Source organism: Bubalus kerabau, chromosome 10 (genome assembly GCF_029407905.1).
Source record: "Bubalus kerabau isolate K-KA32 ecotype Philippines breed swamp buffalo chromosome 10, PCC_UOA_SB_1v2, whole genome shotgun sequence".
Classification (NCBI taxonomy): Eukaryota; Metazoa; Chordata; class Mammalia; order Artiodactyla; family Bovidae; genus Bubalus; species Bubalus kerabau.
The window spans coordinates 91,328,668-91,472,846 of NC_073633.1; the positions used below are offsets into that span (position 1 = coordinate 91,328,668).

The following is a 144,179-nucleotide window of genomic DNA, read 5'->3' on the forward strand; positions in this document are numbered from 1 at the left end:
TGATGCGACTTAGCAGCAGCAGCAGCAGCAAGCCAAGTGACCAAGTTGCATGAATTTCTTTAGGGGGAAGGGAATCGTCAAGGGGAGTTGTGGGTGTTGATTGTTAAAAGTAGGGTCATCTCGTGTGTTTCAGTCACTCAGTCATGTCTGACTCTTTGTGATCCCATGGACTGTAGCCCACCAGGATCCTCTGCCCATGGAATTCTCCAGGCAAGAATACTGGAGTAGGTTGTCATTTTGTTCTCCAGGGGATCTTCCCCCCCCCAGGATCGAACCCAGGTCTCCTGCATTGGAGGCAGACTTTTTACTGTCTGAGTCACAAGGGAAGCCAAAGGTCACCTTGTAGGCATTTATATCCAGATATCCTATGATTAAGAATGCATAAGGGGCTTCCTTGGTGGCACAGTGGATAAGAATCTGCCTGCCAGTGCAGGGTACTCGGATTTGATCCCTGATCCAGGAAGATCTCACATGCCACAGAGCAACCAACTCCATGTGCTACAACTACTGAGCCCGTGCTCTAGAGCCTGAGAGCCACAACTACTGAGCCTACGTGCTGTAACTGCTGAAGGTCAAGTGCCTAGAGCCTGTGCTCTGCAACAAGGGAGGCCACCTCAATGAGAAGCCCTTGCACTGCAACAGACAGTAGCCCTCACTTGCCACAACTAGAGAAAGCCTGAGCACAGCAATGAAGACCTAGTGTAGTCAAAAATAAACAAACAAAAATTATACACATATATATATATGTAAAGAATGTGAATGAAGATAAACTGTGGTGCTTACTGTTGCCCTTTGGAGTGCTGTGTACTTTACATTCCTCCATAAGACTCCATATGTATGCCAGGTTGGCAGACTTGGCAAGGTGAGATGGATTTGCAGGCCATGGAGATTCATTATTCCATTAGTTCCCCACTACAAAGTGAGGGTCCAGATCCTGGAGAGTCATATGACCTCAGTGCTGGTATGGGGGTGGCAGTGAGGTTGGACTGAATTGTCATGCTAGGCAATATTTGAAAATAATGCTGAACAGAGTAACTGGCTGATGTTATTTCTTTAAAATTTATTAAAAAAAAACCTAGTTTCTCTGTAGCATCAAACTATTCAGCACCTACATGTATACACACTGTAGGATATACAAAGATGGATGGTATATAATCTTTGTCCTTAAAGAGCTTTTTTATTTCACGTAAGGGACAAATATGCATGCAAATGATGACAATGCAATGCACAACATGCGAATTCAGTTCCATGAACATCCATTGAGAGCTCATCACGAGCCAGCCCTGTGACAAAAAATATTATGAGAGCACAAAGGAGCAGAGAGATTCCTTCTGGCTGGCAAGACTGGGAAAGCGTTCTTGGAGGAAACGGCATATTACCCAAGGTTACACAACCACAAAGAGTAAGTGATGGAGCTGGGGTTTAGTTCCAAGCAGCCTGAGTACAGAGCCTACTCTGTACGGAATGCTATGTTCTACTACCTTCCAGCACATGGAGTTGGAGGAAGGCCACTGAGGTAAGAGAGTATGAGTAGTCAGATGTGGCTGGACCCTGAGTGTATATTACTGAGTATATACTACTGATATACTACTGGGTATATATCAACCCTGGCTGTACATTAGGACATTGGGGGAAAGTTTACAAAAGATTGATACCAAGGCCTTACCTCCGGAAAAACTGCTTTCCAGGTACCCCTAAAACACAGCTAGGGTTGACTCTGGGGAGGCAAGGCATGTTTCAGCTTTATCCTGTAGGTAAAAAAGAAGCCATTGGGTGGGAGAATGACAGGTTCAGATGTATTTAGGATTTAGGATAGGGACTTTCCCGGGGGTCCACTGGTTAACCTTTCAATGCACATTCGATCCCCAGTCAGAAAACTAAAACTCACACATCATAACTAGAGAAGCTCCTACACACCACAGTGAAGACTCAGAACAGCCAAAAGAAGCAGATGTACAGCAGTTAGGAGAGTGGTGCCACCCCAGTGAGCAGTGAAGAGGAAACTCACCTAGGGTAGGAGAAATGAAAAGGAAGGGACATATATAAGAGACACTGCAGAATAAATTCAGCAGAGCCTGCTGACTCATTAGAAGGGGTGACAAATAGTGGGGAGTGGAAGAAGACTGATGTTTCAGCATGAGAGGGAACACTGGAGAAGTGGCTTGGGAAATAGGGAGGTAATCACAAGTGTGTTTTATGTCAATATTGACTTTGAGATACCTGAGGAACATTCATGTGGATGTGCTACGTGGGCATTTGGAAACGTGAGTCTGTTACTAAGGGAGAGAACTAAGGTAGATGCCATTGAAACATAGGTGAGAACTGAAATCCCAGCATTTGGTTGCAATCATTAAGGAAGAGAATGTCTGAAACTGCACTTATATGAGAAATAAGCGGGCTTTGGAGAACAACTACATTTGGGAGGCAGGTGAGGAAAAGACATAAATCCAAAATATGAAAGAAGATGGAACAAGGACATGAAAAAAGAAACCAAGAACGCACAGAGAAGCAAGTGAGAAGCGAGTTCCAACGGGGAGAAAAAATCAATAATGTCAAAGAGTAGGCTGAAGAAATAGCAGCTTTTGTCTTTAGGGTCATTGGAAGGTCACTGGTAGCCTGGTCCGTTCAAAGCAGAGACGGGGAAACCAGACCACAATGGACTGGACAATGAGGGAGAGTCAAAGAAGTAGGGGCAGCAAATGTAAAGCTTTCTATTAAGAAGTCTTGTGGAGAAGAAGAGAAAAGACTGGGGCCCTAAGGTGAGAGGTGAGGTCAAGGCAAAGGAAGTTTTTTTTTTTTTTTTGTAAGGCAAAGCTGAGCATATTTTAAAACCAGTGTGTGTGGATGGATACAACTTGAAGTTAGCAAGATGGATGGGTATAGTGAGTCAATTCCTGGAAGGTACTGAAAGGGACTAAGTCAAGAGAACTCAAGGAAAGACAAAGATTTTTTTCCCTCCGAAACAAGATGGAAAGAAGTCAAGATGGAAGGAGGCACCCTGGGAAATTCTGCCAGGCTAGAGGGGAGCTTTGGGAGTTGATGACAGGCAAGCCCCATGCTGAGATAATTGGGACCTTGAAAAGAGTGAGAAACGTCTGGAAATGCATACACAGAGAAGGCAGTTGAGAGACAACTAGGAGAGAAAACAGGGCATCAAAAGACTGCTTTGGAGCACCACCAAGGAATTTATAACATGTAAAAGCTGCAATATGACATGTTGAAGTAGTAACACCGACCACTGCTGTCTGTATTATTTTCCACGTGCATTAATCTTTTTAAGTAGTTACAAGGGAAAAAGAGTAAGCTGCCTGTTTCAAACAGCTTGCACAAATGAACTGAAGTATGAAGACAAATAAACTTTCTTCTGATGTTAACAAGTTATGGAATATCTTTAGGGTTGAAACCAGGTTATACTGAGTATTTTGGATCTGGTGGTTAACTTCATTATCTTTACACTTGTCTGAGTCATTCTTGGGCCCTAAGAAGACAGGGCCAGAGTTACCACATGAGAGGAAAACATTATATCAAAATAATGAGACTGGCTACAGAAACTTCCCCGGAAGGAGACTGCGTAGCAAAACCTAGCAGAGTTGCTAAAATCTGACGCAAGCTCCATATTATGTGCGAGGAAAAGCATGGACAGAGTCGACAGCCGTACCTGGGGCCGGTACCAAGCAGCCGAGCGTGCCAAGAAAGGCGATCAGCATGCCCACTCCCGCTAAGAGGAGGGCCGACACAGGAATCTTGCGGCAGAATGACCTGAGGGCGCATCTAGGCGCTCCGTCCTTTGCCAGAGAAGGGCACACCCCAGGATCAGAGAGCATCGCTCTGAGAAAAATACAAGCTCTCTGACGGAGCCCCAGGAGAGCCTCTCCCACCCGCTACCAACGTTCCCCAAGGGCAGGGCTGGACTGAGCTGCAGAGTTGGCGGGACACCCAGTCTAGTGACCCTGCTGGACCGCGCCCGCGGCCCCGGCGGCCCCGGGTGCGCGGACTGCGCTTGCGCACGCCCCAGCCGAATTCGCGGCGGGGCGGGGCTGGGCGCGCGCACGTGCCCCCGTCTCCAGGCAACGGGAATAACAGCTGCCCTCTGAGAGCGCCTGCGCGGCCGGCGGCTGCGGGAGGGCGAGTGGTGAGGGAACCTGAGTCCTGCGGCTTCCCCTAAGCGGGAGCCACCTCCAAAAAAGCCTCAGGTACGCGGAAGGGCGGGAAGGCAAGGGGTCAGCGCATCGATCTCCCAAGGCCCGACGGAGTGAAGAGCTGAGGGCTTGTCTCCGAAGCGGAGTCACAAGTCGGGGACGTCCCGGGTGACCCTCCAGGACAGAACGCAACTTCCGCGTTCCGATCTAAACCCACGGTGGCCGGATCGTGTGGTCCTTGGGTGAGGGTTTGGCAGCCAGGCACCTGCTGCATGCCCTGAACCGGCTCTGTGCTCTTTAGAGTCAAGCACGGTTCCAGCAGGAGGGAAGCCCCGAGAGTTTTTGTGCCGGTCACTTACCAATGGGCTGCAGTTTTCTCGCCTATAAAATGATGGGGCTGGACTCAGAGTCTTACGGCCCCTAAATTCCAGTCCTGTAACTCTGGGCGAATCCCCAGCGAGGGGAAGCTGCTTGTCCTGTGTCACAGGCCTAAAAACTGACTTTCAATCCAATAGCTCTTTCCATCTTCTGTGGAGTGTATTATTGTGTATGCGGGAGCATCACTGTGTATGGAAGAGGCTGGTAGTGATATAAAGGAAAGGTAGGTGGCAGGAACACCTGTATCACACTCTTTTTTCTATCCTCAGAACCTAATAAGCACCCACAGAACACAGTAAGCATTCACCAAATGCTTATTGAATGAAAGCTCTGGTGGACCCAGCACCAGTGTCCCTAAAAAGTCTAAGGGAAATTGTGGTTAGGCAGTTGTAGAAACAGTTATACTTTAGCAGTGGAGGTAAACCTCAGACAAACTCCTCACATGTCTGGTTTAAATCTCCCCTAGGCTTCAGTCCAGGCCCTGAATGGCTGGTCTCCAGTTGGTGTTGCCTCTGCCTATGGACGTTATGCTCCCACATAATAAAAGGGATTCTCCAGAGCTCCATTCAGCTAAGCAAGACCCCTATAGAAAAGGTGACTCTTGCCAGCGGTCCTCTACAGGGCACCCGAGGAACACTTTCCAGCAGAAACATTTGAGTAACCAAGAACTGATGCTGGATAATCTCTGCACTCACCCCAAGTGGAACACCTGCACAAAAGCCCAGAGCTGTTCGTATCCCCACTGTGCTGGAATGAGCCAGCACAATTCAAGGAGCAATCCCCAGGGCCAAGCCAAGGGTTTGTTTTACACATCAGACCCTCAGTGCCGGTATCCCAAAACAAATGACCAGGAATTCATCCCCTTGACAAAGAAGCGAGTGGGGGTTGACCGAGCATACCCTCTGAAACCTGTGTTTCATCGGAAGTCCCATAGTACAGGTGAGGCTGGCACTGATGGAGACCAGAACGCCTCTCCAAGAACCCCTGAGCCAAGAAAGTATTCGTACAGTAGCTTTGGTTCCAGGAACTGGGTGAATTCATCGATGGTTGGTCCAGTTGCTGCCACTCAGGAGGAAAGGGTCATGGCAAATGCCAACAGGACGGAGTGGATGCAAATCCAAAGACTAGAAGCTGCAGGGGAGAGCTTAGGGGAGGAAATACGCAGAAAAGAGACTCTTCTGAGGGAAAAGCTGAAGAAGACGGAGGAGGAACTCAGAAGGATCCAGAAGGGAAAAGAACAGGCTGAGGAAAATGAAAAAAGAGAGCTACAGAGAATGGTGCTCTCACGGAGGAGAGTTAAAGATAATAGCATCACCACATACAAACCTATCTTCTCTCCAGCACTTGGGTCTGAGGAGGTCTTCAACAGAGACACAGGAGAAGACGAAACTTGGGGACAATCTCAAGAGAATTCTAGTCCATTCCAGTTCTCTAATTATAGAATTCAGAAGCTCAAAAGGGAAAGACTCGTGGCAAGCAATAACAAAATCCGAGACCGAGTCTCAAGGCCATTGAAGGAGAAGTTTTCTCAAGCTACAGAAGCGCCGCTCAATGCTTTGCAGAGATACACCAGCAATTCTAGCTCATCCAGGGCACCAGACTCGTCAGGCTCCAGCTGTTCCACTGAAGAGCCAGAACTGGGCGAGTGCAGCCACTGCAGCCGAAAGTTTCTCTTGCTCAGGCTGGAGAGACACTCCAGCATCTGCCGCAGGATGCAGGGTTCCAAGAGGAAAGTGTTTGACTCCTCCAGGGCCCGGGCCAAGGGCACAGAACTAGAGCAGTACTTGAACTGGAAGGGTCCAGCTTCAGTCAAGGTAACAAGGGCCTTATGGATTTGCCATTGAGTGGGGATCACTTTTAAGAGCCTGTTATGTCCTCATCCATTTTCTTTAGAAAGATTTCAATGTAGGGAGAACAAATTCACATTTGATTTACTGATTACTGCTGTGTGCCAGTCACAGTGATGGGAGGTTTTCATATGTTCCTCACTACAGCCCTGTGAAGATTTCATTGTCTTATCAGTTCAGTAATCAAGTCTCAGGTTAACTTGCTTAAGATCACAAACAGCTTTAAATGGCAGCATATAAATCTGGGTCAGAATGACTCCAAAATCTAGACTTAAAAAAATATGTCGTTTTGATTACATAAGTAATAAACACTTACTATAGAAAATTTAAGAGAGTGAAAAAAAAATATTATGAAGCATTTCACTACCCTGACGAAATTCCTCATTCTTTATAATATATTCTACCATCACCCCAAATTAGGACTTGTTACCACTCCTGGAACTCTATCTACTTTTCCCAGTTTGTCTAATTTTGATATACCTTCTTAGTAAATACATGAAACACATGATTAAGTTTGGAATTCTTTTTCTCCCCATTTAGAGTGTAAACAACTTAAAGGTGGAGGACTTTATTTTTCACATAATTTTTATTGGAGTATAGTTGATTTACAATATTGTGTTAGTTTCAGGTGTACAACAAAGTGAATCAGTCATATATAGGTATAGACATCTCTATATCTACACATATATAACTCTTTTTTAGATTCTTTCCCCATATAGGTCATTGCAGAGTATTGAGTTCCTGTGCTATACAGCAGGTCCTTATTAGTTATCTATTTTATATACAGTAGTCTGTATATCTCAATCTCAATCTTCCAGTTTATACCCCCCTGCAAGTCCTCCTTGGCAACCACAGGTTTGTTCCCTACATCCGTGACTCTTATTTCTGTTCTGCAAACAAGCACATTTGTACCATTAAAAATTTTTTTTCCACATATAAGTGGTATCATATGATATTTGGCTTTCTCTTCATTCAGTCTGACAATCTCTAGGTCCATCCATATTGCTACAGATGGCATTATTTCATTCTTTTTTTATGGCTAAGCAATATTCCATTGTGTATATGTACCACATCTTTATCCATCCCTCTGTTGCCGGACATTTAGGTTGCTTCCATATCTTGGCTATTCTGAGTAGTACTGCTGTGAACATCAGGGTGTGTGTATCGTTTTGAATTATGGTTTTCTTCAGATATATGCCTAGGAGTGATTTTTTTTCTGGGATAGAGGACTTTATTTTTGGTGAACATTCCTAGCTGCAGAAAAACTAGGTTGTAAAAAGTGACTTCAAGACACTTCCATACGTTTGGGAGAACTTCATAAGCACATTTGGACAGTCAGATCGGGAGAAGATTGTCTGGTTATACCTTGTCAAGGTTATACCACCGGGATTGTAAATAAGTATGGCATGTTGACAAACAATTTTTATTTTAGTAATTTTAATGTGTATTAGGAAAGTAAACCATAACAAGCCCTTGATTTCTAGGAATATTGACTTTAAAGAAAAATAGTAAGGAGGGTAAGGTGAAAGTGGTATGCAAATGACCAAAATGTGGGAAAGCTTTGACCACATGATCTCAAAGCCCTGTCTCTAAATAAAATATTTATATAAAATATAAGCATTATTTTATTTTCATTTCCTTCCAACCCTCCCCACGGCTGCGCTAGCATTTCTTGTCCATTAGCACTTTATAGTTTGTGTATTTGTGGGGCCTTTAAAAACTCACATTTATGTGATGGCTGTTAAGAGATGTTTTTTGCAGTTAGAGTTATTTCTTTTAGTATGGGAAATGACTACAAGAAAGTCGTTTCTATGTTTATCGATGATCTCCCTGAAATCCTGTTGCCAATGAGAAGTCAACATTTTGCTCTTGCAGATAATGATATGATCACAGGTTCCTGTTCTTTCCTGTTTTCTTTCTGGTCAACCCAATAATCCACTGGGGAATTCTCTGTCCCACTACAGTGGTTCATTTCTGGCCAGAGCCAAAAAGAATCTTGTATTTCTTAAATTCCCAAATACCATAGCAATGAAGCAAAACAATTGGATCTTTGAGATCAGATGCCCTGGCTTTGTGGAAACTTGTTTGAGGAAACATGTTGTGTTGAGGATAGGAAGGCAGAAAGCGTCTGGATTGAGATGCACTCCCCTCCTCTGACTGTCCTGAGCCTTATTCCAAAGCTTTGTGCCTTTGCAAGCTGAGTGGTTTGTGTCTGTCATTCCTTCTGTGTACTCAGAAGAATGGATGCTTTTTCTTCTCTCCTTTATTATTCACATAATTTTTGATAGACTCATACTTCTGGTCTCTCTACTGTACATCGTGCACTGAGTGTAAGAGACTACATCTTTGTGCTTTGTGATTCATAAGTGTTAATTGAATGAACTTCAATACAACGAAGAATTAAAGTATCATATGGTTGAGGAACTTTCCCCTAATTCATTTCTAAAGGTTGCTAGATACCATCTCTAACACTGATTCTCTTGCCTTGTCTCTTTCAGTAAGACTCTCCTGATGGATCCTTTCTTTCCCTTTGATAACATCTCTTCCTATATTCATCACCAAGTAGCTACTTGCCTTTTTCCCCCTTCTTTTTAATATTATTTTCATCTAATGGTTGAGTACATTTAAAAATCATGTATTACTAAGTGACCTGTAGTGCAGATCAACAGTCTTCTGCCTCATCCCTCTCTTGCCTTTCAGCTATCCCCCAGGCAGTTCTGATAGATGACTCTTCTGGTATGTATATTTCTAAATAATATACTTATTTTCTTGATTTATTGGCTTGGCACATGATCTGTTCACCTCCACTTATGGACACTGTGGGTTCATATCCCCTCTCCTCCCACTTCTGTCCTTCCATTGTAGTGAAATCTCAATTTTAGGTTAAACTAGTAGTCAGCTATTTATGTGATAATAATCACATAAATTTTGTTCACTGCTCAGGGAACAGAATCTGCCCCTGTCCACATGTACCCAGAGTTAATAATTGACTCATGTTTTAATTTGCTTGGTTTCCTACATACTGATCTCAAATGTTTTTCCCTCCCTAAATGATCCTCCCAGCGCAGACACCTGTTAATGTTTTTGTAACTGCCAAAACACTTCTCATAGTCTATCCATTTGACTTTTTTATTCTGAAACCTCCCTCCCATTGTTTTCTTCCTGCTCCAGTTCAGACTGGCTCTCCTCTAGGCCTGGTGCAGACCTGTTGTCTGGGACCTTCTCTTTACTTCTCTTCTGTTCCTAGCATCTTGTGTCTTCCTTTTTCTTGCTTGACTCCTTGCTTTGGAGAACCTTATTAAAAAAGGTGAATGGAGGCATATTTTTTTGTCATGGGATGAATGAAAATATCTATCTTATAGTCTTATTTTTTGACTGATGAATTGGCCAGATAGAGAATTCTAGATGGAAAATTATTTTGTGAGAACTTTTATGATAGTTTCCCACTAGCTTTCAGCATCTGGTGTTACTGTTGAGAAATCTGATGCCGTTTTGTTTCCTTCTCCATTATATGAAATCTATATATTTTTTCTTTTTATTAAAGTTTATAGGATTCTCTCTTTAATCTGAAATTCTACAGTGATTGTGTTGGGTAGTGCGTAGGCCATTTCAATCTCAAGGGTAGGACCTTTATTTCTAGGAATGTTTAGTGTTTTATTTGTTTAATAATTTCCACCTTGTCCTGTTTTTTGGAACTCCTATTGGTTGGTGTTGGATTTTCTAGATTGGCTTTCTAATTTTCTGATGGTTTCTACTTTCCATCTTAATTCTTTTTTCCCATTCTGAGTAATTTTTCTGACATTATTTACAACAGTTCTGTTTTTTAGTTATCACAGCATTAATTTATAATAGTTACTTCTGGTTTTCTCATTACTTTTTCATAATATATATATTCTCATTTCATAGACAAAATCTCTTCTAATACTCACTTGTTGATATTATGATTTTTAAATAAAACTTATTTTTAACTGGAGGATAATTGCTTTACAGTGTTGTGGTTTCAGCCATGCATCAACGTGAATCAGCCATAGCCTACCTCTTGAGCCTTGCTCGCACCTCCCACCTCCCCCGCCTGGGCCGGGTTGTCACAGAGCACCTGGCTGAGCTCCCTGCACCCTACCGCAGGTTCCCACTGGCTTTCTGTTTGCATATGGTAATGTGTATGTGTCAGTGCTGCATCCTGCTCTCTCCTTCCCCCGCTGTGTGCACAAGTCTGTTCACTGTGTCTGTGTCTCTGTTGCTGTCCTACAAATAGGTTCATCAGCACCATTTTTCTAGATTCCATATATGTGTTAATACGCAATATTTGTTTTTCTGACTTACTTCATTCTATATAACAAGCTCTGGGTTCATCCACCTCACTATAACTGACTCAAATTTGTTCCTTTTTATGGCAGAGAAATATTCCATTGTATATATGTACCACAATTTCTTTATCCATTCATTTGTTGATGGACATCTAGGTTGCTTCCTGGCCTAGATGTCCTGGCCATTGTCAATAGTGCTGCAGTGAACACTAGGATACATGTGTCTTTTAGAATTGTGGTTTTCTCAGGGTATATACCTAGTAGTGGGATTGCTGGGTCATATGGTAATTTTATTCCTAGTTTTTAAAGAAATCTCCATACTGTTCTCCATAGTAGCTGTATCAATTTACATTCCCACCAACAGTACAAGAGGATTCCCTTTTCTGCAAACCTCCTGTAGCATTTATTGTTTGTAGATTTTTTTTATGATGGCCATTCTGGCTTTCCAGATAGCTCAGTGGTAAAGAATTTGCCTGCCAATGCAGGAGACATGCGTTCAATCTGTGGGTTATAAAGATCCCCTGGAGGAGGAAATGGCAATCCACTTCAGTATTCTTTCCTGGAAAATCCCACGGACAGAGGAGCCTGGCAGGCTACAGTTAATGAGGTTGCAGAGTTGGATATGACTTAACAGAGCAGAGATAGAGCATTCTGACCAGTGTGAAGTGATATATTGTAGTTTTGATTTGCATCTAATAATAAGCAATGTTGAGCAAATTTTTCATGTGTTTATTAGCCATCTGTTATATCTTCTTTGGAGAAATGTCTATTTAGGTCTTCTACCCATTTTTGATTGAGTTGTTTATTTTTCTAATATTAAGCTGCCTGAGCTTGTATATTTTGGAGATTAATCCTTTGTCAGTTGCTTTATTTATAACTATTTTTTTTCCATTCTGGGGGATTATCTTTTCATCTTGTTTATAGTTTCCTTTGCTGTGCAAAAGCTTTTAAGTTTAATTAGATCTCCTTTGTTTATTTCCATTACTCTAGGTGGGTCATAGAGGATCTTGCTGTGATTTATGTCACTGTATTCAGCTTATTTTTTCTCTGAGTTTTATAGTTTCTGGTCTACGTTTAGATCTTTAATCTGTTTTGAGTTTATCTTTGTGTATGGTGGTAGGAAGTATTCTAATTTCATTCTTTTACATGTAGCTGTCTTGTTTTCCCAGCACCTTACTGACAAGACTTGTCTTTTCTCCATTGTATATTCTTGCATCCTTTGTCAAAAATAAGGTGCCCATAGGTGCATGGGTTTATCTCTGGGCTTTCTATCTTGTACCATTGGTCTAAATTTCTGTTTTTCTGCCAGTACCATACTGTCTTGATGACTGTAGCTTTGTAGTGTAGTCTGAAGTCAGGAAAGTTTAAAGTCAGAGCTTTACTCAAATGTCTAGTGATCCTTGTCTGTCCATTCATACTTAAGCTTAAGTGGGACTTGTTGACTGAGGGCTTTCATATTGGGGTTATCAAACAGTGAGCCTTTTAAGTGGGGTTGCTCAGAGTCAGCATTTCAACTTCTCTCAACTGCTTGATGCATCCAGAGAACTCTCATCTCCTATGAGGGTGCCAGTGTGCCTGGTACCCTGGAGGATGGTGGGGGACACAATACATCACGTACAACTTGCCCTTAATCCCATTTCAGCTCTTAGATTAACCCTGTTCTCCATTATGCCTGGATATCCTGAGTCTGAAACCTGTCTGGTTCAGTTTCTCCATAGAGGGTGTTGGAAGTACTGGGCACTTGGACATGCAAGGTGGAGAGGAGCCATAGGAGCCGACCTGTTCCCAGCCCTGTACCTCCCCTTTCCACTACCTGTATTTACAAGCATTAAGCCTCTCAGGGAAAACCAGCTTGCCTCTCAGTGATATCCGCCTTTGCAGGCCCTTAGGTTTAAGTGTCTGCACTCTGGCAAGTCAGTTATCATTGTTGCTCCTTTCCTGTTCTCTTTGACCTTGTGTATTAACACCCTTTTAACTTCCTTACTATCATTCTAACGGAGACTCAGGAAGGGGATGACCTAGATACCAAGTTAAATGATCAGTCTTTCTTCAACTTACAGGTTGAACCTCCTCGGAAGAGCAACTGGAGACAGAAGCATGAATCCTTCATCCGTACCCTCCGTCAGGCTCGAGAGTTCCAGCAGGTGATTGCCAAAGGTGGAAACCCCTCAGACCTGCCTCCCATCCTGCCTGTAGAAAATCCCGACTATATTCAGTGCCCTCACTGTAGCCGCCACTTTGCTCCCAAGGTGGCAGAGCGGCACATCCCCAAGTGTAAGACCATCAAGAACCGTCCTCCGCCTCCAAGAAAGCACTACAGTTGAGCAGACAATAGTGGAAACCTCCTCGATGGTTCAGAAGGTTTCTGCTTCTCTTGAGCAGTAAGTAGGAGAATTTGATGCAGAGCAGAAAGAACTAACACTTTTACATATCCCAGATCTGCCTGCAGAGCTGAGATCAGTGCTAAGCAGCAAGATGCAAAAAGAAGCCTCAGCTTCCCACTAAATCACCACCTCCGGCTGATGTGCCTGATGTAATTGCTCTGAGAACTGATGGGTGAAGAAACTTAAGAGCAGTGAGCAGGCTACATTAAAGCTCTCTTCTTGCAAGCCTGATTATGGTTTGTGCTAGTTAAGTGCCTGCATTTGTTGTGCCTTCTTGCCACTGCCTCTGCATGTATGTCTGTGGTTCCGGTTAACTCCTCTCGTTCTTGTAAGAATCTGGCTCACTGGTGTCACAGGATCATGCATGGTATCTCTTATAAAAAATACACTTCTGCTGTAAGGCAAATGACCTCCCTGGTACATGGTCCTGGCAGAAAGTCAATACAAGTATGTAAGGCTGGGGCGCCAGTATGTCCTAAACCCTCCCATGTTGTACTGTGTAATAAAGGGAACCTCATCTTTATGTACTTTACAGGGTAGGGGTGGGAGAAAGCACACTATGTCTCTGTAGTTGTTCTTTTCTAATGGATTTCATATGTCCAAAAAAAAAAAAAAAAAAGGAAGGAAGGAAGGAACTTTAATTTCAGCTGTTGCTAGCACTCTGCTTTCAAATCAGTTTGGTTTGATGACTTTGAAAATGACGCAGCAAAATGTACCCCCCAAGCAAGCTGGGACATTTCAGTGTCACATGTCCGTACTGATTATATCACAGTAAACTTCTCTTCTGAAAAGTAAACTTTGAAGGAAAAGATGCCAGATCTAAAATTTTCTCAGCAGAATCGTGCCTACTGCAAGTAACCTTCATAATTAGGCACTGAAAAAATAGGTTTGGTGAATTTAAAATTAAATCATAAAATGAGTGAGTCCTAGACTTGTCAGTGGAGAAGGAAATGGCAACCCACTCCAGTATTCTTGCCTGGAAAATCCCATGGACGGAGGAGCCTGGTAGACTACAGTCCATGGGTTTGCAAAGAGTCAGACACGACTGAGTGACTTCACTTTCAGACTTGTCAAACAGGAGAAGTGATAAGACAGTGTCTAATGGGGGAAATATCAGTTCAGGTAGAATGAAGTGAGCACAAAAGGTCTGAAATACTAATAAGATTACTGTCCTGAAAGCATTACTCAAACTGTTAGTTTAAGATACTGGAGAAAAGTCAACGAAGCTGACCTGGGCAAAGGGGACTGTGCAGACCACAAAGCCATATTTACTAACTACAGATGGCCACTTACTCTTGTTCCATTTCCTCTGCAGCTTCTGCCGAGTGGCTGGGCCAACAGATCAGACCAATTTGATATGCCCATCTTTAAGGCTTTAGCTGTGAAGCTGCTGGACACTAGGCTGAAAACTAATCATATATATTTTAAAAAACAGCATATATTGCTTTATGCTTTTCCTGTTACAAAGAAAAAGAGGTATAACATAATGGCACCTCTGGTTGTTCATTTAAAGAAACCTCACAGAGGAACACCAGATATTTAACCCAATATACACAGTTCCCCGGCAAGTTTAATGAGGTACCCACTTTTAAGTTTCACACTTGATAGTAAAAGCAATAGATGATGACAATGAGTGGTGGCCAAGGTCACGAAGTGGTAGCCTGTGGACTGCTTTGCTTCACAGGTATGTTTTGACTGACATAGCATTAAATATATAATCTGACATTTAAAAATAGTGATATGGAGCATCTTTTGAAAAACTGGAAGTTTTGGAAACCCTGGGCCTGCAGCTCTACTCAGCACCGAGTGGGGTTCGGAACCAGTTGCTCCTTCCAGACGGGGTGGAGCACAGAGAGCACCACCTGCCTGGCGTGCTTCACTTACTTGCCTTGTCTGTCTGGTGAGAACCCCTGGATGGTGTTATAAGGGCACAGGCCGGGGGCCTCCAGGGGGAACAAGTGTGTGTGTGGGGAGCGCTTCCTACGCTGCTAGAGAAACAAACAGCCAGTGCCCTAGTGCTCCCTTTGAGCTCAACATGTTTGGGCCTTGATTATAACAGGAATATCCATTAGTCTTTTAAATTTAGCTTGATTGGATCTTTGGGAAGAAGAAAGAACCCTTTTTCTAAGTCTCTTCCTGGATAGCAGAGGATGACAGAGGATAAATAAATGCTGCTTGTTAATGTCTCTGTGTTATACTACTGTATCCAAGAACCTTTAGTAAGTAGACGCTATAAATTTTTAAAGTTCAAAAGGTTAAGCAATGGGAAAAAAATCTCACAGTAAGACTCACTTTGTTGAAAAGTATATGCAGACATGCTGAGACAGTATTAACAGCAGTCTGTTGAATGCAACACAGCACCTTTGGCCAACATTTGCTGTAGGTCATCAATTTGTCACTTTTCACAGCTACACAGGAGGTAGCAGAGAAATGATATAGTGTTTCCCTCCTTAATGTTCATGATTCTGTGAGATTTAATGATCAGCATGAACCACTAAATTATCTCCATGGTTAATCACTGCAGCGATAAATGATTTTTTGCTTTGTGGCTGGAAGGAACATGTTTTGCAGTCTTGACTACAGCCACTCTGCCCTGACATTATCATGAATAATACTACTATGGAGGCCCAGGGATACTCATTTGAAATAATTTATTTATAATACATCCTTGCACCAGAGTTGTTCTACTATGAATGTTTCCAAATATATGGCAAAATCAAATGAAATGTGAGTTTAGGTCTGTTCTTGCTTTTAACTTTAGTGAAATGTTCAGCCAAGAGAAGTTACAACTTGGCTGTGCTATGTCAGGGAGACCAAATACAGTTCAGCTTTTTTGAGGGAAAACAGTTTTATAAACATAAACTGGCAGTATCACTTGAAAAAGCCCACTGTGACTGAGGAGATAAGAACAAGACATCACCCTTCCGCTTTTAATGGCTCATGTTTTTTCCTTCTGCACTTTAAGCACTATATTTTAGAAGTCTGGGGCGGGGGGGAGAAAGTTGTAGCGGCAAAAATGATTCTATTAGCAAGAAAAACAAGTTGGAAACAAGCAAAGATTATTTCTTTGCAAATGCCCCTTGCATTTCTTTATTTATATAAAGACTCACTGAATCAAAGATTCACGAAGGCCTGGGGTCTGTGTGTTTGACCCCCAGTGACTAAGGTCCATGTGCAGGCTCACTGAGGCACGGCGCTGATTGAGAATTGAAATGTTTATTTAAAACAGAAATGCCAAACCACTCCACCCTCAACCTTTCAAACATCTGGCTAACAATAAGCTAATTCTTCAGCAACAATGTCAGAGCAAAGGAGTAACTCAGGTTATACTATAATGCAAAAGCAATACTACTGGAAAACTTAAAACACCTAGCACTACATAAAGAAGAAAAGTAGGACACAATTTAAAATTAGCTACAGAAAACCAGTTAAAGGCATTTCTGCTGCCTCACCTTTCACTTCTTATCTGATGTGTGGCTGCCACCTATGAACTGGTTTCTGTTTGCATAACTTTTTGGTGGGAAAAATCATATGGCTGTCCCAGGCACAATTTGGGAAAGTGCAAATTGCCTCTAAGGCACAGAACTTAGATTCTCAGCCAGATTAACAGCAAACCAAGACTTCCCAAGGGAACATGCTAGAGCAAACGATCCCAGCGTTCCACTGCTGGAGAGTGACTCCCTCTCTGGAGCCAGGGCTCCCACCCTCCCTTCAGTGCTCCTTCACCCCACGGTCTCAGCAACGTGCCCATGTCCCTCGGTTCCATGGCACAAGCAATACTCATGATTAACACCCAAACTGACCCTGCCTCTCAGGCCTGCTGAGATGGTGAGCATAAGGGATACAGGAACATGAAAGGCCAGTCAGTCCTTAAAAAAAAAAAAAATCAAAGTTGCATTTACACGATGAACCAAAACCCATTGTTAGGGTTTGTTGCAAACCCCCCAAGTCCCCAGAACTTGTAACTTTAATCCAGGGTTGGCCCCTTCCCTTATTTTAAGAAAAGGCTTCGGTGATTACATTAGTACCATTGTACTAGGCTTCCCAGAATTGAGAAAACAATGGGAATATCAAACCAAAGAAGATCCCATTGAGTAGAGTTGCCCATCCCCAGCTGTGGGGTTTTCCTGGAGCAGCAGCCTTCATACCACCAATTTTAGGGAAATGGCAAAATTTCCATTGCACAGGTCCTTCCAAAATATTAAATAGATATCAAACATTTACTTGTTGGTTAGGGAAAATGACAGATCATTTTAGCTCTTTCTAAGGAGGTAGGATGTGACAGTCATCAAGGCAGCTCATGTAAAGGTGAGCTGGAAACACAAAGCTCACCTCCTTAAGTAAAATCATCAAACGTTTCGAGGACACTTGCTCTCTTTGGAAGAGCTGGCTTGCTCCTGTCTACAAGGACATGAAGACACGGGGATTGGCTCTCAGCCCAATTCCTCTCAAAATTGTCAGGATCGTCCTATTCTGTCAGGCTTCAGGGACTACCAGGTTTTGGTGCTGGCTCTGGGCCACTCAAGTAGGAAAGATGATACAGATTCACTGATATGGCTTCATAAAACACCAAAAGGGGAAAAATACTGACTAGACATACAGAAAGGGAGTGGCTGGGGCTGCTGATGTCAAGATTAGAACCCTAAGAGCCACGAAGGCAGAGGCACAAGTAGCCTTCTCAGGGGAGAAGACTCAAGTCACTCTAGGTCCTCTCGAAGATGCCAAGCCAAGGCAGCTAAGGAGGACCTCCCCTCATGGTTTCCTCCAAAGTCCATTTCTTCTGCCCCATGGACTCAATTCTCTATGAGACGCTTCATCTCTCAAAAGGCTTTTCCAAAGCTAGGAAATCCCACTCTGACACTCCTGCTGTGTGACGAGGAGGGACCTGCCCTTCTTTCTCTACTCCTCACTGAAAAAGTTCCACTCAACTCTCAGAGGAAAAGCAACCTAAGCCCATTGTTCCTCCTAAAGCATTTAGCTGCACAAAGTAATTCAACTTTCTGAAAACAAGCTGGAGATTGACTCCACCAGACATACTTTCCTGGACTAAGGCTCCTGAGAGGGCTTCAACACTTCACCACTCTCCAGATGACCCTGGATGGGCCGCACCTGGTTGCAGCCCTCTTCAGCTTTACACTTTAACCTCCTCCACCCAGAGGTGCAATGCCTGGCACTGAATTCCCAAGGCAGCTTCCAATTAACGGTGAAAGTGATAAGTGGGATATAAGCTGCTAGCAGCAAAATGAACGTGAGCATCGTGTCTCCTCTTCAAAGGTGGGATCACCAGATGAGGTACAGAGCTGCTGTTGCTATGGCAGTCACTGAGGACAAAGCCAGGGCCATGGGGCCCTTCGTTCTCCAACACAAAACCACTCCTAGATCCTAATAGGCAGTGCTACTCTCCAAGTGTACATGGAAAGTGCTTCAGAACCTCCGCCTCGCGCTCCTTGTCTGCAAGTGAACAAAGCCAGGAAAGCACGCTCTGCGTTCAATAAGTGTGCTGTGAAGGTCTTTGGATCCCAGTTTCCTGGAGGCTAGACAGGCTCAGGAGACTAGAGGCTGGGTCTACAGGAGTCTGTTCCCAGGAGACACCAGGAATCTGAATCTAAGTCAGGCTTTGGATCCGTTTCCGTCTCATCCTTTGCTGTCTGAGTTCCTTTGGAATGCATCCCCACCTGTCCAGATAAAACACAGTTCCAGGTTAACTGCCACTTGGTTACGGCAGTTCAGGACTACAATTTCAATGCCAAGCGCTAAGAATGCGTAGCCACAGTTTTGTGAGCCCATACTACTACCTGAGTAGAGTAGGACTTTATGTAAAGTCCACTCCTGTACACTTGATGCAGGTAGGATGACTGAGTGTTGCAATTTGCCTAGGGCTGCAGGATTTTCTAGGATGCAGAATTTTCGGATTTAAAACTCTAACAGCCCTAGGCAAAATGGTCCTCCTGCCTGCTACTGCTGCCAATCACTCCATGCTTACCTCAAGTGTGTATATTACTTTCCAAAATACCTTCCCAGACATTATTTCATTTAATCCTCAAAACAACCATACAAGGTAGGTAGTATTATTTTCTTTTTTCAGGTGAAAACAAGGGCTCAGAGAAACAAACTAATTTGTGCAAACATGTAAAGCTGGTAAAGGAAAAAGCCAATGGTTCACAGTATTTATCCTAGTTCACTCTATACAGAGCAATACTATGATCTGTTAAAAATGATGCAAGCAGCAACACCAGTGAAGTATTTTTTACCAAATATGCTTCGCTTGAATCTAATCAAGCCTTAAGTCTAGCTTATAGTTTACAGAAATGACAAGGTGACAAAAGAACAAGTGAAGCAACATCTCAAGAAAATAAGACAAAGTCAGAATGTGGGACATTCTGTTAACTGACTGACCCTGTTTCTTCTACAAACCAATGCCATGGAAAATTTTTTTTTTTTTTTTTTTGGTTTAGTAAGAAGAATCACATTTAATGAGTTTCTTTCTTGCAGTTTCAGATGCTCAAGTACAGCTGAAAAAAATCTGAAACAGCTATAGCCCCATGACAGACAGATACAAAGAGTACTGCATTTTAAAAAAATGATAAAAAAATCCACACACTTACAGACACATACACACACACACACTCTCTCTCAAATAGACCCCCCTCCCTCCCCACAAATGTACACTTTTTGGAATTAAATTGGGTTTTCAAAACCCTTCTTCCGCAAGATCGGAAGAAGAGAAAGATGAGAGAGAGGAGATGGGACTGTGGGTGCCCAGCCCCCACTCCCCACCAGGGCCGGGGGCCAAATGTTCAATGGTTGGGCCCAGGGCCATCCTGCACAGGATGCTGCCCAGTGCTGCTGCTGGGGGCTCCAGCAGGAACCCCAGCTCCATGGTAATACTGAATGCGTGCAGAGCGGCCAATGAACTGTGAGGAAAATTTTTTTTAAAAGGGGGGTAGGAGTGGTAATGCAGGAAATTGTTTACATAAAAGAAACAAGAAACATCATGTAAAAGGAGGTTCTTAACTGGTTGCTGGTCTGATAAAAAGTTATAAAGAACATTTTTTTGTGTGTGTGGGAAACCTTGGAAAATTTGAGTGTCAACTGAGTACTAGATGAGAATTAAGAACACCAGTGTTATTTTTGTTAAGTGTGATAATAGTACTATGGTTCTCCAGGAGAATGAATGTCTGTTTTTGGATGTATGTAATAAAGTATTTAGGGCAGCTATGTCATGACTTTCGTAATTTATTTGAAAATGGTTTAGCTAAAGAAAAAGAATATATACACACATACACACAATCCTATTTCAAATACACACAGATAAATACCAACACATATTTAAACATATACACATTTGAAACAATCACAGCAACATATTAACAACTGTTGAATGTAGATGGTGTATATACAGGAGTCCACTGAAATACAATGTTTAAGATTTTTCATAATAAGTAAAAGAAAAAGGTAACAAAAAAAACAATGGAAGTTATGTGATGAGATGATTCAATCCAGGTGCCTAAAGACAGACTGAGCTTCTGGGGTTAATTACAAAAATTACACCATCAAAAAATAAGTACTTGCAAAGAAGTAAGTCTATTTCAGTGACTGGTGTTTTGTTTCTGTGATTCTTCAAAACAAAATTAGAAACTGAATTATTCTTTTAATGCTCTCACCTGCTGCCCTCCTTCTAATTTCTTGTTCAGCTTCTGTAGTTGGGTAAAAATCTGAAGGTTTTCTTGTTGTAACTTCTGTTGTTCAGCCAGACACTTCAACACCAGACCCTGCAATCTCTCAACCTCCACCTGCAGAGTACTGCATGCACAGGTACGAGCCAAGGGTGTTCCCTTCCCAGCACACGTTCCTGCAGGATTCAGCCGAGGTGGCTAGAGAGACAGGAGAAAAGGGGTCATAGGAACTTCCGCCTGGATGCTACAGCTCCCTAATCCAATGTCCCTTCTATGTGCTACCAGATTTTACTTTTAAAGTAACAAGAAAAAACACACATACACATGAAGTCAATGTAAAAGAAACAGAAAACTTCTGGGATTACTGTAGAAGCTGGCTCTAACATCACAGAGCAAGGGAGCTCTCAGTGCCTCAGTTGCATTACGGTAAGGTAAAAGAAAAATCATCTATTTTGGAGGACTCTGTGAAATAATTTAAAGTCATTGATATCTTCCCAATTTAAAGTTGTGGGAGAATACACAATTTGGATTGGAACAAGTATGATCACAGTGAGGACACCATGATTCAAAAGGTCAATATTCATTAAATATAGTGGATCACACTTTGGAAGAGATTTAAGAGGTGCTCAATAAACTGCATCACCAAAACAATTCAAGACCACTAACTGACAGAGGAATAAAAATGTTTACGTTGAAGTTTCAAAGGCCTTATTTCCTCTTCTGGGAAGCTTTTCAATTATGTTAGCCTGGATTTTTCTCCCTTTTTCTACTGTACTTTTTAAAAAGGGTCAACAAATGATAGCCATAGGCCAAATCCAGCCTACGGCCTGTTTTTATAAAATAAAGTTTTATTGGAACATAAACATGCCCATTCTTTAGGCATTATTTTTGGCTGCTTTTGTGCTACAATGTCAGTGTTGAGTGGTTACAAGAGACTGTATGGTCTGCAGAGCCTAAAATAATTACTATGCAGTCCTTTAGAAAAAGTTTGATGATCCCCAGTTTAGTTTTATTGAGATACTTACCACAATTTGATTTCTAACAAAGTTGAGAATAAATGCATTGCTCTCCCAATAGACTGCAAGTATTATTTCTGACATATACTTAAAACTCCAACCTACCCTCACAGTGTCATGAAAAACTGGACTTGAATTTTGGAATTTCAATTTTGGTACTTCTAAGGCAGAGAGAAAAACATCTACTTCTGTTTTCTTGACTACGCCAAAGCCTTTTACTGTGTGGATCACAACTGTGGAAAATTCTTAAAAAAGATGGGAATACCAGACCACCTGACCTGCCTCCTGAGAAATCTGTATGCAGGTCAGGAAGCAGCAGTTAGAACTGGACATGGAACAACAGATTGGTTCCAAATAGGAAAAGGAGCATTTCAAGGCTGTATATTGTCATCCTACTTATTTAACTTATATGCAGAGTACATCATGAGAAACACTGGGCTGGATGAAGCACAAGCTGGAATCAAAACTGCCAGGAGAAATATCATTAACCTCAGATATGCAGATGACACCACCCTTATGGCAGAAAGTGAAGAGGAGCTAAAAAGCCTCTTGATGAAAGTGAAGGAGGAGAGAGAAAAAGTTGGCTTAAAGCTCAACATTCAGAAAACGAAGATCATGGCATCCGGTCCCATCACTTCATGGCAGATAGATGGGGAAACAGTGGAAACAGTGTCAGACTTTATTTTGCGGGGCTCCCAAATCACTGAAGATGGTGACTGCAGCCATGAAATTAAAAGATGCTTACTCCTTGGAAGCAAAGTTATGACCAACCTAGACAGCATATTCAAAAGCAGAGACATTACTTTGCCAAAAAAGATCCATCTAGTCAAGGCTATGGTTTTTCCAGTAGTTACGTACAGATGTGAGAGTTGGACTATAAAGAAAGCTGAGCACCGAACAATCGATGCTTTTGAACTGTGGTGTTGGAGAAGACTCTTGAGAGTCCCTTAGACTGCAAGGAGATCCAACCAGTCCATCCTAAAGAAAATCAGTCCTGAATTTTCATTGGAAAGACTGATGTTGAAGCCGAAATATTTTGGCCAATACTTTGGCCACCTGATGTGAAGAACTGACTCATTTGAAAAGACCCTGATGCTGGAAAAGATTGAAGGCAGGAAGAGAAGGGGACAACAGAGGATGAGATGGTTGGATGGCATCATCGACTCTACGGACATGAGTTTAAGCAAGCTCCGGGGGCTGGTGATGGACAGGGAAGCCTGGCATGCTGCAGTCCATGGGGTTGCAAAGAGTCGGACACAACTGAACCACTGAACTGAACTGAGGGCAGAGAGAAAAGACAGACAATCATCTGGGATAGAAAGGTGTGGGCCTGTCAGAAATACGAAAGGGTAAATACTTTCCGCAGAAGTCAGTTTAGCCTTGCGTACTTTTGCCTGGAAAATCCCATGGATGGAGCAGCCTGGTAGGCTGCAGTCCATGGGGTCGATAGAGTCGGACACGACTGAGCAACTTCACTTTCACTTTTCGCTCATGCATTGGAGAAGGAAATGGCAACCCACTCCAGTGTTCTTGCTTGGAGAATCCCAGGGATGGGGAAGCCTGGTGGGCTGCCGTCTATGGGGTCGCACAGAGTCGGACACAACTGACGCGACTTAGCAGCAGCAGAGGCTTTAAACACTACTGAACAGGAGGTGTGAATTGATGCTGGGCAGCTGGGAAACAATGAAGCTAGCGGGAGACAGGGAGGCCAGGAGAATGGGGCAGAGCTTACAGCCACCGTTTATCTAGTCTTGATTTAAAGGCAAAAGCTCAGTTACCCAGGCTCCTGCTGGGGGCTTGTGTTCCAAAGGCGCTTCGGAAGCCATCTTGAGTCCTTGTAGCTCATCATACGGCAGAGTATCTTTCTCAGATTCTGAAAAAGCTGCACTTAGGGGAGATGGGCTGTCAGGCATAGGGATGAATTCTGCATTTTCCAGCTCCTATGTATAAGAGAAAGAACCTCATCAGTTCCGTCTGAGCCTTTTCACTTTCGTCCGGATTCCTTCCCGGCTGTAGCTTTCACGCTGGCTTGTCACCGGCTCCCTCTAGTGGAGCAGGACAGCTGTGGTTACAACACAGCTCGCCCCGTCAGCCAGCGTCCTGCCAGTCCTTCCTCTGAGGAGCGGATAGGGAAGGGAATTCACACTCAATTTCAAGAACACTTTTGATACCCAGTGTGATGCCTCAACACACTCAGTCAACAAAGGCTATTCAGTAAGTTGGGAAGCTTTAAGGTGATGGCCGTGAGGCTAACTGCCAGGCTGCTAAAGGCTGAAGCTTTAGACAGAACTGTGTGCCACTTCTTTCACTGACATTCCTAAGTAGCTATCAAGGTTAATATTATTTCAGAGAGAGCCTTACATCTACAGGTTCCCTCTTTTTTTTGGGGGGAGTTGGGATTTAAAATTTCTCTTAACTATAATTTTAAGAAGATTTTCTTTTTTAATGTGAACCATTTGTAAAGTTTTTTTTATTGAATTTGTTACAATATTGTTTCTGTTTCATGTTTTAGTTTTTCTGGCTACTAGGCATGTGGGATCTTAACTCCCCAATCAGGGATCGAACTTGCACCCCTGCTTTGGAAGGCAAAGTCTCAACTACTGGACTGCTAGGGAAGTCCCTAACTATAAATATTGACTCTAGAAAATGTGCAAATATTGATAGGCAAAGGGACATGATACAAATCAACAGTAATTCCATCACTCACAGGTAACCACTGTTAAGGCATTTTTCTACTGTAAGGCATTCCAACTACCTTGATATTCTACTTCTACGAACCACAGTACAAAATCTATAAGCTTAATCTTTGCACACATGCATTACAAATACTTCTTTCAAGGAAGGTTACGTTAATTTCCATTCACTTAAGTAATATAGGTATGAGACCACCTTATCCTTTCTTGTCAGGAAGAAAAAGGATTAGAGATTTGATGATTTCGGCTCAGGTAGAAATCAGAAACCTAAATGCCTGCTGCAAAGCACTTGAGCAGGACATAGGAAACAGAGATCCCTCTCGTCCCTACAGAGTTCCCATCACCAAAGGAACTACCTTTCGAAGCCAGCCAGGACAGGAGCTGCTGGCCCCACTGCTGATCCGCATGGCTTCAGTGGGACTGACGAGACCTTCCATGCCTCGGTCTGCTTCCATTGTTCCTCGGAAGCCTCCACTTGGATCAGGAGTTTCCGATTCCTGCTGACTGTCGTCTTCTTCTCTTCCGCCACCGCTGCCACCTCCTGGGCTAGAGCTCTGAACCACTGACAGATATGCAGCACAGAAATATAGAGCTTTGCTATGCAATAATATTTACCAGCTGACAGCCCCACCACCCCCTGGAGACTTTCTGAGAGTTGCATGAAGTGGAACAGCAACAGTGTAAGTCAGATACCTGGGGCTAAATTTCTAGTTTTTTACACAAGGTATTGTGTATCAGGATCATTATGACAGTATTCACTTCTACTTTCCAAACTTGCTTGTACTTATGTTCAGCAGATTATCAATGTTCTACAGGATTACTGAATAATGACCCCAACCACTGCATCCACACCTTAAATATTCAGATTCCAACATCCTCCATAGAGGTTCATCTTATATACTGAATACAAAAGATTTTTCACGTTTGAGCCAAACACCTCTTAAAGTTGCCAGATAAGCTCACCATTAATTCCCTTTCTGGGAAAACAATAGAAGAGAGAAGTCCTCAACCATTAAATTCATCAAATTGTTTAATGACTATCTGTAAGAATTTAAAAAATATGAGGGTTTCCCAGGTGGCTCAGTAGTAAAGAATGTGTCAGGAAGATCCCCTAGAGAAGGAAATGGCAGCCCACTCTAGTATTCTTGCCTGGGAAATCCCAAGGATAGAGGAGCCTGGTAGGTTATAGTCCCTGGGATTGCAAAAGAGTTGGACACAACTTAGCAACTAAGCACAATAACAACAAAAATAAAAAATGTGATGGCTGGTTCTTGAATGTCACGCAGCAGATTCCAAATTACCTTTAATGAAGATGAGCTGATGCAGAGTCAGGAAATGAAACTGAATTTTCAAATGGGCCAAAGAAAAATATAACTAAGAAATTTGCCAAAAAACAACAAAAAGAATTGCATGGTATCTTCTACAGTTAAATGTAAAGGATTATTTATTCATGACCGCCAGCTAACTTGGTTTGAGGACTGCACTGTGCCACACTGTGCTCATATCAAAGCAGCACAACTGTAGATGCCAAAATAATCTCTGAAGCTTGCTTTTTTGTCTTAAATGGCTTTAAAAAAATTGTATTACAAAAAATAAGTTATATTACCACTGACATATACATAAGACTATTTATAACATGTGTACGTTTTGATGCCTAACAAAAGAAACATATATGAATCTACCATGTGAAAGTACAATTACTTTCCAATATGGTAGCTTTTAGCCATATTTTGTTATTTAAGTTTAAACAGGATTAAAAATTCAGTTCTTCAGTCACAAGAGCCACTTTTCAAACGCTTGGCAGCCACATGTGATTGGCGGCTATTACACTGGACAGCACAGATACAGAACATTCTGACTGTTGCACAGAGTTACAACAGACTGAATAAGGATATTGCTCTATCTACCTTGTGAATTCCCTTCTTTCTCTGGCATCCTACCTAGATATAACTACTCTGATTAATTTTGTATTTTTCATTTCTTCTTGGGGGGGGGACTTTATCACACACTTCCTTATACAATATATTATTTATTCTGCTTGTTTTTGAACTTTATGGGTGTTGTTCACTTGAACACATATAATATTCCACTGGATGGCTGTAACACACTCAATCAACACTTACTAATTATAATACCATTTGCAAGGCACTCTTCTAGGCAATGTGGATAAAATTATTGCAGAGAAAAGACAAAAATCCCTCCTCTTACAGAGTTTACATCTTCCAGATAACGGACATGTGCTTTTAATCTTATGTTTTTCCTTTAAATACTGTTCCAGTAAAACAAAGCTATAATAGAACAGCTGTGTTTAGCAAAAAGATACTTTATCATTTGTAACAGATATTAATATGGAAAAACAGATGCTGAGCAATGAGTTACTAAAGAAAACTAATAATAGGTATGATGTGTGTTTATGTCAACTAGAGTTTAACAAGTCTGGATCAGATTTTCAGCTGTCTTTTTAGAGGATTAATCTGCTTTCATTCTGGGTCTTTATCTGTTTGATTCCACAAAATATCCAGTTTTGAGACATCAAGGACTATAGATAGGTACTCTAGCAAATGGAAAACCAAAAGGAACACAGATTCAGTTTCCTAGCAAGGCCCTAAACAAGGGAACCATGAAGAAAGCAGCCAAGGGAAAAGTATTAGAGACCTTTGGGCTGATTTTCCTGACCACACTGAAAGTAAAGCCAACTTTTAATTCTGAGGGCCTGTTTTGAAGGACTATTTCTATAGATTAGAACACCGCTGGGAATACCATAGAAGTAAAAGGTGGCCAGAAAACGGCCTCTAGCATTCTAAGGAAAGGAATGGTACATAAGTCACATTACAGTGTTGGGCTGGCCACGTAATTACTCCCACATGTGTGGTGGCAAAGATGTACTCTCCCCCTGACCACAAAGTAAAAGTCATAATCTACTGTGAAATCTACGAAAATATGCTCTTCCCTCTTGATCACTGTGCTCCTCATTTCCCAAAGATATTTCCTATTTCCTTTTTTTGGGAAGACTGCATGGAATTCAACCCCAAGACTCACACCTGAGAAAAGCCACTGGTACCTGAGATACTGCTACTTACCAGCTCCGATGGGTAAGCCACTGCTATTGGAACGGATGGTCTTAGAATTCAATACTTTCTCTGAGGAAAAATATTCAGTAGGTAAGCACTGTTTACAGCCAGAGGCAGGAAAGTGACAAGACTCGGATAGGGACTTAATCTAGGAGATAATTGCTATCTCTCACACCAGACAACTAATTACTATTTTAGATATAAATATCAGAAGCCAAGCACCACTAGCAACTCTAACTATAATCACTATGTGAAGTAGCAATTCTCCACCTTAACTATTCTTTGGAATTAGCTGGGAAGCTTTAGAAAGTAGCAATGCCTAGGTCCCAATCCAGAGGTTCCGATCTAATTGGTCAGGACAATGGGATTTCTAAAAACTCCTCAAGGGATTCTAATGTGCAGCCAAAGTTGAGAACCATTGACCTAAAACAATGAACTTGTAGACCTTCAAACAGGCCTTTATAATTTAGTTTCTTTTTAAAGGTGCACTGAATGTTTCTCACAAAAGCATGATTACAGATAAACTAATTAGTGGACGACCAGAAGTAACAAATTCTATGTTAAGGGGGCAGAGCCCAAAGTTTTCATGAGATAGTAAGTGACAAAGCTCAGGAAATAACAATGTTCTGTCCCTCCCACCTGATCACTGTTAGATTACAAAAGTAGCTTCTTTTCTTTAGGACACTTTTGTTTGCAAGAGTGTGACCCTCAGTAACTTAGGTGTGGGTCAATCCTCTGTCAAAGCCATCCTAACCAACAAGTGGAACCCTTACCAACAATGAGAATGGTGTTCCAGCCTCGGCAAGACAGGTCTGGGACATGATGCAAAGATCCAAAGATGGGCCGAGGCCATGAAGTGCAGATATCTGAGCCGTGGGGTCTCTCCGTGGGGGTCATTGCCAAGCGACCATTACCGCCATTGCCCCAGGCAAAAATGTGATTATCTGTAAGAAATAAATAAATAGCAGAAAGTTGAACAGAACACTGGCTTCCCAACTCTTTTGGATTCCCCACCTTTATGCTCTAGAGCTAAAAAGATTTTTCGCCCGTTTATTCCGTTTATTTGCATAAAGCCTAAACACTTTCTGATGCCACCCAGATAAAAATGACCATCGCTTCTACACACTGCCATCCATTCATTCACTCATTCAACATTTTTGGTCATCCATTCAAGTATTTATTGGGTATCTACTTCATGACAAGCACTGCTTGAGGTGCTGGGAAGACAGCAGTGAACAAAACAAAGTCGCTGCCCTTGCAGAACTGACCTTCTAGTGGGGAGAGACTGATTAATTACTTTAGGTAGTATTAAGTGCTTTGAAGGAAGATCAACAATAAGGAAAAGTGGAAATAAACTATAACAGTGGAGTATCATTTCTTTAGATAGTGTAGTTAACCTGAGCAGACCTACTGAAGTGAGAGGGAACCAGGTCTATCCAGGGGAAGAGCTTTCCAGGCAGAGAAAACAGCTAAGTACAAAGCTCCGTGTAGGTAGGTGAGTATCACAAACAGAGAGCAAGAAGTCCTCTGCAGGTGGAGCAAAGTAAAGGAGTGGACAGTGGCTACAGCAGAGGTCAGGAGGTGACTGAGGTCTGGGTCATATGGGCCACTGCAATGACTTTAGTTTTTATTGTTTGAGATAGGAGACCAGTAAAGATACCTAAGAGTAGGTATTTAAAAGTATCCCCCAGGCTACCATGAGGAGAACGGACTGCAGGGGCCCAAGGGTGGAAGTACAGAGATCAGTTGTAGTCATGAACTGATGATGTAGTAGTGAAGTGGTTGGATTATTCAAAGATAATCTATAGAATTTGCTAATGGATGGAATGTGAGGTGTAGGACAGAAGTGTCATTTTCCGCAACAGGAAGGCTGCAGGAAGAACTGATTTGAACAAAAAATCAATTTGTTTTGGAACACAGTAAGTTTGTTTGAGATGCTCATTACCTCTTATCCAAATCAGGACACTTTTTAATGAAAAGGGGGTGCTATTAACGATTAAGCTCAGATAACAGGCATGAATCAGGACCAATCTGGGAAGACTGGGCTATAAATCCACCTTATCTTTAGACATTCTAAGTCAAGAGGCTGTTGAATTAGTGGGTCTGGGAGTCAGGGATGGTAATATAAAGCTATCAATGTACAAGGGAGGATTTAAGGTAATAACCTCACTCAGAAAATGGAAGGGATGGAAGGATTGAGCCCTGGACACTTTAAGCTTTAGAGCCGGACACTGCAATTAACAGCAGAGAACCTACCTGACTTCACTAATCTGTTTATATGTACATCTCCCCTACCCTACTAAACTATGAATTTCCTGAGGAGAGCAGCTTTCCAAGACTTTTTAAAAAAATTTAAGTATAGTTGATTTATAATATTTTATTAGTTTCAGATGTACAACTTAGTGACTCAAGAGTTTTATAGATTATATTCCACTTAAATTTACTATAAAATAATAGCTAAATGTTCCTATGCTATGCAATATATCCTTGGTGCTCATGTTTTATACATAGCAGTTTGTATTTCTTAATTCCATGCCCCTACATTGCTCTTCTCCACTTCTTCCTCCCCTCTGGTAACTACTAGTTTGTCCTCACTCTCTCTGTGAGTTTGCTTGTGTTATGTTATACTCATCCATTTGTTTTATTTTTGAATTCCACATGTAAGTGCTAATATACAGTGTCTTCCTTTGACTTATTCCACTAAACATAATACCCTCTAGGTCCATATACGTTGTTGTAAATGGCAGTATTTCATTCTTTTTAATGGCTGAGTAATATCCCATTCATTGTATATGTATATCATATCTTCTTTATCCAGTCGTCTTTTGGCGGACACTTGCTTCCATGTCTTGGCTATTGTAAATAGTGTTGCTATGAACACTGGGGTGCATGTATATTTTTGAATTACTCTTTTTCTTTTATTTGGAGATAAGCCTAGGCATGGAATTGCTGGATCACAGTTCTATTTTTACTGAAACTCACTTCCATATTCCCAGGGTCTAAAAGAGGATCTGGAGCATAGTACACACACAGTTGATGTCTGCCATGTGAGGTGATCAAGTACAGTTCAGAGAAGTAGAGGAACATACATCAATAGGTAATATGCCCAGTCACAGAATCTAATTCTAAAGTCATCATTCTGAAGTTTAACTTGAGAAGTACACAGATCTACTGAAGAAACATTCCCTCTCTAAGGCCCTATCAGAAAGTGCTACTGAATTTGCCACAGTATCTTTAATTCTCAATGACACCCTGATTCTGTCTATTTCTAACATTTCCAGTTATCTAGCATGAACTACGGAGAAGGCAATGGCACCCCACTCCAGTACTCTTGCCTGGAAAATCCCATGGACAGCGGAGCCTGGTAGGCTGCAGTCCATGTGGTCGCTAAGAGTTGGACACGACTAAGCGACCTCACTTTGACTTTTCTCTTTCATGCATTGGAGAAGGACATGGCAACCCACTCCAGTGTTCTTGCCTGGAGAATCCCAGGGATGGGGGAGCCTGGTGGCCTGCCGTCTATGGGGTCGCACAGAGTTGGACACGACTGAAGTTGACTTAGCAGCAGCAGCAGCATGAACTAATCAGTCTGTTCCCTAAAACCCCTTGTTTTGAGACAAACAACTCTGAAGGCTGGTTCACTTCCTTAAGTATTGTAACAGATCATTTGTCTGACACTATTGCTGGATCTCTCTTGTATAAATACCAGGCACAGACTGAAAGAAAACAAAGACATCTCTGAGCATGAGCAAAAACAACAACAAAAAAAGAGTCAACAGATAAGAAAATGAAACGTGTTTTGCTGTTCACTATTTACCAGAAAGAAGTGGCTACAAAAATCAAGGTGATACAGGAAGAGAGAAAAAAAGAAAGCAGAAGAAAGAGGAAAGGGAGTAAAGGGTAGCAGAAGTAACAGCAAGAAGATGCTGAGGAGAAGAAATAGCTGAAAGGAAAGAGAAGAAAATCCCATTAGACCAATTCAGAAAGTTGAGAGACACACGGTATACAGCCTTTTAAGTTTTAGCAATCCCTAAGGACATCACTGCAGTGCAGTGACCCCAGCCTAGCAGCAAGGTCAAATCATGATGTTCTCCTCTCTAGCCAGGTGGCACCAGTGGTAAAGAATCTGCCTGCCAATGCAGGAGACACAAGAGATAGGTTCGACTCCTGGGTCAGGAAGATCCCTGGAGTCAGGAAATGGCAACCCACTCCAGTATACTTGCCTGGAGAATCCCATGGACAGAGGAGCCTGGTGGGCTACAGTCTGGTGGGTCACAAAGAGTTGGACAAGACTGAGCACACAGGTGCACACACACATTCATCTCTCTAGCTACTCATCCAACATTTATTGGAACCAACATGGTGCTGGGCAAGGTGTAAGTATTTGATAATTCTTAAAACATTGTGCCAAAAAAGTAAAAGTAAAAAAAGTAGGAATTTAAGAGTACTAACTTGCCATTTCCTAGAAATCTAACCTTTTTACAACAAGCACTATCTTGGACACATGAATAGTTAATGAGGTTACACAAGCATAAAAACATGACCACCAATTTAACACAAATAAAAAAGTAAACATATGACCCAGCTATACATGACCAGCCCACCTCTTTCACACCCCAAAATTAAAATAGACCCATCTGTCCAGCAAGTTTGAAATAATGTGAACAGACTCACCATCAGTAGCAGCAATGGTAAACTCATCACCACAGGAGACTCTGATCACTTGTTTTCCACCTAAGGGTCCCCCCAGCAGGTTGATTCCTAGACGCTTCTTATAATTTCCAACGCCCAGCTGTCCACACTTGTTGCAGCCAAAGGTCAGCAGCCGGCCTCGCTCTGAGACAGAAGCAAAAATAAATAACCAGGTACAAATGGGTCATGAAACAGAGAAAAGGCAGACAATGCAGAGTCCTACAGACTAGCTTCTGGTTATTAAGAGTATACAAGTATAAACTGCCACATAAGCTCAGACCTAGGGCAGTTAGGAGAACTATGACCAATTAGATAGAGGGAATGACTCAATATTATATATTCTTTTAAAAAAATAATCGCATTTATTTATTTTTGGCTGGCTGGATCTTCATTGCTGCAATGGCTTTTTCTCTAGCTGTGGCGAGTGGGGGCTACTCTCTAGCTGCAGTGTGCAGGCTTCTCATCGCTGTGGCTTCTCTTGTGCAGCACAGCCTCTAGGGCGTGTAGGCTTCAACACCTACACACAACATCTGCAGCACAGCAGTTGCAGATCCCAGGCTCTAGATCACAGGCTCAGTAGCTGTGGTGCGCGGGCTTAGCTGCTCCGTGGCATGTGGGATCTTCCTAAACCAGGTATGGAACATGGGTCTCCTGCATTGGCAGGCAGAGTCTTCAGAACTGAGCCACCAGGGAAGCCCTATATACTCTATTTTAAAGGTAGAAAATGGGTACTATTTAACTTAGAAAACTTATAGATGGTGCTAATTAGAGACAGTATTTGCCAGAAATTACAGGTATGGCATTTTCCTTAAGAAATGTGTTGATTATACATTTGTAATGATTACCAACAAAACATTTACTTGAACGCCCAAGATGTTAACAAAATAATACTTGATGATGTCGGGAAATAAGGAGAATACATTTAGTTAAGAGCTACTACTTGATAAATAAAGAACCTGAAATTCTAAGGCCTGTGCACACAGTTGTAAATCAACTCACCATCAAGAGCAGCAGTGTGAGTCTTGCCTGGGGCGATTGTACGGATCTTATAAAAGGACAACTGTTTGGCCAAGGTAAAGGAGGTGGTGTAGGGAACTTCGTGGTATGCCTGGAACAAGATAAGCAAAGACTCATGAGGTAAAAAATGGAGGGAAAATAGGCTGAAAATATTGTCAGGGTGACCAAAAGGACTTTCAAGCAAATCATGTTATTAAGAAGGTACCAGGTAACTTTTCATCTCCAACAGAATAAAAAAAGAAATAAGTTCAATATGTAATCAGAGAATTCAGTATGAGACTGGACTTTCTGACAACGGAAGTTTTAAATTCCTAAATTAGGGTATGCAAAACATGAACTCTCCATCCCAGAAGGCATCTATATAAGGACAGAATCATTGACATTTGTCTTGGTTATACACTGTGCATAGCTAAAAAAAGGAGGGCAAGGAATTAAAGAATCTTGAAGACTCTCTAGCCTATTAAGCTATCACTTTACTGTGACCTAATTTTACCTACAAAGTTCTCAACCTGTTAAAACCCACATCCCCTTAGATTAGCATAAAAATAAATCTTGTCATGTAAGTTTAACATTTCACAATACAATGCAATAACAAAACCCAAATCAAGTAATGTTAATTCTGAATATCTTTTCAAACTACATAGACACCCTCCCAAGACTTGCTCCAAATTTGTACTCTCCCATTTCACAATCACTACTTTAAAACACATTGCTTAAAATTAATTCCATTCTTTTCCACTGAGTCAGCAAACTTGTCTCTTAATACGATTCTTTGGAAAAGGAAGAAAACTCATACTACCACAAAGAGAGGACTAGGGCTTAATATTAGAGGTGTATTTTATGACATGCTTGAAGGAAGTAATAGTAATTACATTTAATAAGCCTGTATAGGATCATGATTTGAAAGTAATCTTAAAAACTCTCCTGGGAGTTGATACATGGAAAAATGTTTCTTTTCATAATGTTAATTTTCTTGTGTTTATATTTCAGGGACAAGGTAGAATCTGAATTCCATCACTTGATTGTTTACAATCAACTAATTTATTGAGGTATAATGTACTGTACAATACTGTACAGCTTGATATATTTTTCTATAGGTATTATAAACATAAAAACTACCCAGATACAGGCCACTGCCACCATCCTAGGGTCTCTCCTATCTTTCCTGTTAATGCCTATACCCCTCCTCCCAGAAGTAACCACTATTTTGACTTCTGCCATAAGTTAATTTTGCCTTTAAACTTCAAACAATGGGCATCAGTGGGCTTTCTAGGTGGCACTAGTGGTAAAGAACCTGCCTGCCAATGCAGGAGATGTCAGAGATGTGGGTTTGATCCCTGAGTCAGGAAGATACCCTGGGGGAGGGCATGGCAATCCATTCCAGTATTCTTGCCTGAAGAAGCTCATGGACAGAGGAACCTGGTGGGCTACAGTCCATGGGGTTGCAAAGAGTCAGACACGATTAAAGAGATTTAGCATACACAAACTTCAAATAATGAGTATCATATAGTATGTACTCTTTTGTGGCTGGCTACCTTTGATGGACATAGTATCTGTGGAGATCCTCACTTTATTCTTAAGTGGTCACAAACCAATAATGGCATTTCCAAAGAAATTTCAACCTAGAGAGGTTCTGATGGTTTATTTAGGACACCAAATGGGGAACTCACTTCATGGTTGATGATTCCAGACATGCACTGATTCAGACCCAGTTTGTTGAACTCATTGAGTCCACAGGCTAACACTTTGCCTGACTGTGTCAGCAGAAAAGTCCCATCACAGCCACATTGAACCGCGACAATAATTAAGGCCTTGGGAACATCCACCTGCAAGAAAAAAACAAATTAGAAAAAAAAAAAAAATCTCCCCAACATAACTTGTATTAGGAAAAAATCCTCAAATTCTTTCAAAACTGTGATGTCTTGCATTTAGCAGAATGACTACAGGGAAGTTCTATTCTCGTCAGATTTGCCCAGCAGCTTAGAGGTTACTGTTTTCAATGAGGAGCCTAAGTTTTATAATAAAGAGGCAACTGCAGGTCGGCTAAACAGATAGCTTCTGTCAAAGTTTTAGCAACAGGTACTTAGTTATTACTTAGGAACACTTCTCAGAAAACACTGAGGAAGGAGAAGCTTCAATCTATTACTGATTTAGTCCTCTGAGATACAACATCCCATGATGGTTACAGAAGAACTCAGACCTGTGGAATCCCAGTCATACAATAAGTGAGGTGACCAAGGATTGAGGCAGCAGCCAAGATGTCTGAAGGCTCATATCCCTCTGCAGCTAACTAGACAGGGCTGGAGAATGGTGAGGGACATGATGGGTGTACCTGTGAAACCTGAAAACTCAAACCTTCTAACAATACTAGAACCTTTTCAGGTGAAGAGGAATAGCTTTGAATTCTACTCAGTGGGAATGGTCCCACAGATAAATTAGTTAATTTTAAAAATGTAAATAAACATCTTTAATAGTGAATAGTATAGCTGATTACAGTCAGCCGTCCCGTGGGTGAGCCTGCATCCCAGGGTGGGAACACGGCCATGCTCTCCCTCAGCTGGTTTCCACTCCCACGCCAGCTCTGGCAGTGCCCGCTTCCACAGTGCTGAGGAATTAGGTATTATGCTTCATACACTATGACCCCTAAATACAACTACTTCATCTCGTGTCCAGTTGTGGAAGGAGGAAGGGAAATGGCTGTGCCAGGTGAAAGGATAGCATATTGCTTTCTAGCATCTTTCCACGCAGGGTGTGTTTAGCTTGATGTGACTTTTTCACTGTACATGCTAATTTCAGTGCTCACTGATGAGCAAGCTGTGACTCGAGTGTCCATAGTGGCTACATCATTTCTCAACTTTTCATGATTTAGTCAGATGACAAGACCACAGAGTGCTAAATTAGGAATCCTGGATTGTCAATCTCCCAGATAGGGAATATTTCAGAAAGAAAACACCTTGATAGGAGGCGGCAGGGAAGGAGGACTTATTACTGAAGGCTGTGTGACCTAGACAGGCTAAGAAGCAGCTGCCTTTGATTTTACCTTTTGTGGTGTATAGTAATCCTCTTCTGAATCCAAACCCAGGCGTCCTGAGACACACATGAGAAAGAAAATCATTAATGTGAGGGCTCCTGTCCTAATGAAAACGTTCCATAAGATTCTCTTTTACTAAATTAACACTTAAATAGAGGCTACATGACATATTTAGAGGTGCATAAGCTTGAAGTCAGGCTGTGCCCCTGGGAATAAGTGGAGAGAGTCAAGGCAACACCTACCATATTCACCACAGCCCCAAGAGTAGACTTCTTTGTTTCGTGTCAAAACCACCACATGATTATCTCCACAGGAGACCTGCTCCACTGGATTGCTCAGGAAGAAGTCCAGCTGCATGGGTTCTAAGACTTCAGCACCAGCAACCTTGTCCACCCCCATGCAGCCATAATAGTCAGATCCAAAGGCATAGAGCTGACCTTCATCTGTGAGAGGAAGGAAAGCAGAACCCACTAAATGAATTACTTGTTTTGTCTAATGAGAAAGCTGGACAGGACTGGAACGAGGACGACCTCAGACACTGAGCTCATTCATATCAGATGACTGCAGCAGAGAAATCTGACAGACTGTCTATGAAGCCTAGAGTTCTTTGTATTTAGAGGGTCATGCATACTGTTATGTAACAGTTTTTTAAAAAATGGTGGGATGATCGTGTTAAAAAGGCTTAAAATTTTAAGCCTATTTTACAGAGAAAAAAGGAAGCACCAAGCAATCATAAAGTGAGTAATGGTAAGACCAAAACTAAATTTTAGCTCCTGACTCTTGATTTAGTGTTATCTACACCTGACTAGGTAATGAGGTTATTCCTCCCCAGCCCCACCAAATGGGACAGACAGTATGTTTCTCCCAGTCCCATCTCTTCTGTTACCCACCTGCTTTCTCCTTGCTCATCACTCCTGTAATGCTATATCAAGTTGGGCATGTTGCTATTAAAGTGTTTATTTGCTCACTGTCTTTGGTTCTTTGGAATCTTGTTTTTGTGTAAAATCCCAGCTAAAACTGCATAGAATTAAGTACAACAATCCACCTGAAATGCACCTGGGTGCTTTCTGCTGCTGGCTTACCTGTTACACAGACAGTGAAATCATCACCACATGACACCTGACGGATAGCTTTGCCTTGCAACTTTTCTACGTGCTTTGGCTGTCGGTAGGAGGCTTTGTCGCCGTGGCCCAGCTGACCATGGAGTTTAGTACCCCCTTGCATGTTCTGTGAAAGAAACAGGTCTTGTGAAGTTTTAAACTTTTCATGCGAAAGCAAATCTTTAACATCACTTCTTATCAAGAAAAACAGTAGGAAAAGAATCAGCTGATAATTAAGAAATGAAAACAAAACAAAAAGGTACTTAAAGGGCATTAAATCTTTTAATGACAGATAGTAAAAATCCCCTGCCAACAGATAAAGATTTTTAAAATATCTTATCAGGACTTAAAAGGACACATTCCCAATTCTGTCTTTTTCCTTCAAGTCTAAGGTAAACTAATTATGGGTGATGATGAAAACAATGTCTTTACATAGTTTAGCTTGATCTTTTCCTACAGGACAGACTCTTGGAAATCCTTACAGAAGTTTTTACAAATTTTGGTCACAGGGGGGTTTCCCTTGTTGCTCAGCTGGTAAAGAATCTGCCTGCAATGTGGGAGACCTGGGTTCGATCCCTAGGTTGGGAAGATCCTCTGGAGAAGGGAAAAACTACCCACCCCAGTATTCTGGCCTGGAGAATTTCATGGACTGTATAGTCCATGGGGTCGCAAAGAGTTGGACACAACAGCGTCTTTCAGTCCCTGAAATATGCGAGTCATAAGGACTCTGGCTGCATCAAAGAGGCTGCTAGAAGGCACTGACAATAGTCCTAAATGATTTCCCAGCAGTTTTAGAGAGGTGAGACATGCTTCCCATATAATAGCTCAACTGTAAGGCCTTCTATAAATGTTTTTTAAGGCACTAATTTCACTCTACCTCTAGAAGTACCCCCAGAAGCTAGTCTTCAAGTAAGAGGATTTTTGGAAATAACAGCAAGCTAAAACTCTGTAACAGAGGTCAAATCACTCATTCTTTCTCTCAACCAATAGTTGAGTGTCTACTCTGTCACATGCTGGGGATAAAGCCTGTCCTCTTGGGGAACTAATCTGAAACTACTGGAAAAAATAAGCTCCCTCCAGAAGGAGGAAGAGTGGGAAGAACTGAGGTTCTAAGACAGGTTGGGTAATGAAAAAGCAGCATGAAGTGAGCCTAAGAAGGCACAGCTGAAGAGACAGGAGGGAAGCCAAGAGAACATGCTCCCATGGAAGCCAAGGGAGGACAAGGCTTCCTGCAAGAAGGAAAAGTGACCAATATATTAATACAAGAGGTCAAGCAAGGACTCAAGGGCACCTATCTGTTTTGTTTTTATAATTCAGAGGTCATTTTGTCAACAGTAGTTTCAATTGACTGGCAGGTGAATAAGGAATGACTGGGAGATAAGAGAAGAGACAGCAAAAATATGCAGTACGTTCAAGGTGAGAGAGAAGGTAGAATCTACAGGGGAACAAAGGAAAATTCTACTCAAGATATATCATATTCAATCACTGATGGAGGTCTTAGAATTTTCCTGACATGGTACACTACTTCATTTATTTACAAAGCTACTTCACAGATATAAGTTGCTCTGAAATGCATGGTAATAGAACAGAGTAAACAAGTGACTTTCTAAAGTCACCCATCTGTAAATGAGAATCCAGTCTCCTGAGTCCGAGCCTTTTAGTTCTTTCTCTCCTTCTCTCGCTCTCTTTCATTCATTCATTCAAAAAACACTTAAAAGCGATCTAACATGTACCAGGCACTTGGGATACATCAGTGAACTAAACAGAAAAAATCCCTCCTCTCAAAAGAGCTTATTATGCTGCCACTTCTGCAGCACACACTCAACCAACAAAATTCTTATACATCCTGGGCCCAGTGAGGTGCACGTCATTGTTCTGAAGGATGTAGCTTTCACTTACCACCCAAGTGTATAGCTCCTTCTCCACTGTGACCACAGCAAAGTGGGTATTCCCTGCACACACCTGGCGGGCACTACAGCCACTCTTGATGACATCCAGTTTCTGGGGAGTGGATTTCCCACCACCCCAGACATAGACTTCACTTGTTCGGGATGTTACCACAGCAATGGGTGCTTCAGTCACAGTGCTTGACCTGCCAACAACCCCCAGAACAAAGGCACATTTAACATAAAAATTATATCAAAGAAAAATGCTTTCAGTCTGTTCCCTGAGTAGAACTGCCAATTATGGTATGAGAAAGTATGTTCTTTCTCGACAACTTACTCCAACCCTCTATCATGGCAGGCTTTGCAATTCTTGCCTCAGGGCTTCATCACAGCCCAGCCAGATCAGATACTAGTCTGATCCGTAACACCTACACTTTTCAACTTTTCAACATTCATCACGATAATGATGTCCACTTTGGCAAAAGGGTGAAATTACAGCTTTCTTTTCCTCTGAAATGACTATTTGATATTTAAATGGATGCTGGGCTTCTGAAAGGATGCCAAAGGCTTCTAACTGGGATCAAACAATGTCCAGACCCAAGAAAGACCGACCCCCCTGGTGGTAATTTAAGATATATTACTTTTTTCAAGAGTCTCCTGAGCATTACCTTGGTCTCTTTGTAGGTGCATTAAGCAGTGTGACTTTTTCCTCCATCTCTCTACCAAAAGAAAAGCAAAGATACATGAGAGAAATAATAGGTTCTATATTGCACCAGTGTCTCTTTAAAACCTTTCACAGACTTAATCTTCTGTAAACCATATGCCTCACACGATGCTATAATCCTTTTAGCAAAGTACTTCGATACAACTCAAACAGTTACACAGGCCTAGCATTAGACAATTCATTAACCACAATGAGGCCGGCAGTCTGGGGTCATTTGTTTTCTATCTCTGAGGAATGTTCTAGGCTGTACCACAGAGCCTTGAGAACTTCTTTCTGATGCACATTTTAGGAACCTGCTAACATCTCCATCTAGTCTCCATCTAGCCCAGTGACTCCCTAAACTCAACACTGCTGAAGATCAGCTCATTAACTTTCTCCCGATAAAGGTTTTCTTTCTGACTCTCTTCATTCTGTAACTGGCACCTTCAATCCTCTCAGTGATTTAGGCTTAAAACTTCAGCGATTTTGGATTCAGCTGTCTTCTTTTCTTCAATATTCAAATTCTACAGATTCTACTTGTACAGTGCCCTTTATCCTCACCTGTCCTTCCCAATCTCACCACCTTAACTCTGGGTAACTTTACTTCCCAACTGGGCCATTCAGTTCAGTTCAGTCATGTCCAGCTCTTTGCAACCCCATGGACTACAGCACGCTAGGCTTCCCTGTCCATCAGCAACTCCCGGAGCTTGCTTAAACTCATGTCCATTGAGTCAGTGAGGCCATCCAACCATCTTACCCTCTGTTATCCCTTTCTCCTCCTGCCTTCAATCTTTCAACCTTTCAATCCTTCAACCCCAGCATCAGGGTCTTTTCCAGTGAGTCAGTTCTTTGCATCAGGTGGCCAAAGTACTGGAGCTTCAGCTTCAGCATCAGTCCTTCTAAAGAATATTTAGAACTGATTTCCTGTAAGATTGACTGGTTTGATCTCCTTGCAATCCAAGGGACTCTCAAGAATCTTCTCCAACACCACAGTTCAAAAGCTGCAATTCTTCAGTGCTCAGCTTTCTTTATGGTCCAATTCTCACAGCCATACAACTGTCCAACTAGGCTGTAGTAGCACCTAATTGGTCTCACCAAAGTTTCAATCCACTTTATTCAGTCCTGCACTGACTTAACACTGATATTAGTATTGCTAAATAACTTTTCCTAAGGTTCCATCTTTCATCACATGAACCGCCCTCTCAAATATCCAACACTTCGATACAATTCCCTGAATACAGCACAAATTCCTTCATCTGGCATTCAAGATCTCTACCTACTTTTCCAGGGTTCCTTCCCTCAGTTCCGATGTTTCAGCTCAGGGTTCCCATTCTGCCTAAACCAATTACACCTGAAGACCTGGGGCGGTGCTTAAACACCAGTAATTTTTCAAAGTTCTAGTGCTGTTGCTATTGAGAATGCCAGGTCTAAAACCTCTAGTGTAGCCAAATAGGACTTAGTGCTTCCTGAATATTTTCACAATTCTCTGTGTCTGTGCTTTATCTGGAAAGCTCTGTCTTATGTTTTTCCATCAAAGAACAAAGTTCTAAGGAAGTACTATCTGTAAATCTCCAATTATCTCAATAAAAATGGCAATTAAAAATGATCAATGGAGATATTTAAATAAGTGATTTAAACAGTGATTATACTGTTAGAAAATAAGCCAGATAAAAGAATTTAAATATGCCTACCCAGCCCTAAAGGGTGACTGCCTGAATATGAATAGAACATAAATGAGAGGTTACAGTGCTGCATCTGGAGTGTTATACGTAATTCTAGGCACTAAAACACTGGCTAGAGATCAGCTGGAAAACCAGAAAAGATCAATTTAACACAACAGAATAAAGGTACTGACCGAAGAACAGAGATTATGGAATTAGCTATACACTTAAAGCATCCAAGGGCAAGACTTGAAAAAGAACACAGTACAGGTTTGAATGTTGGGAAGATTCACAAAGAACTGGCAGAAGGAGGAAGGGCAGTAAGGCAAAAATAGTGTAAGAGGATGAAACAGAGACTAGGACACTTAAGAAGCATAAAGAACATCTTTTCCTTTGAGCTAGGGTTTGAAGCCTCCTACAAAAAGTGAGGGATAAAGGGCCTTCCTTCTACCTCTAGAGACCTCTAATACTGAATAAATCTCAGAAAATAACCTGTCAGGAATCAGTCAAACTAGACTATGGGAAATGGGCAAAAGGTATCTGAAGAGGACCCCTCCGATTACAACCTACCATCTAAACAAGTGCACTAAAAAGCTACGGCCCAGTCCAATCCTACACTCCTATCCAACTCTTGAGCACCTTGTGCCAGGCCCGGGGATGAGCCCTTTATATGCACTTCCTCCTTCAATCCTCAGTCTACCTCACTTCATAGAGAAGAAAACTAAGGGTCAGAGATGTTAAATAACTTGACAAAGACAGTGACAGAACTCAGATACAAACGTAAGGATGAATGAGTCCATAGCCCTCCTCTTTTAATTACTACACTCTCATGCCCAAACTCTAGAGTACAACTCACAGAAGACGGGGGGTCTAGGGCCTCATCAGAATTGATTCAGAACAAACTAGCAGGGGCAAGGGAGGTCGAAGCCGAGCGATGAAAACGGAGATGCTGGAAGAAAATAGCATCAGAGTGGCCAGGTCAGGAAACATCACCCTCTCTCTGCGGTACTCTGGTCAGGCCTATATAGTCAGTTGACCATCTACAGAAAGACAATGCAGCGACTTCTTTGTTCTTTACCTTCTGCGTTTCCTGAGAAGGGGTCTATCCAGAAGTTCATCTGCAGTGGGTCTCTGCTCAGGATCCTAAAAAGTACCAATGGGTTAGTTTTAACTTAAAGGAAATGGGCAAAATGGGATCTAAAGAGGCATTTTACTTTTTCTTACAAGGCTGTAGGTTTGCTATTCAGAGACCACTATATATCATCCTTTTTATTTAAAAAACCTATTATGTCACATTCTATGCTTCATGCTCATTACCATCAGCCCTTACATGTGAGAATGAGAATCCACCTTCCTCACTGGTTTTAACTGTTAGGGCAGTGGTTCTCAAATTTCAATATATATAAAACATAAGAATCTCCTGGAGTATCTGTTACAAATAAAGATTTCTGGGCTTTATTCACAGAAATTCTGATCCAGAAGGTCTAGTGTAAGGCCCAAGAATCTTCACCTTTTTCTTGTAAAACTTGCCCACCCCCTGGCGATTCTCACACCTGTGGTTCCTGTACTACCTCTGAATAATACTGACCTAGAGCTACACTGCAAGGCCACTGTGACATTTAGAGCTATATACATTCTGTACATCAGGAATTCTAAACTACCTCTTATTGTATACAGTTTATAAAAATTAATCTTGATTATAAAAAATGGAGCACAATTTCACAAACTAATAAAGGAAGAACTTGTTGGCTGAAGCACACAGCTCGCATGACTTGCCAATGCCTATTCATCTGAATGGACTTCTTTGGTGGCTCAGATGGTAAAGAATCTGCCTGCAATGCAAGAGACCCGGGTATGGTCCCTGGGTTGGGAAGATCCTCTGGAGAAGGGAATGGCTACCCGCTCCAGTATTCTGGCCTGGAGAAGTCCATGGACACAGGAGCCTGGTGGGCTATAGGCCATGTGTTCGCAAAGAGGCAGACACGACTGACACTTTCACTTTTCATTCACCTGAATACAGCCACAAATACATCCTACCCTGGGGACGTGGATGTGGTTTTGTGCAAGTTCCTCTGTGCCATATTCCAGACACTAAGGCTGGAAGGGAAAACAGTGAACTGAAATCAATATGCAAATCACACTTACCTGGTCAAGGCATGCATGGACCATTTGGATCAGTTCCAAAGAGTACTGGCTAGAATCAACTTCCATGGCCCGGATGCCTTGTACAATCTTCACACACAAGTTGAGTGGATTCTATGAGAAAATGATTATTGTATTGTCCTTGGTTATATAAAGATGGCATTACAATCTACCAGTAGGGCCTTTGAGATGTCTGTGATTATCATATAAAGAAACGGCAATAGCTGTAAATTAGGTCTGACTTCTTTTTACAACTATCAGTATATTTCACTACTATTATCAGAGAGAATGAAACCAACTGGCCAACACGGAGGTATGACTACGTGACCAACAGAATAATATTCAGAGTATATTATAATCTGACCCCTCAAATGACTCCCAAGAAAAAGGAAAGCAAAGTTAGCTATGCTTCTTGGCTTTAAGTATCTCCTTTGCCAACTATTTTGGCTCCTGATTTATATATCCTAATAATGGTCAGGTGATACTCTGCTGCAAAAGACAAGGCAGTGAATAATAAGCTGACAGTAATAAGAAATTATTATAACAATGCTACCACCACCTTTACTGAAGATCACTATGTAACATAAGTTGCACATATGTTTTTTAACTCTTGTAAACACCACACAAGGTTATCATCACCAATTCAGAGACGTAAAGTAACCTGCCCAAGACTACACAAACAGTAAAAAGACGGAGCTGTGATTCCAACCAAAGTCTGTTTGACTCCAAAACTCATTTTCCTTCCACTATATTATTTAAGAAAATAAACTTCAGGACTTAGAAAAATAAACACGTCTCATAAACGGCCAAAGAACTTTGCATTATCTTAATTTGCGTTTTCATATACATTAAAGAGCAGTTCTATATACGTATCTTTTCCCTTGTTATTGACAAAAGAGAGAATCAAAGAGATGAGGTGATCTGCCTAAGTTTTCTGGTTTGTAGAGGATATTGGATGTGAATCCACTTGTGCTACTCAAACTGTGGTCCATGAACAAGCATCAGAATCATCTGAGAGTGTCAGAAATGTAGAATACCAGGACTAGATCCAGACACACTAAAACAGAGTCTGCGTTTTAACAAGATGCCCAGGTCATTTCCTATGTATATTAAAGCTTGAGAAGCACTGCTTAACACTAGGCTTTACTTTAAGAAGAAAAGAGACTTAAAGGTATTTGTTGTTTATACAGTTAAGTTTTTAGTAAAACTAAGAGTCAGTGTGTAATCTTTCATAAAAAAGACCAAAACACTTTAATGAGTATTATATAATTTGCCTTAGCTTTTATAAAACGATGCAGCTGAAGTATAAGAAATGAAATGGCTTATCCAAACCGCTGCATCAGACAGTCGATCCTAGAGTCAGTTTTAAAATTATAGTCAATGGATTCAAGGCATGCTCAAACTACTTGATTGTTTTTCAATGGGGAATTCAAGTTGGAAATAAATCTTGTCTGTAGTACTTTACAATACACTACTAAGCCAGTGCCTGAACATTGGTTATTATTTTGCCTACAGTTGATTTCTGTTCAAGAAGTCAGAAGCTCAGGGATAAATGAAGTTGATTCTCTCAACCAAGTTGTACCACTTGCAAGGACAATGTAGGGATCAACTTACTGTAGCATCAAATGTTCTCTTCAGTGTAAGTAATTCAAAAATGACACAGCCTACTGCCCAGATATCAGACTTGAAATTGTATTTTACTCCTTGGCAGAGCTCTGGAGACATATAATATGGCGTTCCCACAAGCTGAACAACAAAGAAAGCAATCAAAAATTAACTTCTTTTCTGAAGTAACTATATTAATATTTTAACAACTAAATTAAATTTCCCAGGAGTTAGTGATACCTATAGAACATTCATCAGCATATCCCAAAACATTCCTATCAAACAGCATATCCCATCATCATTCTGAGCTGATGCCACTCTGGGGAGAAATCTTATTCATATCAAATGTCCTGGGCCAGTTATAAAGAGACAATCTCCGTGGTGAAGACCTGTGGTAACTTGGGAGGCAGAACAGCTCTGTGATTCCTGGATCACAGAAGATTTAGGCATTCAAGGACCACTGAAGACTTCAGAGACTTGAAAAAAGCATACTTGGTAAAAGTTCACCAATGGAAAAAAAAAAATACAAAAACTGGTAGCAGGAGATGGTAATTGAATAAAGGGGTTTAAAAGTTCTAACTGAAACACACAGTAGTGAAACTCTGAACAACTCAATTTAACATCTGTAATACTAACACAGTGAACTTCTTCCAAATTCAAAAAGATCTTCTGAGTTCAAGAATGTGTTGGAAGGAAATAAATGTCCTGAATGGAGGTCATGTCTCTCCCAAGATGAGAGACAATGAGTACCCAAGAAATTCTAATAACACTGACAGCCATCTTTAATAAGGAAAGCAAAGCAATTTTCAGACGGCTTACATGGCATTTATTTTATTGGGTTATTCTTGATGAGAAAAATCCATGCAAGGGCATGACTACTTCCTCAGAAACTCAATACAGCAACATCATACAAGCAGACTGAGTCCCTGAAGCAGACTCCCAACCCTGGCTATCAGTATCCTTGGATGTTTCTAGCTTGCTTGCAGGGATATCTCAATATTATTAAAAAAAACCAGGACAAAATTAGTATTAGTAACTTACATTTTCAAGTTCTGACAGAGCACTGTGAAACCAGAAGAGTAATAATTGGGTTTTATAAGTCCTAAAAGGATCAGATCACTATCATCAGAGATCAATTTATGTCTACTCTTTACCAATGGTCTTTCATAGGATCAGGTGAGAAGGGAGCCCTATGGTGCAGACTGTGTATCATATTAAGGGTGAGATTGTTTTTTGGGCATCAGCCTTTATTTTTGTAATATAGGGTTTCTGAACCAGAAAAAATTCAAAGGAAACACAACAAGAGACGTCTAACATTCGAAGCTCAAAACATTAAAAGAGAGATAAAGTGAGATCTACTAAAGATCCTAAGCTGGAAAAAATGGTAAAGCATTTTATTGCTTTTAGAAAAGTCTTGAGTTAGGGTTGGAAAGGGCAATGATGTTTGAGCTGTTATGCGGACAATGGCTCTTAAAAACACCCGAGCAGGTAAATACCTGTTAGTGGGTCTAGGAAAAAGACTCCTTTTATAAGCATGACTTATAAAAGACTTGCTTTATAAGTATGAAGAACTTGCAAAAACATCGAGAAAAAGCATGCAAGATTAGGGGGTATAGTTATATCTCAAGGTGCAAGAAAGGAAAAGAAAAAAAAAAGTCAAGGGGGAATTCCCTGGTGGTCCAGTGGTTATCAGGACTTTACTTAAAGTCCCTCATGCTGTATGGCACCACCAAATTTAAAAAAAAAATTAAAAAATTAAAAAAGCCCAACTAAGTTAATGATAACACATACTTACCGTCTCAGCCATGGAATACTCAGAATTTAGTTTCTTTGCTAGGCCATAATCTCCAAGTTTTATCAGGTTTGCCTTGGTCAGAAAAATATTTAATGTCTTTATATCCCTGGGAAAAAAATGCTGTATATTAAACCCATACACTAAACTGTTTTATCTCATCTACCTTCCCACCCAAAATTAGTACAAAATAAACGAGTGTGTTACCACTTTTCAGGCTGTTATAGAATCCAAAAGAGTGTTCATTACTTTTTCATACATTTTAACACTGAGAAGGGAACTTGGGGAAGTAGAGGCAGAGAATTACTTCATCCTCCAGGGATTCACAGCACAGGCACATCCCCCCAAACACTAAAGTTATTAGAAAAAGTTGAAAGGTCAGATTAAAAAAATAAAAGTGCCCTAGGTAATTCCTATAAGGTGCACTGCCTCTTCAATTACCACTGGTACCTTGAATTAAGTGATATCCAGGCAATTTTAACACTGAGTTGTGTCAAAGTTTCAAATCTGTTAAGGCAAGAGAAGCACATCGGCCATACAGATCACCTAAATAAAATCACCAGCTATCTTTCTAAAGATGAACCGACCATGTGTAACACAAATAAACTGTGCCTGGTTCACACTGTGCCTTCCTTTATTGAAAAATGTGAAAAAATCAGAACAATATTTTTGATAATTTTCAAAAATAAAACAATATCCAACTGTAGCCACTCAACAACTATCAAGAACTATATGTTAAATGGACAAACCAATAAAAAAGAAAATTAGTGTATTAATATTAATCTCTAGCAGTAGTCCATGACTCATTTAAGGGTATAATGAAGTGGAAATGTTCTTACAAAGGTTCTCTCCTATAGCTAGAAGTGAATAGAAAGCTAACCCTGGTCAAGATCTGGTAAAACTGCATAATTAATTGTAAAACAATGAATAAGCTTTTTACTTAAATTAAAAACAAATGCCAATTTTATTGCTCAGAGAAAACATTTACTGTGAATTCCAACCAGTCTAATACAACTTTTATAGTGGTCTTCTAGTCTGTACTGATGAATTAATGAACTCACCTCTAAAATAAAGAGATGACTGAGTAGTACTAAGCTATTGAGGAGACTCTTCCTAGATCACAAACAGTTTAACTTCAGGAAGTGAAGATAACGCCCCTCATTACTCACTCTTTCCTTCCTAAATCATTATCAACGGAAAAGCCTTGACTGTTTAATCAAAAAAATAATAGTGCTGATGGGAGGTACCCAAGGTGGGGGTTGGATTGATAGAAAAGAATCCATCCCATATTCTTTCACTCATTACCTATGAAGGATCCCAGCTTTATGGATACAGCTCACAGCTGAAACAATCTGAAATAGGTACCATACCACCATCTGCAGAGAAAAAATAAATTATACTTGGACTGGAAACAAACAAAAAATACCATTTAAATAAACACACGCACACACACACGCAATAAAGAAAACTGCAACTAGAGGTTATGATTCAACATGACTTGACATTTCTTGCTTGTAGGTTGAGTAGGCAAAGAAAAGTGGTAGGGAAAAAAAAAACCAGCAGATTATCATAAAATAGTTTGAATGTTGTTATAAAATATAGTATGGTGAAGCAGACTTGTGGAAAGAAATCCAGGAAGAATGCAAAGGTAGAGAAAACTGGGCATACCAGTATGCAGTAATAGAACCGGGAAAGAAAGCCCATAGAGAATCATGATGTGGAGGTAAACCGTTTAGGAAGCAGCTATAGACAGCTTCCTTGTTAGAGGTTTCCTTTCTCATGAATATCAATCAGAGCCTGGAAGGAGTATGAACAAAAGGAAAAAAAACACTCTTCATTGTTGGAAGAGTAAATACAGAACCAGAATGCAAGAATCACAATACAATTCTAGCTTCCTTTCACAGAAATATGAATTACCTCTTCCTCAAACAACTTGTCCTTCTGACGAAGGATTTTATCATACAGGTTCCCTCCTGCAATTAAATAAGAAACAGGTTTGAATTGCTTAACAGAGATCAAAGCTACTGGGATTTTAACAGGTGGTATAGCAAGTAAAATATTCTGCATGACTGTGTGCGTGCTCAGTTATGTCTGACTCTGAGACCCCATGGACTGTATCCAGCCAGGCTCCTCTGTTCATGGGCTTCTCCAGGCAAGAATACTGGAGTAGGTTGGATTTCCTCCTCCAGGGGTCTTCCTGACCCAGGGATCAAACCCTCATCTCCTGCATTGGCAGGTGGATTCTTTACCACCAAGCCACCTTGTTCTGCTTCCTTTTAAAAGATATCCCCTCTTCCTTCCAGCTCTTCACATGGGTACAAAACTTCCCATCTGTCAAGGACTATATCTGAAATATTCTCCAAAGATTCCCCTCCCTAATAGAAGAGATTCAGTATGAAAACAGGAAGTACAATATTTTTAGAAAAGAAAAAATAAAGACCATTTCTCTAGTACCCTAATTTATGAAAGTACTTTGTAAGTCTTCAAAATCGATGACTTTCTTTTCCAAAACTCCTATTGAAGGAATCTGCAATATTTCAGTAACAACTTCCACAGTCTATTAGAAGATTTGGGTTATACCTGTGAGGCGATGTTTTACAAAAATAGGTACATATCACCATCAACTTCTTTTTCTTTCCATTTCACACTAAAAAGGTTTCCCAAAATTTAGCGTAGACTCTAGATTGCTTTCAATTATTACTCCCTTTACTAACTCATTCCTTCAGAGTAAGTCTGAATTTCCTTCTCCTCTTTATTATCAGGTAACACAGATGGCAAATGATGATGGTTCGTTTTATTTCCTATCTGAAGCTATAACTTACACTGTAGTCCTAGTTAAGTTTCACAACTTCTTCACAATTTAGCAACTCAAAAGTTTCAATAAATGTACCATCCGTTCTAGTTCCTCCTAACCACAAAGGAAGTTAAGAGGCCTCTGCTACTTCAAAAATCTCTAATATAATTTCATACATTTAGGGTTGAAAACAATCACAATACACAAGAATCTAGCAAAGAAATGACAAATCTAGGAGCTTTCTCTTAAGAGATTTAAATGAAGAATATGCTTGGACCATTTTAGCATTCAGCTCAAGAATGGGCTTTGGGCGTTCTCTTAGGTAATAATGATAATAGTACAAAATCTATCAAAAATTTGCTACATATCAAGAACTACTGTAAAATAGTGCCCTTTCCCGTAAAATAGAAATGTTAAAGTTGCTGGGGCTTTATATATTCATTTAATACAATAACCCTAGGAGGTAACTACTGCTTATTAGCAAACTTACTTAAGATGAGGAGGCTGAGGCACAGAGAAGTAGTCTGTGCAAGATAATAGAGATTAAAAAGTAGTGAAGCTTAGGATATGGGTTCAGGGTCTATTTTTTAACAAATAGGCTATACAGCTTTTTTTAAAAAAAAAGCAAAGGGTTCAAAGAAATCATTTTCAGTCAGCTATGGTCTTTAGACCACCTTTCAGTAGGACAGCTTTAGCTAAAATCGTTATAAATAAATATCACCTACAAGATTTCACTATCAAGTGTCAAACCATGCTATGCTTCTAATGCCTGTCATTTCATAAGGGAAAAAACCTTGAAAAATGAGTGTAAAATTCAACTGAACAAATAATCTGAAGATGGAATTATCATCACAAAGCAAAATTTGAGTATGCAGGGGGAAAATCCCTCCCCTCATTTTGTAGATCACTTCAAAACTCTTCAGGGCCTGAACTATTTCTCTTAAACTCTAGCAGTCCATTTAAAGTTCTTATTCGTTGTCAATATGGATCTTATTTTTCTCTCCCCCTCAAGGTAAGTATAAGCAAAGGAATGTCTTGCTGGAGGAAGTCCCACTGAATTCTACCTTACCATTACAATATTCCAGCTCAATCAGCAGGGTGGTATTGTCCATGAAGTGATTGTAGTAGGCAATAATGTTGTCATGCTGCAGCAGCGCCAGAATAACAATCTCATTCAAGGCATCACGACGTTCCTTCTCAGAGAGTCGGGTCAAATCAACTTCCTTCCACACAACCAATGAGTCATCCTATAACACAGCAACAGAGGTATCGTGCTTTCCTCGAGCCTGGCAGAGAATGAATCCACACCCAGATCTCTTGATCCTAGAAAGAAAACTTCCTAGATGGGCAGAAACTGACTCCTTTTCCTCCTTTAAATAAAACATGAAGAGACTTAAAAAATTCTGCATACAACTGAGCATCAAAATTTACTGCAGGTCTAGGGAAAGCATTAAAATGTTATGTTGTTTCTACATTTAATCTACATAATGTCAATTCCAGGTAAAAATATGGGATGGAGGTAGATCTCAGAGTTTCTATTGAGGGACATTATGAAAGACTGCTAATCATGATGAGGACTGTAGTATGGTTAGACTACTGGAAAAACAGAGAACTGGAGAGTGGTTATCTATGGCTGACATTTCTTATAAAATAGACATGTTAAAATTGCCTCTAACTTTATATAGATTTCTCTAGTGATTTTCATTTATTCTTTCTAGATAAGAATAAGTCATGTCTAAGGGCTCTGACTCGATGGTCATGAGTTTGAGTGAACTCCGGGAGTTGGCGATGGACAGGGAGGCCTGGCGTGCTGCGATTCATGGGGTCACAAAGAGTCGGACACGACTGAATGACCGAACTGAACTGAAGGCCTCTGAGTTCACTTCCTTACTCTGTCACGTTCTGTGATTCTGTTTCTCCTGCAATTTTATGTTATCACATGTTTTCTTCTATTCATGAAGACTTACCTGCAGCTCCTAATATTCACTCCATTTTATAACACCTCTAATTTACTGATGTTGTTCCCCAGCTCAGAAGCATCCCCACCTAAATAACCCTCCCTGTCCTTTAGGATGGCTGTGCTGGGCCTTTGAAACTTGAGCAAAAGATCAATGAACCTTCTACTGTGCACTCCCTTAATTCCCTTCCACTGAAATATTTGTCCATTCTTTTACACTTATATACACATACAACTTAAATGCTATTTGTTACTAACAAAACTAACATGTCTTCCCACTGAAATATATGCTTCTTGAGGGAAAAATCTTCTTCTAATTAAACACCTGTAAACTCACAAAAGTAATAAACATTTGATGTTATGGATAATGCTATGCAATTCTGGGGAAAGCATAATCAAACTTAACTTAAAACAACCTTGGTAATCAAGTTCAACGCAATAATCATGGAAAGGCATGGACAAGCAGATGCGACCCTCCATTCCAGCCCAGGATTTGCTTCTAATTTAAGTGAGCAAGTCACTTAAATATACTACCTTAGTTTCTTCAACTATAAAAACAGGAATACCAAAGCTTATCTCCTCATTCTCATGAGAATACTAACAATAACTCATAATACATTAATCTTGCAACCACCTTGTTCCTCATCCATCTTTTAGACTTAAAAGTACTTGGAACACACACCAGACCTGTAGACAGATCACTGATAGAATCTCATCTTCAGCAAGCCCACACTGATGCTTAACTATTCTGAAACTAGAGTTTTAAGACTTTAGTGATCAAAGTTCATGATCAATTTTGAAAGCAGACTCCCCACTCTAAGATTTTAATCAGTATACATTCTGAACTGGGGATCAGCAATCCAAAAATCTCTTCAAAGGATTTGTATGTGTGCAATAATGGATAGGCGGGAAGGTACCTTTACATTAAGGACTTCTCAAAGTCCTTTATCCCTCCTGAAGTTAAGAACGAATGGTTTAAAATATACCAAAAAAGAAAAAAGTATTTCCCAGGCATAAACGCTGCTGGATCATCACTGATGAAGAAGCCCACACGCTACAATCTTACCAATGACCTTCAAGAAAAATCCCCGAGTGTTCATATCTGAGCTTAAAGATTTGGCAAAGCCAGGGGAGCTGCCGCGGATGTGGGAATTTTGAAGCTGTCCCCACTTCTCCACCTCTTCCTTGGAGAGATGTACGGCATGAAAGGAAGTTTTGACAATACTCCCCATTCATATACTACTCTAACTCACAGTCTCCACAGTATCCTCCTTCGATGCTCAAAATAATCTTAAAAAATACTATTTTTAAGGTACGTTGCTATTTCTAACTCCAATTTACAGACGGGAAAACTAAGGCTCAGAGAAGGTTCAATGCTTTGCTCAGTCCCCATGGTAAACAAAAACGACCGGTTAGAAAAACCAGTGCTGTTACGAACTCCTAGTACAGGAGCGGTGAGGACCCCAAGACAGACACCCCTGCGGGACCCGATCGCTGAGCGAGGAAGAGGCGGGGGAGAGCGGGGCCGCTACCTCGGTGCGGCGGTACAGCGTGGCCTCCCCGAAGGCGCCGCGGCCCAGCACACGGATGGGGATGTAGTGCAGCTCCTCCTGCTCCGCCGCGCCGCCGCCTGCTCGCGGCACCGGACCAGCGCTGGGGCCCGGGCCCGAGTCCCCGCCACCCCCGGACTCGCTCCCAAAGTCCGAATTGAGGGAGTCGCAGTGTCGCTCGTACTCGCCCAGCACCGACATGGCGGCGGCGGCGGGGACGGGACCAGCCTGAGTGTCCCCGGTGGCGCTGCGCCTCTCCCGCTTCAGACGCCGGCCCGCGGCCCCGTCAGTCCCGCGGCCCCGTCAGCCCCGCCACCCCTCGAGGTTCCATGGCGGCTCCTTCCCCCTTGGCCCGGAAGCAGTTCTGGGTGCTTCCGGCCCGGCGGGGTTTCCTCTTTTGCTGGTGGTTCCTTTAAGCCCCGGGGGAGGACTTCTTTCCCTCCAGGCAGGCCGGGAGAACGAGGCTCTGGGCAGGGGTTGGCGGCGCCCGGTGGAGACCGAATGAGACCAGATGGCTCCCGCAGGGGCAAGGGCGTCCTCCTCGGGTCTATAGACCCCTCCCCTGATTCCTAGCCTGGTGCCCAGACAGTTTTGAGGTCCAGAGGTCGTCCAGTCTCATCTTGGCGCCAGGGCTATCTCAAGGGCAGTGACTGGGGGAAGCAGGCCTTCCTCGCGTGGCACAGCGCTCTGTTTTAGAGAATTGTTACAGCAAAGATATTTTTGCGTGCGTGTTGAGTCGCAGTGGTGTCCGATTGTTTGTGACCCCATGGACTGTAGCCTGCCTGGCTTCTCTGTCCATGGGATTCTCCAGGCGGGAATACTGGAGTGGGTATCTTCCCAAACCCAGAAGTCTCTGGGTGTCTCTTAGGTCTCCCGTTTACCTCACCTCCCTTCCCTCTCCCAGCGGAAAATTCTTGCCTCCTGTCATCTGTTAGTGGGCCCAATTATTTCTTCCAGAACTACCCTGGGTCCCTGTCTTCCACACATCTTAGAGAATACTTGAAGTCAACTCTCCTGACACTCACTCCTCTCTTTCCAGATTTCACATTCTTCCAAGTGTATTTCCAAATCTTTGACCACCTGATGATCTCATGCAACATTCTTCATGCCATAAGTGCCAGATACTGTAATCGGAGGTGGGGAATCTGCAAAGCCCTCAAGTCACTAAGAGAATTGCAATACAGTGGAAAAGCGTGTTCCATCAGTTATGTGCCTTGAGCAACTTTACATCGCTAAGGTAACTTTTTAGTCGTAAAGTTATGGGAATTATTGACCTACAGAGATAACAGCTAACATTCATTATAATGTTCCTGGCACCATGCTAAAGGTTTTCTTTCCATGTGTCATTCCATTTAATCCTCATAGTATTCCCATTCTGCAAAAGGAACTGAGATAGGGGGTTAAGTAACCTACTGTTTGTTACATAGCCATTGAGGGGAGCTGGAAGTCAAAGCCCACAACAAGGCCCGGGATCTCTTTCAGAGAGCAGGATATTTGGGGGTTAAGAGAAAATCATGTAGATGGAGATCATGGTATTTGTGGGACAGAAGGAGAAGACAAGGCCTCAAATATTTATTTATATAGAATTTGACATTTCCTGTGGGCAATGGAAAATACTAGACATTTTTAAGCAAAGGAGTACGTGATCTGTGTCTCTGTATATCCTGATTTGCTGGGGGGAGTCCCAATTAATACTTTTCCCCATAGCATAGTTAATGAGTCTTTTTTCATGTGCCCAGCACAGATAATAAATAATAAGGGCATCTTGCATAAGACCAAAGCTATACTTTACAAAGAACTGATGACAACATGGAAGATAAAGACAAGAGGCCTAGAGACAGGCACTCAGGTGCTATCAGTGTAAGTGGGGAGGGGCGCCAGATTGAAGAAATCCATCTGAGAAACATTTAGAACTTTGTGATCAGTTGGGATATGGTTGGTGAAGCAAATCTGAGTCCAGGAGACTTGCATCTAGGTTTTTAAGTAGGTGGATAGTGACAGCTAACATAGGAGGAAGAGAATGGGTAGAATGGGGTGAGGGGTGTGGGAGTAATGAGCTCACGCTCCTCTGACCTCTCTCGAGTTCATCACTGTTCCTTTTCAAGTATGATATCCTACACTCTGTGTAACATTCCACATTGGGTCTGAATAGGAGGGACTTTTTTGTCTTTCTTGATCTGGATCCATTTTTTCTATTAGTGTACCCAGACTTAATGATGGTCTGCTTATACTGTGCTTGTATTTAAGCAAACCTCTTTTTCACATCCAATCTGATCCAAAGTAACACAGTTCTCCTGCCAGATCACATCACTCCTTATTTTCTTCACAATGTTTATCTTTAAAATTGATGTCTTATTTATTGTTTGCTTTGACTACCTCCATTCATTAGAACATAAGCTCCACAAGAGCCTGGATTTTGCCCTCTTGTTCACAACTATGTATCATCAGTGCCTAGAAAAGTGCTTGATATAACAAGCCTAAAATTTATTTGTTGAAAGAATATCAGGTCATTGTTATTGCATATGTACATCTCTTAAACCAAAATGCCTGACAGATAACACCCTGTTAGATTTTTTATTGGTTTCAATTCCAGGGTTCTAGACTGTACAGATAGTTTTCAATGTTCAGTTCATTCATCCAGCAAACACTAAGTACCACCTTGTGCCAGGTGCTGGGTTACAACAGAAGACAAAATAAACATGGTTCCTCTTCTCCTGGAGCTTACAGTCCATCTAAACAAACAACCAGGCAATTACAACGGTGTCTAAGTGCTATTATAAGGAAAGTACAATCTTCTAGAAAGGTGTTTAGGAGGGCCATCTTTGCAAGACAAACTAGCTGGGTTAGTGAAAGCTTCCTTAACATCCACAATGTTAAGTCAGTGGCGGCTAAAGCAAGCATGGAGATCATGCTGGACAGAAGCCATCCCATCTACTTCCTCCTATGAATTAGAAAGCACTCTGAAGACAGGTATTGCTTCTTTTTTATCTGGGTCTACTCCAGAGTTTAGTTCAGCACATTAAACAGATCATCAATAAATTTTTGAGTTGCATGGAAAAAACAATTGCTTATAGCTAAAAGTACTGACTTGCATTCAGAGAAGCTGAATAGGTTTCAGCCAAAGCTTAAAAATTCACTTTTCTTTGTGTGGAAACTAAAAGTTTGCAGTGTGCAAATAGTATTCTATAACTTGGTTAGCCTGATATTGTGAATTATTCTGGTTATAATACATAGATAAAAGCTTAACAAATGTCCCTTTCCATCTTAGACAATACAAAACAGAAACTCAAGCTCAGCACTTCATTACATCAGATATAAATGAAACTAAATATCTGACTTTTGAATACACATAAGCCCAGAAATACTCAACGTTTTGAAGGTATAACTGATTTTAAAATGCTTTTGGTAAAAACTGGTATTTCCATTTTATATCTTAACAAGTGAATAAATTGCCAAAGTACTTAGCAAAGTCTATAGCTTTGTTGTTCAATATGGTCGCCACTAGCGACCACTTGAATTATGGCTAGTCTGAATGAAGACATGCTGTAAAATGCACACCAGATTTCAAAGACTATAAGGAAAGAAGAACGTTAGACATCTCAGTCATTTTTACATTTCTATATTGAATTTTATGTTGAAATTCTATTTTGGATCCATTAGACAGTATTACACACTATTTATAATAGCCAGGACATGAAAACAACCTACATACTCATTAACAGATGAATGGATAAAGAAAATGTGGCACACAGATACCACAGTGGAATATTACAATATACAATGGAAATTCAGCCATCTAAAGAACAAAATAATGTCATCTGCAGTGACTTGGATGTACCTAGAGATTGTCATACTAAGTGAAGTAAGTCAAAGACAAATACGCTATCGCTTATACGTGGGATCTAAAAAAAGTGGTACAAGCAAACCTATTTACAAAACAAATAGTCACAGATGCAGAAAACAAACTTATAGTTATCAAGGGGGAAAGCAGGGGAGGGATAAATTGGGAGATTGGGATTGACATATACACACTGCTATGTATAAAATAGATAACTAAGAAGAACCTATCATATAGCATAGGGAACTCAGTACACCTAGTGACCTATTTGGGAAAAGAATCTAAAAAAGGGTGGATTTATGTAAGTGTATAACTGATTCACCTTGCTGTACATCAAAAAACACAACACTGCAAATCAACTTCAAATCAACTGTACTTCAATAAAAATTATAAAATAAAAAATGCCATGTTCCTTTATACTTTTTAAATGTGGTACTAGAAAAATTTATATTATTCATGGGGCTTATGCTATAGGAGATTGTAGCAGACTGAATAGATAATAATTTGCAGAACATGCACAACCATTTAACAAATATGATACTGCTGAGACAGTTACATTTAAATTTAAATTTATTTAAATTCACACTTAAACATTTTGCTGCCTTCACTATTTATGTTCTCTAAAGTATCAGGGAGAAATGAGACATTTTCTAAAGTATTTCAAATGTTAAGAACCACTACTTTATAAACTAGAGATTCACTGACTTATTAACTTTTTTTGAGGAATAGAGAAAAAGGCTAAATAGGAGGCTAGCTAGTCAATGTGTAAAGCACTTCACATTGACTCTTAATAAGAAGCTTTACAGAAAATACACAACTGCAAGTAAAAGGAAAGATGATCTTGCCTTTACCTGTTGGAGTAGCATTTTACATAGATGTGATGGTCCAAAAAAATAAGTCCTAGAGTTTCTAAATTAGGAGAGGTATTTTAAGAATGGAAGGAAAGGAAGAAGACTCTGTAGGAATAACTTCAACAGCAGTTTCTAAAACAGAGAAGCTATAGAGAATTCCTGGCTTACAGAACCCTATTTAGTCTTTCTGAATTAAGAATATTATTTTAATATACATATTATATAGTTATACATTTACAAATTAAGTATAATGAACTTTTGCTAGCTCACATAAACTTTATCCATCTGGAGTACAAGTATTTTTTTCTCTAATTTGTCACATATAATTTGCCATACTTTTAATACTGAGGAATATGGAGGAATTATTGCCAATCCAAAGAGATACTCATGAGTAACAGAAAAATACACCTAAAATGGTTTCTGCTAGCCTTTATTTGAGAAAATTTACACAAAAATCCCAATCCAACACTTACAAGTGAATCTGTATAAATCCCACATGCCTCTTTCCATTAAACAAACAGAAAAACAGCTTATGATGGGCTTATGACAATGATACAACAAAGCATACTTAAAACTATCACTCTGATCAGTAATTTAGACTGTGTTGAACCACAGATCCTCAAATGGAGGAAAACATAACATCCTTGTTTTTAAAGTTGATTTGCTCTTGCACTAGTCTTTTATCAAAAGCAAATAATTTTACTTTTCAGATAAAATCAAAGTGTAATATCAATGAACGTTAAACCCAAAGCACAAATGTCCAACTTGGCAGTCTTAACATAAGGAAAAGAAAGGACGTGAAAGAATTTCAGTTTCACAGTCACGTTTGGGAACAAAACATTAGCAAAATAAAATGTTTTCCTCTCCTATCCTCTTCTTTGACACTTTGTCAGAAGACTATAACCAATGGAGCGGCTTTCATTGCTTCTAAAAAGGGGAAAGGCACCAGATGGAAACGAGGATCTTGTTTGGCCAATGGTACGAAACAGAATTTCACCTTTAAATGTCTGAAGATGGAGCTTAACTCAGAGGTTGGGTTATTCTCAACCTGTTTGGATGTATCCTCTGTTGTTTAGTATAAGTAATACCACAGACTTTCTCAACATCTGTTGCTCTTATGGGGTGTCCCTGATGGCTCAGCTGGTAAAGAATCTGCCTGCAATGCAGGAGACCTGGGTTCGATCCCTGGGTTGGGAAGAACCCCTGGAGAAGGGAATGGCTACCCACTCCAGTATTCTGGCATGGAGAATTCCATACTGTATAGTCCATGGGGTTACAAACAGTCGGACACGACTGAGCGACTTTCACTGAAACTAAACACTGTTGCCCTTATGGTGAGATTTGGTCAGGTTCTCAGAAGCAGTACCTATTTTTCAACAGCAGATGGCAGTGTTACACAAACTGATGAAAGAACCACTTCCATGCCACAAGGGAGGAATTCGTTGAGTGTGTGCTCAGTTGCTGAGTCGTGTCCGACTCTTTGCGACTCCATGGACTGTTGCCCACCAGGCTCAGACTTTATCCATGGGATTTCCTAGGCAAGAACACTGGAGTGGGTTGCCATTTCCTTCTCCAAGGGATCTTCCTGACCCAGGGATGGAACCCATGTCTCCTGCATTAGTAGGTGTATTCTTTACCACTGAGCCATCTGGGAAGTCCAAGAATTCATACAGGGAGTCAAGAGAGGATGAAAAGCCTTTTGTGTTTACAGTAGCTGGAACATTAACAGAACAGGCTGAGATTTTAGCAACATAATTTGCCCCCCTTCCCCCTTGGTACTTTATCCAGGTCATCACAACAGTGTTCTGTTAATTCTAATATGCTGCTGCTTAACTGCAAGCTGCACAGCCCTAAGTCCCGTAATTCTTGTCATTGCAATGGGACAAGCCCTGCAAGAGTCAGTAGACTTAAAAAAAAAAAGAGAGAGATTACAGAAAAGACAAACTCCCACCCACTTTACTGGGAGAAGTGGGGAAAATGTCAGGTGATATTATATGTCACTGTCAATGAGCATAGTCATTTGTGCCCACACTTTCTCTTATTCATATTAGTATTGGCCTTTAGGTAGGCACATGTCCCAAAGCGATTCTTGGCTTTGCTTTTACAACAAATATTTTCAAGTATTTACTCGATTCATGATCCTTCTAGGTGTGTTTACTTCATATATCTTAATCTCCTCGTGAACACATGAGAACAGAAATAAAGTCAGTGACTTACCATGTAAGAATACTTGGCAAATTTTACTTGTTTTTTCTTCTGTAGAAGTTATGTTAAAATTTAAGCAACCACAAAACTGACAAAGGACTTGTATCTAGGATATATAAGGAATTCTCAAACTCAATAGCATAAATCAACTATACTTCAATTAAAAAAAAAGCCTCAGTAGTGAAAAGAACAGTCTAATCATAAAATGGGCAAAAGAACAGATATTTCACTGAAGAAGATATACAGATAGCAAATAAACACATGAAAAGATGTTCAAACACCATTTGCTAATAGGAAGATACAAATTAAAACCACATGCCTCTCAGAATGACTAAAAAAACTTTTTAAAAAATAATAGCAAATACTGCTGAGGATGTTGAGAAACTGGATTGGTCAGACATTGCTACTGGGAACGTAAAATGACACAGTAACTCTGGATAAAGAAGAGGACGGTTTCTTACAAAAATAAACGTGTTTACCATACAACCCAGCAACTGCTCTTTTGGGCACTTATCCCAGAGAAATGAAATTTGTGTTCACATAAAAACCTGTACATGAATGTTCACAGCAGTTTTATTAGTAATGGCCCAAAACTGAAAACAACACTGATGTCCTTCAACAGGTGACTGGTGAAACCAGGGTACACCCACACCATGAAAGACTCCTAAGCAATAGAGACACAAACTACTGACAGATGCAACAACCTGGATACATTTCAAGGGCATTATGCTGAGTGAAAAAAGTCAATCTCAAAAGGTTGTATATATATACTGTATGATTCCATTTATATAACATTCTTGAAATGACAAAATTAGAGAGATGGAGAACAGCTTAGTGGCTGCCAGAGGCTGGGGCTTGGGGTTACAGAAGGAGATGACTGCGGCTATAAAAGGGAACCACAATGGATCCATGTGATGAAATGGTTCTGCATCTCGTGGTGGTCACACAAATCCATACATGTGATAAAACTGCATGGAACTAAACACACATAAATACACAAAAAGAGAAAAGTTCAAGCAGCTGAGCACAAATGTTTTAATTCTCTAAAGTGAAATTTCTTTAAGAGCTATCTACAGTTCAAAGCTCATTCCTATGAGGTGTCACAGCCATCAGCCTTCTGAGAGACATAAAATTATGAAAAGGTATCACCAGAAGCTAACTAAACATTTCAGCTAAGGGTCAAGAGGAAGTTAAGGGTGTTGTCACACGGAAATCCAAAGAGGACAATCAGAAAGAAACAAGTTCAACATGGTCATACAAATGTTGGTAAAACAAGAAGAATGGAAGCCCAAGCTGGTGAGCAAGTGGGAGAAGGAAAGAAAACATGGTTCAAACAGATCATACGAGGAAACCCAGTACAAATGCTGGCTTTGGCATTATCTAGGTAACCCCTGTTTTTTGTCATAGGTGACTCTAATAATAGTCTTGTTGCAAAACCAGTCCAAATCCTACCAGGTTAAAAAGAAGTCCCTCTTTGACTTCTTGGGTGAATGTGGTAACCCACGTCCTCCCACATCAAAGAGATCAGTTCTGGCAAGAAAGCTCCAAGGTGCCTTGATGGTGCTGTTGGTAGGATGCCTTTTGCCAGGCACGTCCCAGCGATGTTCTGCTGGCCAAGATTCAAGGTGGGAGGAGACTGGGCTTTATTACTCAATCAACTTCTTGGCTTTGAAGAAGCGACGCAGGTAGAAGACCTGCCAGGTGGCCAGACCAATGAGGCAGAACATTGAAAAGATGCTGAAGTACAGGACCCGAGTGTTTGTGGACTCTAAAACAAAACAAAACAAAAAGCAGTGTAAATATAATGAAGGAGGCTCAACAGGCTAAATGGCCAGGGGAAAAGGCAATTAATTAGCTTCACTCTGCCCCTAAACCTTACAGTAGGACTTCAGATAGTTTTTTCTTTCATTTTCATCTGATCTGATATATAAATGTTAAAATTACAAAGATTAGTGCTATTAATTTGATACACTAAGCTGACTGATATGATCAATTGCTTATTACAGAAAAAAATGCTATTCCCTTGAAAATCAAACAGGGCTCATTTACCTGTAACAGCAACAGCACTGAAGTGAGCAACTGCCCTTCCATAAAATGCCCTTTGGTAAAACTGAGAAAGGGGTACACCAGAATTTAAAGTATGGGGACCTATCTCCTTTATGGTGCTGAGAAAGTAAGAGTCACTGAGAAGTAAGAGTCGCCCTCCCCTCACCATTGGTATCGCGCATCTCCTCTTCTCGCTTCTTCATGTAGGCAAAATCATTAACAATAGACTCTGAAAGGTCTTCTAGGCGTCGTAGCTCCACCTCCAAAGGTTTGAGCTTCTCAACTTTTGCAATCTGGAAAAGAAAGGAATTATGAACCCATTCCCTAAAAAAATTGCTCTGCTCAAGAGCTCTATGTAACAGAGGTGTCTTTTTAAAAGTTTCACCGATCTTAAAATCCATCATCATTCTAACACATTTTAAAATTTGGGCTTCTTCCCTGCCCTACTGTCTAGATGTTTCCATCTCAGACTTTTTATATACTTTAATTTTGATTAAAACCTCCTTAGAAATACTAATAATATGGTAGGCTATATTTCCCAAGATTTCTGACTTTAATAAAGCATTTTACTTGCCATTTCACTTTTGTCTAAGAAATAAGCAATATTATTAGACATAAGTGTGAGCATCATAGTATTAGTCAAATGTGATTTTAAGAAGAGAACATACCAAATTCCCAATAGGGAATGCACAGGAATGAGAGAGTACAGATAACTATAGCACTAAGATAGTAACTCAAACTGCAATGCCAGTTATCAAAATAAATCCCCAAGGATATCCCTGTGTGCTAAGGAATACAGAGTGTGAGAAATAAACTTGCTTCTTTTTTCAACCCAGACCACTGTGAAACCTCTAAGAGCATCTAGTAACTGAAGGCACATATGACCAGAACAAGGATTTCATTATTCTATTTGTTTTTTTTCTTATCAATCTTAATTATGATTTGCTTTAAAAACAGGGATATAGTATCAGAGCTTTCCAGATCTTAAAACTCATGTACCAGTTGCTCTTAATTTTCTACCACAGAGAATTCTTCAAAAAATATTTCTGCATCTGCTTCTTTATTCCCTATACATTCTCTACATAACTCCCTACTTTTTCTTCTTTTTTGTCCAATGAAACTTTCTTGTACTTTCTCTGTTAAATGTTGACAGCACTTAACGTGAAGTGAATGGGAACAGTTTGAGGGTGTTCTTATGTTCTATTTACTGAAGAACAAGACAAAGTTATTAAAAAAAAAAAAAAGAAACTAGAAACTGTTAAGATAGGGATATAAAAATTGACTTTATATTTAAGGTACCTAAAAATATGATGATGGGTTTGTAATGATCCACCTAAGTTCTTTCACTGGATGTACATTTTCCCATAAAGGGTTGGGTAGAGTTAATGGCACGAAAGCTTCAGAACAGAGTAAAGCTAACTGGGTATGAGATTTACACAACAGTCAATACATTGAGCTAACACTCCTAGCTGAGCACACACATGTCAGGTTTTACCATTAACCTACAACACACATCTATTAATTGATCTCCCATAGAGATGGACAGCAAAGAAACCCCCCCAGGAAAAGGATACAAGACACATAATTAAATAAGCTGAACCTTAGCCTGTTTAACATTTTCCCTCCTGGTATATGCTTTCCCCTCCAAAGCTTCTTGAATGTGATAGTATAAAGGCAACAGCATGATACGTCTTTATAGAGGTAAATGATTTAAGGCTCCCTAGATAGAAACGTGGGCTTCCCTGGTAGCTCAGCTTCCCACGGTTGCTCCCTGCTGTGTGAGAGACCTGGGTTTGATCCCTGGGTCGGGAAGATCCCCTGGAGGAAGGCATGGCAGTCCACTCCAGTATTCTTGCCTGGAGAATCACCACAGACAGAGAAGCCTGGAAAGGGCTCCAGTCCATGGGGTCGCAGAGTCGGACACAACCGGACAGCTGAGCACAAGCACATGCAGACAGGAACTTACAAAAGGAGCTGGAAGCGAAACTGTGGCTGTGCCTTTCTGTGCCAGCTGGAACTAATATTCTTAAAAATCACTTTGAAGACTACTTCTAAATCCCTATCCTGTTTTGGGCTTAAGAAACAAGAGCCCAAAGGCCTAAGATCCAAAACAGGAGGACGGAATGAAAATAAATTTGGTACTGAGAACAGCCTTAGTAGATAGTCTCCTAAACCTGTTTGCAATCCTTTTCCTTTCTGGTGCCTCCTTAATTTTTTAGTTGCACAAAAAACATATTCCTCCTACTAAAGAATTTAAATTATTCAGAAGTAAAGAAAATAAAAACAAAAGGCCCATCTTCACAGCTCCTCAATCCCTACATCCACCCATTCCTCCCTAAAGATAACTTTGGTTATGAATTTAGTATAGATCTTTCAAGACTTTGATAGAAGATAACACACTATTTATGCCTTTGTGTGTATACAAATGTACAAAGGAAAATATAATTTAAAACGTATCTATAAATGTGACCATAATGTATATGTTGTTCTATGGCTTCCTTTTTTTATTTAATAAAATCTTTCTAAACACTTCAGTGCTTGTAGATTTACCCCATTCTTCTTAACTGCTGCACAGTATTCCATATGGTACACAGGCCACTGTTTAATCATTCAATTTCCTAACCCCTTTTCTGGTATAGCTCCTACTCTAGACGCTATACTTCTATTCATAACATATCATCCAAGTTGAATCTCATTTCCCCAATGAAATCCCTACTCAATCCTGTCTTTAATTCAGTAAATTACCTCCAGACTTCTGAGTGGGATGAACATCAGTACAAAGAGCTAACAAGAAAATCTCTATCAATATCCCTACTGACTGTTCTGCTACTCTAAACATCTGATTTAATGTTCATAGAGTCTTTAAGAATGTGAAATTAAACCTGTTTCATGGAGGCAGGCCATTATTATTCTAGTCTACTTTTCTCTTCCATGATTAGAAGGATGATGTGTGTTTTGCCAAGTTTGATAAAAGCAAAAGCCTATTTCACAGGTTCTCCACTAGGAGGTAGCATTCCCCTTTTAGGCTGCATTTCACCATTAAATAAATACCAGGGCTCAAAGAGACTTCATTTTACAAATGAGGAAACTGACAATTTCATAAAGTTACTCAGTCCTCTGAGTGCAAGACCAAGACCTCCAGTACCATAGTCTCATGACTCCCTATTCAGGGTCACCAAAGCATTTATTTAGCATCAAAACTGCAAAGCTCTGCTATAAAATGTAAGCAAAAATGAATCCCTGACTTCCAAGAGCATACATATTCAGTGTATCCAAATCCCACCTATCTTTCCAGCCTTAACCATGAAGTCTCCTTTAACCACTACTGTCCACACTGATTCCCTCTTCTCTAAAGCCCCACAACACTTAAGACTGCCACACAATTAACACTCATAACACTGTCATATCCACGTTGTTTTGCTTTTTATCCTTTCCCCCCACACTAGTTTGGATCTTGAATGCAACAGCATTAGAATGATATATACTTTGTGTCGTCCCACATGCCTGATATACGGTACATACTTGAAGCTGACCCATTATGTCCATTCTATGCCTTCTTTAAGGAGTCAACTTCCTATAGCAGATATTAAGTGCTGCTGGTCCCCTGAAGACAAGTGCTTCTTGAATGTTAAGAGCATCAACTGTCACTCAGCATTCACTTTCACCAGGCCCACTGCCTAGGAGAAAGTTTTCTCTACCACAGTATCGATCACTCTCATCTGTAGTGGGAGGTACTGTTTGAAAAAGCTTACACATCTACAATACCTCCCAAATAACTGTACAGTTACCCTTAAACTATACCCAAATCTTCCATTCCTCTAATGATGATTTGAATTCTGAAGAGTTCAGAGTTCTATGGTAAATCTGAAAGACTGTTTCTTGAAACACACACGTGGAACCAGCCTCTAGGGAATCACTGGATTCTTTCCCTTGGTGGAACTTTGAGAAACTCAAGACAGAAGCTTCACGAGGAGAGCCAGATTCTGGCAAATGACTGTTATCTCCATACCCACATCCTCAACCCCTGCAAATTTTAGAAGCATAGCAATAAAAGAGGAAACCATCCAGTCTTAACACAATCAAGACAATGAAGATAGACTTACACCCAAAGCCAAGTCTTCTTTTGCACGAGGGCACATGGAAGATAGACTTACACCCAAAGCCAAGTCTTCTTTTGCACGAGGGCACATGGATTACAGGATTCTTCAACGAAGGTCAGAAGGTCAACAACATGCCAAAATAAGTCCAGAAAAGACTGCCAATCTTAGGACTAAATGAATGAAATTTAGAAAGATCCTATTCACTCTGTCATAGCCGTGTGGCAGCTTCTAGGCAGGGCAGGAGAAGGGAGCTAAAATCTACTGAACTGATCACCTATGTGTCAAGTAGCTTACCCATGTTATTTATTTATCTAGTATGTAGAACCAGAGTTCCTCCTTCATGAGGGCATTCAGAGAAACAGAGCTTTTGAAAAGGCTTCAGCTGATGCTTCAAAAACTGCAACTGCGTTTTTGGTGTATGTGGGTAGCAAATGGCATACTAATAGAACCTTCAGGCAAAACATGATTTTAGTTGTGCTGAAAATACTGACATCTAAGCAGGAAGGGACATACACAGCCCAGCGAGTTAGAGGATATGTCAGACAGCTCCTTCCTGGTGGGATAACTGCCTTCATTCCCACAACTGTAAGATTAGATAATAAGTCTCTGCAAACAGCTGTTCTAGCTCACAGACCACAAACTAAAAAGAAATGGCTCAATTCACATACTGACCCTACGAAAATGGGACCCTCTTAGGGGATAGTGGTGAGAGATCCTTAAAATCTATTGGAGGGAATTAAAAATGTTTTATTTCTGAGGAAATATGCATTCTTTCTATTTAAAGATTTCAAACTACAAAACTATATTTCTTTACAAAACGTCAACCATTCTGCCTTCAAATAATGTCACCTTACATTTATTTACATAGCAATTCACATGCGTTAACTAAACCTCCATAACAATTTGGTAGGTAGTGTGGTACTCTGTCCAGGTGTTTAGACAATGATTACTACTTAATTGTACAGGACCATGTGGGATTTCAGAATTATGAAGTCCACAAATGTGAGGGAGACAGACGTTTGATGTGAAAAAACATTAAAAGAAACATGCCACCCTCCTGAATCCAAACAGTGATGCTGAAGGGCCCCAATCCTCTGGAGATAAAGCCTTGCCCTCGCCCCCAGGGCCTTAAGTTAAATGCCTCAAAACCTCTACTAATGCCCAGTGCTCTCTGGTAATAAACTATACAGCAAGCGCTTCTATCATCCATGTTCCTGTCACAGGCATTGGACCAGGGACAACTAAACAGCCATTTCTGAGCAAGGTTCAAGGGAGCCGGCCTAGCTTTGTCCTGAGAAAAGGGCTTTGGTCTTTGGCCTGTGTCATAATCACATGTCATCCTCCGTCTCAGTTTGATCTGCTTTTTGATTGAGGGGTGGGGGAGTGGGGAGGTAGGTCACCGAAGAAAGTAATGGGAGGAGTTTCTTGGTTAAGAAAGAGAATTTTGAGCTGTGTTGTAACCATGTGCGTAAAGAAAGGCTTAGGACGTGCCAGACTGCTGAAGCAGGAAGCAGCAAAGGAAGCACCGTGGTTTCCTTTCTGCTAGGGATTCCCCTCTTGGGTTAAGTAAAAGGTCAGGAAAGATAAAGGCCCTTTCCTAGTGTCAACAAAGTCCAAGCATGATGGAAATTCCAGGAGGTACAGGGGTATGGGGGTTCTAAAATGCTATACAGTGGTGATGTCCACGTTCTTGTGTATGTAAACTCAGAATAATACTGTCTGTTTTAGAGAAGCAGCAGCTATGTCTAGTATCTAATCTGAGGGTGAGAATATAGCAGCAGTATTCAAAAACTGAAAATTCTTTTACCTATTCTTCAACCTCATAATAATACAACATTTTTCTTAGTGTTTTATATCATATAACAGTGCTTTAACTTACTAAATACAATTAGGATTCCTCTGACTCATAAAAGTTTAAAAGGATTTTTCAATTTACTCTTAAGTTCATTGAACAAAAAAGCTCTTGGCTTTATTTCTTTTAATTAAACTAGCCTGGAGACAGAAACAAGCCAACTAAAGTCTCTATCAGGAATTGCCTTCCATTCACAACTGCATCACTTGCTCCGATTTACTTACAAATAACTCAGTCTAGTCTTGTTCAACTGAACACATGAACTAAGAAAAAAGAGGAGACCTGGAGAGCCGCAATTACTGTACTACTACTTCCTGTTGCAGAGCCAGCCACTGGCTTCCAATCCTCTTCCATTTTAGGGTATTTCCTTTCCAAATTCTGACCAAAGATAGAATAACCTCTCCTGTTCCACCATTCCTAGAAAATTCTCTTAAAATCACTTAAAACAGCTTTCCTTTGTTTATTCAGTTTACATTCTTCAAAATCCATTTATACTTCCTGTAGCCCATTCTTCTATATGCCTTCAGGTACTTTCATAAAGAGACTGAGCTGGGTAAGAACACTCTTATCTTTCTGTAAAGATCAATCCTCCAGGCTTAAATAGGTCTTGTGGTTTTCACAGGTGCTCTTCATTTAAAGAAGCTGTGCTGCCCCCAGAGTCTCTCACAATAGATTAAAAGAGCCCAGTTCCCCTCCCCTAATTCTAAGCACACTTCCAGCTCCCCACCACCCAAATAAACGCCTATTTTTATTCTCTACAAAACATGCTGTCAGCAAAACTTCAAGTCTCTTGTAGTTTTTTTTCTTCCATCTTGCTCTCTTTTTGAAAAATTTGAAATTATTTTAATTAAAAGCTATTTTTGATTATTGTGTTTCTCAAAGACAACACAATTGTTCAAATCTAAACAGCACTGAATCTATGCCCTAGCGATATATATACATACATAGCTGTCAGTCTGGGAATAAAAACCATAGGAATTTAAAAAAAAAATCACTTTTCTTAACCTTGAACATCAACATTAACGGATTCTAGCTTTTAGAAATTCTAAGTATATATCTGGTTTCCGTCTCGAGAGCACTGCTGGCATGTGCTTGAGCGTTTTATCCCACCAACATTTCTACGGGACGGTTGGTCCAGTCATTTGGCTGACAGCACAGCCAGAATCATTGTTCAAGGCTGTTAACACAACTTTTTTATATCAAGCTGGCTGTCACATGACTGCTGAGAAAACCACAGCCTTCTGGGCAAAGCACAGCCTGTTGGCCTGACTGGGTCACAGAAGCCTCACAGGGCGGCGAGCTACTGCCTCCACTGGCTGTTAGGCAGGACGCACCTCTTCATAATTTTTCGCTTCCACTCCATGCTTCATGTCTAGGATCACGAGTTGGTCAGGTATCCGCCCTGTTCCTGAGAAAGAAATCAAAGGCTTCATTGTGAGGAATATTTAAAATTCCAGGAAATCACCCACCCGCCCTCCCTCTCCCTAACCCCTACCCTCTCAATAGAGGGAAACAGTCGCAACTCCTCCCCCTACTCAGCTGCAGAAAATTCCTGGCTCTGGTTAAAAATCACAAGCATTCCAGACAAAGCCTCTATGTGTGTGGGGTGCCGGAAAGCGACAAGAACACGCTGCTGGCAAACATCTCTGAGGGAGCAGGGCACACGATGCTGCAGCTGGCAGAACAGGAGCAGAACAGGAGAGGAGAGCACACACAGGCTCGCTGGGTTAGAAAACCCACTGCGGCGCGCAGACCAGCAGGCGGTGGGCACCCACGCAGGCTGCACAGGCACAGCTCCACATCCGAAAAAAGTCGGCCTGCGAAATTCTGAGAGAAGGATTACTAGTATATGCTAAGCTTGGATTACTTAACACAAATACGAGTACTGAAAGGTACACAGGATTTGTCTACTATTCCACTTATTTCAAAAGTTTTGGTCAATGTAAGGCCATTTCAATAGGTAAATAAAATGGTACAGGACTATCCCCACAAAGCCCTTAGAGGAGCCCAAGAAGAAACTTAATAGTAAGAATACAATTCTCAGGGATACTTCTTACAAACAGAAAAGTCCATTTGGGATATAGTAGGACCAACAGAGCAACGTTCCCATGAGAAATGGTAATCTGATCAAAAAGAATTCTACTCTTACCAAGTAGGAGAAAGGGAAAGATTGCAAAGAGCCCCAGAAAACTGCTCAGTACTCATCCTGTGGAATTCACCTGATTACTTAACTAACAACTACCTGCATGAAATCAGGAGTTCTGGGAAACAGTGCCACTTAAGCACTGTGGTTCCTGAGACCATAAGCCATACAGAACGGTACTGTACCCTGAGAAACACTGGAGATTTTCTGAAACATCAATTCAAAAAACAACTCACTGAGAACTCTCAAGGCACTAGGACTGTGGTGGTGACCGCAATCTCTGCCTTCAAATAATCTGATGGGCATCTAAGACACAAGTATGCAGGACAGCACAGTGAAAATACAAAGCAGTCTAAAACTTTAAGGAAAAAACAAAACCAAAACAGTTTAGATAATCCTGGCTATTGAGCAAAGGTTAGAAGAGGCAAGAGATTAGCTGTGGACAACACCTGAATGCAGATAAAGAAAGTATCTAGGCAGAAGGGAACACGTGGGCAAAGACTCAGCTATTGAAAGGAATGGAGGACTTCCCTGGTGGTACAGTGGATAAGAAGCCACCCGCCACAACTAAAAAATAGCCCCCACTTGCCTCAACTAGAGAAAGCCTGCGAGCAGCAACAAAGATCCAGCACAACCAAAAATAAATAACCAGGAAGGAAGAAAAGAGGGTAGCATGTTTAAAAGACAGTAAAGACGTTCTTTTGGATAAACCGGACAGGTCAAGTTGAAAGCAATAAAGTAAGACTCAATAGGTAGGGTCAAGAAACTAAGTCCTGGTGGTCCAGTGACTAAGGCTCTGCAGTCCCAACACAGGGGCCCCGGGTTTGATCCCTGGTCAGGGAACTAGATCCCGCATGCTACCACTAAGAGTTCACATGCCACCACTAGAAAGTCCACATGCTGCAACAAAGACTGAAGATTCCAAAACTAAGGCCCAGTCAAATGAATAAATAAATACCGCTAATCACTTCAGTCGTGTCCGACTCAGTGTGACCCCATAGACAGCAGCCCACCAGGCTCCCCCGTCCTTGGGATTCTCCAGGCAAGAACACTGGAGTGGGTTGCCATTTCCTTCTCCAAAATAAATACTAGGGAAAAAAAAAAAAGAAAGAAACTAAGCCAAATCACAGATCCCTTCTGAGCATTAAACTAATTAGGTTTCCAAGAACAAAAGAAAGCAAAACAAAAAGGGACCCTCAGAGAGGTGTCTTCTCCCAAATCCAAATTTTTTGCTTCTTTTTCCTCATTTAAAAGTGAAATCCAAGCAGCTCATAGCTCCATCTGCTCCAAATGATCAAGATACTCTCCTAACAGACTTCTCCCACAATCTGTCACAGCACAGCTTTAGCATTATTCAAACACAAGTGAAACCACAAAACCACAGACCACAGAGTCCAGAATATACAGTTTCTTGCACAGAATAGCCAGCCTATCCCCTTAGCTGACATCATGGCTCCAAAGGGTCTCCTTTGTAAAAAGACCCGTTAGTAATCTCTCTTTGCATTTGCCTGGCAAATGGACAATCTTTTAAAAGGTACCCAAAGATCACAGGGTATCAGGTCTTCATATCTGAATAAACAAATGGATAAACACAAATAAAACTAGAAATTGAGTGTTGACTATAATATGTGTGTGTATACACGTTTATACATAGACACACACAGTTTAAAACTAGTTCCTAGGCATTTACATGCATGGCATCAGCATATAAGAAATTTAAAACAAAAGATCTCTGCCTTCAAAGAACTCAAAATTGGGAGTGTAAAATATACACATAAGACATTTAAACAACACAAGGCTGTATGTGTGATACACGTGTATCTCCAGTAGTAAGTGATGCGCTATTCGGAAGAAGCCACAGTTACCCCCTTGGTATTTCTGAGACATGCTCAGCATCTCAAGGTGTTTGCTTTTTCCCCAAAGCCCTCATGACCATCTGACTTATATTTGCCTATTATCTATTTGCTCCAATGAAAATGTAAGCTCCACTGAGAGCAGAGACTTCTGTTGTATTCACTGCTATCTCCCCAACACCTAGAACAGCAATGGATAAGTCAGTTAATTGAGATATTAAGCAGACTAGAATGGCTGAGGGATGTATTCAAAAACATGTATTCTAAAGGTTCAGGTCAGTTCAGTTTAGTCGCTCAGTCGTGTCTGACTCTTTGCGACCCCATGAATCACAGCATGCCAGGCCTCCCTGTCCATCACCAACTCCCAGAGTTCACTAAAACTCACATCCATCGAGTTGGTGATAACATCCAGCCATCTCATTCTCTGTCGTCCCCTTCTCCTCCTGCCCCCAACCCCTCCCAACATCAGAGTCTTTTCCAATGAGTCAACTCTTCGCATGAGGTGGCCAAAGTATTGGAGTTTCAGCTTTAGCATCAGTCCTTCCAATGAACACCCAGGACTGATCTCCTTTAGGATGGACTGGTTGGATCTCCTTGCAGTCCAAGGGACTCTCAAGAGTCTTCTTCAACACCACAGTTCAAAAGCATCAATTATTTGGTGCTCAGCTTTCTTCACAGTCCAACTCTCACATCCATACATGACCACTGGAAAAACCATAGCCTTGACTATATGGATCTTTGTTGGCAAAGTAATGTCTCTGCTTTTTAATATGCTGTCTAGGTTGGTTACAAGTTTCCTTCCAAGGAGTAAGCGTCTTTTAATTTCATGGCTGCAATCACCATCTGCAGTGATTTTGGAGCCCCCCAAAATAAAGTCTGACACTGTTTCCACTGTTTCCCCATCTAAAGGTAAACTTATGTTAATATAGGAAGAGGGCATTCCAGCAAATGAATAAATGTGACAAGTTTAGAGGGAAAAATGAAACCAGAATGGCTGGAGCCTGATGTGCAGAGGGAGACAAGGCTGGATGGAGCAAGAATATAAAGGCTATTAAAAGCCACAGTGCCTAAAATCTCAGCTAGCTTGAAAATTTCATGATTCTGGGGTTCATTCTACAGAACAGGAACATTACTGCCACTATAAAGCAGCAAAACCTTTCAAAGAAGGACTGATAAAATGAAAGTTTTAGGAGATAAATCTGGTGGCAGTATCTGGATATATGAAAAGCAGGGATACTGGTTAGAAGGCTATTGACATAATCCACAATTTTATAGTTGAGAGTTCAGAGTTGTGTGGTGGCAGATATAGGAGGTATTTTGAAAGAAGTATCAGCACAACTTGATGACAGACCAGAAAAGACATTAAGTATGAAATTTCAAAAATGTGAGCCCAGATAACTGGAAAGACAGTGGTAATACTGATGAATAAAGGGAACTAGTCTGAAAGAGGTGGTCATGAATATAGTCTTCGACGTCTGAGTTTTGAGGTAAGAACAGTACAACCATCTAGAATACTATTGAGACATCCTGGAACTGGCAGGGAGAGGGGTATCAATCATGAAATCATTATTACAGTCTTTTCATGTTCCATTCTATTATTTCATTTACTTTGGGAGAACTCCTTTAGCTTTCAGACTAAATTGACCCATTTGAGCTCAAGGGGTCAGTTTTTGGTTAACTGTTAAAAGCTGCTAGTTCTTTTGCTATTCCTGGGAATCCATTGATGCTGTTGGTAAAGGTGCTTGCTTTTCTTCTAGGATCATTATGTTCTGAACACTGTATAAATGTAAAATTGCCAGAAGTCCTTTTGCTTCCTTATGGAGAAAGCCTGAGAATAAAGTCAAATGGAGGCAAAAAGCTTTAAAAATGAGGTAAAATGCCCATGATGCTGTTAAAACCCCAAGATACTGTCATGCCTGAAGCCAGCACCACATTGTCGACTCCCCTGTTCGCAGTCACACAGTCTTTCTTTAAGCCAGTTTGAGTTTCGTTCTGTTTGTCCTGCAGCCCCAAAGGGCCCCAAGTAATATGGCAGGTATAAATGTATACAGTTTTTACAGTCTGGTATCCTTGAAGCTGAAGAACAGGGAGTGAAGAAGCATCTGCTTTTTCACCAACCATCACGCGCAGAAGCCATCAGATAATCAATCAGCTTAAAAGTTTCTAAGGGCTCTTGGCCTTGATATGCACAGAACAAGCCACAGCAAGACACCAGGACTGGGAAGCAGCAAGTGCCCTGGAGATCAAAAAGTGTTTCTGACAAGATGTGATTTGTTAGACAGACCCTACTTCTAACCTCTAAGAAAACATGTCACTAGCATATAAATGCACTACTTTCTAGCATCTATACAAATTTTAACTCTGTTATTCAAGCCAAGTACAGCATTCAAGAAATGCCTACTCCTGTACATGCAGAACTCTACCCACTCGCTGACTTTGACTTATATGTGTATGCACCCCAGCAAATGTAGTTTTCATTTCCTCTTCCTGCCAGGAGAGGCCAGGAGAGAAAAAGTTCATGCTCTAACTTACTTGGAAGATGCTGCTTAATTCAGGGAAAACACTCTGATTTACTTACCCTTGCTCTCAAAACACACTTCAAACATGTCATAATCTTCAGTGGTAAAGGCAAACTTCCCCTTGGTCGCATCCTCCTTGGAGTACAGAATATGGCCAGCAGAATCTGTAATCTAAAAGAAAAATAAGTAAGAACAGGCAGCAAATAATATTTGGGAAGAGAACTTATAGCAAGTGGAGAAATGGAAGAAAACACTGTCTATAAAAGACAGTCTATTATGATGATATGGTCCAAACAGTCCCAAAGACAAGAATTAGATTAGAAGGTGAAACCAAAATACAGTAAATTTCGAACATTCTAACAGTTGATACAGTTGATATAAGTGACTTTATTAGCAAAAGCTCGCTTTATAGATTGTAGGCCAGTATCACTTCCTAGAGAGAGATGTGTCACAAAAATACAAGTGGACAATTACCCAAAGAATATACTACAAAAGGAGAAAGGTATATGAGGACACATTTTTTGTATAACACAAATCTTGATGTGGTGCAAGTGGAGAGTGGAAATGGGGCCCCTGATACAAGGAGAGACAGAAAAGAAGGCTTGCTGGAGGACAAGTCTGGAAGAGCTGCTCCTGCAAATTTCATGTTAATTATGCCAAGGACTACAGGAGGTGTGGGAAGATAGGTGTGGGGATAAGAAGTTACTTCTAAAAAAAGACATCTTTGCTTTCCACAAATAACAATTCCTGTCTTCTAAGTTGTTGGCTCTTCTAAGTTTTCCAAACTTAAACTGCCCCATTCCTAGAGAAAGGTCTGTAACACAAGCAGCAGCATATATTGCTAAGTGAATGATCGCAAATAAAGCAAGGGTTTGACACAATATTATGACAGACTGGGTCTCAGACTTCTTTTCTAGAGCACATGACTGTCTGGGCAGAAGGCACATTTCATTACCTAAGACAGGAAGCTACCTGCAAGGTGGAACACAAAAGGAGTGGATTACTTATAATAAACTGGATGTTCTAATGCTGTCTGTAAATCAAGATTTGATTATAGGTGAGATTTTATTTTTTTAGGTGAGATTTTAAATACAAAAACTCAGTAGCATACATGTGAGTGTGAGTGTGAAGTCGCTCAGTCATGTCTGACTCTTTGCAACCCCATGGACTGTAGCCTACCAGGTTCCTCCATCCATGGGATTTTCCAGGCAAGAATACTGGAGTGGGTTGCCATTTCCTTCTCCAGGAGATCTTCCCGACCCAGGGATTGAACCTGGGTCTCCTGCATTGTAGGCAGACGCTTCACCGTCTGAGCCACCATTTAATTAAAGCACTTTAATAATATTAGTTATTTTTGAGTAGTGAGATTTCTCTACACTTTTTTTTTTTTTGAAATAAGAGTAATGTGATTCAACTTGCAATTTAGAAAGATAAATCTGCTAACACTGTGAAGAGACTCAATACTGTGAAGAGACCCAAGAGGGAAGAATACCAGAGATAAGAAGATGAGTTAGGACACTAACCCAGTCATCAGGTTAGAAATGATAAAAGCTGTGAGTATGGAGAGACAGGGGCCAGATTTGAGAAATTTTAAAAACAAAGAGCCCACAGAACAAGACCAAAAAACGTATGCCCACAAGGATTAAGTAAGCAGCATAAACTGAGTTTAATGGGCCAGTACAAGCCCACAAGGTGGCAAACAGCAAGCTCATAAAGGATTCCCTCTTAAACAATAAAAGAACATTTTTAAAATTTACTGTGAAGTTCTTAATTAAACAAAGGTAATATCAAGCCATAAAATCTGTCCATATGACATCAAGGAATAGAAAGTAATAAAGGTCTGTTTCTAGATAACACCTTCTGAAGGAAAAAGGCAAGGCAAAGTTCACAACTTATAAAGTAGGAAAGTGTTAATTGTATATGCACAGTAGCTGATGTCAAGAGTATGTGAATACTCACTTCATTAAATAAGTGAGAATACAGGTCCACTGGGAATACAGACTCATTTAGAATTGGATTTTCTTGGACCATTCTAGGTAGTGGTCAGAGAAAACAGGTTCTTGGGCAGGTCCTGCTCCAGAAGCCTGACCCTCTTCCTTTGCCACACATTCAAGATAATATCCCCCTGCTTCAAAAGGATCAAGTAGCTTAGGCCCAAACACCAGGCAGATAAAGCAATTAAGAATTTAAGGAACAGAGTTCACCTGGAAGAAGAAACAAATAGGTGCTATCAAACAGAATGAAGGCACTAACAATTAGAACTAAGCAAATGGCATCTGCACAATAAATTTGGCTCTCAGTTTTCCGGAAGCCAAGATTAAGAAAGAAACAAGTTGGGCTATACATCATTTGTTTACTGATGAAAGCTCACAAATTTATCTTCAGAGATTAATTTTCCTGGAACTAAATGAGAAGAACAATTTATCAGGAAGGTCCTTGTGAAAAGACTGTGACCAATATTAGACTTTCCACTTTCAAACATGGCCTGGCTAAAGATACAAATATTAAGACAACTGAGACGGATCCTTTTAGTGACCCGCCATAACATCTACCTGATCTAATGCAGAGGCAGGACCTGAAGGAACTGGGTGAAAGCTCCTGAGCCCCAGGCCTCCATCCTCTAGCACCATCCTAGGTCCTCTGGCTGCCCTGGGAAATCTTAGCCTTACGAAAAGTTGCAAGAAGGCTGGGACTACTTTTGGCCACTTACTGCTGCTGTAAGTGTGTGTGTGTGTGTGTGTGTGTGTGAATGTCAGGAAAAGATATCTTAAAATAATACTACCCATCCAGATCTTGGGTTCTAATTACCAATAATTACCTTTTATTCTTCAATAAAAGGCCCCCTTGGAGAAACAGCTGAATCCAGGACTGGGGCAAGAAACACACAAGATGAGCCCGGGGCATCTTGTAGTGCCAGGAAGTAGAGAAGCGCTCAAAAACAAACCAAGACAAAAAACGCCAATGGGGTATGTCAAAGGGACACATGAATTGAACGAAAGGACACCCAAAAACCAAAGCTGAAACAATCTGAGCAACAGAATAAAGTAGTACTGGACTGTAATGCAGAGTATAAAATAAACAGCCATGAATCCATACTGACATAAATGAACAAACAAAGAAGCAGGGGAGAATAGAAAAATCTCCCGTGAAGAACACTCTCAAATAATTTATGTAGAGACAACATCCTTAAGGAGGTCGAGCATAACTCCCCACTCAAGTGTGGGCCGTACACAGTGACTTCCTTCCAAAGAGTGCAGTACAGAAGGGGAGGAACTTGAGAAGCCTGACAGACACGACCTCTGCCACATGATCAAGGTCAATACAACTGTGATAATTCATGTTGACAGCATGCTCCTGTATGTTCCATACGGTATGACGAAAATGACACTTTACTTTTGTGTTCTTCCTTCCCCAAACCCATAATTCCAGGTTTCATCACAGGGAAAACATGAGATGAACTCTAACAGAGGGGTCTCTTATAACATACTTGACTGCTGCTGCTGCTGCTGCTAAGTCACTTCAGTCGTGTCCGACTCTTTGCGACCCCATAGACGGCAGCCCACCAGGATCCCCCGTCCCTGGGATTCTCCAGGCAAGAACACTGGAGTGGGTTGCCATTTCCTTCTCCAATGCATGAAAGTGAAAAGTGAAAGTGAAGTCGCTCAGTCGTGTCCGACTCTTAGCGACCCCATGGACTGCAGCCTGCCAGGCTCCTCCATCCATGGGATTTTCCAGGCAAGAGTACTGGAGTGGGGTGCCGTTGCCTTCACATACTTGACTAGTATGCCTCAAAACTCAAATGGCTGTCAGAAACAAGGAAAATCTGAGAAACTGTAATAATCTAGAGGAGCCCAAAGAAATATGACTAAACGTTACATATCAAGGATGAGATCCTGTGACAGGAAAACATTAGGTTAAAAACTAAGGAAATCTGAATAAAGTACAGACTTCAGTTAATAATGATGTATAGATACTTGTTCATTCCTGTGACAAATGTACCATACAACAGGGGGAACTGGGTGTGGGGTACCTGGGAACTCCATTATCTTCACTGTTTTTCTGGAAATCTAAAACTGTTCTAAGATAAAAAGCTTATTTTAAAAATACTATTGAGAAGAATGAAGTCAAACATACATACACATATACCTCCAGAGTCTTTAGAAATTTATAATCAAAGTCAAGCAAGCAAACAAACACTTTCATTTACTTATGTTGTGTGTTAGTTGCTGAGTCGTGTCTGACTCTTTGCAACCCCACGAACTGTACCCGGCAGGCTCCTTTGCCCATGGAACTCTCCAGGCAAGGATACTGGCGTGGGTTGCCATTCCCTTCTTGTGGTATCTTCCCGACCCAGGGATCAAACCCGGGTCTCCTGCCTTGCAGGCAGATTTGCCACTGTCTGAGCCACCAGGATGTATTTAAACACAAACAGGTAATTCAGACAGGTCTATACCTACTCTTGTAAAGTGACATATTGTCTGTGGGGAAGGTGGCAAGGCTGTGTCTTTCTACTGGCACAGTTCACACACTGCTTTCATTTGCTGAATCAGCTCCATACACCACTCAGGCCATAGCAGCAGAGGGCAATCAACTTGCAGCTTGAGTGTAGTTGGTGAAATTTTGAAAATGTAATTTCCTTCATACAGGCTCCTACCCTGCACTGTCTTCCTTAGGTTTATGATCAGTCTGTGGTATAATACTGAGTACACAAAGTGTACAAGTCATTTTAAGGATAAACATCAACCTTGTAGCTTCTGAACAACTAAGGAATTCAGAAACAACCAAGTCCCTATTCATTGAACAAAATGAACCAAACATATAGAACCAAATGAACCCTATAGAATGAACCAAATGAACCCTATACAATGTATAGAGAAGCTCTATACATCGCACAAAAATGAACCAAAAGAGAAACACCTACCTTTCTCTCCCTCTGAGAGACAGTAGAGCACAGTAGTTAGACTGAAGGTTCCAGAGTCAAACTGCAAGTTGATGTTCAAGTCACAGTTGTGCCACTTACTAGCTGTAAAGCCCTGGGTATGTTCCTTGACCTCTCTGTGCCTCATATGTAAAATAAGGACAAGAGTAAGTACTTCATGAGGTTATTGTTAGAATTAAACATTTAGGTAACTAACCATACTTCCAATCTAAAAGTGCTAATGGATGGCAAACTAGATAAAGTAGTCTACATTGACTAAACCCAGGGATGACTAGGGCCAACATGGTTGTTACATGAAAAAGGAAAAGACAGGTAAACCCAAAGGAAGCTGCAGGAAGATTTAGAAACTGAAGGGATACAAAGTACCTGCCAAAGCAGGTACTTGGTTTGTTAATGCAGCACTTTAACAAAACATGTTAAAAGGATTCAAGGGATTAGATCTGATAGAGTGCCAGAAGAACTATGAACAGAGGCTCGCGACATTGTACAGGAGGCAGTGATCAAGAAAAAAGTGATCCCCAAGAAAAAAGAAATGCAAAAAGGCAAAATGGTCATCTGAGGAGGCCTTACAAATAGCTTAGAAAAGAAGAGAAGCTAAAGGCAAAGGAGAAAAGGAAAGATACACCCATCTGAATGCAGAGTTCCAAAGAATAGCAAGGAGAGATGAGAAAATCTTCCTCAGTGATCAAAGCAAAGACACAGAGGAAAACAAAAGAATGGGAAAGACTAGAGATCTCTTCAAGAAAATTAGAGATACCAAGGGAACATTTCCGGAGAAGGCGATGGCACCCCACTCCAGTACTCTTGCCTGAAAAATCCCATGGATGGAGGAGCCTGGTGGGCTGCAGTCCATGGGGTCGCTAAGAGTCGGACATGACTGAGCGACTTCACTTTCACTTCTCACTTTCATGCATTGGAGAAGGAAATGGCAACCCACTCCAGTGTTCTTGCCTGGAGAATCCCAAGGACGGGGGAGCCTGGTGGGCTACCGTCTATGGGGTCGCACAGAGTTGGACACGACTGAAGCAACTTAGCAGCAGCAAGGGAACATTTCATGCAAAGATGGGCTCAATAAAGGACAGAAATGGTATGGACCTAACAGATGCAGAAGATACTAAGAAGAGGTGACAAGAATACACAGCAGAACTATACAAAAAAGATCTTCATGACCCAGATAACCATGATTGTGTGATCACTCACCTACAGCCAGACATCCTGGAATGCGAAGTCAAGTGGGCCTTAGGAAGCATCACTACGAACAAAGTTAGTGGAGGTGAAGGAAGTCCAGTTGAGCTATTTCAAATCCTAAAAGATGATGCTATAAAAGTGCTGCACTCAGTATGTCAGCAAGTTTGGAAAACTCAGCAGTGGCTACAGGCCTGGAAAAGGTCAGTTTTCATTCCAATCCCAAAGAAAGGCAATGCCACAGAATGTTCAAACTACCGCACAATCGCACTCATCTCACATGCTAGCAAAGTAATGCTCAAAATTCTGCAAGCCAGGTTTCAACAGTACATCAACCATGAACTTCCAGATGTTCAAGCTGGATTTAGAAAAGCCAGAGGAACCAGAGATCAAATTGCCAACATCCGCTGGATTACAGAAAAAGCAAGAAAGTTCCAGAAAAACATCTACTTCTGCTTTACTGACTACACTGAGGCCTTTGTGTGGATCACAACAAACTGTGGAAAATTCTTCAAGAGATGGGAATACCAGACCACCTTACCTGCCTCCTGAGAAATCGGTATGCAGGTCAAGAAGCAACAGTTAGAACCAGACATGGAACAAGGGACTGGTCCCAAATTGGGAAAGGAGTACGTCAAGGCTGTCTACTGTCACCCTGCTTATTTAACTTACATGCAGAGTACATCATGAGAAATGCTAGGCTGGATGAAGCACAAGCTGGAATCAAGATTGCTGGGAGAAATATCAGTAACCTCAGATATGCAAATGACACCACCCTTATGGCAGAAAGTGAAGAACTAAAGAGCCTCTTGATGAAAGTGAAAGAGAAGACTGAAAAAGTTGGCTTAAAACTCAACAGTCAAAAAACTAAGATCATGGCATGATGGTCCCATCACTTCATGGCAAATAGATGGAGAAACAATGGAAACAATGACAGACTTTATTTTCTTGGGTTCCAAAATCAATGCAGGTGGTGACTGCAGCCATAAAATGAAAAGACACTTGTTCCTTGGAAGAAAAGCTATGACCAACCTAGACAGCATGTTAAAAAGTAGAGATGTTAGTTTGCTGACAAAGGTCCTTCTAGTCAAAGTTATGGTTTTTCCAGTAGTCATGTACGGATGTGAGAGCTGGACTATAAAGAAAGCAGAGAGCCAAAGAATTGATGTTTTCGAACTGTGGTGTTGGAGAAGACTCTTGAGAGTCCCGTGGACTGCAAGGAAATCAAACCAGTCCATCCTAAAGGAGATCAGCCTGAATTTTCATTGGAAGGACTGCTGCTGAAGCCCAAACTCCTTACTTTGGCCAGCTGATGACTCACTGGAAAAAACCCAGATGCTGGCAAAGACTGAGGGCAGGAGGAGAAGGGGACAACAGAGGATGAGATGGTTGGATGGTATCACCGACTCAATGGACATGAGTTTGAGCAAACTCCAGGAGTTGGTGACAGACAGGGAAGCCTGGTGTGATGAAGTCCATGGGGTTGCAAAAAGTCGGACACGACTGAGCAACTGAAGTGAACAACGCAGGTATTCAATTAATCATTTTAGCTGCTACCAGGCCACAGTAAGAAGTATCAGACTACTTCAGCAATTCCTGCATGTGTTTTACTGATAAGTAATAAACACGAAGGACTCAACAACATTAAGTTTGGGGGAGGAGAAGAGAGGACTGTGGATGCATATATAATGATCAGAGGTGGCAAGTCCATACGTTTCAGTTTGTAAGAGTTCACGCTGAATCTAAAGCTGTAGGGTCTATTTCTCTAATGGGAGAGAACACCAAATCACCAAAGATGCTGTAGTTTTACACTAGAAAAGTAGTATCAGAAATACTTCCAAGAGGCTATATACAAAGAATATGGATGACTCTGATAGCCTAGCAGCTGTATTTAAAACAAATTTACTCTGATCTTTCAAACAAGATTAAGTATGAAGTCTACCAACAGCATCCCTGAAATCAAAGGACATCTAGATTTTACCCAGAACAAAGTCAAACTTAGAAGGCCATAAGCAGCATCTAGCAACACTAAATTCTTTCAAATTTCCAACACAACTCAGCAATGGCATAGCATAGCACAGAAGTGACGTTTAAAGAAGCTTCTGAAGTACTGAAAACTAGACATGGAAAATTTCCAGGCAGTGGTATGATAATGGATAGATGCTCTCTTCCTGATTTCATCAGCATTTACTGTATTAACTCAACACAGGCAATACGTCATTATTGACTGGGGGGGTGGGAGTGAGGGGGAGTGCAGGGTAGGCGGGAGAGAAAGAGAGGGAGGAAGGGAAGGGGAATGAGAAGGAAAGACCAGTTGCTGCCCTAACAATACTGCTGCGGGGGTGAAGCCAGATCAAATGTTTTTTTTCATACTGTTCCAAAGTTATTTACGGTAAAAACCTCCAGTGTGACCCTTTCAGGCACAAACAAAGCCTTGTTCTTTCTTAACAACTAGTCCCTTGATTTCCCACAAGTTGTGTAGAACAATGAGGTTGGGGGCACAGGATAAAGCAGATGACATCAACCTCCCTCAAGTCGGAGGCTTGTTTGGGAGCCCAAATTCTGGTCTGTGGCCAGCTGGCTGATTTCACAGAAGGCTCCACTGTCCAGGCTGCGAGGCTGCATATGCATATGGGGGCCACAGCTCAGGATCAACCACCAGTCAGCGACTCACACAAGAAACAGTAAAGAAGCCACTGCACCCTGCTAGATTACCTTTAGAAATCAGTTCCCCTTCCCTAGAAACATGAGAAGTCATCATAAAGACATGATACAGAAATTTCAAATTCTAAGCAGCCCCCTTCTCTAGATGACTTGAAAAGAGAGAAGGCTGTGGACAAATGTCGAATGAGAGAGGTTTAAATGAAGTAATGTTGTTTAACTTTTATGGAGATAGAAACACACAATCAGGTTTTAATTTAAATCTAGAAATTAGTATATAATACACAAAATAAACTAGATTTTAATATCATTACATTTTAATGTACCAATCAGCCTTCTGTACTAAACCATCTATTTCTTGATCTGTTTCTAATCCACTGGATAACAGTCACATCAAATGTAAATTTGAGAAAGATGTATTTTTCTTAAGAGAAAAAGATCAGCCCTCAGCATAGACAACAGTAATCATGAGCTGAAGCGTTAACTACTCCAAATAAGATCAATTAAATGTGTAGTGCACATGAGTGCTCACACGTGCGCACACACACACACACACACAATCTTTTCATACAGCTTTTAGTGGTGGAAAAAATTATAGACCAATGGTTTCCCAATGGCCAAGGTTCTTCTTGATCATTTTTAGGCTTAAACTGTGATAGGCCTATGACTCAACGCTGAACTTTCCAAATGATCTTGTTTGGCTTCCTCATCTGTAAGCTAGCTGGGAAACACTGGGACCATATCTGAGTGTAATAGCCAAATAAAAAATAATCTCATTTGGCAAAATGAATTATTAATAGCAACAGGACTCTTGAAGAATGACAATAAGAAAAAAGTTAGACCAATTGGATTATTTGGAAGAAGCTAAAAATGTCTAAGTGACCTAAATTATTACCATTAGGCTTTTCTTTCTTTTCTGGTGATGATTATGACCTCTCCTCACAACTGCTTTCTCTTTTTTCTGTAACGTATTTCCAAAGTATAAATCACCCTTAGGCAATAACTCATCTCATCCCCTAAAATTAATTCATCCTCCAATTTTCACTATTAACACGGATTCCAAAGAACAATGGATACTGGAATCTCTATCTTTATGAAAATGTAGTTTGTAACTCACAGATTCTGAGTCCCTACAACAGGCTTTTATTGTGGACCTGAAGTATGAGAAAACTTCTATGTTCACTCTGCATAATGGGCTGGTATTTCCTGCTTGAATTCTGTGCAGCAATCTTTAAATCTGAAACTATTTAGCCTGATTTAGCCTCATTTTATGAAACGAGTAGGGAAGGGATAACCTCAATTGGAAATCGCAACAGAAAACACATCCCAATATGGGCCTGAAGAAGAAATCTTTGCAACATAGTCCCACCCATCATTTCAATCTACTTCTCTCTCTGTTCAGAAAGGCCTTGGCTGGGGCTTCCCTGGTAGCTCAGTGGTAAAGACTCTGTCTGCCAACTGAGGAGACACAGGTTTGATGCCTGATCTGGGAAGATTCCCGCATGCTACCAAGCAACTTAAGCCCACGGGCCACAACTATTGAGCCTGTGCTCTAGAGCCTGGGAGCCGCAACTACTGAAGCCCGTGCGTCCGGTGAAGCCACTGCAAACCAGAGGCCTGCTCACTGTAACCAGAGAGTAGCCCCCACTCCCACGACTGGAGAAAAGACCCAGAACAATCGAAAATTAATTAATTAAATTAAAAAAAAAAAAAGAAAGGCCTTGGCTGGCCACTCAAATACATTTTACCCTATTAACCACTCCTTACCACCTACTGCTTGATTTTCATTATAATCCTTATTACTACATGAGATTTGTCTGTATTTTTTTAAACTTGTATTTTGTCTTTGTTCTCACTAGAGGTCAAGGACCTGTCTGCTATGCATGCCTATAACCCCAGCTATGTCTGGCATTTGTACTAAGTATTAAATATTTACTGAATGAATGGGAAAATCACAAAACTTCAGAATTACTCATTAAAATGCTCTTTATCTGTCACTGCAATGACACAGGGAGAGGAAGTCAGATAGGCAATTCAATTTTCATCTACTAGAGAGAAAAGCAAAGCACTAATATCTATGGCCCGCTGCAGTAAGCCCTGCACAATAAAGAGCTCACCTCCACTAGCCCTTCTAATAATTCTACGAACACTATCATCCCCATCTTACATATAAGAGACTCAAAGAGAAAGGTTAAGTAATTCCCCTAAGACCATACCCCCTTTAAATGGTGGAGCTGATGGGATCTGAATCCAAATCTGTCTGACTCCAGACCCAAGTTCAATAAGACTGAATATTTAACTCAGTTGTACAATAATGCCTACACAGTAGGCATGACATTACTTTCCATTACTGGGGAAGCACACAGGAGAGGTGTACAGGTAAAGACTGGTCCCCGTTAAGAGAACACTGTGCTCAAAAAACTGCAAGGTATTCAGAATGGCTACAGTGAGGAGTAGGAGGAGACAAGTGAAGAGGAAAAGATCAGAGATGAGATTAGGACAGTGCCAATTCATTTGTTCATTCATTCCTTAGGCTGAAGTCCTACTATGTACCATCCACTGTATTCATTTCAGTTCAGTTGCTTAGTTGTGTCTGACTCTCTGCGACCCCATGAATCGCAGCACGCCAGGCCTCCCTGTCCATCACCAACTCTCAGAGTCCACCCAAACTCATGTGCATCGAGTCGGTGATGCCATCCAGCCATCTCGTTCTCTGTCGTCCCCTTTTCCTCCTGCCCCCCAACCCCTCCCAGCATCAGGGTCTTTTCCAATGAGTCAACTCTTTGCATGAGGTGGCCAAAGTATTGGAGTTTCAGCCTCAGCATCAGTCCTTCCAATGAACACCTAGGACTGATATCCTTGGATGGACTGGTTGGATCTCCTTGCAGTCCAAGGGACTCTCAAGAGTCTTCTCCAACACCACAGTTCAAAAGCATCAATTCTTCAGCACTCAGCTTTCTTCATAGTCCAACTCTCGCATCCATACATGACTATGGAAAAACCATAGCCTTGACTAGATGGACCTTTGTTGGCAAAGTAGTATCTCTGCTTTTTAATATGCTATCTAGGTTGGTCATAACTTCCCTTCCAAGGAGTAAGCATCTTTCAATTTCATGACCGCAGTCACCATCTGCAGTGATTTTGGAGCCCAGAAAAATAAAGTCTGACACTGTTTCCACTGTTTCCCCATCTATTTCCCATGAAGTGATGGGACCAGATGCCATGATCTTCGTTTTCTGAATGTTGAGCTTTAAGCCAACTTTTCCACTCTCCTCTTTCACCTTCATCAAGAGGCTTTTTAGTTCCTCTTCACTTTCTGCCATAAGGGTGGTGTCATCTGCATATCTAAGGTTATTGATATTTTTCCCGGCAATCTTGATTCCAGCTTGTGCTTCTTCCAGCCCAGCGTTTCTCATGATGTACTCTGCATAGAAGTTAAATAAGCAGGGTGACAATATACAGCCTTGACGTATTCCTTTTCCTATTTGGAACCCATCTGTTGTTCCATGTCCAGTTCTAACTGTTGCTCCCTGACCTGCATATAGGTTTCTCAAGAGGCAGGTCAGGTGGTCTGGTATTCCCATCTCTTGAAGAATTTTCCACAGTTTATTGTGATCTACACAGTCAAAGGCTTTGGCATAGTCAATAAAGCAGAAATAGATGTTTTTCTGGAACTCTCTTGCTTTTTCCATGATCCAGCGGATGTTGGCAATTTGATCTCTGGTTCCTCTGCCTTTTCTAAAACCAGCTTGAACATCTGGAAGTTCATGGTTCACGTATTGCAGAAGACTGGCTTGGAGAATTTTGAGCATTACTTTACTAGCATGTGAGATGAGTGCAATTGTGCGGTAGTTTGAGCATTCTTTGGCATTGCCTTGCTTTGGGACTGGAATGAAAACTGACCTTTTCCAGTCCTGTGGCCACTGATGAATTTTCCAAATTTGTTGGCATATTGAGTGAAGCACTTTCACAGCATCATCTTTCAGGATTTGAAATAGCTCAACTGGAATTCCATCACCTCCACTAGCTTTGTTGGTAGTGATGCTTTCTAAGGCCCACTTGACTTCACATTCCAGGATGTCTGTATTAGACACAGGCATTTCAATGACGATTCAGACACAGGCTCTGCTCAAGCTTAAAGTCTACCTGAGGAGATGGGTAAACACTGAACTACAAGGCAGAGTGATATATGGTAACACTCATGTATTCACTGGACATTAAGGTGCTCCGTGACAGGAGGATGATGAATGAGACAGGTTTATCAAGACACTACATTCACAAATATCCTTCTAAGAGAGACTGTCTCAATCAGGGCAATAGCTAAATGCCAAGCCCAGGTGACCAACTTTTGCAGAAAGTATCCATTTCTCCAAACCGTGGCTGCTTAAACCAGGGGTGGATATATGACCAAAAGGAAGATAATTAACAGGCTGTCTGGAGACCTAGAATATGGCCTGGGATATAAAAAGAAGCTGAACCACTCAGATCCTTGCACACTGGAGTTGCCCCTCAGAAGGTAAAATGATGCATAGAGAGAATTCTTGAGGCAGAGTCTGGGCAGTGAGTGGTCAAACTTTAAGAGAAAGCAGAACTAAGTGGACAGAGGCTATGAAAAAGTTCGCAAATTGTGCTAAGGAGTGTGATCAAGCTCACATATAGGTTCTGCAGCCTGCACAATATATTAAACTTTTAAAAATGACACCTGACTTATGGTCTCTAAAATACCATGCCTCACAAAAAGGAACCACAACTTCTTGGAGGAACAGCTGCATCCAAGTCAGGGGTTTGACCACAAAAGAGGGAAGCCATCAAAGTCCAACAGGATTGGGTCAAAAAGATCCAGGAGCCAAAGGGACAAGTGCACATAAAGAATGACTGCAACTGACTAAAACAAGCACTCCCAAAATGGAAGTAAACAACAATAAAAATGATCTCAGTATAATACTTAAAACAACAGCCTTCTTCAGACTATAGTGGAAATGACAAGAGCAACAACTACTTGCTGTGAAAACCAACAATAAAAAGGAATGAACTGTGCACTAAGCCCAACTTTCCTTCCTGAATTATAAATTTTAGAGTAACCAAATGGCTTTACGTGATGCATTTCTTAGGAGTAATTCCAGCTAGTAAATACGAAATGAACAATTAGAAAATCATCATTTCACAATCTTAATGAAACAATATACCCATATAAATCATCAATAGCTTCACAAGTTAAAGATTAATTGGCAGCTTTACATTAGAGGCTCCAGACTGTTACCAACTTCGTAGGCAGGATAATGTTCCCAACCCCCAAAAAGATGTCCATATCCTTATTTCCAGAACTTGTGAATATGTGATTCTATGTGGCAAAAAGGCGTTTGCAGATGTGAATTAAATTAAGGGTCCTTATATGGGAAAGAAAGAAGTAGCAGAGTCAGAGGAGATGAGACGATAGAAGCTGAGAAGGGAGAGAGGTTTGGGTGGGAGAATGGGGGAGAGAGGTTTGGGTTGGAGAAAGGAAGAGAAAGTTTTGGAGATACCATGCTTCTGGCTTTGAAGATGGAGGAAGGGGTCACCAGTCAAGGAGCGCAGGTGGCCTCTAGAAGTTGGAAATGGCAAGTAAATGGATTCTCCCCTAGAGCCTGCAGAAGGAACACAGTCCTGTTGACACTTTGATTTTAGGACTTCTGAACTCTAGAACTGGAAGATAAATGTGTGCAGTGAGCCACCAGTGAAAGTCGCTCAGTTGTGTCCGATTCTTTGTGACCCCATGGACTATATAGTCCATGGGATTCTCCAGGCCAGAATACTGGAGTGGGTAGCCTTTCCCTTCTCCAGGGGATCTTCCCAACCCAGGGATCAAACCCAGGTGTCCCACATTGCAGGCGGATTCTTTACCAGCTGAGCCACAAGGGAAGCCCAAGAATACTGGAGCGGGTAGCCTATCCCTTTCTCCAGTGGATCTTCCTGACCCAGGAATAGAACCGGGCTCTCTTGCATTGCAGGTGGATTCTTTACCAGCCGAACTACCAGTGAGCCACTAAGTCCATGATAATTTGTTTATAGCAGCAGTTGGACTTTAATACACACACTGAATCTACTGATCTACCTTAGCAGCACCAAGGGGCACAAAAGTGCTGTGTGCAGTGCCATGATGTCACATGAGGTACACAATACCACTCGTGAAGTAACCTCACATAAACCCGAATCTAGTTACCTATTTATAGTTGATTACTTTTACAAGAACATGGGGGACAGACTCGTCGAATGACACCTCAAGGAAGCAGAGACAGACCTACAATGTAGGACATGATTTAAGGACTACTGACCCCAACAATATAATTTCAAGCATATAAAAAAAAGGGAGCTGGGGAAGAGAGAGTGAAACTATTGTAGATTAAAGAGACTTGAGAGATACAACAAATTAATTTTAAATAGCTATTTTTGAGACAAGTGGAGAAATTTGAGTATGAAGTGGGTAGGTGGCTCAGCGGTAAAGAATCCGCCTGCCAATGCAGGAGATGTGGGTTTGATCCCTGACTTGGGAAGATCCCCTGGAGGAAGAAATGGCAACCTACTCCAGAATTCTCACCTGGGAAAGCCCATGGACATAGAAGCCTAGAGGGCTACAGTACATGGGGTCACAAAAGAGTCAGATACAATTTAGTGCCTAAACATCAATCAATTATTAGACAGCATTAAGGAACTATTGTTAACTTTGCAAGGCATGAAAATAGCCACATAACATTGTGATTAAGCTCGTATTTTTAAAGAGATTCATCCTGAAGTATGAAAGACTGACACACCATGATTATTTAGACTTTAGTTTAAAACGACTCAGCATAAAATGAGAAGGGAGAAGCAGTTAAGATGAAATAAGTGTGACACGATTCCGATAATCTGGGTAATGTGTACACATGGTGGACAGACTGTACTCTTCTCTATAAAAAAACAAATGCCAAGACCAACTTGAATTAGTTGGTGATATTTTAAAATCAAGAGCTTTCGCTTAAAAATCCGGATTTCTAACTTCATTTGAAAAACCAGATGTGGCAACAGGTCCACATCAAGAGATAAGTACTGACTATTCCAAACTGACAGTTTCCACTACTACCAGTTATCCCTCATTTATCAATCACGGCTGCTATTTTTCTTATAGCTGGCCCAATTCATTCATTTTTGTTACCTACTTGGCATCCAGGTGAAGGACCTCGGAGGCAGTCTGAGTAAGCTGGCCAGTAGCAAGAGAACAGAGCAGACAGAGGATGAGATGGTTGGATGGCATCACCGACTCAATGGACATGAGTCTGAGAAAACTCTGGGGGATGGTGAAGGACTACGGGGAGGCCTGGTGTGCAGCAGTTCATGGTGTTGCAGAGTCGGGCCTGACTTAGAAATAAACAACCACAAAGCAAGAGAACAGAGCAGATGTGGCGAGAGCAAGTGTGTGATGGTAAAATGGTAGCGTGTAGATACAGATTCCTGCTGCTGAGGTCCCTTCAGCAGCCTTGGATATAAATGTAATTCCTGTAAGAACCTGCTATATTATATGCTTCCTGTATTAAGTGCTTACTAGAATCAAGGCAGTATGCTTGACATTCAGAAAAAAATGAACACGAAAATAATTACTGCCCTCACGATACTAATAGTCTAATGAGGAAGACAAGATATAATACTAGTTACACTGTAAGATTAAAATAAACTGAGTTTAGGGTACTGTTCAGGGTGGCTCATATATAAAATGCAAAGGGGAGTGATGACAAAGTACATAAAGCTTCAAGAACAGATCATGAAGAGTGCTACAGAGTATGTTGGAAAATTTAAACTTTACCAGGTAAAGAATAGTTAAGGTTTTAAATCATAAGTACAAATCAGAGGAGCAACACTAGAGACGAGAGTATACTCTCTTTCATTGCTCAAATTCTTTGATTCTATGCCCTACACCCTTTGAAGAGCCAGAAGCAGGACCCCCAAAATACTGTATCTAAGCCTATAAAATTATGCCATCATTCCTTTCTTGGCCAGAGAGAAGTTTGGGGCCTGAAGAGAATAACAAAAGTCTGGGTCATGGTGCAACAGTGGTGAAAATAGTTTGTATCTCTCAAAGTTTAAATAATCTGCATCTGTTAACCACTGTGCATACTCAGTCGCTTTAGTCACGCCCAACTCTTTGTGACTGTAGGCCCCACCAGGCTCCTCTGTCTGTGGGATTCACCACACAAGAATACTGCAGTGAGTTGCCATGCCCTTCTCTAGGAAATCTTCCTGACCCAGGGATCCAACCCTCACTTCCAGAGTCTCCTACACTGCAGGTGGATTCTTTACCCTTTGACCCACCAAGGAGGCCATCTGTTACCACTAATGGGTTCCAATACTTACAAATAAACTATGGTTTTATTACACCCAAAGCTCTAATATAGTGTAAAAATGTTTCTTCCTGTCTGGGTTCAAGACCCCTCCTGTTAAAAACAAAAACCAGGTGCTTCTAGTGAATGAATAAAATTACCTAAAATACAATCAAATATTGACAGATATTAAACACATTAACGCTTCAAAGATCAGGTCTGGTCATCCCAAATCAATATGGGACCAAACCGGCACTACAGTAATACTTGCCACCATCCAAGAGTATCACTGAAATTTACAGAAAACTTGGCCAAGCCCAGACTCTGGGGAACCAGAAAGGAAAGGACTAGAGACTGAGACCGTTTTGTCACCAAAAATCGACTTTAATCAATCACAGGAATGACAAATAAAAGACACGTTGAGAATATGATTGCAGCAGTTTTCTGTCACCTTACTTAACTCCCAACCTAAGAATCCACTTCAGCTCTGACACCAACTCTATTACCTTTCTGAGCCTCAGTTTTATCATGTGTAAAATGAGGCTAAACAGTACTTAGTTCTTAGGGTAGTGTGCGAACTAAACGCTAATATGTGTACAGCAGCACGGGACCTGAACACAGCTGATGCTCAAGAAATAAAGCTTTTTATTATTCACAGTAAATCTGATTCCATTTTTTCCCTGCAGGTATCAATGTCTTATGATGATGATCCCAACAAATAATCAGCCTCCAAAGACTTCTTTGAAGACCCCTAGTTACCAGTTCAAGGTACCTAAAACCAAAACTGGAACAAGACCACAAGGACCCAAAGTCAAGGCCGCGGCCGCTCAGCGATCACCACATCCGCCAAGGCCCTGGCGGGCCCTCTAAAGGGTTCCCGGCTTCGGTGCGCGGTTCCCAGTCCCGCCCCGCGACCGCCAACGAGCGGGGTGAGGGGGCGGTCTCGACGGCGCGCCCTTCGCGCTCCGCGGGGCCAAGCCGGCCCTCCAGACCTCCGCCCGCCCGACTCCCCGATCCTCGGCCACCTCGCCGGCGCCTGCGGTTTCCCCTCCCCGCCCCGCCCCGCGCCGCACCTTGAGATGGGTGCGCAGGCCGCCGGCGCCCCCAGACTGGTCGGTGATCTCGTATGCGCCCGTCACCAGCAGGTCCTTGTGGATCTCCTCGCGGAGGCACTTGCGGGAGTTAACGGGCAGGTGGAAGGAGATGGCGAGGACCGAGCTGGGGCCGAGCAGGAGTAGCAGCAGCAACGCGAACGGGCAAGGGCCACGCTGAGCCTGTGGGCCTGAGGAGCCAGACATGGTGCCGGAGACTGTTCGCCGCCCTGGGCCTCGATCGCGCCGGAACCGGGAGGGCCCACGGAACTCACCTCTGACCTTCTCAAAGTCGCTGGCGCCATTTTGGAGACTGGCACATTGACTGGGGAGGGGGGGGATGTATTAGTAAACCTTTATAAAGTGAAGAAGGGATATGATACTACGTCATGCCCACAAATTAAAGTGGTTAAATGAGATTTTTCTAGGGGTTTCCAAGAAAAGTTTCATTTTTATTAAGCTCAGTGCCTGCTCAGTCGGCCATAGCAAGTACGGGCAGCTCAGGAAGTAATTTTCTTTTAACTTCCGGAAGTAGCGCCCGCGAGGTTTAAGGTCGGTGATACCATAGCAACCAAGCCCCAATAGGAAACAGCCACACTGCCTATCGCTGGGCCCGCCCACCGACCACCCCGGACCGGCTGTGGGGCGGCCCTAGCACCCTGGTGACAGTTGTTACGTAGAGCACCTAAGAGGAAGACTTCGAGAAGCTGAGGAAAGATTCTACTCTGGCTATTAGGCGAGTGGGGGCCAGAACTTCAGAGAAGTGGTAGAAGTCACCTGGTGAATGTGAGCTGGAGGTGTCCAGTTCGTGGGCCTGAGTGGGGGTTATTTGGGCTGTAGTAACTAATTTCTGAATGTGCATCTTATTTAGCAAATATTGAGCACCTACTCTGTCAGGTAGTATTCAAACTAAATTTGGATTAATATTTAAATTGAATGAACACTGTAGATGGACCTAATGTGGTTTACCAGATAAGAGTTGTATACGGAGGGCAAGTATTGGTGTATTTTAAACGTTTAAAATACCGTCTTACTAGTCATAGCAAGAAAATTTATATAGTAATCATTCATGCTTTCCTGTAATAAATATTTATTGACTGCCTACTGTGTGCCAGACTCTATACCATTCGTACATACTGACATGTTTATTGATTTAACCATTATGGGGATTCAAGGCTGAAAAAAATAGGAAGATGAAAAAAAGTATTTAGTTTGAAATTATCTTACTTTGATTCATGTTTATTGAGCATCTACAGAAATACTCAGAAGGTGGACTGTCTGCACTTAGCAAATTAAATAACTGTTCCGTATTTATAACTTCTTTCAGTCTACCTAGTTTTTCTGGAGCTGAAGTCACACAAACAAAACAAGAACAAACATAAAGGAGCTGTAAAGCATTTTCAGTTCAGTTCAGTTGCTCAGTTGTGTCCAACTGTTTGCAACCCCAAGAACCGCAGCACGCCAGGCCTCCCTGCCCATCACCAACTGCTGGAGTCCACCCAAACCCATGTCCATTGAGTCGATAGTGCCATCCAACCATGTCATCCTCTGTCGTCCCCTTCTCCTGCACTCAATCTTTCCCAGCATCAGGGTCTTTTCAAATGAGTCAGCTCTTCATAAATCATTTTAAAATATGACAAATGTCATATAATAATTATTTTATGAGGTGTCTACTTAGGAACACTTATTTGATTATTTTATCCCTCTTCAAAGAGATGTGATTGCTAATCTACTCATTGGTGGTTTAGTCGCTAAGTTGTGTCTGACTCTTGTGACCCCATGGAATGTAGCCCACCAGGCTCTTCTGTCTGTGGGATTCTCCAGACAGGAATACTGGAGTGGGTTGCCATGCCCTCCTCAAGGGGATCTTCCCAACCCAGGGATCGAACCCAGGTCTCCTAAATTGTAGGCAGTCTCCTGCATTGCCCGCAACTCTTTAACAATTGAGCCACCAGGGACACTCTATTAGTGTGTGCGTCCGAAGTCGCTTCAGTCATGTCTGACTCTTTGTGACCCTGTGGACTGTAACCCACCAGGCTCCTCTGTCCATGGGATTTCCCAGTACATCCTGATAATTTGCATTGGCCTTTTCCTTGCCAGTACATGGAATCAGTACCAAGTCATTATCTAATTCATTGTTTACTCACAGTCCTGAGGCTCTGCTGATCATCAGCAAGAGATTTGCAAACCATAAAAAAAACCCTATGTGTATGTTTTCTTTAGATTTCTTACATTTAAATAATAGCTTATATGTTTTAAAATATTTTCGCACATATTAATTATGTTGGTTGGCACTTTCAAAAACCAGTGTGACATAGGCTGAGCAAATCTTTTGATTTTATAAATGAGGAAACTGAGGTTCTGAGACCCCAAAGAATTCTTGTACCCAAAGTCCCATAGTTTAAAAGTGACAAAGTCAGTCTGAGGGCCTGAACTATCTTTAGAAAGGTGCTATTAATATTATTTATATTTTACAGGTGAAGAAATTATATTTTACTTAGAGAAATTGAGTTACTTTCCTCAGTCACAGCTCTCAAGTCCTTTCCTGTCTCACTTATCCTGGCCCTCAGCTCTTTCCTGTTCCCCACCCCCTCTGCCCCCTCCCTTCCCTCCTTTATATTTTCTCCTTAGTACTCATCACTATCTAATGCTGCATACATTTACTTATTTATCATTAATAATTTAATGATAAATCTGTCTTAATATTGATCTGTCTCCTTAATTAGGATATCTATTTTGTTAGGCGCAGGGATTTTTGTCTATTTTGTTCACTACTTTATTTTCTGAATCTCAAATAGTGCCTGGCACTTAGAAGGCACAATAAATAAAGATTCAAATGAATGCAAGATTAATTCCTTAGCTCCTCGCAGGAGGTCTAACAGCAAATCTATTCCATTATTCCTTAGCTGTTTTCACACAAATTTATTTAATCCATAATGTATTCAAAGTGTAGGATACCACTTCAGTTTCAGCAACAACATGTTTGTTTGTTTTTTAATTGAAAAATGTGTTCTTGTTTCCATACAAAATTACAGGGAAAAAAACAAAAAACTCCCCTCTCTGCTATGTAACTAGAGGGCAGAGTAGATACTCCAGGGAATGAGAACTTTTCAACTCTGCCTCTGTGTTAAATAAGGATTTCCCTGGTGGCTCAGATGGTAAGGAATCTTCCTGCAGTGCAGGAGACATAAAAGATGTGGGTTCGATCCCTGGGTTGGGAAGATCCCCTGGAGAAGGGAATGACAAATAAGGTACCATTTCACATCTCTTTGGGGGAAAGGCCTCATTCTGAATTGGAGAGCAAATGGAAACTGTCCCACAACTAGAGAAAATGTTTTTTTTTTTTTACCCCCTGGCCTCCCAGTGCCCTGCTATCCCATCATCCTGAAACTTCCCCAGCCAGCCTCACCTAAGATTCCTGAAAACCCCACTCCCCCACCCCAGCCTCTGGAGGTGAAGAGATGTCACCAGGACGCACCCTCCACCCAGTCTGTCTTTAAGCCACAGATTTCACAAACTTTCGTTTGTATGAGAGGGAGTTTGTTTAACACACACCTCACTCCAGACGGTGAATCAGAAGCTCTTATTAAAAATCTGCATTTGTAATAAACTTGCTGGGCAGTTCTGTGGTTGGGAGTCTCTGGACGAGCTATGGCCCCTTGATGCCTCCTTCAAGCAGCCTAACCCTCTGGTGTGGCTTGAGGCTCCCCGGCTCCCACGCAGAAGCAGTCAAGGATGCCTACCTCCGGTATCCCTGCCCATTTGCGTGTACAGTCCCACTCACAAAGCTGCATTTGAATAGCTAAAACAAGATGGGTTCTGTGAAGAGACAAGAGTCTTTTGGAAAGCAGTTTGTCATGTGTCATACTCTTTGACCCAGAGAGTGACTCCAAGGATATTTTCTGTGGGTCCTCTAAGTTCTAGAGTCCCCTGGGGAGCTGATCCTGGAAACTCTATGCTGCCCTGTGGGTGATCTCATCCCATCCAGGACTTGAAATGCATCCATAGAGGATAACTCCCAGGTGTGAATCTCCAGCCCTGCCCTCTCCCCTAAACTCCAGTCTGTATCAGGCTCCTGACTTGACATATCTCCACTTGGATGACTAATAGGCAATTCACACTTAACTCTTGATTTGGCCTCTCCCCCTACTCCCAAATCTGCTGCTTTCCCTATCTCAGTAAATGACACCACTTTCTACTTCTTCACTGAGGCCATCCTTGTTTCCTCTTTCTCTTACCCCCCAACCCACACAGAGCCAGTTCATCAGCAAGTCCTATGAGTTCTGTGTCCTAAATATATGCCTATCAGTTTCCACTTCTCTCTGAGCTAGGGATCAGCCAAGTACTGCCCAGCTAGGCAGGCCAAATCCGTCCGGCAGCCTCCTGCTTTTATATTGGCCGGGAGCTAAGAATGGTTTCCACACTTGCAGAGGGTTCTTACAAATGGAGGAGAAGGGTCAGGAGAGAGAGGGGGAGAGGCAGAATGTGTGCAAGAGAGCTTATGTGGCTCACAAAACCTATTTACTATCTGACCCTTTACAGAAAAGTTTTCTTCTCTCACCAAGATAAGACTACAGCCTCCCTCCTGTTGTTTCTGCTTCCATTCTTGTGCCACTATAGCCACACTCCTTAATACACCTCGTGATTTTCCTGAAAAGATGTAAATCAGACCGATCAGAATAAAGCCCAAATACTTTAGCACGTCCCACTGATTGCCACTGCGATCAGTCTCCTGCCTACCTCCCTAATCTCACCTTATTTGATGATCACTTCCTCCTACCTCCCACCCGGTCACTGTCCTGCGGTCCCTGGCCTTCCAAACAGCTGAAGCTTCTACCTGCATCAGGGCCTTTGCACTGAACGCCTACCTGGAACTCTCTTCTCCACACCTTGTCCCATGGGCCTTGGACTCTGAGGCTCCTCCTGCTGTTCAGGTCTCAATTCCAATGTCACCTCCCAGGGAGCCCACCTTACACAAGTAACCCTGTCCCCAGGTTACTTTTGATCATGTGATCTGGTTTTATTATCTATATAGGATGCATGTGCATGCTAAGTGGCTCCAGTCGTGTCCAACTCTTTGCGACCCTATTGGACTCTAACCCGCCAGGCTCCTCTGTCCATGGAGGTCTTGAGGCAAGAATACTGGAGTCGGTTGCCATGCCCTGTGCCAGGGGATCATCTGGACTCATGGATGGAACCTGAATCTCTTACATCCCTTGCATTGGCAGTCAGGTTCTTTACCATGAACACCACCTGAGAAGCCCTTGCCATTATTTGACAGTATCTTGTTCTTTCATTTTTGTTTGTTAATTATCACCCAACCCAACTGGAACTTAAGCTCTAAGAGAGCAATCTTTGCTGTGTGCCTGATGTATCTCTGAGGCCAGGCACAGTATTCTGTGCACACTGGGTGGTCACATATTTGCTGAATGAAATACTACAACATAACATAAAGCAGTTAGCACACCAGCATAGACCAGTTGCTCCATAAATGCTAGTTCCTCTATCTAGTATTTTAATTGCCATTTTTATATGGAGAAGCTGAGGTCTAACGTTGTTTAGTGACTTGCTTCAAGCCATACGATGAGTCAGTGTTAGAGCTGAGAATAGAAATGAGACAGTTTTCAGACATAACTGTCATTACATTTGATAAAACATGATATATATTATTTAGTCCCCACTCTACTAAGTTTTTGATTCTTCTGGGTTCTCTTTTTCTACTCTCACTTATATTCAAAATACAACTTTTGTGGGTTTAAGAATATGTAAGTCTTTCAGGACATTCTTAAAGATATTGATAGTTGATGTGAAACTTGTACAATCAATTAACATCTCCCCTTAATTCATTTTGCTTAAGAAGCAAGATTTATCTTCTATTCCAGATTCTCATGATTCTGAATTTTTATTTCCCTAGTAGGAAGCATGACCTCCTCCCTAACCCTCCATCACAATTAATGCCCTTCATTAGTGTTGTCTCTAGAACATTGTCAAGGTAAGCCTATCAAAGCCCAGCCTTTATGTTACATCCTATAAATCCTTAGTCCCAGGATCAAAGTTTTTCTAGTGCTATATGTGAGTTGAGAACACTAAGAAGTCTGGATTTAAGAAAAAATCATTAGGAAGAATTTTTATTTATGTATTTATTTTGGGCTGTGCTGCATGGCATGTGGAATCTTAGTTCCCAGACCTGGGATCAAACCGTGTCCCCTGCAGTGGAAGCAGAGTCTAAACTCCTGGACCATGAGGAAAGTCTCAGGAAGAACTTTAAAAATGAGGCAAGCACAAGATAATAATATATGTTCCCAAAGAAGTTTCAGACAATATAAGAACCATCGCATGAACCATCACCACTATCCACATGCCTTGAGAGCAAAGCAAAGCTGACAAGGGCAGGAGTGGAAGGGACGTGTCACCTCTGTCCCATCGGCACTGTTTGCTTATGGAGAACACCAGCCCCAGAGCCCAGGGCAGAGAGATGAAGTCCTGGAGGCCAGGAAGGCAGAATCCCAAGGCAAGAATGAGATGAAAAGAAATCCACCTGGCCATCTGGAGTGGAGGTACTAAGGTGCAAAAAAAAAAAAAAAAAAGCGTTGCAAAGATGAGACTCTAGGGGAGAAGGATGTAGGGTCAGGGAGCTAAGATGGAACTGCAGGGGCCCCATGTTTACCTTTTGTCTGTAGCCAATCATGCTTCTGAGAAGAAAAAAAAAAGTATTGAGAAGGAAAGACAGAAACGAGGAAATTGCTCAATGCTTTGTGAAGCAGCTCCAGAGTTGAGGCACCCCAAAGGAAGATTCATAGCCAAATGGCATCTACCCTCATGTCCCTGGAAACAGCTGTGCCTGAAGCCTGCACACATACAGGTCCTAAGAGCTCTCAGGATCACTTCAAAAAGCCCTCTGAGACTTAAAAACTTGGTGACCGAGAGCAGAGGACTACACTGGTTTGGGCCTTCACTCCTGGTTCTAAGAAGGTTTTGTTTTCTCTCCAACGCACTGTTCTTGATAGGCCACTAAGCGGTCAGCATCTGGTGTCTGCCATCACCAGCTGTGTCTGGAATCTACCAGAAGTTATTCTCCTCCCCCAAAAGCTCTATCTTGTGAGTGATATAGACCATACAGATGGGAAAAGACCAGCAGCTGCAGACACCTTGATAATGCCCACTTGACTTTCTCTGTATTATTTACTTGATTCAGCTCTGTACACTGAATTCACCTGGCAGATTTTTAAAGCCTGCCAATGCCTAGGACCCACCTGGGATCCAATGCAGTCCCAGGTCTGCAGAATATCTGACTCTTGTCCAGGGGAGTAGCGTATGTCAATGGTTCCCTAACTTTGCTACACACTGGACCCATCTGGAGATCTTTAATAAACACTGATGCCTGTCTCCTCCCACGACACCCCTTCCCCCAGACATTCTGATGCAAATGGTACGGGTGCAGGCTGGCATTTAGACGTTTTAAAACTTCCTGACATGGCACCCAGAGTTGCAAATTAATGCTGCGCCTAACCCTTGGCCATTCCTATTTCCATCCCTGACCTTTCCACACCTTCCAAGGACCACACTCTCCATATATATTTCTCAGTCCGATTTCCATCCCTGTTTCTCCTGCCTGAGCGCTGCTGCCCTTTCTCCTGGGACACGACACGAAATTGGACCTCTGGTAAGGGGAGTCTCTGGAACCTTGTCCCAAGCTGGGGGACAAGGTTCATTCCTGGGCCAGCCACGTTCTGCCAGCTCAAGTGTCAGCAAAGGGGGAATGGGAAGCCAGGACTTTAGATGAAGAGGAAGTTCTCTTGCAGGCACATGAGGGAGGCTTTTTTTTTCCTCTCTTTCTTGCAGAAAGTCACTGTGGCACGTGGGCAAAGGAAGTATTAATAACCTCGCTAAAGAGGTACTTCTCCAAGATTTGGTGTTTCACAGACCACAGCCAGTGCTCTCAGTTCTACAGATGGCCAACTTCTGCATTTCAGATAGAGGCTTCCGAAGATAGCTCAACTTGCATCCCTAAAGCAGAAGACCCAGCTGTGGGGAAGGGAACCATCAGAGTCTCTAAGCCAGAGGTCAACGCCACTACCCACATGAGGGTCAGGGGCAAGCAAAATCATTAGAAGTGACTCTTTCGGAGTGAAGTTAAAGTAACAACATCCAGCCTTGCAATAACCAGGGCTTTGTGGCAAACCCACAGTGAGAGCCTTGGACTGGACTTCCCTCAGGAGATGTGTCCTTTAGACAGGGGTCCTGGCTCTGCCCTGCCACCCACTCATTGGGCGGCCTTGGGCTAGAAATTACGCCATCTAGGTGTTGACTTCCTCCTGTGTAAAATGTGAAGCCAGAGACTGAGAACAGAGCCTTTCTTTGACTTTTTATAAGCATGCATCCAAAACATAGTGGAGAAATCGCAGACTCGCAAAGGTGATGATGCCACCGCATTGCTCACAGCCGGGTTCCTCTACCCTCCTGGGCCTGGTGTCCTGGCTGGGGGTTCAGCAAGCACAGCTGAGCCATCTCCGGGCCAGGACCTCCACAGTTCAGCTTCTAATCACAAAGACCTCTAATTGCAAAGACCGGCAAAGGATGGGCCGAGGATGAAAGCCTCTGTATTACTAGTTTCCAAGCTCTGCCAATAACACATTACCACAAACTTGGTGGCTTAAAACAGCAAAAGTGCATTCTGTCACAGTTTTGGAGGCCAAGAGTCTGAAATCAGGGTGTCGGCAGGGACAAGCTCCTTCTGAAGTCTTTTCCCTTGCCTCTTCCAGTTCTTGATGGCTCCAGGCGAACTTTGCTTATGGCAGCAAAGCTCCAATCTCTGCCTCTGTCTTTAGATGGACTTCTCTTCTGTGTCTCTCCTCTGTGTCTTATAAGGACACTTGTGTTTGGATTTAGGGTCCACCCAGATAATCCAGGATGATCTCATCTCAAAATCCTTAACTCAGTTACATCAGCAGAGACCCTTTTTCCAATTAAGGTCTCTTTCACAGGTACCAAGGATTAGGAGGACTTCCACATATCTTTTTGGGGACACAATTCAATCCAGTATAGCCTCCAAGTGGAGAAGGGTAGAAGGATGTGAAAAACCATAGTCGATACTTAATATCCACAGTGTGTGATCCACCCAGTCAAAGGCCTTGGCATAGTCAACAAAGCAGAAGTAGAAGTTTTCTGGAATTCTCTTGCTTTTCAATGATCCAGTATGTTGGCAATTTGATCTCTGGTTCCTCTGGCTTTTCTAAATCCAGCTTGAACATTTGGAAGTTCTAGGTTCATGTACTGTTGAAGCCTGGCTTGGAGAATTTTGAGCATTACTTTGCTAGTATGTGAGATGAATGCAATTGTACAGTAGTTTGAGCATTCTTTGGCATTGCCTTTCTTTGCGATTGGAACGAAAACCGACCTTTTCCAGTCCTGTGGCCACTGCTGAGTTTTCCGTATTTGCTGGCATATTGAGTGCAGCACTTTCACAGCATCATCTTTTAGGATTTGAAATAGCTCAACTGGAATTCATTCACCGTCACTAGGTTTGTTTGTAGTGATTCTTCCTAAGGCCCACTTGACTTCACATTCCAGGATGTCTGGCTATAGGTGAGTGATCACACCATCATGGTTATCTGGGTCATGAAGATCATTTTTGTATAGTTCTTCTGTGTATTCTTGCCACCTCTTCTTAACATCTTCTGCTTCTGTTAGGTCCATACCATTTCTGTCCTTTACTGTGTCCATCTTTGCATGAAAAGTTCCCTTGGGACAGTAATTTTCTTGAAGAGATCTCTAGTCTTTCCCATTCTTTTGTTTTCCTCTATTTCTTTGCACTGATCACTGAGGAAAGCTTTCTCATCTCTCCTTGCTATTCTTTGGAATTATGCATTTAGATGGGTGTATCTTTCCTTTTCTCCTTTGCTTTTAGCTTCTCTTCTTTTCTTGGCTATTTGTAAGGCCTCCTCAGACAACCATTTTGCCTTTTTGCATTTCTTGTTCTTGGGGATGGTCTTGATAACTGCCTCCTGCACAATGTCACAAACCTCCGTCCATAGTTCTTCAGGCACTCTATCAGATCTAATACCTTGAATCTATTTGTCCCTTCCACTGTATAATTGTAAGTGATTTGATTTAGGTCATACCTGAATGGTCTAATGGTTTTCCTTACTTTCTTCAATTTAAGTCTGAATTTGGCAATAAGGAGTTCGTGATCTGAGCCACAGTCAGCTCCTGGTCTTATTTTTGTATAGAGCTTCTCCATCTTTGGCTGCAAAGAATATAATCAATCTGATTTTGGTATTGACCATCTGGTGATGTCCATGTGTAGGGTCATCTCTTGTGTTGTTGGAAGGTGTTTGCTATAACCAGTCCATTCTCTTGGCAGAACTCTGTTAGCCTTTGCCCTGCTTCATTTTGTACCCCAAGGCCAAACTTGACTGTTACTCCAGAAGTTTCTTGACTTCCTAGTTTTGCATTCCAGTCCTCGATTATGAAAAGGACATCTTTGTTGGGTGTTAGTTCTTGGTCTTGTAGGTCTTCATAGAACTGTTCAACTTCTTCAGCATTACTGGTTGGGGCATAGACTTAGAGTACTATGATATTGAATGGTTTGCCTTGGAAATGAAGAGAGATCATTCTGTCATTTTTGAGATTGCACCCAAGTACTGCATTTCAGACTCTTTTGTTGACTATGAGGTCTACTCCACGTCTTCTAAGGGATTCTTGTCCACAGTAGTAGACATAATGGTCATCTGAATTAAATCCGCCCATTCCAGTCCATTTTAGTTCACTGATTCCTAAAATGTTGATGTTTATGTTTGCCATCTCCTGTTTGACCACTTCCAATTTACCTTGATTCATGGACTCAACATTCCAGGTTCCTATGCAATACTGTTCTTTACAGCATTGGACTTTACTTCCATCACCAGTCACATCCACAACTGGGCATTGTTTTTGCTTTGGCTTTGTCTCTTCATTCTTTCTGGAGTTATGTCTCCACTCTTATCCAGTAGCATACTGGGCACCTGGTGACCTGGGGAATTCATCTTTCAGTGTCTTATGTTTTTGCCTTTTCATACTGTTCATGGGGTTCTCAAGGCAAGAATACTGAAGTGGTTTGCCATTCCCTTCTCCAGTGGAGTATGTTTTGTCAGAACTCTCCACCATGACCCATCTATCTTGGGTGGCCCTACACAGCATGGCTCATAGTTTCATTGAGTTAGACAAGGCTGTGGTCCATGTGATCAGTTTGATTAGTTTTCTGTGATTGTGGTTTTCAGCCTGTCTGCCCTCTGATGGATAAGGATAAGAGGCTTATGGAAGCTTCCTGATGGGAGAGACTGACTGTGAGGGAAACCGGGTCTTGTTCTGATGGGTGAGGCCGTGCTCAGTAAATCTTTAGTCCAGTTTTCTGTTGATGAGCGGGGCTGTGTTCTCTCCCTGTTCTGAGACCAAACTATGGTAGGGGTAATGAAGATAATGGTGACCTCCTTCAAAAGGTCTTGTGCACACACTGTTGCATTCAGTGCCCTTGACCCTGCAGCAGGCCACTGTTGACCCATGCCTCCATGGACTCCTAGACACTTACAGGCAAGCCTGGATCAGTCTCTTGTGGGGTCAGTGCTCCTTTCTCCTGGGTCCTGGTGTGCACAAGGTTTTGTTTGTGCCCTGCAAGAGTCTGTTTCCCCAGTCCTGTGTAAGTTTGGTGATCAAATCCCACTGGCCTCCAAAGTCAAATTCCCTGGTGGTTCTCAATCCCTTTGCCAGATCCCCAGGTTGGGAAATCTGTTGTGGGTCCTAGAACTTTCTTAACAGTGTGAGAATTTGTTTGGTATATTTGTTCTGCAGTTTGTGGGTCGTCTGCTCGGCAGCTCTATGGTGGGGTTAATGGTGACCTCCTCCAAGAGGGCTTATTCCACACACTGTGTGACCCAGGTCTGCTGCTCCAGGGTGTGGCCACAAGTTAATTAAATAAATAAAAAATTAAAAAATCTTATGATAACTTGTAAGGGCAAAAAAGGGTGAAAAATAATATATGTATTTATATATATACATATAAAACTGAGGCACTTTGCTGTATACCTGAAACTAGCATGATCTAAATCAACTATTGTTGTTGTTTAGTCATGTCTGACTCTTTTGTGACCCCATGGACTGTAGCCTGCCAGGCTCCTCTGTCTTGGGATTTCCCAGGCAAGAACAGTGGACTGGGTTACCATTTCCTTCTCCAGGAGATCTTGAAACTAACATAATGTTATATGTAAGTATATCTCAGTTGAAAAAAAAAAGCCCAGATCAAATACCACCTTATCCAGGAGAACGTGCCTGTTTTCATCGCCCAGATGTTCCCTCCACTGGGCCATCTAGTAATTCCCGCACTGGGTGTTCCCCTCCCAGCTCTAGACCACCAGCATCAGAATCACCAACAGAGCTGATTAAAAATACAAATCTCTGGCCTCCTTGCCTCCAGGGTCAGGCTTTCTGGGCCCTGCTCCTCAGTGTGTACATTGCAGATCGTCTCCCTGGGAGATTCTGGTGAAGCAGAGGTTTGAGAAACCATGCTGTATATACTCCATGACCACTTCTCTGCTGTATCTCTAGATGCCTTACATGTATTGAAGCTGATGAGAGGCAGGATGTAAGTGTGTGGTCCTTGAGTCAGAATACTCAAGTTCTGTTACCCGTGAACTGCATGACTTCAGACTGATTACTTAATCTCTCTGTGTGTCTGCTTTCTAATGTAAATGGGAAAAATTACAGTGTCTACCTTTTAAGCTTATGGTGAGGATTAAATGAAATAAAACATTGAGAATAGTGTCTGGCATATGGTGTGCACTCAGTAAATGTAAGTTGTCATGAAACAGAACAGGCTGGCATGGCTTTTTTTTTTTTTTTTTTTCACTGTATTCCTAGATCCCTCCCTCCCAGGAACATCCCCTATCATCACCAAATAACTGCTAATATTATTGAATCTTTTTCTTTTTTGGGCACTGTGCTAAGCTCAGTACATGTGTTATCTCACGTTACCCTCTCAACAATGATATAAAGCAGATGGTATTATTTCATCCCATTTTGCAGTTAAGGAAACTGAGGCCCAGGCTGGTTAAGTAACTTGCCCAAAGTGCTGCAGTCAGGGAATGGTGAGGCTGGGATATGCAGTATCAGCTTGGGTCCCCACTCCCTCTGCTTGCCTATGTACTCTGCTTCTACAATCCCCCCACAGGCACCCCCCTCCCCCCCCCCCCCCAACGCTCTCATCAGGCCCAGCCGTCTCTCTGAACCAGCTTGCCAAACCTTCCCTCCGCAGCTTCCCCACAGCAAGCTCCACCTTTTTTTCTGATCCCTCCCAGCTATTCTTTTCCAGGCTTTGCCTCCTCGGTCTGGGGCCCTCCAAGAAAATGTCCTCTTCTCAGAGGTGTTGAATCAAATCATAGTTTCCCTCCATTTTCCTGGGGAGCACCTTCCAATCCTACCTCTTCCCCTAGGGTCTCCCCAAAACCCAAATCCTTCGCCTCACACACAGCCACTTGGGCTGGTTTCTTCCTCAACCCCCAGGTAGCCCTGTTGTCCACTGAGAGCCTGCCTCCCTCTTCCTTCCCTGTCCCTGTTATCCCTTCAGGTGGTCAAGACCTGGATGCCAGGGAAGCAAAGCCAGCCAGGCTCCGGGATGCGGTTCTCATCCTCTACCGAATCCCAGGTCCGCAGCCTCCCCCTGGCCCTCCACTCAGCTGCTGTCAGGGAGGGGCCTCTTACCGGCCCCACTCTGCTGCTCACACTCCCCCTTCTTGTCACCGGCCCGGGACACGGGGCCGCCATCAAGCACACAGGCCTTATCACTACACAAACACTTCTTCCTTCCCCCAGTACTTTCTCTCACACAATGGGTAATCAGGGTGAACTTCCTCTGACAATTTACTGAGCAAACACTCACTAGGCCCCTGCCCTATGCTGAGGCTTGTGGGGCAGCTCAACCTGGTCCCCACCTCCAGGAGCCTTGAATCTGGTCGAGATGAAGTGCACACTGGAGTATCTGGGGCCCTGGTGCTCTGTGGCCCAGGACACCGGGGTGCTGATCCCATTTCTGCTCTTCACTGGCAGAGCAAGTTACTTACCCTTTCTGGTCCTGGGTTGTCTTAGCTGTAAAATGGGAATGAAGCTGCTTAGGTTGGCCGAGGGAATTAACTAAGATATGATTCACAAAGGGCCTGACAGAGCCCCTGAGGTAATTATGTTAACTCCTGAGCTCCAGGGGGATTGGGGGTAGGGTCTTCCAGGAGTTGGAGGAAGTTCCCACCTTCCTTCAGGTGGGAAAGGATTATGGTTATAGGAATGGCTTCCTCCAGGGACTGAGTTTCTGCTTTGAAAGCAAAACATCATAAAGAATGGCTTCTTTCTCTAGTCCCTGCTCTTCTGAGATCTAGGTGGAGGTGTGGTTTCGACCTCTCAGGTTTCAGTTGAGTGGTCCCAGCATATAGGTCAGCCAATCACTTAGTCAACAAGAACTCATTGGTAACTCAGATGCTGGGAAACCCAGATGGAGTGTAGAACAAAACCCCTCAGTCTAACATGGGGTGGTGGCAGTGGCTGGTCACATGTCCACACGCAACAAGAGAATGTTAGAGGAAAAGTCAGTTTCCCAGGAAGGTGCTAATACTGTGGGCACAACCTTTAAAACAGAGATCACAGGAGGCCTGGAGTGGTTGGGAAATTTCTCATGGCTGAGGAATCAGTATGCAAAATTACTGCAATGCAGGTAAAGCATTGGCTTCGTGTCAAAACAGGAGTGAAAATGGTTCCCTCCCAATGCCCTCCATTAAAACTTGCAAGCCAAATGGACAACCTTTCAGCCTCCACATTTGTTTTTTTTCCCCTAACACTTTAGAGTTTCTTTGTGCTCTGGCCTGGGTTTGTAGGAAACACAGTTGAGGACAAAGAGAGAGGGGCCAGAATCGGCTGGGCACTGGTAGAGGGCACCCAGGGGGCCGGGGCCACAGAGCAATGGGCGTTGGGTAGCAGGAGTTGGGAAGCTGGCTCCTGGCCTCGAATGGGGTGGCCTGGGGGAAAAGATGATGCTGTTTATCCCTCCAGTGAAGGAAGATTTTAGAGAAGGACCCCAAGAGGGAGCATGGTACAGTGGTGGACAAAGGCTGAGCCAAAGTCAGAGGCTGACTCGGTTTTACACTGAGCGCTGGACACTGATCTGCCAGGTGACCTTGGCCAGGTAAGTTACTTTACCTCTTTGAACCTCAGTCACCCAATCTCTCAGTGAGAAGAAAAGCATCTGCTCTGTGGAGCTTTGTGAGGACTGAAAATTACAGAGCGCAAAGCCTGCCAGAAGGTAGGTGATCAAGTTCCCTTCCCCCTTCTCAACCTTCTAGGAATGCCCCAGAAATACAAGACTGACTATATTTAGTGTCTGACTCCCTCCTCCGCCCACCCATGGTAAACTTAGAATTAAGCTACTTATGCTAAAGCCCCTTCCAGGTCTCAAATTCTCTGGTAGCACGTGTGGACTGGGTGGGAGGGGACAGTCGTCAGTTCAACACCTGGGGCTGTGTTGGTTATTGTAGCCACAAGCCTGGACCCTGAACAGCCCACACAGTGCCCCTGGGTGCAAGAGCCTGCTAGTTAGGACCCTGCAGGGGGTAGGAAAGGTGCCCAGGAGCCTGACAGCTCCTCCTTTTCCTGTCCAAGTTTCCCATATTTCCTTCACTCCCCTTTGCCAAAATTTGCCTTGTGTGATGGTGGGTGTGGAGATGGGGGTGAAGGTGGGGATTCCCCACAAGGGTGGTTGTGCAAGAAAGCTACCCAGAGGCTGATTTTAGTCCACTCTGAGAAAGAACATTGTAGTAATGGGATGTCCAACACTTGGAACCGTGTCTCAGGCATCAGAGAGAGCTTGGGCTCTGGAGAGCTCACCCAGACACAATGGTTCTCAATTCTGAATATATTCCAGGGAGTTTTGGAAAAAACCCAAAACACTCCCATTAGCCTGGCCCCATCTAAGAGACTCTCATTCTTTTGGCCCGAGGCAGTGGCTGTGGAGCCTCGGAACTTTGTTAGCAGTGCCCCTGGGGGATTGCACAGCACAGGTGGAGATGAGGATCAGCGTTTCCGAGGCTGGAGACCCTCCCAGGCATTCCTGCGTCTCTGGGCCAGAGCTCCTCCGCGCTTCTTTCTGAGTCTGGGGAGTCACGTGTGCGGTGATGTGTTGTAATCACGTGGACTTGCTTCCATCCTGGCTTCTTGTCATACACTGAGACACAGCAGTCAGAGCGATACTTTTTAAACAGAAAATCGGATTCCATTCCTTTCCCACTCCAACATCTCTGACCTCTGCTTGGGGTGCTCTTCCCTGTTCTGGTTCCAGGTTTGCTCCTCGTCCTCTGGACCTCGCAGGCCCCCTCTTCAGAGAAGTCTTCCCTCACCTGTCCAGCCCACATGGCACTCCTCCCCCACACCTGCACCTCCCTATCACATCACTCCCCCACTAGAAAGTAAGTCCCATGAGAACAGGGAACCTGTCTAACTGGTTTAATCACAGTGCCTGGCACAAATGGATTCTCAATAACTATTTGTTGAACAAATGAATGTACATAGAATATGCTTATATATTAAAATCACGTGTTTTATGTACATATTCCTGTATATAGGGGGCTTCCCAGGTGGCTCAGTGGTAAAGAATCTGCATGCCAATGCAGGGGATGCTGGAGACAGAAGTTTCAGATTCCTGGGCTGGGAAGATTTCCCCTGGATGAGGAAATGGCAACCTATTCCAGTATTCTTGCCTGGAAAATCCTATGGGCAGAGGAGCCTGGCAGGCTACAGTCCATGCGGTCACAAAGAGTCAGACATGACTGAGTGACTGAACACGCACACATACATCTGTATATAATGAGATAGGAGGTCTGGAGTGGAAATGAACAGATGTTACTAGGGAAGATGCTTTTGAACTGTGGTGTTGGAGAAGACTCTTTTAGAGTCCCTTGGACTGCAAGAAGATCCAACCAGTCCATCCTAAAGGAAATCAGTCCTGAATATTCATTGGAAGGACTGATGCTGAAGCTGAAACTCCAATACTTTGGCCACCTGATGTGAAGAACTGACTGATCTGAAAATTTCCCTGATGCTGGGAAAGATTGAAGGCAGGAGGAAAAGGGCACAACAGAGGATAAGATGGTTGGATGGCATCACCGACTCAATGGACATGATTTTGAGTAAATGCTGGGAGTTGGTGATGGACAAGGAGGCCTGATGAGCTGCAATCCATAGGGTTGCAAAGAGTCAGACACGACTGAGTGACTGAGCTGAACTGAACTACTAGGGAAGAGGGCACTGTAGAAGAAGAGAAAGCAGTGTCTATTGTGGACAGACTCAGAACCAGGCACTAGGTTAGGTTTTCATACATTTGATTCTCACAACAAAATTCCCATGATCCACAGCCACCACAGACCAACAGAATCAGAATCTTGGAGATGAAGGACAGTGTTATTGTCCGCATTCCACAGATAAAGAAACTGAAACTTACAAGAGCGGAAATCACTTGCTTGAAGTTAAATTGCTAACAAGTGCCAGAGTTGGATATAAACCCCAGTTAATTGGACTCAAAGCTTGTCTTGTTCATTGCATCATTCTTGCAGGATAAATTAATTATTACCTCTCTTCACTATTGGGAAATATAAGACCTCTGGTGAATGTGGCTGCAGATAGCAATGGCTAGTTGGTAACTGGAGCTAATAATGTTAGCAGAGGGAGCAGAACAGATATGGAAGTGAAAGAGAATTTACTAAGAGTCTTGCCATCAGATCAATCCAAAATCAGCACTTTTTAATTTTATTTGTGATCAGTTAAGAATTTGTTTTCCTTTCTTTTCTCAAAAAAATTTTATGGTCTTTTAGACTTAAGTTCCTAAAACTCAGCATTTATGAATAAGATTTCCTGGGTCATTGAGATGTCCTGAGGGTACAAATAACCTTTCTGAACACCCAAATGCATAATTCAGAGGATTATGATATATTAAATCCAGGAGCATCTGGCCTCATTGAGCATCAGGCCCTCTATTTTAAGTTTCCAAATCTAATTTCTAGCCAAAAACTTAGAATATATGCTCTAGAACATACTTTAAAAAATTTCCCAAGAACTTGATTGATACCCAGATTCTCTGTAATCTTAGTCTCTGGAAAACATTTCTACTCTGAGCCACAGAATGCCTTTTCCTACTTTAAAATGTCCAAGCTAGTTCTCAAGTACTACGTCAAGCCATCTGGCATAGGACAGAAATGAGTTAGACCTCCTTCTTGCCCATAAAATGCAAACAGTCTGATAGCTATATCCCAGGGGATTGTTACACAAGGGCTTAAGCTTAGTTAGGGAAGAGCCAGTAAGTGAGATGCAAATACAATGTGGAGAATTTGTAACACAGGATGAGAAGTTTGGCTTCTTTTTCCTGTAAAAAACAGGGAGCTGTAGCATTTAGGGCTCCTTAATTTCAGAAGACAGGAATCAATTCTAGGTTAGCTGAAATGAAAAAGAGGATAATCTGTTGGAAGGACATTGGGGAGTTTATAGAATTGAAGGGAGAACTGACCAAGCCAGAGGGGATCTCCAGAGGATGAATCCATGACTCAACTTCAAATCTCTCATCCCTGAATCCCCACTCAGTGGTCAGATTCCGAGGACAGAGTCTCATTGGCTTAGCTTGGATCACGTGCTCACTGCAGAGGCTTTGGGACTGACCTGCAGAATACTGCAGAAGAGGGAAAGGGAGACAGTTCCCAAAGGAAGAGATGCCAGTCAGCCAGACTAAATGAGACACGTAGGCTCCACGAGCTAGTGGGTGCTCCTGAGCACAGAAGCAACGTGGTTAACTTAGATCACATGTCACTAAGTGTTTGGATCCATAGTTTTGTCTGATCCTTACAACAACCCAGTAACGTGGGCACATTTCTTAACCACTATTGCTAAAGATGAGGAGAAGAACAATTTTGAGAGGTTACATGATGACTTTTCCCAAGAAGGAGACCTCTTTTTGGACACCAAATCCTATTTCTCTTTACTGTATGATTTTCCTGCTCATTAGAGGCATTGGTTTTGGCTCCAAAGTGTTTAAAGATAAGAGAGAGGCAGAAGATGGGTTAGCGAGCTGTCAGGGTCAACCAACATGGGAGAAAGGAACTAGGCTGGGCCCATGGGGAATGGAAAGAAGCAACGAGACATGCGTCACAAGGTCTCAAAAAGTAGTTTGAAAAGTTGACTGAACATCAGAACTGTCAGGGCAGCTTGTTACAGGCACCAATCCTGAGAGTCTATCTCTGATCTGAATCAGAATGCTCTCTGGGTGGTGACTGGGAATCTACAATTTTAAAGCACACACCCATCCTACGGTGGCAATCATTTTGCAATATATAAGTATATAAATGAGCACACTGCACACCTTCAATGTACACAGTGTTATATGTCAATTACATCTCAGTAAAGCTGGAAAAAAACTTAAAAACACACACCCATCCTCCTTACAGGTGATTACTCTGTAGTCAGCAGGACACTGGTCTATAGATCAGCGTTTAGAAATCATTGACCTATTAGACCCTTTCTTCTAAATGTCCTCTAGTCCAGTTTCTTGTCTTATCTCCCTGCTGCTGCAGTTAAGCTTTATCAAGATATAGCTTTGGAGTAGTTGCAATTTGTACTCATTACATTTAGCGTCATATATCTGCATTATCTTTTCTGAGGTCTGAGGGATAAAAACGAGAGCAGAGAGGTAGGGTGGCTCCTGGCTGTCCCCTTATTTTGTCACTGTGTCTGGGGTTGGTGGCTTCTGACAGGGACTCCTAGGAGATGACTTTGCCAGCTTTCCCTTTGAGAACAGTCCTGGGTTCTTCCTTTCCTTCTCGCTATAGTAAGTTTCCATAACAAACACACCCAAGTCTGGTATTTCTGAACTTATGTCTCTGTGCTGAATACATACTGTTCCTGGAGCTGAGCTCATTCTACAGTCTCTCCTCCGAGCCCCACCCTTTGGTCCTGCTGATGGGCTGGTCCAGCCTCGGCACATGATAACTCCAGGGTTCTTTATGTTCTCTCCGTGATGTTCCAAAGAATTATAGACTTTGTGTCATGTCTGGAGTTAAAAAGAATGGCAGTTTTGGGGATGGGGTCTGGTAAAGGCTGAAGCACAGGATTTATGGTCTCAAATTGCTTCCCCTCATTCATACAGTGATAGGACTCAAGAATGAGTTACTAGGGGACTTCCCTGGTGGCCCAGTGGTTAAGACTTCACCTTTCAATGCAGAGGGTTCAAGTTCAATCCCTGGCTGGAGAGCTAAGATCCCACATGCCTCACAGCCAACAAAAGAAAAAAATTAGCTACTAGGAAAGGGTTTCCCAAACTTCAGTCACTTGAATACCATCTCCATGGTTGTTGCCAATTCTGTGTGCCATCTGTTATTTCTTTCATATTTTCATTAAATTAATTAACATGTTTTTATGGAGTGCCCACAATCCATTCTAGCCTTCCCGTAAACAATAATATTCATGAAGTCACTGACACATGAAATCAGGTCTGATATGCTACCCATCAATTTTCTTCTAGAACATTTAAAAATAAATATGCTTCCACTAAAACCGTGTAAATGTTCACCCATGTGCTATCTAAAATCCTGCCACGGAGGAACGCATGTGTATCATTAGAGGTAGATGCTTTGGGAACCTTATCCTAGAGGAGCCCAGGTGCTGGACACATGTAGTCCCAGACCCCTCAATTCACCACAGTGTGGATGCCAACCCTAAGAATATTTTCTGAGTCTATTTAGTGGCAAACTATGCTTTTATATACTCTTGCTGCAGAATTTAAGGTTCAGAGCGAGAAACAGAAGCCACTTAAGGTATTTTAAGCCAGAAATAAAATTAATAATTATCAGAAGAGTTGGAGGACTGAGCTCCCTCTTGGAATGGAAACCAGAGCACTGCAGAACTAACCTGCCTGGGGAACTATGACTCCTCCATAAATAAGAGGCTACTAATGAAACGGCTCGATTTAAGAATTCACTACCATGGCTGTAATCCAGGGATCAAGTCCCACCTCTGCCACAACTTCTACTTGACACTCACAGGTCTTGAAACTGAACACTGGACTGCTGCTGTAGCTGTCCACATGGTTTCGACATTGCTCTTCAGCAGATATAGCCAAAGCATCAGAAAGGTGCCCCCTGACTCCCTTCTGCCATTTAAATATCTCATGAGTGCATTTAATTGATGGAGCCTAATTTGTATCGTTCAGAACACTAGCCACAAGGGATTCTGAGAAACAAAGTTTATGGTTCTCTAGCTTTTAAGACTGGAGAATGCAATGGCACCCCACTCCAGCACTCTTGCCTGGAAAATCCCATGGATGGAGGAGCCTGGTAGGCTGCAGTCCATGGGGTTGAGAAGAGTTGGACACGAATGAGTGACTTCACTTTCACTTTTCACTTTCATGCATTGGAGAAGGAAATGGCAACCCACTCCAGTGTTCCTGCCTGGAAAATCCCAGGGATGGGGAAGCCTGGTAGGCTGATGTCTATGGGGTCGCACAGAATCAGACAGGACTGAAGTGACTTAGCAGCAGCAGCATCTTTTAAGAAGATCCAATAAAAAGTGGAAGTGAAAGTGAAAGTGTTAGTTGCTCAGTCGTGTTGGACTCTGCTACCCTATGGACTGTAGCCCTCCAGGCTCCTCCATCCATGGGATTTTCCAGGCAAGAGTGCTGGAGTGGGGTGCCATTGCCTTCTCCAGTCTTAAAAGCTAGAGAACCATAAACTTTGTTTCTCAGAATCCCTATGGACTGTAGCCCTCCAGGCTCCTCTGTCTGTGGAATTCTCGAGGCAAGAATACTGTAGTGGGTTGCCATTCTGCCATTCCCTTCTCCATGGGATCTTCCTGTCCCAGGAATTGAACCTGGATCTTTGCAGGCAAATTCTTTACCATCTGAGCCACCAGGGAAGCCTTTTGTAAAAAGTGGAACTGGATGCTGAACACCAATTTGTCTCACCTAATACTTTGACTGTCAGTGGCGGCTCTGCGGCTGATTCCCAGTGAGCTAAGAAATCACCAAGACAAAGGGAAAAAAACAAAATCAATGCAGGTTGTTAACAAACAGTTGTTCTTTTGTGAATCAGAAGTGTTTGTGTGTGTTTAAAAGTGGGTTTTATGTAATCTGAAAGTATACACTTGCAAACAGGCTGGCTAAGTCAATAAAAAGTGACTTTGGTAGCATAAATTGACATGCTAGGCTAAAAACCTCATTGGCTCCTAATACTGCCGGTGGGAGGGAAGTCTGGTAATGGCCTCATGTTCTATGCCTTTTATCAACTGGCCTTGACACCCAGCGTGTTCTGTGACAGCTCTCCACTCAAGTCAAAAAGGTCTGGTAATTCACAAGAAGGCCCTACTGTCCTCTTTCTTCCTTGCCTTTCCTGCCAATAGGTCCCTGCTTGGAAAACTGTTTTATCTTCTCTGCTTACTTGAATCCTAAATCTTCCTTCAAGGTCCAGTTCTGTGCTTCTTCACTTTCTAAAACAGGCTTTGAACGCTCTCCTCTCTCTGCTCCCACTTTAATACAAACTATTCTCCTTAGTTGGGACCTGGTTTCTACCCTCCTAGTCACTGTTTCCAGAGAAGGCAGTGACACCCCACTCCAGTACTCTTGCCTGGAGAATCCCGTGGATGGAGGAGCCTGGTGGGCTGCAGTCCCTGGGGTCGCTAAGAGTCGGACACCACCGAGTGACTTCACTTTCGCTTTTCCCTTTCATGCATTGGAGAAGGAAATGGCAACCCACTCCAGTGTTCTTGCCTGGAGAATCCCAGGGACAGAGGAGCCTGGTAGGAGGCCGTCTATGGGGTCACACAGAGTCGGACACGACTGAAGCAACCTAGCAGCAGCAGTCACTGTTTCTTCCCTTCCCTGTGACCCACGAGGGGAGGTGCTGCAACCCTGTGCTCCCCCTGTACTGGGCACTTCTATCCACAGGGATGTGAAACCACTGTTGCCCTCACTCCCCGAGAAAGACAAAGACTTGGGAGGAGGGTGGTCTTGACTTAAGGACTGAATCTAGTAGATCCTTACAAGTGGTGACTCCAAAGCTTTAGTCAAATCATCAGCTGTGCAGAAGAAAATTTGGAGCTGGGGAAAATGGAATTGGTCTACAAATGATAAAGGGAGAAATGGGGTTGGCTTCTGACAGGCAGGAAGAGGTGAAGTGGTGCAGGATGGGAAGTTAGGGAGGGGGCGAGATTGTTGTTGCTGTTCAGTCGCTAAGTCGTATCCGGTTCTTTGCTACCCCATGGACCGCAGCATGCCAGTAGAGGGGCAAGAGGGCCAATCATCATGAAGGAACTCCAGGGAGAGAAATGCTTGGTGCTCTTGGGGCGATGATAGGGTGCATGTCTCAAAACTTGGTAGGGTCTGCTGCTCCCACCAAATCCACAACGAGTGACTTTTGGGGCCAAGACTGAAATGGGACTGAGCTCCAGATCCGGGTTCTCATGGAACAGAACAGAAGAGACCCTTCACGGGGATGGCAAGAAGATTTACAGGCTGACCTAATTCAGGGGAAGGAGGAGCTTGGCCTCAGAAGTAACCGTGATCACCAGAATCCTGCAAGAGATCAGATAAAACACAAGGTTTATCTGTGTGCAATCTCTGAGTGTCTGCAGTCAGAACAGTGCCAGGACACGCCTCCCTGGAGCACATCAAAAACATGGCACACTCCTCTTCCCACTCTCACCATCAACCTCATGTGGAACCAAGACCTGCCAATTAGGATTCCAAAACTCCATTTGATTCCTAGCTCCTGTAGCAGACAGCATTTCTAAAATTGTCCCTGGTTCCCATCCCCAAACCCACAGATAGCCTACTCCCAGAACTTCTGCATATGATGAGCTATGACTCCCTTGATTATAGCATGTTGTATGGCACAGTTGACATTTAGAGAGGGAGATTATCCAGGTGGGACTGATCTAATCATGTGGTCCCTTAGGAGCAAGGAGTTTTCTCAGCTTGCAGCAGAAGAGGAAGTTGGAGATTCAGAGAGTGAGGGAACTTTTACTGGTGGCTCAGATGGTAAAGAGTCTGCCTGCAATGCAGGAGACCCAGCTTCAATCCCTGGGTCTGGAAGATCCCCTGGAGGAGGCAATGGCAATCCACTCCAGTATTCTTGCCTGGAGAATCCCATGGACAGAGAAGCCTGGCAGGCTATAGTCCGTGGGTCGCAGAGTCAGACATGACTTAACAGCTAACACTGATGGCTTTGAAGATTTAAGAGGCCACTTGAGAAAGAATGTGAGTGGTGTCTAGGAGCGGACTGTGGTGGACTCTGGCTGGCAGCCAGCAAGAAAACAGGGACCTCAGCTCTATAGCCACAAGCACTTGAATTTTGCTAATACCTGGATGAATTTAGAAATGGGTTCTTTCCCAGCGCCTCCAGATAAGCACCCAGCCTGCTGATATCTTGAGTTCAGCCTTGCAAGAACCTATGCAGAGAGCGCAACTGAGCCTGCTGGGCTTCTGACCTATAGGACTGTCAGCTAATACGTAGGTTTCTTTTTGAGACACTAAGTATGTGGTGATTTGTTATGCAGCAATAAAAAAATGAATTCAAGCGCTGACCTTGGCATCACCTTTTGGCCCAATGGGACTCATGTACTCCTTAGTTAAAGGATGATTTGGTTGGGACCCCTTTTCTTAGCCCTTCAATATTTGTCACACTCTACTGACCCTATGTGAACATGGGCCTAACCTCCCTATGTTGCATCTCAGGGATCCTTGAGCTGCACCTGCAAGGCCTCTGGTGTATTGTGCACCGTTTCCCTCCAGTTGTTTGGGTAATTACAGCATTTAACTGACCTGGACTAGAGTCTCGTATCGAATGGGATATTTATTACCCATATCCCCAACACCTATCATGGTGCCAGGCATGTAGTTGGTGCTTAATAATATGCGTTGAAGATGCTGGTGAATACAGAGAGAAGGAAATCTCTGGATCACCCCCATCATACATTCCTAGAGTTGGCATGTGATGCTCTAGCCATGCACTGTGTACAATTCCCAGGAGATACCATGGTCTCCCTTGCCGCTGAGTTTCTCCACCCTTAGCCTGCTTTTCCTCCACCCTCACCCCATGTACCTTCCTCCCTCTTTCAACTGGCTAAGTCTTCTTATTCTTCAGCTCTCAGCTTACATATGACATGATAATTGTCAGTCGGTTTGTCTGGAATCCCCACTAGGTGGTGGGTATGTTCTCTGACGGTGGGATGTGCTTCCTTTTTTCGCTTGAGACTCCAGCATCTTTATAGGGTAGGTTTTCAAGAAATGTTTGCAGAATGGCCATGCTTATTTGTCACCTGCGAATCCTGTTAAAGTGCAGGTTCTGATTCCTAGATCTGGGTGGGGCCTGAGATTCTGTATTTCCAACAAGCTCCAGGGGATGCTGATGCTACTGGCCCGTGACCCACACTTTGAGTAGCAAGGTAATAGGGTAGACACTCCCACCACTATCCCATTGTGGTAAAAAGATTGCGTTTCAGAGAAGCTGAACAAGATTTAAGGTGCAAATAATGGTCACAGGAGAAAATTTCCCCTGTCATTGCTAAGCCGGCTGACTCATTTACAGAGATGGAGCCAGTAACCTTGGCCTTATTAACAACAGAGCTAACTGCCACAAACCAATAAATAACAACATTTGGCTGATTTGCATTTGAAAATTGTTTCCTCCCCTTGTTCACACTCTATAGCAGGTGCTAACGAACCATGAAATGTCTGAGGCATTGGCAGCAAGGAGAGAGACAGCTGACCCACGCCTGACGAATAATGATCCTTAAAAATCAAGAGCCACAAAATTCAATGTGGTATCCTGGATTGGACCTTGGAACAGAAAAAGGATAGCAGCCGGAAAGCAGTGAAATCAGAATAACTCCTAACGAAAATGCCTAAGTGAAGTAGGGCCTTTCAGTTCAGTTCAGTCACTCAGTCGTGTCAGACTCTTTGCGACCCCATGAATCGCAGCACGCCAGGCCTCCCTGTCCATCACCAACTCCCGGAGTTCACTCAGACTCATGTCCATCGAGTCGGTGATGCCATCCAGCCATCTCATCCTCTGTCGTCCCCTTTTCCTCCTGCCCCCAATCCCTCCCAGCATCAGAGTCTTTTCCAATGAGTCAACTCTTTGCATGAGGTGGCCAAAGTAGTGAACAGTAATACCGCAATGTTGGTTCCTTAGTTCTGACAAAGGTACTTTTGGAGAAACTGGGTGACTGTTATACAGAAACTCTCTGTATTGTCTTTGCAACTTTTCTGGAAATCAAAAATTAGTCATAAGTAAAAAGTATGTTAAAAGAATCAAGAGTTAGACTGTATAGATTTTCTTTACTTCATGAAATGGTATTATAAGTCTCTGAAAATGTTTTGGGATGGGGGGGACTTCCCTAGTGGTCCAATGGTTAAGAATTCCCCTGTCAATGCAGGGGACATGGGTTCGATCCCTGATCCGGGAAGATTCTTAGTTGCTTCTAGAGCAACTAAGCCTGAATGCCACAACTACTGAGCCAGGGCATATAGTGCCCAGGCTTTGCAACAAGAGAAGACACCACAATGAGAAGCCCAGGCACTGCAGCTGGAGGGTAGCCCTCGCTTGCCACAGCTAGAGAAAGCCTGTGTGCAGCAATGAAGACACAGTGCAGCCAAAATAATAAACATAAAATAAAAATTTATTTTAAAAAATTGGTAATGTGTATTCATGGGGAAAAAAATCTCCCTGTAAAACTCAGTAGCAGTCAAGGAAGGAGTTGGATGATGGCTGGTCCTAACGGCATACCTGCAAAGTAGCATACCAGTGATACCTACACTCCAAATTCCTCTACACTCCAAATTCCTTGGCCATATGCCATGACTTCAAGATATTCTGCCTGCTGTTTGCTCCTGATTCCTGCCTTTATTTATCCAACATGCCCGAAATTTTTTCCATTGAGAATCTCTTGATTCTATACTCAGGATTCAGGGTGTTTTTGTTTGTTTGTGTAACAACATGATCTTAAAGACTTGGTCAAGACATCCCATTTTGCTTCAGCTGTGTTTGCTTAAGAGACTCTAAGCTTGACTTGTTCCTGGAGACTCTAAGCCTAGTGAGGTCATGAATTGAACTTATCCATCACTGCATGCCCAGCATCTGACTCCTAACTGGACACATACATTATTAATAATTATTTGTTGGTCGGATGAGTAAAGGAGATACTTTAGCATTTGAAAAGAATTCCTGCCTGAAAAATATACATTTTCTAATGATATTTCATTATGTAAAGAGTTCCCTATGGTGGAACTTGATGAAACTTAAAAGGCCTTCAAATCTTGTCAAGAAACTTATCAGGCCTTTTCCAACTCTGGTGAATTTATGGAAATTCATGAAGGTCCTATTAACTCTTATGGAAACTATGGCTTTAACTAAAACAGTGTAGAGTGAGCATGCTCTGGCCTCAGGGAGCTGCTCCCTGGAACGTGCGTGAGGCCTGGGATCTGAGCTGGCAGCAGAGGTATGCTCAGAGGGGGTGTGGTCAAAGGTTCATGTATGTATTGCTTTGTCTCTTCTTCAGTAGCTCCCTCCCTAAGAAAGCTGCTCCTCTCCCACTCCAATGCGCTGGAAAAGGAACTCACAGTTCGTCTGTCTCCCAGGTAGGCCTCTAGCCCCTGCCAGGCCAAGTGGAGCCTTCTCTGTGGTTTTTAAAATTTGAAGCTGGAGGAGAAGTGGCCTTTGCCTTTTAGAGCAAGGAATTGGGAGGGTGCAATACAAGCACAGCTATCAGCCTCCTTCCCTGCCACACTGAGGAAATCTCCAGAAGGATAGAGGGTCCTCAGTCAAGAAATGGCAATGCAAAGAAAAAGAGAAACCTAACACCCATGGTTAAGGCTCTGGGTCCAATTGCACTTAGGTTGCCTCGTTCCCCTGGCCCTCCCAGTTCAGGGAACCAGCAAATGCCCTTTCTCTTTAGGCTGATTTGGGTTTTTGTCAGTTGCCTTGAAGAGTTCTATAGTCCTGGAGGAAAACATGCAATTTCCTTTCCATATTTCAGTCAGTCAGTCAGTTCAGTCGCTCAGTCGTGCCCGACTCTTTGCGACCCCATGAACCGCAGCATGCCAGGCCTCCCTGTCCATCACTAACTCCCAAAGTTTACCCAAACCCATGTCCATTGAGTCAGTGATGCCATCCAACCATCTCATCCTCTGTTGTCCCCTTCTCCTCCTGCCCTCAATCTTTCCCAGCATCAGGGTCTTTTCAAATGAGTCAGCTTAATGGGGACTAGTACCAGCTCAGCCAGGAAACAGCTCTGCAGGTCTCTACTTGGACAGGGCACTGTGGTGCGAAGACCAACTGCCCTCCCCAAACTCAGGCTCTCCCTTCCCTTGCAGACACTGTCAGTGGGAGATGGCACCCCCACCCCGCCTTCCCCAGATTATACTTCTCATCTTCTACATTTAGGTGAGAATGCATGGTTAGCTCTCATCAAGCGAATGAGTGGAAATGACATGTATTGATTTCAGGCTGGAAAGCAGTGAAGAGGCAGGGCTTCCTCACCATTCTCTTCTTTTCCTGCCCATTAGCTGGTTAAAGAGGATTCTGATACCTTCAAGGATAGCAGGGCCACAGTTGGAAGGAGCCTGGGTCTTGCCTTAAGACCAGGAAAGTTCGCCTTTGACTGTTATATGAGTGAGAAATAACTCTTATGGCGTTAAGTCCTTGAAATGTTGGGAATTTGTTGGTTATAGCAGTGAGCCCTACTCTGACTAATACACTTCCAAGAGCTGGGTTTAGCTGAAGATTTTGTAAGTACAAAGAGTCATAAGCAAAGCTTGAGAAAGACAGGCCCAGAGTTGAAACAAGAGCTTAATTCTGTGGTTAAGTCCAAGAGATGATTTCAGGGATGGAAACAGGAGACAGAGTTGGAGGGTCAGTCCCCAGGTGGGCCCTGAAAGAAGTTGTGAGTGGGGAACCAGAGCAGGGACAGATACGGGGTGAGAGCCAACCAGACGGGGAGCCTCTGGCTTGGTTTTTGTGGCTGCCAGCAGCATGGAATATGAGTAGGTCTTCCTGGTGTAGAGACACAGGGGCAAAACGGGCAGGAAATACAGGTAGCCTGAGGAAATTGTGCCAGGTGTTAGACCAGGTGGAGGAGTTGAATCCACAAACAGGAAATCAGTCACAATTTCAGAGCCTCCAAGTCTTGGGAACCTTTTGGGATGTAGAATGGAAAGCAGGTCAAGGCAAGTGGTTTAGAACTAATGAGCTAGGTATTTTGGAAGCCTCATTCCTCTGTGGAGTCTTCAGATGGGCCTGGTAGGTAAAGCAAAGCGAGGTAGCAGGCTAGGTGGGGATGGGGCCAAGGGCACATACCGTGTCCAAAGGGGGCCATTGTTGCTCAGCTCCTGTGGATCACTGCAGTGTGGACATGCAACCCAGTGTCTCCAGATCCTCCAATTTTTCAAGAAAAGCAGGAAATCCTGATTTTTTTTGGTGTGTGAGTGGGGGAAGGGATTTCTCCTGATTTTTCAATGCTGGCAACTAATTCAAAAATTTGAAAAACAGCGTGTAGGCCAAAGAAAACACATTCACAGTCTGAATTGGCTCACAGGCTGCCAGCTTTTGGCCTCCAGCTTAAAGGAAATGGGCAGAAATAGATGCATGTAAAAAACAAAACCAGAAAACATGAAAATCATTCACAGTTTCCCTTAATTTCCAAACACCACAAGATACTACTAGAAAAAGAGCTTGGCAACCACTGCTCACAAAACCACAATATGTTTGGTCTTCAGAAAAGCTATGGGCTTTTGGAAGTTGCCAGAGAAGCACCTTGTAGTTCTCCAAATCGGTTGCAGTTTTCCCCAAAGTGGACCTATAGCTTTGATGGAGTGAGCTCATTTTCTTGCATCTTTCTCTCAGGCCCATCAGGTACTTTGTTGTTATTTACTTGTTTTGCTACATCAGTTTTTACATTTACTTTCTTTTCTGAAAGGCCGGCAACTCTATCTTGACAGCTGTGTTTCCAGTAAAAGCAATTACTTGAGTGAAGGCAATTTAGAGAAACAGTACTTGAGCCAAATAAGAGTTTGGCTAGCTAAACTTTATGATATGAAATGTCTCCAGGCCAAAAACCTCAAAAAGTGATCAAAGGTTTTCAAAGACTGGATCCAACTAGTTCAGTTCATTAACCTTGGCCTGTGTCTGAGCTCAGGGTCAAGCTCAGAGAATGTGGCAAATATAGAGTCTGATTTTTAAAAAATGTGGTCTCTTGGACGGTATGTGTCTACATGACTAGCTGCTGAAACATTCATTTGTGGTGCCCCAGCTTAGCCCTTAGCTTCAGGCTTTGCACATCCCAGCTGTCCTGTTTGCCCAGGACTGAGATATTTCCTGGGATGTGAGACTTTCAGTACTAAAAGCCAGACAGCTTTGGGCAAACTAGGACAGTTGGTCATCCTGCATCCCAGGATCCTTTTCTCAGGGTTTATGCTCTGAAGTTTTGACACCTTTTGACTCTTCCTTAAAAAAACAATAAAAAGACCAAAAAAAACAAAAAAAAACCCCAACCAACTCTCCCTCCTCAGCTACAATAGTGCCATGCTCTCCTGGTTTTCTTCCTTGTACTCTAATTGCTCTTACTCATCTCCTTTGTGGCATTCTCTTCCCCCTCCTACCCCTCAACTATGAATTGCATCTTAAGGTCAAGCCCTTGGGCTTCTGTTCTATTTTCTGCCCACCTCAGTGGACTCATCTTTACGTGGAAGATTTCCACGTTTAGATCTTGAGCTGCTAGTTCTACCTGAGATCCAACCCTCCAGTTCCAACATTTTCATGAATATTTTCCACTGGGATATCCATCTAGTCAAGACTATGGTTTTTCCAGTAGTCATGTATGGATGTGAGAGTTGGACTATAAAGAAAGCTGAGCACTAAAGAATTGATGCTTTTGATCTGTGGTGTTGGAGAAGACTCTTGAGAGTCCCTTGGACTGCAAGGAGATCTAACCAGTCCATCCTAAAGGAGATCAGTCCTGAGTGTTTACTGGAAGGACTGATGTTGAAACTGAAACTCCAATACTTTGGTCACCTGATGCGAAGAGCTGACTCATTTGAAAAGACCCTGATGCTGGGAAAGATTGAAGGTGGGAGGAGAAGGGGAGGACAGAGGATGAGATGGTTGGATGGCATCACTGACTCAATGGAGATGAGTTTGAGTAAACTCCAGGAGTTGGTGATGGACAGGGAGGCCTGGCGTGCTGCAGTCCATGGGGTTGCAAGGAGTCGGACACGACTGAGCAACTGAACTAAACTGATATTTGATCATCTGATGCCAAGTCATTATCTTGCAGCCCTATTCAGCTCCCACTTATTCACCTAGCATCCTCTTCCATTAGAAGCATCAGTGTTTTTTCAAGCCTTCAGTCTTAAATCCTGGAGATGCTAATCCCAAATTAGCATCTATGCATTGTATTACCTATCCACAGCAGCGGGGCTTCCCAGGTAGCTCCGTGGAAAAGAATCCGCCTGCCAAGCAAGAGACATGAGTTCAATCCCTGGGTTGAGAAAACCCCCTGAAGGAGGAAATAGCAATCCACTCGAATATGCTTGCCTGGGAAATCTCATGGACAGAGGAGCCTGGCGGGCTACGATCCATGGGGTCGCAAAAGAGTTGGACACAACTTAGCAACTAAACAACAGCAGCTACCTTCCTGCTGGGCACATTGGAAGGACTCAGTAAATACTTGGTGAATTAAATCAGATCTTGGGAATGAGTCCAAGGAGGAGGACATGTTACAGTATCCGATCAGAGGCTCAAGATATTCAAGGAAGTAACCAAGATTTCCTGGAAGATGCCAAATGAAGATCTGGCAGATATGATCCATGCAGACATAGTTATTCAAATCTTCACTGATTCAACTTCATCCATAGAAATTTGACCATCTGGTAGTTAAAGCAAGTGTTATTAAATTTCTAGTTCACTTTGTTTATATTGACATAGGTCTCAGGGGCAGTCAAAGATATTTCCAAGGTTCTGAATAATGATAAATGTTACATGACAAATATGGATTTTATTCTTTTGCTTTATTTTTCTGGGTTCCTGATGAAGAAGTCTGTTTTTAATTACCAAATGCTCAGAACCAGAGCAAGCTAGTGGCCGGAATCTAGGTGTTTCTCCTTTGTCCTCTGTCCTTTCCTGCACTTTTTGCCTTAAAAAAGTATTTATAAGACAATAATTTATTTTTGTTATCATTTCACGTTTTCAATAATTGTTTATTGAGGTATGAAACTTCAGTACTTTGGCCACCTCATGCGAAGAATTGAGTCATTGGAAAAGACTCTGATGCTGGGAGGGATTGGGGGCAGGAGGAGAAAGGGACGACAGAGGATGAGATGGCTGGATGGCATCACTGACTCGATGGACGTGAGTCTGAGTGAACTCCGGGAGTTGGTGATGGACAGGGAGGCCTGGCGTGCTGCGATTCAGCAAAGAGTCGGACACGACTGAGCGACTGAACTGAACTGATAGTTGATTTACAATGTTGTGTTAATTTCTGCTGTGCAGCAAAGTGATTCATTTATACATATATATACATTCTTCAGTGGTCTTTTCCATTATGGTGTATCACAGGATATTGAACATAGTTCTCTGTGCTATACAGTAGAACCTTGCTGTTTATCCATTCTGTATACAATAGTTTGCATCTGCCGACCCCAAACTCCCAATCCATCCCTCCCCTTCTCCTCCTCCCTTTGGCAGTCGTAAGTCTGTTCTTTTTGTCTGTGAGTCTGTTTCCGTTTCGTAGATAAATTCACTGTCATATTTTATATTCCACATATCAGTGATATCATATGATATTTGCCTTTCTCTTTTTGACCTACTTCACTTAATATGATAATCTCTAGGTTCATGCATGTTGCTGCAAATGGCATTATTTCATTCTTTTTATGGCTGAGCAGTCTTCCATTCTATATATGTACCACATCCTCTTTATCCATTCATCATTTATTTAAAACATATTTTTGAAATAGATTCTGTACCATATTTTGAGGGGGAACAACAGCTTGGAAACATTGCTCTTATCTTTGGGAAAATTCTCCTCCCACTAGGTCTTCATTTTCAGATGTCCCCAAGTCTGGGGATTCACCCGAGTACCTTTTCTTTGCATCTGTAAAGCAGAGAACACCCCTTAGACTGGTTTCCTAGCCTTAGCACTATTGACATTTGGGGCTGGATAATTCTTTGATGGGGGAGAGTGCTATTCTGTGCATTCTGAGATGCTTAGCAGCATCTCAGGCCAGCAACACACACACACACACACACAGCTTCCAGCTGTGACAACCAAAACTGTCACCAGACCTTGCCAAACGTCTCCTTGGAGCAAGTTGCACATGGTTGAGAATCACGTTCCTTGATTCTTTTACTTGGAAATGAAAGCGGAGCCTGTTAGCCTGCACCCCTGGAATGCCTCTTTGTTCTTTGAGTCCCTTTGGACCAGGTCCCCGCCAGTTGTGTTCCCAGAACTGGGAGAGAGGATTTTCTGCAAGCAAGGCTCAAGGCTGGACTTGATAGGCCCATCAACCTAGGAGGCCCTAATTGGATCCATTACTTATCTGAACAAATTCTCCTTTATAAGATCACCATGCTCCACCTGCCTCTAGGATAATCTGCCTTTCCTTGCGGGGATGGGAAGGAGTGGGGTGCTGGAGAAGGGCTGGGATCCGAGGTGCCACCAGAATGGGTGGCCTGAGTCAGCGGAGCTGTTCTGGGTCTCGGGGATTTCCAGGGGGAACTGCGTGGACAGAATTCCCCTGGGATGATGGTCTAGACAGGGCTCACCCTTCCCTCTGTTCACCAGGGCCTTCTGCTTCCCCTTTAGGAAGAGGAAACACCCCAGATGTTTATTTTGGGGTTGAGGATCTGTTGTGAATAAGCCCCAGGATGGATCGCAGGACAAGTCTTCCCACATGTGGGGTATCTCAGGAAACAGACAGCCCTTGTCACAGAGCTCCAGAAGGACCACTGATCAAGTAGGGAAGTAAAGGAAGGGACAATGCCTGAGATTAAATCTAGTAAATAAGAAAAAGTAATTTAAGAAAAGTAAATAAAAGAAGATTAGAATTCTTGCTAATTTTCCCCATCTTAAAACCAAGCTTTTTTTATTAAAAAAAAAAAAAAAAATCCCATAGCCACTGACAGCCATTATTGGAGTAAATTCCAAGTACAAATTAACATAAAGAGCTAGGCTTATATTATACATGGAAAGTGAAAGTGATAGTCACTCAGTCGTGTCCAACTCTTTGCAACCCCATGGACTGTAGCCCTCCAGGCTCCTCTGTGCATGGGATTTCCCAGGCAAGAATCCTGGAGTGGGGTGCCATACCCTCCTCTGGGCCATCTTCCCAACCCAGGAATCGAACCCAGGCCTCCTGCATTGCAGGCAGATTCGTTACCGTCTGAGCCATACTATTACATAATTTTCCCCCTAAAAAAATGTGTCTTCTAAACACTATTTCATGTTGATAATCATGTATGTTCTTTATAATTTTTAAAGACTAAACATGCTTTCAATGGTACAAATATGCCATAACTATTTTAAGTAAAATCTATGTTGTTGTTGAGTCACTAAGTTGGGTCCAACTCTTTTGTGACCCCATGGACAGCAGGCCACCAAGCTCCTCTGTCCATGGGATTTCCCAGGCAAGAGTACTGGAGTGGGTTGTCATTTCCTTCTCCAAGGCATCTTCCTGAACCAGGGCTCAAACTCGAGTCTCCTGCATTTCAGGTAGATTCTCTACTGCTGTGCCTATAGGGATGCAGGAGATGTGGGTTTAATCCCTTGGGGGGGAAGATCCCCTGGAGAAAGAAATGGCAACCCACTCCAATATCCTTGCTTGGGAAATCCCATGGACAGAGAAGCCTGATGGGCTACAGTCTACGGGATCACAAAAGAGTTGGACACAACTTAGCGACTGAACAACAAAATCTATACCTAAACACTTCAATTGTTTACATCTTTGCCATTATAAATTATGCCTGCAACAATGTATTTGTCCATATATTCTTATGCTTTTCCCAGCTGCCTTCTCCAAAACTTTTAACTCATTTTCTTTCTTCTTTTTTCCACCTTTCTTCTCTCTTTCCTGCACCTTCCTCCACTCAAATGAATGTTGACAGAAGAGTATGTATTTTTCTACACCTTTCTTTCTGCCTAAGCAATGATGTACAGCTTGTTGTTGTTTAGTCACTAGGCTGTGTCTGACTCTTTGTGACCCTATTGACTGAAGCACACCGAGGTCCTTCACTATCTCCTGGAGTTTGTTCATACTCATGTCCTTTGAGTCGGTGGTGCCATCAAGCCATCTCATCCTCTGTTGTCCCCTTCTCCTCCTGCCCTCAGTCTTTCCCAGCATCAGGGTCTTTTCCAAGGGGTCGGCTCTTCGCATCAGGTGGCCAAAGTATTGGAGCTTCAGCTTCAGCATCAGTCCTTCCAATGAATATTCAGGGTTGATTTCCTTTAGGATGGACTGGTTTGATCTCTTTACTGTCCAAGAGACTCTCAAGAATCTTCTCCAGCACCGCAGTTTGGAAGCATCAATTCTTTGGCGCTCAGCCTTCTTTATGGTCCAGCTCTCACATCTGTACATGACTACTGGAGAAACCATAGCTTTGACTATACGTGCCTTTGTCGGCAAAGTGATGTCTCTGCTTTTTAATATGCTGTCTAGGTTTGTCATAGCTTTTCTTCCAAGGAGCAAGCGTCTTTTAATTCCATGACTGCCGTCACCACCTGCAATGATTTTGGAGCCCAAGAAAATAAAGTCTGTCACTGTTTCCATTGTTTGCCCATCTATTTGCCATGAAGTGATGGGGCCGATGTCATGATCTTAGTTTTCTGAGTATTGAGTTTTGCGCCAGCCTTTTCACTCTCCTCTTTCACCTTCATCAGGAGGTTCTTCAGTTCCTCACAGCCTATGGACACTTGTATTCATTTGGCCACTTGTTTATGAGTAATGGAATGCTGCTCCACATTCTTAGTGATTGGCTTGTTTCTCTTTTTTAAAAAAGATATTTATTTTTATTCATTTATTTGGCTGTCCTGGGTCTTAATTGTGGCATGCAGGATCAGGTATCAAACCCAGGCCCCCTGCTTTGAGACTCTTAGCCACTGGACCCTCAGGGAAGTCCCATTAGTTTCTCTGTTGATGAGAAACCCTCTATCTCTATCCACATGTTCTTTCCCAGATGTGAACACCCATGGGGTCAGGAGATCTGAAAACCTTCTCTTTCCATACCTTCCACTGCAACTTGGAGGCATTGGACAGAAGCCATTATCTCCTCAGCTTTTAGTTTCCCTGCCTATGAATCCTGTTTCTTCACAGGATTACTTTGAGCAAAACTCTCAATATACAAAATGAGCCTTGACTTGTTAGCTGTTGATGGCCAAGACACACTGTGTGCTTTATTGCTAATTTGTAAACATCCCCGATCCTTTCCTGCTTCTGTGCCTTGGCTTCCACCATTCACCTTGCCTGCAATATCCTTCCCCCTGCTCCCCTGTCCAAGTCTGGACCACCCCTTAAAGCCCAGTTCAAACCCCATTTCTCACATTGTCTCTGATGATGCTTTCAGCTGCAAGTCCTCTCGTCCTCCTCAGGACCTTTCATTTCCTGCATTACTCACTCATTTCCTTGTGGTTTTCTGCTTTCAGTTTTTAAAATATGAATTTAAAAGCTCCTTAGGACAGGAATTATATCTTACATGTCTGCTGTTACCATAGGGTCCAGCAATCATACCCATTTTGCTCTCAGATATTTGTCAAATGAAAGAATGAATGAATTGAAAGAGTAAGTAAATGAATGTTCTCTGTTACTCCTACACAAACATTCCCCTCCATTTCAGGAAGAGATTAGAATCATGGAAGATATTTTGGAGGTTCTTTATAACATTTTGCCCTTGTTGGAAAACACTGCATGGTGGAAAATACAAAAAAGCACAAAGATAAAAATGGAAATCACTCAGTTTAGCCACCCAGAGAAAATTCACCTTTAATATTTTAACGTGCATCTTTTTAGTCTTTCTATGCATATATATATTTATAAAATATGACATACATGTATTTATGTATATATACTTCCCCCACATGTTACATACATAACTTAAAAAATATATATATAGCACTTGTGCTCTGTAGGGGAGGAGAGTAGATGGGAGGAGTAACTCCTGGATGCCCTGGGGACTGCTCAGGGGTTCTAGTTCTGGAAGATCCAGAAGCATTTCCAGTAAAGGCAAGTTGAGGCAAGCTCCTGGGGCCCTTTGGGCTCACTGAGTCACTGACGGGTGGGGAGGGACCCTGAGCAGAGAACTGTAAGCCCCTCGGGGTCCTGTGACCCTTGGTCCCCCATGGGACAGAGAAGCAGCATCTACTGCCTTCCTTCTTCCTCCATTCACTTATTCTTACCCCTCTGCAAGTCCCCCCAGGACTTCTGGGTCTCACTCATCTGAGAAAATCTCAGCCCTGGGGCCACGGTTCCCCTGCTGTTTGCTCCAGCCCTTCCTACAAGAAGCACAAAACGTAGAAGAATCCCCCAGGAAGCGGGTAGGGGAATTGGTTCTCCCTGGGAATTGGGACCCTCCCAGAGGAGGCAGAGGCGTCTGTGCACGCCCCAGGAGAGAGCCGCAGACAGTCTGTGGCTGGTGGGTTGAGGGTGTGTCAGGGGTGGGGCACTGGATGAGAGAGCTCATTCTTTGTGCCTTGACTCTGTGCCAGACAGTGCTGGCCCTTTACACGCTTTCTCATTTAACCTTCAAAAGAAAGCCTCAAGATGCTATCTCCATGCCCATTTGACGGAAGAGGAAACTGAGGCTGATGCCGAAGCCTCTAAAATGAAACTGTGAGCACACCTGGTGTCACGCACGAGCACACTGCTGTTCACTCACAGACACTTCCTGATCAACTCCTCCCCTGCCCAGGCTCCCTCCCTCATTTGATAGGAGTGCCCTTTCTCCTTCCAGGAATGTCCCTGACTCTTTTCCTTGCCTTGGCATCCAGGCCTTTCACAAGACCTCTGGACTCGGGCTCCAGAGCATCTCCCCAGTCTTCCTTCATCCCTCTGTCTTCACTGCTCCCACTCTGGCCTAAATCACCCCCATTCTCTCCTAAACGATTGCAGGAACCCCACTGCTTGATGGTTTAGTCTCCATATCAGAGCCAAATGCTCTTCTAAACAGATCATACCATTCTGCTTAAAAGCCTCTGATAGGTTCCCAACAAATCTTCAAAACCCCAACTCTTTGCCTTGGCATATAAAGCCTGACAGGATGTAGCTTCCTTGCTCCAGCCACACCTCCCACCCCTCTCCCCTCGGTTCCTCCAGCAACCTCCTCAAGGACACTGTGGCTGTTTCTGCTCTTGGCTGGACCTCTGGACTCCTCTCCTGGAGGAGCTGCCCACGCGGCTGTTTCCTTCCGGTCATTCAGGACTCAGATTAAAGGTCATTTCCTTTGAGAGATGCTCCCAAACCACCTGTTCTGAGTAGCCATTTAACCACTTGCTATCATGTCATTCTGTTTTAATAATCTGCATAGTACTGTCCACTGTGGGGTACTTTAAAAATCTCACGGTGCTGGGAAAACTGGACAGCCATATGTAAAAAAAAAAAAAAAAGGAAATTAGATCATTCTTTAACACTATACCCAAAAATAAGCTCAAAATGGATTGAAGACCTAAATATGAGACTGGACACTATGAAGCTCCTAGAGGAAAACATAGGCAGAACATTCTGTGACATAAATCACAACATCTTTTTTGATCCATCTCCCAGAATAATGGAAATAAAAGCAAAAATAAACAAATGGGACTTAAACTCAAAAGCTTTTGCACAGCAAAGGAAACAATAAACAAAACAAAAGTAACCCACAGATGAGGGGAAAATATTTGCAAATGATGTGACTGATAAGGGATTAGTCTTCAAAATTTACAAACAGCTTATGACGTTCAACAGCATCAAAACAAACAACCCATTCAAAAAATTGGCAGAAGACCTCAATAGACATTCTTCTAAGGGGTACATACAGACGGACAGTAGCCACGTGAAAAGATGTTCAACATCGCTAGTTATTGGAGAAATGCAAATCAAAACTACAATGACATATCACCTCACACTGGTCGGAATGGCAATCATCAAAAAAATCCACAAACAACAAATGCTGGACACGTTTCAGAGAGAAGGGAACCCTCCTACACTGTTGGTGGGAATGTAAATTGATGCGGCCACTACGGAGAAAAGTACGGAGGTTCCTTACAAAAATAAAAGTAGAGCTACCATATGACCCTGCAATCCCACTCCTAGGCTTATACCCAGAGAAAACCATGATCCAAAAGGATGCCTGCCCCCCAGTGTTCATTGCAGCACTGTTTACAATAGCCAAGACATGGAAGCCACTTAAATGTCCATCGACAGAGTAGATAAAGAAGATGTGGCACATATACACGATGGGATATTACTTAGCCATTAAAAAGAATGAAATAATGCCATTTGCAGCAACATGGATGGCCCTAGAGAGTGTCATACTGAGTGAAGGAAGTCAGACAGAAAGAGAAATATCATATGACATGCCTTATATATGGAATCTAAAAGGAAATGATACAAATGGACTTACTTACAAAACAGCACGAGATTCACAGACTTAGAAAACCAACTCATGGCTTCCAGGGAGAAGGAAGAGTTAGGGACTTTGGGAAGGTCATGTACACACTGCTATATGGATAACCAACAAGGAGGTTAAAATGGATAACCAACAAGGACCTACTATATAGCACATAGAATTCTGCTCAGCGTTTTGTGCTAGCCTGGATGGGAGGCGGATTTGGGGGAGAATGGATACATGTATATGTATGTCTAAGTCCTTTCACTGTTCCTCTGAAACAATCACAACATTGTTGATTGGCTGTACCCCAGTACAAAACAGTTTAAAGTTTGGAACATAAATAAATAAATAAAAATCTCATTCATTCATTCTCTGTGTCCTCCCAAATAGAATCTATCCCCACTGCCAACAGTGCCTAGCATATAATGGTTCAATAATTCTTTGTTCAATGAATTTGTGAATGAATAAATGACATTTTCCTCTATTTAATTAATTCAGTGAACATTTATCATCTGTTAGGGGTCAGATGCTATGCTAAGGGCTATGTGAAAATTAAAGATGAACAGACCACATTAACCCTTAAGAAGTGTTTGATTTATGATGTCTGTCTGAGATGTACCTTCAGATAATCTAAAGGGTGGGAGAAAGATGGAGAAGAGATGAAACAACATTGGCGTAATGCTGATGATGGTTGAGTAAGCATGATGGCAAAGAGGGGGTTATCATATTATCCTCTTGACTTTTGCTTATCTTTGAAAAAAATTTAAAAAAACTATTACCAAGATGGAGAGAAGTGTAAACAAATAACTACTTTGCTACAGACTGTTGGAATTGGATAAATGAGGGAGTTTGTTAGTCGGTGAACTTTTAATACAGGCTTCTCTGGTGGCCTAGTGGTAAACAATACACTTGCCAATGCAGGAGATATAAGCGATGCAAGTTCATTCCCTGGGGCGGGAAGATCCCCTGGAGGAGAGCATGACAACCCACTCCCATATTCTTGCCTGGAGAATCCCGTGGACAGAGGAGCCCGCAGGCTACAGTCCATACGGTCACACAGAGTTGGACACGACTTAGCGACTGAGCACACACACACGAATATTTATTACACTGACTGAGCATCTAGTGTGTAACAGGCCCAGTGCTGAGTGTCAGGAGTATAATGATAAATGAGACACGCGGGACTGGCTTTGGTGCAACACACAGTCTAGCCTATAGACGTGGGGACAGGAGCTGCATAAAAGGGCAAACACAGTGTGCAGGGAGAGTGTGTAACAGGGAGCACTCGCTTTGTCTGGGGTTCATGAAAGCGAGGGCAGGGCCAGCCTCTCTGAGGCAGAGGGAAGAGCTCACACAGTGGCTCAGCAGCGCGAGACAGCGCGGCTCATCCAGGAACCAGTGAAGGCCAGCGTTTGAGGGCAGACAGAGCGTGCAGGCAAGTGGAAAGAGACATGTCTGGACTAGTGAACAGGGACCAGACCCCACAGGGTTATGAAGATCCTGTTGAACATGTGGGACTTTACCCTCCACCACTGAAGAAGGATGCTGGAAGGTTTCTTGAAGTAATGCAACCTATGAACAAGGTTTTGAAAGTTGGGGACAATTGCAACAGGCAAAAGTAGCTCCAGAAGGCATTCCTAGCAGAGGTGACAGAGTGAACTCTGCTCCGGAGGGAAAGAGTTCAAGGTATTGAGGAAATAGTGGGTGGCCTGGCATGGGAGGGGCACAGGTGTGTGCTGGGGTGTAGAGGGCAATAAGCCTAGAGAGGAAGGTCAGAGACTAGCACCAGACGTGGTATGTGACATAGTTTGGACTTTATTCCTCAGACAATGGGGAGCCGCTGATGAGTTTTCGATCATCAGACAGATATGATCAGAGCTGCCCTTGGGAAGGCTGTATTTGATGGAGAAAGCAGGCAGGAGATTACAGATGTGAAAGGCAGCATGGGTCCAGCTTTAAAACTCAGCAATGTGCTGAGCATGTACTGGGTGCCAGGCACCAAAAGCTGGAGAAGCAGAGTGGACAAAAGGACTGCCTCTGTCCTGTCTGTCCTGAGCAGAGTTCAGAGATGGGTAAGGTGACAACAATATTATATAGCGACAGAGTGACCAGACCAGCCTATACGACAGGAACCCTCAAGAAAGGGGGCGTCTGAACTCTGCCGGAAGTGAGGGCAGTGGTCAGGAAAGGCTCTCAGAACCACATGAAGCCTCAGTGAGCCTTTCTAGAGGGATGAAGTACTGAGGGAGAGTGGAGAGCAGCCTTTCAGGCAGCAATGGGAGTATAGCTTGGAGGTTTAAGGTCAGAATGACTGCAAACGTGGGTTGAGGATGGAGAAACTGGTATTGGGCCTAGAGAGGAGGCCAAGGAGGGGAGAGGGAGACAGAGTGGAGGCTCTGCATGTCAAACTAGTTTGTTTCTTCTTATTAAGATAAGGGAAATTGGGAACTTCACTGGTGGTTCAGTGGCTGAGACTCCGTGCTCCCAATGCAGGGGGCCAGGGTTTGATCCCTAGTCAGGAAACTAGATCCCACATGCCACAGCTAAGACCTGGTGCAGCTAAATATATATATATATATATATATATATATATATATATATATATTTTTTTTTTTTTTTTTAAATAAGGGAACTTGATTATCTCTAATTCTTCCCTTTGTTCCCTCAGCTCTGGAGGTGGCAGTAGCTCCTCCCTATAGCTGCTGCCTCAGTGATACCTTAGCCTTCTCTCTGTCTTTTCTGTTGACAACTTTAGACTTAAACAATTGATCTGAAATTAATCCTAAATCTTAAATGAGTTCTGTTATAATCATAGCTGGTGTGATTTCAGTTCCCTGACTGGACCCTGATTGATAGAGAGGGCTTGAGAGATTTTAAGAGATTTACATTTTAGAAAGATCTCTCTAGGGGCAATTATGGAGAACGAAGCCTGGAGGCAGGGGTCCCGGATCAAGCAGCCACTGCAGTATTGCAGGGGAGATAGACCTAGAATGACGAATGCAGATGGAAAGAAGGGGATGCCGCCAAGAGAGGCTAAGGAAACAGAATGAATGGAAGATGGAGATCAGTTAGGAGACCTGCTTAGGCTTCTGGGTTTGCACAGTGTACCATTTACTGGGGCACAAAATATAGAAGAGGTAGGTGGATGTTGAAGAGATTGATTTTGAGGGGCTGTGGGACCACCTGGTAGAAATGGTCCACAGAGCAGCTGTATATACAGATCCATAGTCAGAAGAGTGGCCTGAGCCAAACAGGTGGGTTAGGAAATCGACAAGGTACAGCATGGTTGAAGTCCTTGTTGCGATCACGCAGGGAGAATGTGGGAAGGATGAGAGAAGTGGACTGAGGGTAGATCCCCTGGAATCCCAACACTTAGGAGATGAACTGAGGAAGAGGAACTCACAGAAATTCCTGAAGAGAAGCCTGGAAAGCACAAAGATGATGGAGGGAGGACCAGGAGGGGCCTGGTTCTTCTTAAAAGGAGAACGGAGCCTGGGCACCCCAAGGAGGCTAGGCTTGGCAAGGGGTGTGCGTTACAGGCACACAGATTGATGTGCATTTTTAAAAGTAATTTGTTCCCATACATTTGGAATATTTAGCAGAAAGTTTTTCATATCAAGTCTGAGGCCACCGGTAACTTGGCCCAACCCTTCATCCTTGTCTATGTGTGTCGGGGGAAGCCATCTGGCAGGAAGGAGCCAGGTGGAGCACAGTCTTACAGTCAATAATCAGTGATAAGGTGTGGCAATATCAAATAATTAAGAACCAGCGTCATCTCAGGTAGCAGGTAGTGGTCAACTGTCTTCCGTCAGGAGACAAGGAAGGGGTGGAGGGGTGTCCCCGACGCCTGGGAGGGGAAGAGGGAGAGATCACACATTTATGGATGGGGCAGGCTAAGTGCTAGGCTCTTTGCATTTTATCTCAGTTAACCCTCCCAGAGCCTTACCCCATTCAAAGATAAGGAAGCTGAGGCTCAGAGAGGTTGAATAATGTGCCCAAGGTCACATAATAACTGGGTGATCTAAGGTTTGAACCCAGAAGGCCAAAGCCCGTGCTATTTCAAATGAGCCCTCGGTCCAACTTAAAGCTATTTTCCTGATAACCTGAAGGGCCATATTCTTTAATTCTGGGGGCAACTGATACAAACCTTCCCATTGAAGCTTGAGTTGAATGATGGCTCAGCGGCCCCAGGTCGTTGTTCTGCATGAGTGGTTCTCTGCTAATGCTTGCTTCCAAACCAGACTTCCTGTTTCATCATGCACACCCATTGTCTCACTCCTGGGTTTCTTGCCAAATGCCTTCCTTGGCACTCCCAATTTGGGGGTGAGGTGACTGGGGAACCGGCTGTAATGAGGAGTCTGTCAGACCTACTTATCTTGCAGAGACCCTGAAGCCTGCCGAGCAACCAGCAGCTCTGAGGGCAGGCCTTCCACCTGATTTTTGAAACCATGAAACATCCCCTTTGAGCTTGATTACCAGTCAGATCAGAATCATAGCTAAAGAGTACTGGCTAAGCTTTCTGTATGTCAATCTGTGTGCCTTACATGCATTGTTTCATGTAACCCTTAAAACAACCCCATGAGGTAAGTATGATTATTAAATCCATTTTGCATGCAAGGGAACAGGCTCAGAGAAAGGTGTGTGCACCCAGTAAGCATCAGGAATGTCTGAATCAAAGGCACAGAGAGGTGCCTGGTCCACCACCTTCACTTCCTCTTCTGTCCCTACTCTCTAGGCCCCTGGCTTAGATTCCCTCATCCATGAGAAATTGCTTTCCTTTTTTTTTTCTTTTATGTCTTTATTGAATTTATTGCAATATTGCTTCTGTTTTATGTTTTGAAGTTTTTGGCCATGAGGCATGTGGGATCTTAGTTCCCTGACTGGGGATTGAACCCACACCTCTTGCATTGGGAGGTGAAGTCTTAACCAGTGGACTGTCAGGAAAGTCCTCCTTTTTTTTTTCCAGGCCCAGGAATTCTGGCCAGGGGTGCAAAATGGTGGCCAAGGAAACGTGTGCTTGGGTGTACCCAGAGTCCCATTCAGGAGCTTAACTCCATAAATCGTTTTACACAGACAGAAATAAAAATCTCTGTGCCCTGCTACAGATATTTTATATTATTGGTGGAGCCAAGAAACAAAGGGTGTGTGTGCGTGCAGGTGTGTGTCTGTGCATGTACACACATGTGTATATGAGGGTGGAGTAGCATTCAGACAAACTAACCTTGTAGAACGGTCCCCTGTTTCTTTGGTCACGTGTAGCTTTAGTGACTGCATTTTCTAAACCAGAAGTCAGGACACATGGACTGGCCCTTATAAATGTCTTTGAGGGGACAACATAGCAACAATGAAACTGATCCCATTCATGTGATATATAAAGGCTGTTGGCTAACAGTTCAGCAGAGACGTTCTGGTATTTTAGGGATGTCCTAGAGGCCTCTGGGAGGGACAAGATTTGCTAAGAGTTGAGACGCAGGTATGTAAGTATGTAAGTACAGGCTCTTCAATGGCTTGCAGATCACTTAAGATCAGCAATATATGTGATTTAAAAGATGCTATTATGGAGGATCTGATATTCCTAGAACATTTGAGAGAATGCCATTTCCTTCTCCAGGGGATCTTCCCGACCCAGGGATCAAGCCCAGGTCTTCTGCATTGCAAGCTGCTCCTTTACTGTCTGAGCCACCAGGGAAATTTGAAACAATATCTGGTTTTAGGAATGATTATGGGATGCATTCCATTAATAATTGCATCTATTTATTCTTAAATTGTACTTATTTATTTTTGGCTGTGCTGGATCTTCGCTGCGACCAGGGGCTTCTCTCTAGTTGTGCTGCACAGACTCCTCATTGCTGTGGCTTCTCCTGTTGCGAAGCTTGGGCTCTAGGCGCCCAGACTCAACAATTGTGGCGCATGGATGTAGTTGCTCTGAAGCGTGTGGGATCTTAACCAGACCAGGGATCGAACTCACGTCTCCTGCATTGGTAGGTGGATTCTAAACCACAGGACCACCAGAGAAGTCCCCCTGTCTCCCTTAGAAAAGTCCTTTCCCCAGAGGTTTTGCTCCAGGGACTCTTGGTCTCCCCATCAGCACACCACAGTTCTGTTGGTCTAATAAGATGAATATCCACTCTCCCTGGACTGTTATGCCCAGGCTTCCACGGGGGAATAGACTCTTGCTTACCAAGTCAGCTTCTGGATGTTCCTTTTTTGTGTGTGGATGGAGACATCAAACAGTGGGCAGACTAGAGAGGTCTAGAAGAATCCAGAGACAGTAGACAATCTACACGAAAATAAAGAGCTAATCGAGAAGAAGCTGGGAGAGAGCAAGAAATATCCACAAGGGCTAGGTGTCTGGAAGTTTAAGGGGCTCAGAGCAGCTATAGCATTTAAAGAGAAGAAAGGTTTAGAAGTGTGGCTATATTCACTGATCAGATCTTTGTTCTTTTTTGATCTTCTCAGTATTTAAATAAAATAGGAATTAATTTTGAAATTAGTTTAGATTATTTCTCCTGTGTGGCTGTGGTTTTGTTGTTTTGGAAGATGATAATGTGCAGAACTTGGGCCACATGGGAGCTCAGGATTTATTTGGGTTACCTTAAAAGGAAAGGGATCTGGGACTTTCCTGGCAGTCCAGTGGTTAAGACTCTACGCTTCCACTGCTGGGGGCATGGGTTCAATCCCTGGTTAGGCAACTAAGATCTCGCAAGCCCTATAGTGCAGCCAAAAAAAACCAGGAAAGGAAAAGAATCTGAGAAATCATTGATTCCTCCTTGTGAAATAGTTTAATATGTTACCACTCTGAAGTATTTATTTAAAAGAGGACTCCAAGAACAGAAACCTCTTTCCCCCCTTACCCCTTAGAATAGTGAAAGTATACTAGAATTTCAGAGGTAATGGTAGAGGATGATGACTCTTTCTTCAAAAAAGAAACCTGGTTTCATGTCGTCTTATCTGTACTATCCATGTGATTTCTCTGGTATCTGGTTCCTGGGGTCAGCTGGGCTTCCTCCCTTGGAGTTTATATCCGGCACCCAGTGATCAAGATAAACTTGTGACTACATGATTATATGTTGTTGTTTGAAAAAAAAAAAGTCTTTTGCCCTGCCTTCCTGCCTTCCTGCAAGCAGAAAAAGAAAACAAAGCACCCAGGTGCCTCAGTTGGACAGCATTTCTGCCCTCCACCCCTGTGTGCAGCGATCATGCCTTCCATCTGAGATCAAGGCCCAGGGTCTACAGAACAGTCAGCCTTTCCCTCCTCTTGATTTCTTGGCACAGCCTTTTCATACCCAGGTTGTGTGTGTGTCTGGGCTTAAATAAACACAGTAGGATTTTGTTTTTGTTTTCATTTGTCTTGAAGAGTGACGTTCTAAAGGGGTGGGGGGCAATCCAGTCAAACCTGACCCCATATAGGCCAAAGAGAAGTGGTATGGAAGGATGTGAAGAGGAACTGGGAGGTAAAAATGGGGTCTTGTGTGGAAACTGACTTCCTCTGGAAAAGCCTGGAACATCCCTCTCAAAGCCCAGTACAGACAAGCTCTTACAGCCATTCCTTTGAAATATATTCCTCAGACCAGAGCTCCACGTGGTGCACAGCAGCACACCCGCACACACACACGCACGCGTGCACACACACACACACACACACACACACACACACCTCTGTCTGCTGACAGATTGGGCCCGAAGAATCTGGCAGTCTGCATGGCCCATGGCAAAGCATCGGGCCTGTTCTCACTGTCTCCCTGGAGTCCCAGTGCAGACGCAGGTGCGCGTCAGTGCCTGCTCTAATTTTATCCCTGGTTGATGGAGGAGACTAACTGAGCAGCAGGGAGGCTGCTATTTTGGGTCTCTCCGTGGCTCTGGGTTATATAAAGCCTATTGCTGTGACCTGCACTGCTTTGCGGCTGTGTCTCACTCTTGCGCGTTCTGTCACAATATGTCATCAGTTCAGACATTCACACACACACACCCCCGGAGCTCTTGGGGAATGAGAAGGGAGGTGTGTGCTGGGGGAGTGTGTGTGTATGTGCTCACGCTCCTGGTGGCTCATGCAGGAGGAGGCCTGCTTTTACGCCTGGGAGGGGGGGATTGTATGTAAAGAGGTTTGTTTTTGAAGGAAATGGAAAGATCTCTCTGATGGAGAAACGTGAGTGTGCGTGCTTTTGGCTTTAGGTCACAGAGTGTTTGTGAGATGATGTTGTGGGTCTGCTGTTGGCATGGAGATGAGAATAATTTCTATTTCAGTAACTCTTTTCATTTTGAAGGAACCCAAGAGTTTCATAAATTGTACACAAAGAGTTCTGCCTCTCAATGGCAGGGATTTTTTTTCCTCCGGAATTAGGAGCAAGCAGCTAGATGAAAACCTGAGCTTAGGCATGGGTGGATGGCAGAAGATGGCATTTCTTACATCACTGGGTACAAATCTTGCTGGGAAAAATTTTATTGTAGATCAAAAAACCCTTATCTGGGAGAGGGCTTCAGGGCCCGGGGACGTATATGCACCCGTGGCAGATGCATGTCGATGTATGGCAAAAACCATCACAATATTGTAAAATAATTACTCTCCAATTAAAATTAATTTTAAAAAATTAAAAAAAAAAACCTTTACTGTGCCAGTCTTGGGACTGCTGTGTAAAGACAGATGCTTGCTAACTGAGTCATGTATGATATCTAATATGTCTTTGGTTCCCTCAGTACTGAATCTTAATAAATATTTTAAAATATATACATTTTGATGGATGAACACAGAAACCAAATGTAATACAGCTCATTAGTCTATGGATATGAAAGAAGCAGGTTTCCCCACATATAAAGCATGCACTGAGAACAAGCCTAACAGAGCCTCATGAGGTCGTCCCCCAGGTATTTGCCCTGCCCCGCACCCCGCCAAAACGAGTGGGGGAAGGGAGATGGTCTATGCTTAGTGAGCTGCGGGTTTCTCATCTATAATCTCAGGGTATATTCTGGCTGACATGATGAAACCCACAAGGCATCCACTCCCCGGGGGAATGAAGATTCCACACGGACGGACACAGCTTGGCTCTGGGAACCAGGCAGCATACGAGGCCTCCAGAAGCCTCCAGCGGGCGGTCGTGTTGCTGATTCGGGTTTTCCCGTCACCGGGCAGCTGCCACAGCAGCTGGGGCTCCCGTTCCGAGTGACCTGACTGAGGCACTGTTTCATCGCTGCTCTTTGAAAGGCACTGAAGACCCTTCTCTCCCTCCAGCCAAAGCCCTTGAAGGGATTTTAGAGAGAAGCACTCAGGCGCTTTCTATGAAGAAAAGAAGAATCTGGAAGCTTGCTACCATGGGCTGAAGAGAACGAGTGCTTCTGAGCCTTCCGGAGAAGGGAGCTGCTAAACGAAGCAGGAAGGGGAACCGTCCCAGAATCAGAAACACGCTTGTAGGCCTGGATGGGGAAATGAAGCTGGGAATGGGGAAGGGATAAATGAATCACCGTGTGTCTAGTTTATTAATAATTGACTTAAGCAGAATCTCCCCACTCAAGCCCCTCCCCCCCCACCCCTGGCTGGGGGGCAGGAGCTCACTACGCGGGCCCCCTTGGTGGTCTCCTTGATGACCTCCAACTCCCCCTACCCGCCCTTGCCCCACCGGTGTCCAAGTGACCTTTCTAAAACGCAAAGCTGTTTACCCAAACTGTGTGAACTTTCTTCAAAGACTCTATTTCTGTCTCCAGAGAGAACAGCCAAATGCATGAGCAGATCAACCTGGGGCCTGGTTCTCTCTCTGGCTTAGGTCACACAGCAACCCTCTTGACCCTCCCCAAAGTGGTCCTCCACCCACCTACCTCATTCCGCTCCCTGACCCCTTAAACCTTACTGAAACACTTCTAATTCCCTGGATGGGCCAAACCCTCTTGTCTTCTATGTGTTATCATGGACTGTTCCATCTACCTGCAATGCCCTTCTAGTCATCCCCACCTGCCCCCCAAGCTTCTCTTAGGCCTCAACTCCAGCATCACCTTCTCCAGGAAATTGTGTTAACTCCTCCATGCCTGGATCAAGTGTCTCTCCTCTGCATCCTTTGGTCACCTCCGCCCTAGTTTTTTTTTTTTTTTTTTAAAGAAACTTTCATCTTTATTTATTTGTTTTATGTCTTAGACCTGGCCATGCACGGCATGGGGAATCTTAGTTCCCCAACTAGGGATTGCACCCATGCCTCCTGCCTTGGGCATGTGGAGTCTTAACCACTGACTGTCAAGGAAGTCCTTGCCCTATTCTGCAATCTGTCCTGCCTAGACCATGGGTTTCTAGACGACGAGGACTCCGCAACTCCTGACCTGGCCTGACGCTCAGCCTGCAATGGTGTTTGTTGAACCAACTACTGAGTTTGAGCTGAAGTCACATTTCAAAACTAAAAGTTCCTCAAATGTCATGAGAGATGGGGTTGGTGGGAAATGCTGATGAAGTTGAAGAGGAAAGGCTAGGTCCTGGGAAAACTGACCGTGAACAACACCAGTGAGCCCGTGACTGTCTCTGAAGCTCAAGACAGAGGCCTGCCCTGCCCACTGCCGTGTCTGGCAGGTAGGACTGTTGCTCGGGGCACACCAGGTAGTGCCAGGCTGGTGCCCTCATGGTGACCAGCCATCACTGGTCAGCATCTCCCTTGGTCTACACTGGGGCTGCCTCTGCTGCCCTCCACTCCACCATACTTCTGCGGGGTGTGGGTAGAGGATTGCATATGGATTTCAGCTTCCCAGGTGGCACAAGTGGTAAAGAACCTGCTTGCCAATACAGGAGACGTGGCAGATGTGGGTTCCCATCCCTGAGTCAGGAAGATCCTCTGGAGGAGGGCATGGCAACCCACTCCAGTATTCTTGCCTGGAGAATCCCATGGACAGAGGAGCCTGGTGGGCTTCAGTCCATAGGGTTGCAAAGAGTCAGACACAACTGAAGCAACTTAGCATGACCCTCATGGAGGAACACAGGTCTCCTGCCATGCCCTCCCCATAGTTGCGTCAAGAGTTAGCAAGGCAGCAGCGATTCCACCACAACTGCCAGAACCTCACGGCTCCATCCCAGGGGCCTGGGTGCTCCCTCTGCTCTGCCATACTCTGGAGAGGCTGGCATGGGGCATGGGAGAGAAGCCAGCATGCTGAGCACCTCGCACTTGACTGAATTAGATTTAGCCACCTTGGGTCAGGGAATTCAGTTCAGCAATTCTGGTGGTAGCTGACACTGTATATTTCTGAGGAAGCAGAGACAGGATCAGAGGAGGCTCCATAATACACATCAGATCTCAAATGCACTGAGACAGGCTCTTTAATTAAATCCCCAATTCAGCTTTCACATAGGAAGGACTTGTTAAAAAGATGTTTAGTCACCACTTAATTCATCTGTTTCAATATTCCCATTTTCATTTATTGGGCTTTATTCAAGTCTACCTTTTCTACACTCTCTGCCCCAAATATTTCTATTTAACATGTTGTTGGAAGCTGCCT

At 42.8% G+C, this 144,179-nt stretch overlaps 3 protein-coding genes across 6 annotated transcripts; 1 reads left to right on the forward strand and 2 right to left on the reverse strand.

Annotated features, from left to right (window-relative positions):
- The first annotated feature begins 4,080 nt into the window (after window positions 1–4,080).
- On the forward strand, window positions 4,081–14,395 carry ZC2HC1C (zinc finger C2HC-type containing 1C). 2 transcript variants are annotated; one of them, XM_055538686.1, is made up of 4 exons: window positions 4,093–4,193; window positions 4,655–4,740; window positions 4,984–6,331; window positions 12,732–14,395. In XM_055538686.1, exons 3-4 carry the CDS (start codon window positions 5,003–5,005, stop codon window positions 12,993–12,995), a joined length of 1,593 nt encoding a protein of 530 aa, XP_055394661.1. In that variant the 5' UTR covers window positions 4,093–4,193; window positions 4,655–4,740; window positions 4,984–5,002; the 3' UTR covers window positions 12,996–14,395. The 2 variants fall into 2 exon arrangements, with proteins under 2 accessions (XP_055394660.1, XP_055394661.1); XM_055538685.1 differs by lacking the exon at window positions 4,655–4,740 and having other exon boundaries at window positions 4,081–4,193.
- Window positions 14,396–16,255: 1,860 nt separating this feature from the next.
- On the reverse strand, window positions 16,256–53,782 carry NEK9 (NIMA related kinase 9). Of its 2 annotated transcripts, XM_055538683.1 has the most exons (22): window positions 53,424–53,782; window positions 51,004–51,181; window positions 49,058–49,113; window positions 48,446–48,516; window positions 47,144–47,249; window positions 45,358–45,489; window positions 43,747–43,857; window positions 42,680–42,744; window positions 39,906–39,956; window positions 39,251–39,443; window positions 37,334–37,478; window positions 36,494–36,694; window positions 36,261–36,307; window positions 34,891–35,046; window positions 33,203–33,311; window positions 32,186–32,347; window positions 28,285–28,455; window positions 27,521–27,580; window positions 24,797–25,002; window positions 23,526–23,687; window positions 20,720–20,929; window positions 16,256–18,730 (listed from the first exon to the last, which is right to left on the reverse strand). In XM_055538683.1, the coding sequence occupies exons 1-22, from the start codon at window positions 53,640–53,642 to the stop codon at window positions 18,608–18,610; spliced, it is 2,934 nt and encodes a 977-aa protein (XP_055394658.1). In that variant the 5' UTR covers window positions 53,643–53,782; the 3' UTR covers window positions 16,256–18,607. The 2 variants fall into 2 exon arrangements, with proteins under 2 accessions (XP_055394658.1, XP_055394659.1); XM_055538684.1 differs by lacking the exons at window positions 49,058–49,113; window positions 53,424–53,782 and having other exon boundaries at window positions 51,004–51,056.
- A 4,762-nt stretch (window positions 53,783–58,544) lies between these two features.
- On the reverse strand, window positions 58,545–93,431 carry TMED10 (transmembrane p24 trafficking protein 10). 2 transcript variants are annotated; one of them, XM_055538688.1, is made up of 5 exons: window positions 93,034–93,431; window positions 74,908–75,019; window positions 69,668–69,741; window positions 62,548–62,674; window positions 58,545–62,103 (listed from the first exon to the last, which is right to left on the reverse strand). In XM_055538688.1, exons 1-5 carry the CDS (start codon window positions 93,256–93,258, stop codon window positions 61,982–61,984), a joined length of 660 nt encoding a protein of 219 aa, XP_055394663.1. In that variant the 5' UTR covers window positions 93,259–93,431; the 3' UTR covers window positions 58,545–61,981. The 2 variants fall into 2 exon arrangements, with proteins under 2 accessions (XP_055394663.1, XP_055394662.1); XM_055538687.1 differs by lacking the exons at window positions 58,545–62,103; window positions 62,548–62,674; window positions 69,668–69,741; window positions 74,908–75,019 and adding an exon at window positions 85,463–92,732 and having other exon boundaries at window positions 93,034–93,169.
- Between the last annotated feature and the right edge of the window lie 50,748 nt (window positions 93,432–144,179).

What these genes read in the sequence shown, in the direction of transcription:
- ZC2HC1C (XM_055538685.1), top strand. Translation starts at nt 5,003, where the DNA reads ATGGCTGGTCTCCAGTTGGTGTTGCCTCTGCCTATGGACGTTATGCTC. An exon ending in AGGGTCCAGCTTCAGTCAAG is followed by an intron (nt 6,332 to 12,731) that starts GTAACAAGGGCC and finishes TTCAACTTACAG; the next exon opens with GTTGAACCTCCTCGGAAGAG.
- NEK9 (XM_055538683.1), bottom strand. Translation starts at nt 53,642, where the DNA reads ATGTCGGTGCTGGGCGAGTACGAGCGACACTGCGACTCCCTCAATTCG. An exon ending in TCACACTGCTGCTCTTGATG is followed by an intron (nt 32,348 to 33,202) that starts GTGAGTTGATTT and finishes CTTCTGTCTCAG; the next exon opens with AGCGAGGCCGGCTGCTGACC. An exon ending in GAACACCATTCTCATTGTTG is followed by an intron (nt 27,581 to 28,284) that starts GTAAGGGTTCCA and finishes ATTTTTCCTCAG; the next exon opens with AGAAAGTATTGAATTCTAAG.
- TMED10 (XM_055538687.1), bottom strand. Translation starts at nt 87,733, where the DNA reads ATGCCTGTGTCTAATACAGACATCCTGGAATGTGAAGTCAAGTGGGCC.